This window comes from Abramis brama (genome assembly GCF_963993115.1).
Source record: "Abramis brama genome assembly, chromosome: 17".
In the NCBI taxonomy this organism is placed as follows: Eukaryota; Metazoa; Chordata; class Actinopteri; order Cypriniformes; family Leuciscidae; genus Abramis; species Abramis brama.
Genome location: NC_139979.1, coordinates 35,252,961 through 35,397,139, shown reverse-complemented (window position 1 = coordinate 35,397,139; position 144,179 = coordinate 35,252,961). Strand labels below are relative to the sequence as shown.

The following is a 144,179-nucleotide window of genomic DNA, read 5'->3' as shown; positions in this document are numbered from 1 at the left end:
CTGCTGACCCAACACACACACACACACACACAGACCAGAGATGGAGTGAATGAGCACAAGGATGGGTGTCGCACGATACACTCTTTACGGTTCATAACCTGATGACTATATGATGCGGAGAGTATATGATTGAGCGTGATATTCCACCAGGTCCATGACAGTATTATGATATACATGTACCACCAGTCAACTATTAACTATAGGAGACTTACAGTATTTTCACTTCAAGGGAAACAAATAAATTAGTTTGAGGAAATTTGAAGAAATAAACAAGTGTCCTCTTCACAGTCTGCTGTTGTTTTGCAGTGTTTGAAAGAGTAGATAGACGAGTCTCAGCAGAAGAGCTTGTTTAAACGACTCAATCAGTCACACACACACTACTGATGACATCATGGGATCAAAGAGATCAAAGAGAGGATCATGATGGCATCATGGGATCCAGGTAGCCAATCAAAGATGACAAATCAGCTCTTCTGTCATGAGCATGTGTAACATCTGTGTAACATCTGTGTAAGATCTGTGTAACATCTGTGTAAGATATGAGTAACATCTGTGCAAGATCTGTGTAAGATCTGTGTAAGATCTATGTAACATCTGTGTAAGATCTGTGTAACATCTGTGTAAGATCTGTAAGATCTGTGTAACATCTGTGTAAGATCTGTGTAAGATCTGTGTAAGATCTATGTAACATCTGTGTAAGATCTGTGTAAGATCTGTGTAACATCTGTGTAAGATCTGTAAGATCTGTGTAACATCTGTGTAAGATCTGTGTAAGATCTGTGTAACAACTGTGTAACATCTGTGTAAAATCTGTGTAACATCTCTGTAAGATCTGTGTAACATCTGTGCAAGATCTGTGTAACATCTGTCTAAGATATATGTAAGATATGAGTAACATCTGTGTAACATCTGTGTAAGATCTGTGTTACATCTGTGCAAGATCTGTGTAAGATCTGTGTAAGATCTGTGCAACATCTGTGTAAGATCTGTGTAAGATCTGTAAGATCTGTGTAACATCTGTGTAAGATCTGTAACATCTGTGTAAGATCTGTGTAAGATCTGTAACATCTGTGTAAGATCTGTGTAACACCTGTGTAAGATCTGTGTAAGATCTGTAACATCTGTGTAAGATCTGTGTAACATCTGTGTAAGATCTGTGTAAGATCTGTGTAACATCTGTGTAAGATCTTACGTTTATGTTTTATTTGTATATGTCCCCGAAGGGCAATTGGTTTTACAGCAAGACAGCATACAAAGGGACAATTTACAATACATTAAAAATTCTGTAAAAGTTAAATTACATTTAAAATTTAAAAATTAACACGAAAATAAGTACACACACAAAGTACACAGAACCCAAACAACTACTTCCTTCCACCTACTCCCCCCATACCCGAATTTAACAGAGAGATGGAAGTAGGAATAAATGAATGTTTATACCTGTTACTTCTAACAGAGGGAAATCTCAATCGAGATCCTGAGGGTAAAAACTGAAACTCAGAATAGAGAGGATGTGAAGTAACCATTAAAATGGATCGGGCTTTCCTAACTACCTGCCGGTTATACAAGTCGGTAGGGTGACTCTGCTGAACTCCTAATGTCTTACTGCTAGTATTTACTATTTTCACCAAAGCAGTCTTTGCCTTCACACCAAGAATTCCATACCAGCATAACATAGTAAATGTTAGAACCGACTCAATATAAGATTTGTAAAACAAAATCATTAACGACCTATCAACAAAATTCAGCTTGTAATCAATCACACACCCCAGATACTTATATGATTCCACAACATCAACCTCCTGCTCTTTGATAGTTGTTTTCTTAAGATCAATTTGATTACGCCTAAAGTCAATAATCATGTCTTTCGTTTTTAACACATTTATTTGCAGGAATGCATCGTTGCACCAATGAACAAAATCATCTACCACAGGGCCATGGTCGCATTCACCAACACCAAGAAGGCTGACAATCGCTGAATCATATGCAAATTTTACAATAAATCTATTGTCATGCCTGCTTCTACAATCATCAGTGTATAGAATATACAGGAGTGGAGAAAGGACACATCCCTGAGGGGACCCTGTGGATGAAGACAATACCTCTGACAACAACCATTAACCCTTACTCTCTGAATGCGATCAGTTAGAAAGTCAAGGATCCAACCAACAATACTAAAATCAAAGCCAAAACTTAAAAGCTTCTCTACTAAAATATGAGGTTGTATTGTGTTAAAAGCGATTGAGAAATCAACAAATAAAATCCTAGCATGAGTCTTAGTTCCCTCTAGATCACAGGTGTCAAACTCAGTTCCTGGAGGGCCACAGCCCTACAGAGTTTTGTTCCAACCCTGCTTTAACACACACACACCTGCAGTTTTCAAATAAGCCTGAAGGACTTGATTAGCTGATCAGGTGTGTTTAATTAGGGTTGAAGCTAAACTCTGCAGGGCTGTGGCCCTCCAGGAACTGAGTTTGACACCCCTGCTCTAGATGCTTAAGTACCAAATTCAACAAAGTGGCCGTAGCATCCTCAACCCCACGCCTGGCCCTATAAGCAAACTGAAGAGGGTCAAGGGAATCTTCCACCTTTGTAAGAAGCTCTTTTTTAAGCAATCTTTCAAAACTCTTCGCAACTAATGAGGTCAAAGCAACTGGCCTAAAATCATTTAGTACCACTGGATGATTATTTTTCACCACTGGAATGACTGTGGAAGTTTTCCATAATCTCGGCACCTTCTGTTGAGTAAGGGACAGTTGAAAAATATAATAAAAAATAGGTCCCAATTGCTCTGCACAGGAAATAAGCAGCCGGCCCTCAATATTATCAGGGCCTGCGCTTTTCCTGGCTTTTGAATGTTTAAACCCATTAATTACATCCGGTTCTGCAAAGGGGATAGATCCATTTACAGGTAAATTATTTTTCTGCTCACTACGAATATTCTCAAAGTCACGAGTATCAAACCTTACATAAAACTCATTAAATGCATTTGCAAGCTGAAAATCATCTCTATACCCTTCCAATACCACCTTAGAATCTTTCTTAGGCTTTGTCCCAACGATGGTTTTCATGCCATCCCATGCTGAGCCCAAATAACTGTTTTTTAACGGCCATTCTATCTTTTCTTTATAATGCACCTTTGCCATATTTATTTCCAATTTCACTTCCTTTTTTAACCGATTCAACTCAAAAAGATTTCCTTCCCGAAATGCACGCTGTCTTTCCTTAAACAGCACCCTAAGTGATTTAGTTATCCATGGTTTATTATTTGGATATACTTTTACAGACCTAACAGGAATAATGTTATCCACACAATATGACACATAACAGCTGACAACATCAGTAAGTTAATCTATGTCAACACATGACTCTTTAAACATTTCCCAATCAGTGCATTCATAACACCCTTGTAGGATCGAGATGGAATCTTCAGTCCAGTTCTTAGACTGTCTGATTAAAGTTTTTCCCCTTCTTAGGGCTGTACGATACAATGGGACAAGTTGTATACAATTATGGTCAGCCCCACCTAACGGGGGAAGAGGGAGAGATTTATATGCACCCTTTATAGAGCCATAACATAAATCTAGAGTCCTGTTATGTCTGGTCTGTTGTAAGATCTGTGTAAGATCTGTGTAACATCTGTGTAAGATCTATGTAACATCTGTGTAAGATCTGTGTAACATCTGTGTAACATCTGTGTAAGGTCTGTGTAAGATCTGTGGTTCTGTGTCTGTGTGGTTTGGGACTCTGGTCTAACTTCCTTATCCCTTTAAAACAGAGGTCTTCAATCCTGCTCCTGGAGGGCCACTGTCCTGCAGAGTTTAGTTTAGTAACCTGCTTCAGCAGACCTGCCTTTGAATATTCAAGCGATTCTGAAGAGCTTGACGAGCTGATTCAGGTGTTTTTGATTAGGGTTGGAACTAAACTTTGCAGGTCAGTGGCCAGGAGCAGGAGCAGGATTGAAGACCTCTGCTTTAAAATAAGTGAAAACTAAAGTTTTAAAGATGATTTTTTTTTTTACATCTAATTATAAATTATAAAAGGATAAGAGTGTTTCCCTGACTACTAGCAGGTTTGGATAATGGATGGTTGGACGGATGTTTCAAGGTTTTTAACTTACCGCATAGATTCGATTTCTAAAAATAGAACCTTGTGTTGTGTGTGTCTGAGGCGGTAACCATAGCAACAGTACGCCACTCAGGTGTGTTGAATGAAACATTAGCAAAGTGCTACAAATACTATTAAGTACCATAGTTGAGCATTGAGATTGGCATCCGTAACTCAACAAACTGCTTGAAGTACACTGGCAAAAGACCATTAAACTACATTTCCTACAGAAATGAAGTCGATTGGACCTGAAAGGCACTGTGTGTGCAGAAAACACCTGTATCTGGCCTTTTAGTCAACTATTTAGGGGTTATTTATTACTGAATGATATATCGAGATGTGACTGACTGCTGGACTCTTGAATCTTGAGGATGATGTGCATCGATCAAATAAGAGCTGAAATCACAGAACAATCGGAGATAACAGGAGAGATGATTCACAACTCAGTGAAGGGAATAAATGTTTTTGTTGCTGAAGTCTGACATATGTACAGTAAAACTGTGCATTCATAAAGTTCAATTGTGAGGTTCAAATCTGCAGCGAAGGAAATTACAAAGAAGGAGATGGGAATGAATCAAGAGAATGAATAAAGAGAATGAATCAAGAGAATGAATCAAGAGCTGGGAATGAATCAAGGAAATTAATCAAGAGCTGGGAATGAATCAAGGAAATTAATCAAGAGCTGGGAATGAATCAAGAGAATGATTTAAGAGTTGGGGATGAATCAAGAGAATGAATCAAGAGCTGGGAATGAATCAAGAGAATGAATCAAGAGTTGGGAATGAATCAAGATAATGAATCCAGAGTTGGGAATGAATCAAGAGAATGAATCAAGAGCTGGGAATGAATCAAGAAAATGAGTCAAGAGTTGGGAATGAATCAAGATAATGAATCAAGAGCTGGGAATGAATCAAGAGAATGAATCAAGAGCTGGGAATTAATCAAGAGAATGAATCCAGAGTTGGGAATGAATCAAGAGAATGAATCAAGAGCTGGGAATGAACCAAGAGAATGAATCAAGAGTTGGGAATGAATCAATAGAATGAATCAAGAGAATGAATCAAGAGCTGGGAATGAACCAAGAGAATGAATCAAGAGTTGGGAATGAATCAATAGAATGAATCAATAGAATAAATCAAGAGAATGAATCCAGAGTTGGGAATGAATCAAGATAATGAATCAAGAGAATGAATCCAGAGTTGGGAATGAATCAAGATAATGAATCAAGAGTTGGGAATGAATCAAGATCTGGGAATGAATCAAGGGAGTGAATCCAGAGTTGGGAATGAATCAAGAGCTGGGAATGAATCAAGAGAATGAATCAAGAGTTGGGAATGAATCAAGAGAATGAATCAAGAGCTGGGAATGAACCAAGAGAATGAATCAAGAGTTGGGAATGAATCAATAGAATGAATCAAGAGAATAAATCAAGAGTTGGGAATGAATCAAGAGAATGAATCAATATAATGAATCCAGAGTTGGGAATGAATCAAGATAATGAATCAAGAGTTGGGAATGAATCAAGAGCTGGGAATGAATCAAGAGAATGAATCCAGAGTTGGGAATGAATCAAGAGCTGGGAATGAATCAAGAGAATGAATCAAGAGGATGAGAATGAATCAATAGAATGAATCAAGAGAATAAATCAAGAGTTGGGAATGAATCAAGATAATGAATCAAGAGTTGGGAATGAATCAAGAGCTGGGAATGAATCAAGAGAATTAATCCAGAGTTGGGAATGAATCAAGAGCTGGGAATGAATCAAGAGAATGAATCCAGAGTTGGGAATGAATCAAGAGCTGGGAATGAATCAAGAGTTGGGAATGAATCAAGAGAATGAATCAAGAGCTGGGAATTAATCAAGAGAATGAATCAAGAGCTGGGAATGAATCAGACTGACTGCAGCGTACTGAACCTGAGGAATGTTTGATAATACATGATTACATTAAGTATGAGTAATTTCCTTCCTCATTCAGTCAGCCACTTACAGTAAGAACACACTATGTATATTCCTGATATATCTATTCCTCATGCATTTAGCATGCATCCTTTCTTTCCTACGTTTTTCCTGCCTGCACTGTTTTCCTCTGTATAAAATAACCAGAGCTTCAGAACGAGACTGAATCTGTCTATAAAGGTCCAAGACTGTAAGGCTTCACGATCAAGAACACTTTCATTTGACCTCTTCACCCTTTACACACACTCGGCACATCCGTTGTATTGCATGTGAATTGAATGAATACATATTATGAGTGTGTTGAATAGTTACTGTATATTGCATTTTATTTCCAATGTTGAAAACGTGTTAACAGTGATTTCTTTACACCCTCGTGTAACTCGACCAATAAACGCGAATGTATCGTGTGTGTGTGTTGTGCTGATGTGTGTGTCGCGGTACCTTCCAGCCCGCAGAGCTGTTGCTGTCTCCTTTATCGCTGAAGTAAGGCACACACCGGACCATCCAGTCGTAGATCTGGGACAGGGTGAGCCTCTTCTCGGGCGAGCTCTCGATGGCGCGGGTGATCAGCTCCGCGTACGACGCGTTTCCCCACGCGTTGCGTCGCGAGGACGACGCGTTGGTTTTGCGTTGAAATCCTCCGGCGTCCCGCATCATCATCATCATCATCATCCTCCTCTTCCTCCTCCTGTGCGGAACATCATCCGAATCCACGGAGAATATGGAGAGATCCGCGTTCAGCTCGTCCAAACCCGAGTCCATATCATCCACCTGATGCGCTTCATCCTCCTCTACCCTCATCATCTTCATCTGTGCGGAGTCCCCGTCAGGTGTGTGTGTGTGTGTGTGTGTGTTCACTGAGTCCACCTTACACAGGAGAGAGGAGGAGGACGCATGGTGAAGTCAGGATAATGAATGCATGATGTGTTCAGACAGCGGCTCGTCTTCTGTCTCCATGCCGGGTTTAACTCACTCTGACCAGATTCATCATCTTCATCCTCCTCCTCTTCATCCTCCTCTTCCTCCGGTGATTACAGAACTGGAGCAGCAACAGATGACAGGACTGAGAACTACACACCGCATCATGGATGTCGTGATGCTTGTTCGGAAAAGTCCCCAACATATTTTATTTTACTATGTTTTACAGGCTATTTTAATGTTAATTGGATTCTATTACAGGCAAATTTGTAACTGTTTAGATTTGCTTTTCAAAAGTGTTTAACTAAAGTTCAAAACCGAACATAATACAAAACTGAATAAATCTGCTACATTTCTACAGCAATATAATGAAATATATTCTGAATCTAAAAACTGAAATACTACAATCAAAGCAATTAAATGCACTGAACACACAGGGCTGGTTCACACAGAACGGGCAGTGCATATGGGGAAAAACGCAAAATATAGAAATACGTTTTTTAACAGTTGAACTGCGTTTTTAGAAAGACGCGAAACGGTCATGCGCGCGTTTACATAAAACACTGTATAATTCTCCTGTTATTAGTGTTTATGAGTGACAAATTGTGTTTGTTGTGCGAATCCTCTGCTAGTGTTCTGGAAGAATCTTCATGGTTTAATGTCTTTAATCATTGAATATACAGACGCTTCACAGTCGATCATTTCTCAGTCCTCTAATGCGCATGCGTGAATAAGACTGAGATTCAGACACTCATCCAGTCTGACTAATTACAACACAAACCCAATTGACAGACTACAGTTTCCACAGCCATTTCACAACAGTCTTTGATTTGTTATATTGGTGACTATTTCATCTGGGACTGGAGGGTTGTGTTGTTAGTGGTTTAGTGGTTATATTATATCCTCACCACTGTGTGCTTCACTGAGACTCGCATTATTTCAAAGCAATAGAGCCTGTAATAAATGCTCACTTTGAATAAATGAATCTGCTAAATGAATTTGAACCAAACAAGTTGTGTTTGGAAGGAATTCGGATTAAACTCATGAGCACATCTGGCAAAAATGATTTTCACAAGTTAAAATGAAATGAATAAGACTATTTTGGAGGCAAAAGGCACACATTAAGGACACAATAATTCCCTTTAACAGAAAGATGTGTAAATTGTGCAGAAACAGAGGAGATGTGAGCCAGTTTTTTTCTTTGTGTTGTTATCAGGGGCGTAGTTTGTGGGGGGGTTAGGGGGGAGATAACCCCCCCAATATTTAAATCTATGCATTACAACCCCCCCAATATTTATACCATGATCACATGAAAAGGAGGCATACCCAAACTTCAACCCCCCCCAATGTTCAAACCAAATCTACGCCCATGGTTGTTATAACAAGCATGTTCATTCTAAATACAGTGTTTTCTGAGGAAGAGAGAACAGCCGTGTTTAACAGATCACACGTGTAGAACGAGGGAATTACAGGATTGAAGAGGAGAAACGACTACATTCCCAGAGTGACACAATTCACCACAATGCAGATCCTCAAAACATCCACATACAAGTGTGTTCTTTATCCCAACACAACACACTCACATTACACAACACAAAACACTCACATTACAAGACACACTCACATTACACAACACAACACACTCATTACACAGCACAGAAAGTGTGCAGGAAAAACTGTGATCTCTCACTCATGATATTATCAGGCTCAACACAGGCGTAACCTGGGCGTTCTGCATACAGACCTCTAAAACACATCCTTTATGTCAGTGTGTGTGTGTGTGTGTGTGTGTGTGCGTGAATGTCTGTGTGTGTGTGTGTCAGTGTGTGTGTGTGTGTGTGTGTGTGTGTGTGCGTGAGTGTGTGTATGTCTGTGTGTGTGTGTGTGTGTGTGTGTGTGTGTCAGTTTGTGTGTGTGTCAGTGTGTGTGTGTGTGTCAGTGTGTGTGTGTGAGTGTGTGTGTGTGTGTGTGTGTATGAGTGAGTGTGTGTGTCAGTGTGTGTGTGTGTGTGTGTGTCAGTGTGGTCCTGGTAAACCCTACGTTATGATGACACAGTGTTTAATTCCAGAGGACACACAGAGTAAATCTCGGTTCATTACAGCAGAAATACTCCCGGACGCTTCTGTGTGCTTGATTTACATGTATTTCATGACAGATCTGTATTATTCTTTAGAAAACCCGAGCTCTGCTGGTAGATGGCTGTTATGAAAAGCTCATCTGGCCAGTAATTTTATAATGTTGGCCCTGACTTCATCACAGTGAGCAGACAAAGAGCATTAAAACACTAGGATTGGGATCTGATGGTTATTAAAGACTGTTGAGAAACAGTGACACTGATATAGAGAATGAGGGAACACTTTACAATAATGTTCATTACATTAGTTAAAGGTGAACTAAGTAACTTTTTTATCTTAACCGAACAGCTTCGGAGTCATTGGAATGGTTATATGACTGTTTTCGGCTTGAATGGTGGTCTTCTCGCACTCCTCGAGCGCCTGTGAGACGAAAAACCAACCTTGCAACTTTGGGCCGCCGGCCGCAGCATCAGGAAGTATCGCGTGATATCAGGTCTCGCGATGTAACAAACTGCTTTACGGCACTGCACACATACTATCTAAACATTTATATGCTAGTCTTCTGTGTATTATACATACCTCAGTGGACATGGCTCCGTGTGTTCGCCGCGTTCTTTGAAAACAAATGCACATGACGAGCGGGAGAAGATGGGAGGGGGGAGAGTCGCCAATGAGTTTTGACGACAGTGTTGTCAAATATTAGCCTGGCAAGCCAGACCTACATCAAGATGTTAGGTCTGGAAACTCACCATAGACACGGTTCACTCCGAGGGTCAAGATAAACGGCTGTCTTTCAAATTCCCTCTGCACGCAATAGGACAGCGCTTCAACCAAACAGAGTGTTTTCCTAACAGCGGAGCTAGTTGAGAAATTCAACTTTTGCCATATCTGGCCAGCAAAACGACGAACACATCTTCCTTTTTTTAAGTGCCGTTCTTTGCTCTTTTCTCAAAGAAAAACTTAACTCCAAGTCCTCCAGAGTCGCGGACAAAGCCGATTCGAAAGACTTTTCGCCAGCAGCAGCCGTCATTCTTTGTTTTCAAGTAGCAGCCAGGTAACCGTCGCAACTCTGTCGTCATATGTTAAGCCCGCCCTGCCTACTCTATGCGCGACGTGATTGGCCTGACCCAATTTAGGTTTTTGCAGCTCGAAAGTCTATGGAGAGTTGCTAGACTACCCTGGCTGCAAAATACATTTTGCTGCCGCTAGGGTACGTCTAGATTTCTAGGCTAGTCAAATATCTATTCCGAAGCTGTAGGGGGAGCTCTATAGAGAAACCTGCGAGCAAAAAATGAGAAAACAGCGAAGAAATCGGCAAAGCTGCATAATGCTTTAACATTAACTAATAATGAACCACTTATACAGCATTTTTTAATCTTTGTTAATTTCAACATTTACTAATACTTTATTAAAATCTTGTTAACATCACTTAAAGGGTTAGTTCACCCAAAAATGAAAACTCTGTCAGTAATTACTCTCCCTCATGTTGTTCAACCCCGTAAGCAGAGCCGCCTTAACCTAATGTCAGGCCCCGGGGCTGAGAGGTTTTGTAGCCCCCATTATTAATGTTGCAGGCCCAGGCTCAGTAGGCCCAGCTGACAGATTACTGTAACCTGTAAAACAGGATAAAATGAGAAGAACGGGAGAGTCGTGTCTGCTCTTTTACAGCTCCTCTGCAGATATGAGGGAGCATCCGCAGTTCACGGTTTCGTTCGCGACTCTTCAACTAAAGTATCAAAATAAGAGTCCTTAATTTCTCTCAATAAAAATGTAAATATACATTCGTTAATTAACATTTCAACACAACATAAGAAAATAATGCAATCATTTTACTCATAACAATATACATATTCAGAAAAAAAAAAAACACAATTGTGTACATACTTTGTGTGTATCACATTAACATATCCATGAGCCCACTTGAGCATAAACACAAGACACTTTATTTAACAACCACAAACAGCAACTCAATTTCAACTTTATGCAAATGAGAAGCGATTTTCGCGAGCGCCAACCAATAGGAAAGAAGCCTTTCAATGGAGCTCAGCTCCCGTCACCGTCTCGAGTGCAAGCGAGACAGAAGAGTTTGAGGGCAACTTCACTGTTTTATATGATTTGACTGTAACCACAAACATGGATATAATAAAATGATGCATGGAAAATAAACCGTCGACAGTCTCAGTGAGTTTAATTCACACATTTATAGTTCGAGTGTTGTAGTTTTATGATGCAAGTTTAGCACTGCTGCAGTTCATTTTACAGTTTCCCCTGCATTATGTTGACTATTAGGGACAATAAAATTGATTATTTGTCAAATTCGGATGACATTTTAGTAATTTATGACTTTATGAGTGAGTTTAATTTGTAGATTGATTGATCGTTAATCTAGTAAATTATTTAATCCCTGAACACTGCTGTGTGGTAATATAAAACCACTCTCCCAACAGCATCCCAGCTAACAGGGAACGTTCCCAGAACTTTCACTAACGTTCTTTAAAAGTTGTGTAAATGTTAGCACAAAACGTTATTAAAATAATGTTTTCGGAACGTTCATACAACGTTATTAACGTTCTTGTAACGTTGAGAAAAAACGTTCTTAGAACAACGTTCTTGGAACGTCTTTATGACGTTATTTGTGACTGATGAACGTTCTCATAACGTTGATAGAAAACGTTCTTAGAACAAGGTTCTTGGAACGTCTTTTTGACGTTATTTCTGATTGATGAACGTTCTCATAACGTTGATAGAAAACGTTCTTAGAACAACGTTCTTGGAACGTCTTTATGACATCATTTGTGATTGATGAAAGTTCTCATAACGTTGATAGAAAACGTTCTTAGAACAAGGTTCTTGGAACGTCTTTATGACGTTATTTCTGATTGATGAAAGTTCTCATAACGTTGATAGAAAACGTTCTTAGAACAAGGTTCTTGGAACGTCTTTATGACGTTATTTGTGATGAATGAACATTCTCATAACGTTGATAGAAAACGTTCTTAGAACAAGGTTCTTGGAACGTCTTTATGACGTTATTTCTGATTGATGAAAGTTCTCATAACGTTGATAGAAAACGTTTTTAGAACAACATTCTTGGAACGTCTTTTTGACGTTATTTTGTGATTGATGAAAGTTCTCATAACGTTGATAGAAAACGTTCTTAGAACAAGGTTCTTGGAACGTCTTTATGACGTTATTTCTGATTGATGAAAGTTCTCATAACGTTGATAGAAAACGTTCTTAGAACAAGGTTCTTGGAACGTCTTTATGACGTTATTTCTGATTGGTGAAAGTTCTCATAACGTTGATAGAAAACGTTTTTAGAACAACATTCAGGAACGTATTTATGACGTTATTTTGTGATTGATGAAAGTTCTCATAACGTTGATAGAAAACGTTCTTAGAACAACGTTCTTTGAACGTCTTTTTGACGTTATTTTGTGATTGATGAAAGTTATCATAACGTTGATAGAAAACGTTCTTAGAACAAGGTTCTTGGAACGTCTTTATGACATTATTTGTGATTGATGAAAGTTATCATAACGTTGATAGAAAACATTCTTAGAACAACGTTCTTTGAACGTCTTTTTGACGTTATTTTGTGATTGATGAAAGTTATCATAACGTTGATAGAAAACGTTCTTAGAACAAGGTTCTTGGAACGTCTTTATGACATTATTTGTGATTGATGAAAGTTATCATAACGTTGATAGAAAACATTCTTAGAACAACGTTCTTTGAACGTCTTTTTGACGTTATTTTGTGATTGATGAAAGTTATCATAACGTTGATAGAAAACGTTCTTAGAACAAGGTTCTTGGAATGTCTTTATGACATTATTTGTGATTGATGAAAGTTCTCATAACGTTGATAGAAAACGTTTTTAGAACAACATTCTTGGAACGTCTTTATGACGTTATTTGTGATTGATGAAAGTTCTCATAACGTTGATAGAAAACGTTTTTAGAACAACATTCTTGGAACGTCTTTTTGACGTTATTTTGTGATTGATGAAAGTTCTCATAACGTTGATAGAAAACGTTCTTAGAACGACGTTCTTGGAACGTCTATTTGACGTTATTTTGTGATTGATGAAAGTTCTCATAACGTTGATAGAAAACGTTCTTAGAACAACATTCTTGGAACGTCTTTATGACGTTATTTCTGATTGATGAAAGTTCTCATAACGTTGATAGAAAACGTTTTTAGAACAACATTCTTGGAACGTCTTTTTAACGTTATTTTGTGATTGATGAAAGTTCTCATAACGTTGATAGAAAACGTTCTTAGAACAAGGTTCTTGGAATGTCTTTATGACGTTATTTGTGATTGATGAAAGTTCTCATAACGTTGATAGAAAACGTTCTTAGAACAAGGTTCTTGGAACGTCTTTATGGCGTTATTTGTGATTGATGAAAGTTCTCATAACGTTGATAGAAAATGTTTTTAGAACAACATTCTTGGAACGTCTTTATGACGTTATTTTGTGATTGATGAAAGTTCTCATAACGTTGATAGAAAACGTTCTTAGAACAAGGTTCTTGGAACGTCTTTATGACATTATTTGTGATTGATGAAAGTTCTCATAACGTTGATAGAAAACGTTCTTAGAGCAACGTTCTTGGAACGTCTTTTTGACTTTATTTTGTGATTGATCAAAGTTCTCATAACGTTGATAGAAAACGTTCTTAGAACGACGTTCTTGGAACGTCTATTTGACGTTATTTTGTGATTGATGAAAGTTCTCATAACGTTGATAGAAAACGTTCTTAGAACGACGTTCTTGGAACGTCTATTTGACGTTATTTTGTGATTGATGAAAGTTCTCATAACGTTGATAGAAAACGTTTTTAGAACAACATTCTTGGAACGTCTTTTTGACGTTATTTTGTGATTGATGAAAGTTCTCATAACGTTGATAGAAAACGTTCTTAGAACAACATTCTTGGAACGTCTTTATGACGTTATTTCTGATTGATGAAAGTTCTCATAACGTTGATAGAAAACGTTCTTAGAACAACATTCTTGGAACGTCTTTTTAACGTTATTTTGTGATTGATGAAAGTTCTCATAACGTTGATAGAAAACGTTTTTAGAACAAGGTTCTTGGAATGTCTTTATGACGTTATTTGTGATTGATGAAAGTTCTCATAACGTTGATAGAAAACGTTCTTAGAACAAGGTTCTTGGAACGTCTTTATGACATTATTTGTGATTGATGAAAGTTCTCATAACGTTGATAGAAAACGTTCTTAGAACAACGTTCTTGGAACGTCTTTTTGACGTTATTTTGTGATTGATGAAAGTTCTCATAACGTTGATAGAAAACGTTCTTAGAACAAGGTTCTTGGAACGTCTTTATGGCGTTATTTTGTGATTGATGAAAGTTCTCATAACGTTGATAGAAAACGTTCTTAGAACAAGGTTCTTGGAACGTCTTTATGACATTATTTGTGATTGATGAAAGTTCTCATAACGTTGATAGAAAACGTTCTTAGAACAACGTTCTTGGAACGTCTTTTTGACGCTATTTTGTGATTGATGAAAGTTCTCATAACGTTGATAGAAAACGTTCTTAGAACAACGTTCTTGGAATGTCTGTATGACGTTATTTGTGATTGATGAAAGTTCTCATAATGTTGATAGAAAACGTTCTTAGAACAACATTCTCAGAATGTCCTTATAATGTTATTAGTATTTTCTGAATGTTATATTTAGGCTATCATAAAACGTTCTGGGAACATGTTGTTTGCTTCTTAACAGTTTACAATCACTAGATTTGTATAATATGACTATATATATCCATATAAACATTTTAAACATCACAGTAGTTTATAACACCACCCCAATAAACCAGCACTATAGCCTATTAATAAATTAATATTAACTAGTGCAAAATGCCTGTGCAAAATCAATTTTTTTTTTAGTGTTTTTAGTAATTGTTGTTTTGGTGTGTTTGAGTGCTCATTGTTACAATTACACAGCAAAAGTTCAGTGACATTTTTATTTGTGTATAGTAGAAAGCAAATACTGATCCTGAAATAATGGCATAAAATAAATGTGGAAAATTGAACTAGACAATACAGGGAGCAGGCTACACAGTGAACTCAGAGAAAATGCTACGCTTGAGTAAAAATAGTTTGTGAATAGGCTACTACAAATGATGCCCGTGAAAGAGATTGTGAATGCATTGAATAGGATATGTTTTGTTGGTTAATAGGATGCTACTATTACACAGTAGTGATAATGTTAAGCACCAGAATGAAATATAATATTCAGAAGCAAACAGCATAGCTGACTTACAGATTCGGTTAACATGCACAAATGAGTAAGCGTGACGATTCAGGGAGCAGGCTACACAGTGAACTCAGAGAAAACGCTACGCTTGAGCAAACAGTGTGAATAGGTTACTACAAATGATGGCAAACTGCCCGTGCAAAATCAGTTTTTGTGTGTGTTTTTAATCATTTTTGTTTTGGTGTGTTTGAGTGCTCATTGTTACAATTACACAGCAAAAGTTCAGTGACATTTTTATTTATGCATGGAAGAAAGCACCAAGGAAAATTTAACTACACGATTCAGGGATCAGGCTACACAGTGAAAAAAGCTGTGAATAAAATACAATATTCAGAAGTAAACAGTGTAGCTGACAGAGCGTTATGCCAGAATGTTTAAACAATTACCTTCTTTTACCGATATATTTAACAATATCTTTTAAACATACACTCATGCTTCATATACTCATTCCGTTTACAGTTTGGTGATGGCCACTTAATAATGTAAACCTCACATTTCAGGATATTTTATCTGATTATCAAATAATTCCCTCCATCAATTCTTCTTTTATGTAAATTCTGCGTGACTTCTAACGTTACGTCTTTTAATTGGCGCGCGCACTCGAGTTACATTTGAACCAGAGTGAAACGGGCGGGGAGCTCAACTGACGACAAGCAGCAACTGTGTGTGTTGGTCAGGGCAGAGGGCAGCAGTGATGATGAGTGTGTGTGTTGCTCAGGGCCGAGGGCAGCAGTGATGAGTGTGTGTGTGTATTGCTCAGGGCCGAGGGCAGCAGTGATGACGAGTGTGTGTGTTGGTCAGGGCCGAGGGCAGCAGTAATGATGAGTGTGTGTGTGTGTTGCTCAGGGCCGAGGGCAGCAGTGATGATGAGTGTGTGTATGTGTTGCTCAGGGCCGAGGGCAGCAGTAAGGTGCAGGCTCGTCTGGACCAGCAGTCGGTGAGAGCGACTCCGCTGACGGCTCAGTTTCGCACACCCCTCCGGCCAGCAGGGGGCGCTAGGAGCTCGCCAGGCAAAGACCACCCTTCACCAGAGCCACAGCTGGACGACATCAAGCGAGGTCAGACACACACTCACACACACAGGGGTCGCTTGTGTTTTCAGAATTTAGCATTTTTATAGTTTAATACGTAATGGAAAAGACTCTCGCGCTATTGGCTGGTCAGTGGGAACTGCACGAACCTATGGCAGAGCGGCGTAACTGCGAACCAATCGGTGCACAGCCCGCCAGAATGGGCGGGGCATCTGCCTATAACACTCTCGAATAGCCGTAGATTCAGGTTTATCGACTGAAGCGACGATCTACGACCTCGCAGAACAGCTCTACTCGAAGCCTTCACCTTCTGCACAGAGAGAGCCAGCAGACTGCACCCGGTCCAGCGCACCCGTCAGCCAGCGATTGGTTCGCAGTCACGCCACTCTGCCATAGGGTCGTGCAGTTCCCACTGACCAACCAATAAGTTTGAGTAGTCTCTGCACTGCAGTAGCACTGCGTTATTATACAAAAAGGCTTCAATATTCATAGAAAAAGGAGTTTTCTCCTTAGCCACACCTGCAAACTTGTCGCTTTTCGGCAACAATCGCCGTTTTCTTGGTCAATTGGGTCATTTACGTGAATCGCGTGGGGGGGGGAGTTACTGCCAGTAACTGCCATGCAGGCTAGAATTGCGAAACATTATTGGATAATTCTTATAATTGACATTTCTCTCGGCCAATCGGAATCTTAGCACTTTTTCTCTTGGCCAATCGGAATCTTAGCACTTGCGTCAGAATCTTGAAGCACACAGCGTCAACTGAGCTCGCCATTGGATGAGGGATGAGACGCATTTAACTTGTTTTAGCGCCCGCCAAAGTTAATTTTTGTCCCGCCAAAGTCTTATTTGATCGTGAGTAATGTAGATGAACTGCTGCGCTTGTGACAGGGCGCATGTTTAACTCAAAGAACGAGCAGAGAGAGAGAGAGAGAGAGCCGGTCGCGCGCACTCTCTGTGTAAACGACTTCACCGTCTCCAAACTAAGCGCTGTCTTGCTCTCTCTCCCTCGCACATATTAATCAAAATAAATCAACACGGTGGTAAAAGGTCGGAAGACCAAAGTTTCATGTGGAGCATTCAGAGATTTCTTTTTTCCTGAATTACCGCTGGTGTGAATTGTGCTAAATAAGTTGCCTTATCTTCTCTGAAAAGCGTTCCGGACATTCAGCTGACATAAAACAACACTTTAATTAAACGAAAAAAACTATCCAGTGATGAAATGTTTTCTGTGTTGACACAAATCTTGGATGTCCATGTCCTTCTGCTGTGATCATCACAACGCGCACGACACGTCCAATTCGCGAACTAATGACTCCTTTGAACCGATTCATTTTAATGAATGGTTAAAACAACTGATCTTTCCAGCAGTGAACTCAGGAGACGTCTGAATCGGTGTATAATCAGTAACACTTTACTTTATAGAGCTCGGGCGTAGACGTTATGGAATGATGCATTGTGGGTAACGGCGGCCATTTTAGAGGCAACGCAGAAGCGTTCGGAATAAAGTAATAGCGTAGCCGACCGGTCTCCACCGGCACCGAGAAAGAAAGAGAAAAAGTTATGGGCCGTGACAAAAAAAAGTTGGCTATACCGTATACTTACAAACTTAATAATGAAGCCAAACAACGCTACTTAAAAAACAAATTAGATTATAGGCGAATTGATCCCTATGAATAAAGTCTGGAGTAGGCTAATACCAAGCCTCAGTTTCCCTGATATTTTCCTACCTGGTCTGTAGAGTGAGCGCTTACACCTCCGATCCAGAGCCGGATTTACAATTTCCTGTGCCCTCGGCAACAACATTCACACACACATTTTAATTGTTTAATAAACAAATGGTTTTTTTTTGTCACAGTCGGCTGCAAAGATGAGGTTGACGATGCTGATTGGCGATCTTCGCTGTAAGTTAAGTGAACGCGCCAGAGAGAAATGCAAATTGCATACGGATTAACTTACATAAGCAGTCTGTTTTCTTTCGTTTTGAATTGTTTGTTTAAAAGTAGACACTTTTAGAAAAGTAGAACCTGTCACTGGAGGCTCACTTGCAGTTCACAAATGGATGAGTGCAAGATCTGCAGATCTACAAAGTAAACGCGGAGAAAACAATCGTTCGCATCGTGAACCAAGCATCAGTGGTGACACACACACACACACACACTTGTCAGATTCTGTGAGCTACGAAGCTTGTCTATGTGGGTTTGTTACACTTCAGGAGTTATTTATTATACGTGCAATAATCCACTGTTTTCGTCCGGTTGACGACCAGCGGCGACCCAAGCCATATAGGGAAAACTAATATGATTTATGAGGCGTTTGCCCTGTCGATCATGAGACCGATTACAGCAGTTCACAATACAGCAATACTGAACCATTTTCCAAAAAATAACCTAAATTAATGACCAAATGATCAACGTTACCTACTGCCTACTATACGCTACTATACAGTACATCTACTTCCGTACCGTGATTCCCACAATGCATTGCGGCGTGACGCAACGATCCCGAGCTCTATAGGGTTACAGAATACTATACCACACCGGTAGATCTACGCTCCAAGCACTGTTGTCTTCGCTAATTTCAGGTAAGTTTATTGAGTTTTGTCACCAACATTACACAAATAGTACATATAAATGTTTCTGACACATTCTTTCATGTAAATGACACGCTTCCGTTGAATATTTACTTTATAGAAATGGTTTAGTGTCTTCGGGAAAAGTCCGTTAGCATCTCAACTTTTAGGCTAACGTTAACTAACGATAGAGGTAAGGTTAGGTTGATTAGACTTTAGCTGTAAGTTTAGGCTTTAGACTTTTAATCGTATGTGTTGATTTGAGGTTTTGTAAAAGTTTTGCTGGCAATTTTTCAACAATGTGAATGGATGTAAACTAAAAAGTATTCACTGGATGGTTAATTCATAGTTTTCACGTGACGGAATGCCCACCTGGAGGGCAAATTGAGGTTTTACAATGCCATCATGCCTAGTATTAACATTAATGTCACGCAACCGCTTAATTCGCAGGTAAGTCAGTTGAATCACCGTTTTATATTAATCTATGTGCTCTTTTAATTTAAGCATACAGCCGCACACACACACACATACGTTACACACAGATTAATAACCTTACTTCAAAAAAATTATATATTCCTGGACAAGCTACTTTTTTTTTTTTTACAAGTGAATGAACGATTTATTTGTCCAAAGGACAAGTACAAGACCAGGGTTAATGCCAAGCCCTGGTTTATACATGTTTATAATTTCAGAAGACCTTTCTCAATGCTGCTATTGTCATACAATGAAAGTATTATATTCCTACTTCCATAGTATGGCAAATTAGTACAAATTAGAAAAGTTTAGTAGATACAGAATTTTGATGCACATTATCTTTTCCCCCCAATGATGGAAGTTTTCATTTTCAGGTGTAGCTAATCCTTTACAATGTGTTATTGAACTTTTCCGTTGTATAACATTTGTAACCTACATTTTAATCTTGTGTGGTTTAATATTTATAGTACTCAAAGCACAGCCAAAATAACTTAAGGGTTAACAACATTTATGGAGTAGTCACACTGTTGTTATTAAATGTTTATGAAATAATAAATCACCATTAGTAACATCAGTCAATCTGTTCACTTTACAGACGGGGCATGAAGAGACTGGACCCCAGACTGGACCACAGTGCTAGTTTGGCACCCCCACACTACTTATATTTAAGGGTTAGTTCACCCAAAAATGTATATTCTGTCAGTAATTATACACCCTCATGTTGTTCCAACCCCTTAAAGGATAATTCTGGTATTTAGCACTTTGAGTCTCTTTTCTGGTTTGTTTTGGATGAACTAGAGTGGTGGACACAGAAATGTTGACGATGGTCCTGTCTCGACTTTTTGACTCGTTTAGAATCGCCTTTGACCGCTTCAGAGTGGCTGTCTATGAGCATGCACTAACATGTCCTTAAAACAACCCTAATAACGTTCGTTTTCAAAACTGTGCAACTCACTGAGTGGTTAGTGGTGTTCGTTAATGATTAAAAACAAATATATCGGCACAATGTATGATTTCAATCCGTGTTATTTGCTATAGTGGAACTATTTTTTCAGATAACTCACAACTGCGTATAAGCTTCCGCTCGATATTTGAGTCTGAAGCATCTTTTCCGTTTTTGGTAGCGCAGTAATATCAACGAGCAATGAGTCCTCCAACAGAAATCAATGGGATTTTACAAAATGGCAAATAAAACACGACAGAAACTGTATTTCGCTACGCTACTTGTTTTTAATCATCAACGAACACCACAAACCACTCGGTGAGTTGCACAGTTTTGAAAACGAACGTTAAGGGTTGTTTTAAGGACATGTTCGGGCATGCCCATAGACAGCCACTCTGAAGCGGTCAAAGGCGATTCTAAACGAGTCAAAAAGTCGAGACAGGACCCATCGTCAACATTTCTGTGTCCACCACTCTAGTTCATCCAAAACAAACCAGAAAAGAGACTCAAAGTGCTAAATACCAGAATTATCCTTTAAGACTTCCGTTCATCTTCAGAACACAAATTAAGATATTTTTGATGAAATATGAGAGCTGCCCAGAAAGTTAGTAAAGACATTGTTAAAATAGTCCAAGTGACTGGCTCAACCTTAAGTTCATCAAGCGACAACAATCATTTTTGTGTGCAAAAATAACAACTTTATTCAACTATTCATTTTCTTATGTGTGGGCCTCTGAGTGAGTTCACAAAAGTGGCGCACTACATCGAGACCCATCTGCGTCATCTTCTCAGTTCTTGCTGCTCTCGTGAACTCTAAGGCTGGGACGATACAACTATCTCCCGATTCGATACTATCACGATACTTGGGTGCTGATACTGCTGGTATTACGATTTTTTTTTAAGAATTGCGATTCGATATTGCTATTTTTATTTTATTTTTAACAATAGACCATCAGAAAATGTTAAATCATACACTTTTACAGACTGTATAGGCTACATGATATATAAGATGAGTCATATTTACAAAAACAATTCATCACATCTTTCTGACTTATTTCAGAAGCATCATACAGTTAGTACTACATTCTCTTTAATAAATGATTCAATAACAAATACATTTTGTAACATTCACTTGTGTTTATGAGCCCCAGGTGCCTCGCGTTTAACCGCCGGCTGCGCCTCACATTTTTGGAGTTGAAAAAAAAATCAGTTTGAATCGAATGAATGGAGAGGCGGGTCTTCCGTTGTAGTGATGAAAGCTGTTTTTTTGAACGCCGGAGAGTGCGATGATGGAGGATAAACTTGTGGTGCTCTCGCGGGTTACCAGGAGCTTAACGACTTCACGAATCGTAACTACCACAATGTTAACAGAAAATAAACAAAGTTAATAAAAGTCTGATTTGACGTTTACTTGACTGACAGGACAGCAGTTTCTGTGTTTGCCTAGCAACAAAAAACGCAGTTCACTGCTCGTTCTGTGTGATTGGGGCAGTGCTGTGCGCCTCGCGTTTTCGAACCGGAAAAACGCGTTAGGTGTGATTGGGGCTTTACTCTATTTTGATCGCTATCATAAACATCAGTGTTAATGTTTGAAATTTAAACTTTTATCCTAGTACTTCTATGATAATTTGAACTATTGTATCACTGAAATTAGGGGTGGGCGATATGACCTAAAATTAATATCACGGTATTTTTCATCTTTTGAACGGTGACGGTATAATATCACGGTATAACTTTTTTTTTTCACCAATAAAGAAATTTTCATTGATTTACTCCTTGATATTTATTCCTTTATAAGCAGTTATATATTACTGTATTCTAAATATAATTAGCCTATGTTTTATCCACAACTTTAAATGCTTTAATTTAGGCTATTTTGTAACAGCGCCACAGTTTAGCGCACCACGTAGAACACTCGGGAACCGCACCTGTGGCTGGCTGCACTGCTGCTTCGTGCTCAGTAAGGAATATAGGTAGTAATCTCTATGTGTCTGTCTGTCCGTTTGCATTTTGATTATTTCGAGAACCGTTCATCCAATCGACTTCACAAGGGAGTGCAGTGTCGCATTTGGTGCAATATAGACAGACACGCGAGACGCGACACGTTCAGAATTAATAGTAAACTACAGAACAGCGCGAGCGGGAAGCGGCGCACCTCACGCGAGCAGGGCGGCTATATTCTCCGAGAACGGACACTGCACTAGTGATATAAAACGCACACAGTCTGTTAATTAAGCAATACTTTTAAGGTAGTCTAATATTTTTCTGACTAACAAATTACTGACACAGTAAAGGGTAGATTTAAATAAAGAAAAACGAAATTTAAATAAAGAAAAACGAAATTTAAATAAAGAAAAAAACGAAATTTAAATACAGAAAAAATGAAATTTAAATAAAGAAAAACGAAATTTAAATAAAGAAAAACGAAATTTAAATAGGCCTAAAGAAACACTAAATTTAAATAAAGAAAAAACGAAATTTAAATAAAGAAAAACGAAATTTAAATAAAGAAAAAAACGAAATTTAAATACAGAAAAAATGAAATTTAAATAAAGAAAAACGGAATTTAAATAAAGAAAAACGAAATTTAAATAAAGAAAAAACAAAATTTAAATAAAGAAAAACGAAATTTAAATAAAGAAAAAACGAAATTAAGTTTGCCTAAATTAAAAACGAGATTAATTTAGATTGATAATAACGGGTAAAAAGTCTAATACATTTTGTTTATTCTATTTTCCACAATGTCAAAGCAACAGCAGCAATACAAGCTCAGGCATGCACTTCGGTTCATACAAACTCCGCTGTTCTGCGCTCTAGCCAGAGAACACTCTTGTTGCAGGAACACTCAGGCGTCGGTTCTATTTCTAGCATGCACGCGTTTTCCGCGTGGCTCGAGCCGCGCCTGAGACGCGTGTCTCACGCAGGCAGTGTGCAAACTCCAACCTTTTAACATGGGAGCCGAAATAAAAACAGACACCCAACGCAGCTGAGACTCTCACGCCAGCAGCCAGTGTGTCGCCGGCCTTATTCAAATGAGAACCGTTTCGCGGGGGATCCCAGGTGTCAATAAAACAAAAACAAAAACGTTTTTTCGTTGTTGTTTTATAAATGCTCTGACAATTGTTTAATAAATGTTCAATCAAAATGCAAAACATCGCGTCTTTTTTTTATTTTTATTTTTTATTTTTATTTTTTTTAGTCGACTAATCGTTGTGCAGGACAGGACTTTGGTCGACTAAGCATTTCTTTGGTTGACTACAGCCCTAATGTAAATGCAGCCGTTCAAGGAACATAATTGATTTATTACGGTATTGACGGTATTAGAAAATCCATGTCGTGGCGCAATGTCACACCGGTGATGACTATGACACCGGTGTACCGCCCACCCCTAATATATATATATATATATATATATATATATAGAGATATATATATATATATATAAAAATATATATATATATATATATATATATATATATATATTAGACTGAATTGTGTCACTAACCTTGACTTGACAGTATTTATTATGTTGACTACTGGTATGAACAATATGGCCCTGGTTTCCATACAGGGCTTAGCTTAAGCCAGGTCTAGGCCTTAATAAAATTAGGGTATTTAAGCAGCTTTTATAATAATGTATCATAAAAATAAATAAAAACATTACTGGTGTGCATCTTGAGATAAAACAGTGACAGTCATATATTTTAAGATATGTCAGTGCAAGTTGTTTTCAGTTGAAGGATTAGTGAAAATTCTATCATTAATTACTCACCCTCATGTCGTTCCAAACCTGTAAGACCTTCGTTCATCTTCAGAACACAAATTAAGATATTTTTGATGAAATCTGAGAGGTTTCTGAACCACCCATAGACAGCAACGTCTTTGCAACTTTTAAGGCCCAGAAAGCTAGTAAAAACATTGTTTAAATAATCCATGTAACTAGTGCAACCTTAAAGGAGAACTCCGGTCAGTTTTAACATTGAGCTAATTTTTTTGTAAATTTGGAGTGCTGTCAATACAGAGAAAAATGACGCCTACACCGTGTTATCCTCTTTTTAAAATTTGCACCCTGTTGACTTCAATGGGGCAAGTTTTAAACCTGCTTTTAGCCTCTTAACATCCTTGATGTGTCATTACAAGTGCACAGCCAATGTGAGTGATTCCTTCAGAGTGAACACGGTGAATCTGACTGCAGTAGATGTGAAAGATATCTTGTTGAAACATCTACAAATGTCCATATATAGGTGAAAATGCCCCTTGAAATCAATTTAAGGTGGCAAATATTACCCCTTAATAAAAAATTTTAATTTCTGTCACTGCTGTAAACTGACCACTGCATAGAATATGAAAAATATGAATATCTTTGTCAGTCAGCTGTCAACAGGCCTAAACAAGCCATGGCACCAAGCACAGAAACACAATCAGTAAAATGTTATCTAATTATTATCAAGAAAACTTTGAAAATATCGATCAAGACATATTTTGTCAATATTGCACACCCCTAATGCATGGTATTAATTTTGATTTCTTCGGGTCTTAAAAAGCCTTAAATTTTACTTTAAAAAATGTGCAGAAACCCTGCTTCATAATATTTAGGTTGAACCACTGTAGCTATATATTTACCAATGTTTTTACCACTTTTCTGGGCTTTGACAGTTGCAATGATATTGATATCAATGGAAGGACAAAACTATCAGATTTCATCAAAAATATCTTCATTTGTGTCCCGAAGATGAACAAAAGTCTTGAGGGTGAGTAATAATGACAGAATTTAATTTTTTGGGTGCAAACATGCATTTTAGTCTGGTAAATCATGTTGTCATATATGCAATAAACATTGCAAGGCTTGCAATTAAGTTAAATTATTTCTGTCACAAAGGTTTGGGCTGGATTCTGGCAGTGTGTACTCTACATAAACTGAGAGTCTATGACTGCCTTTCCACTGATACTCTGATGGCACCGGATGAGGGGATGATATTGTTAATGAGCTGGGTGATGAGTAGACAAAAGTTGTAGAATAAAACTTTAAATCTGGCAACCCCACTTCCAAAAATTTAGTTAGTTGACAGTGTGCATGTAAACAGACACATTGAGTTGATGTATTTTACCAGGGCAGAAAAAATATCAGTTATTGATCACAACATCCAACATTGCATTTTTTTTTTTTCACAACATCCAACATTGCATTTTTTTTTTTTCATGTTGTTCAGTTTTAGACAGCTTTTGTGCTGTCTCTCTTTGTCAAAATATATACACTCAGTTAATAATATTTAATTGTTGTTTTTTTCTGCCTTTTAGACGCTTTCTTGACATCAATCCTGAACGTGGATCAAAAACAAAGAAAGGACAAGTAACTTCAAAGAAAACTGGCCAAGTTGTGCAAAACAAGAACACCACTGTAAGCCTACAGGTGTCCTCACTTCTGCGAAACCTTGCAGACTTTGAATGGGATTTCGTTTGCACTTTTATGGACTTCAAAAAAGAAACAGCATTTCACTGTCGTTATAAAGCTTGGAAGAGCCAGGACATTTTTTAATAGAACTCTGATTGTATTCGTCTGAAAGAAGAATGTCATATACACCTAGGATGACTTGAGGGTGAGTAAATCATGGGCTAATTTAAATTTTTGGGTGAACTATTCCTTTAATTAAGTGCTAACTGTTACCTGTTTGTTGTTAAGTGTTAAAATTGCATTTTATGTTTAAAAAGTAATTCAGCCAACATGTTCACAGATGGCATTTTAACTAAATAAATGTTTTAAAACCCAGAAAATGTTGTTTTCTTTTTCCTAGTGTGACTACTCTTATGAAACCTTAAAGTATAATATTTTAATTATGTAATAATAAAAGCAGTATTCCCTGTAAAAATACAATTTATTGCTGTCGACAAGTTTAATAATGTAAAATGTGTATACTGTATTTGGTAATTACAGTGGAGTACTGTAAATGCTGTTTACTGTAGTAGTGTTGTAAAAATACAGTATGTGGATGGCAACCCAGCTGCCAGTATTTAACTGTAAATTTACAGTGACATCTGACATGCATGTGATACTGATGCATTTTTAAAGCTGTGGCATATGGTTATGGTACTTTGTGGATGTATTTGTCAAAAATGACAAGGAAAACACTGCATTATTGTATTAAAATACTATATTTGGTATTCACACAATAGACAAAATCTCCAACTATAGGCATTTAATTTCAAGGCATTCAGATATAAGATTTGTATCCCTAATATATGTGAAAGTATGTACTATAGAAATAAGTACATATATGCATGTATACATATATGCGTCATATATGCATGTATACATATATGCGTCTTACATATATTTCACATTTATGTGCATATACGGGAAAATATATGGCACTTACATGAAAACGGCCATTTTTGATATATTTTGAAATATATGTTTCATATATGTCTATGTGTTTTACATATATGAATTTTGCATATTCTCATATATGTAGCAGACATACATGGGCACTAACATTATATATGTAATTTACATATATTGACATATATTACATTTCTGTATGGGATATAGCATCCAATAGTGTAAATCGCGGCAGCAGCTTAAGGTTGGTAGTCCAAGGCATTGTTGTTTATCTTTAATTCTGGGGTTCTTCCCACTGGAGGTGATATTTTTTTAATTTTAACCCATTTAAAAATGTAAAATGTATTTTCATTTAAAATCTGATGTGTTTACAATCCCCCTAAACTCCTCACTGTACACTCAACTCACTATTTACAACCTCCATTTCTAAGAAAAACATGAATGTTTTAAAAACTACAATTCCCTATAGCTACGCAATGCAGCTTTATACAAATCATCACTGCAGTTGTAGTTTTCCTGGTTTGCAAAGTAGGGTTGTAAAAAGATATATCTACTGAATATATCAAATACAGCCAAACTATTAATTACACTGTTTCTAGATGATCTACGTTAAGAAAATGTAAATATGTTGGTTTATTTAAGATATGTTAGCAGATACAGGAGAACCCGCACAACACAATGCACTTCCGTATTTCTCAGAATCGAACGAGAAATTGTTAAAAGTGTTAACCTTAACATGAACATATCGTTTAGTTATCAAGTTGTGATTTTCTGTCGACAAATGTTGAATTTATCATTTTAAAAAAAGTGTCTGTGAATAAAATACTTTCGGGCAGAAGTACGTCATGTCATGCGTCCATCAATAGCAACCACCATAGCAACTAAACGCAAGATAGCATGCATGTATTTAATGCAGATAAATGCAGCCAATTGGAGGAAGAAGAGAAAAAAGGTGTTCATCTACATAGGCCTGGATCTGGAGCATTTCAAGCCAATAACGGTTATGTAAGAAGAACCTACTGTATGTGGCTCACTGTCTGGCGGATTATGACTGTAAAATCACTGTATGACGTGTGCTGTGAATAAGTGCTGTGACAATGGCTGGAAACATGCCTATGGAAGTAAAATAATGTCAAATGTTTTAGAAATAAAAAGCCTGTTGAATTGCACTACTTGAAAAAAAAAAAATAGGCATTGCATTAACCATGCTTGCATTTTAATGCATTGTATTTTTAGGGCTTGCATTTTTATGGGCTGAAATTCAACATGGTTGAATATTTAAGCTGTGAATATTTCAATTAAAAACATTTCAAACACCTTTTCATTATTAAAAATTCAATAATCCATATTCACCTTTCATATTTCACTTCCAAAATATTCAAACTTTAAAAATACAACCAATAATATTCAACAGGCAATTTTCGGGCCAATTTTTTTCGCTTTGCAAAATTCGCTTCCACAAATTCAGTGGTTCAAATTCGACAGTAAATCAACATTGACGTCCAGGAACTGCAGGAAAAGCAATAGATTACCGAGCATACTCTCCATCTGCTGTTAGTCAACCTCACCATCAGATGGTGCAAAAGCGCTTGTTGTTGACGAAGACATTCATTCATAAAATGGAAATGATTATCTGTGTCAGTATGTGCGGAAAAGATGATAAACACACAAAAGCTGTGTGTTTATGTTTCATTCAATCACTTCATTGTTACTTCCCCTGTGTATTCTACATGTCATCAGCTTTCTCTACCAGGATTATAATCGGTTTCCCTCAATACCTCATACTCAAGGATTCCCCTTCAGTTGGGACAAAACGCTTAACGTAGCTTAATGTACTAATACAGTGATATGAAAGATCAATCTTCTTGCACCTTTTTGGGGAAGTAGGCTGTAGGCTACTATATAGGCTACAGGCAAGCATGGACTCAGAATATGAACTTGACGCGCAAAGTTTCATGCTGAGCGTTTCGTGATATACTGGCGATATACATATAAGCCTACTGGTGATATACATATACTGATATACTATATATAGTATGCCTACGTGTATTGCATTAGCTTAAACTGTCATAGCACTTGCATATTGTTGTCCTATTGTTAATTTAACTGTAAATCACTTTGGATAAAAGCGCGTCTGCTAAATGACTAAATGTAAAATTGGCTTGACATTGGACATTCGCACATTTAGGGACCGTCTCTAAAGTTGCATACAACATTGGCATACACGTTTCTAACTTCAATAGCAAACCTAAATTTATTTGAATAAATATCAAAAATCCAAAGCGTGCGCATTATGCCTGACACTACGTGAACACTTTACAGTTGGTTTTATGACTGTAAGTCGTTCTATTCAAATGCTATCGGAGTTAGAAACGTGTATACCAAAGTCATATACACTTTAGAGACGGTCCATAAATGTGCGAATGTCCAACATCAAGCCAACTTTATGCCAGTCTATCACTGGGAAACGCTCAGCTTTGCGCGTTATTCTGAGTCCATCTGCTTGCCTGCGAGTTTGGTCTTTTACATCACTGTAGTCCATTAATCTACTTTAAGCGTTGTATATGTCCAGAAGTATTGAGGGAAACCCTAATAGCCTGCATGCAGCACATCGCCACAATATAAAGTTAAGGCAACTAAACAACCAAGATAAATATATGTCAACCTCAAAAATGTAACACTGGATACATCCGCATCGGGGAATAACATTATAATCTCGTTCACGGTAGAGAAAGATGCATGTAGGCTACACAGGAAAAGTAACCGTGAAGGCACTGAATTTAACATAAAACAGCCGTCATAATAATCACAAATACACTTACATTGCTGTAAATGAGTTTTATGAATGAATGACTTGCTCTAATTTTGCTGGTCTTCGTCAACAACACGCGCTTTTGCACCACCTGCTGGTGAGGTCGACTAACAGCAGATGGAGAGTATGCTCGGTAATCTATTGCTTTTCCTGCAGTTCCTGGACGTCAATGTTGAATTTACTGTCGAATTTGAACCACTGAATTTGTGGAAGCGAATTTGCAAAGCGAAATAAAATGGACCGAAAATTGCCTGTTGAATATTATTGGTTGTATTTTTAAACAGTTTGAATATTTTGGAAGTGAAATATGAAAGGTGAATATGGATTATTGAATTTTTAATAATGAAAAGGTGTTTGAAATGTTTTTAATTGAAATATTCAAAGCTTAAATATTCATCCATGCTGAATTTCAGCCCATAAAAATGCAATGCATTAAAATGCAAGCATGGTTAATGCAATGCCTATTTTTTTCAAGTAGTGCAATTCAACAGGCTTTTTATTTCAAAAACATTTGACATTATTTTACTTCCATACATGCCTATAACTCATTATGGGAAAGCTGAATTGTAGAGTACACCTGTATGTTCCCTTTTAGTTTTGCAAACTTATAGTTGCTTCAGAGGATTCAAGATTCAATACTTTATTGTCGTTTCAACTCAGTCGAAGGGGATTTGGTTTGGTGAGCTCACAAAGAAGAAAAACACCTCTCACACATTGACCACATTTGTACATTATAATAAATAAGTAATATCACAATATGTTAAGCACACAATTTTGTACTCACACAGACTAGTGGCGATATGTGCTTAAACACAGTACATAAGCTTTGAAATAGGTCAGACCTAGTAAAACAACACGTCTGCACAAGTAAGGCAGTAAAGTAATTATATTAGACTTTATTTCTACTTTGAGAAGCTTTGTAAAAAGCGTCATCATCATCACCATCATCACTGTATACTAGTGTCTGTATGCTTGACATGGGGAGGGCCTGACACAAGTAGGGGTTGTCTACAGGAACAATGTCTGGCACATGTGGGTGAAACATCACAGTGGCTTGATGTGGTTTTCTCTCCAGCTGTTGGAGACGTTGGATGAGAGCAGCTTTTGCCCCAGGCTGATCTGTGTGTTTGATGGCAGAGCACAGAAAGGCTCGCTGCTGATGGAGGTGTTCAGGTACAGTTCTCATCTCCTGGTAAAGCATGTGCTCTTCCTCAGCTGCCCGAGTCTTCATATGCAATCAATCCCTCGCCTTTTTAGACTCCTCGAAACATTCCAGTCTGGAAGACAAAATAAATAAAGAGTGCAATGTCATGTTACAAGGTGGTTTCTAAAATGATGGGCAGGTAGTTGTGTTTGGTAAGCGGTTGTCAGATCTCTAGAGTGACTTCTGTTTGGTTACTAGGGTTAGGGAACTATACTCACAGTGTCATCACAGCAGAAGTAGACATGCCGAGAGGGATTGCACGCTTCCTGAAGATCAGTTGTTTCAGGAAAGATGCTCATTTGCGGTGGCCACTGAATGCTGTTGTATTCTTGTATTGCCTGTCTCAGTCTCTTGTTGGAGCTGGCTAATGCTTGGACAGTCTAATGGCAATGTCCTGCCCATCTGTAGCAAAGTTAGGAAACACGCATGCAGAGAAATGAATTTATTAGTTTGTATTATGGTCCTTTTCAAAGTTGCTCTTAATATCTTCATGTATCTACTTATCCACATCACTTTACCTGGATATCTTCTTCTCAGACGGAGGAGGACTGCTCTCTCCCTTGATTCAGTTCTAGCCTTGCAGATTAGTTGTCCTCTGAGCTCACGCTCAACATCTTTACGGGTAGACTGAATCAGATTCTTGCCATCTTCTCCCAATCCGGTGTTTTTCTCCATGTTCAGCAGAGAGTCCTCAATCCTACAATGGGCAGCAAATAAATTGTATTAATTGTTATTTACACACTTGTTCAGAGAACAGTGACAGATTACTGCTCACTTACTCTGTTTCACACTCCATGTACGACTCACGAGTCCCAGATCTATACATAAAAATAAAAAAACACAGCACAAAAATTAAGTAGCTACCAAGCAGAAAGCATTACTGTGGTACACATGACCAAACAGAGTGTACGTTATAAGGGAGGCCTTGGTGATAATTGATTACTAATCACACCATATTAAATTACTGCAGTATTATAGCAACTCTTCATTTATAACCATTGTAACAGTTTCCTTCAAAGCTATGCTGTTACTGTAATCACACCTGGGCCTCCATGTTGAAGCACATCAGCAGGGCACTGAAAGACGGCTGTGATTACCATATAGTCTTACATAAACACATCGAACTCTTACTTTACTTGTAGAAGTGAATCAGCTTGATGATGTAGTCCCTTTTCCATTTACAGACAGTGTCTGGAGAACAGATGAAGACAATACTACTGCTCTAATAAACTGGTTCATTTCATGTAACTTTTTCACATAGCTTACAGGATTGTATTTCATTACACAGAACACGGAAAAGTAAATTTAACGTATTTGCAATATTCTTTGCTAATAATATTCAAGACATTCACGCATTCACTTCAGTTGCTTACTTATTGGTTTCTGTTTCTGTTTCTGTTGGGCTAGCTCCATCTCCCTTTTCTTCATTTCTCCATGTCTCCCTCAGAAACCAACTCTAGACAACAAAAATAACAGAAATCAAGACAACATCAATACTACATACTCCATGCAAAATGCACTTGTAAACGGAATGTAAAATTCTCCCGTTTACAACTATTGTTTCCTGCTTCTTATGTTCATTGTTTACCTGGTGCGTCTCTGATGACAGATGAGACGTCTTCTTGTAGTCCAGTCATTTTAAGCCAAAATGGGGGTCAACCGTGAACAAATTGCAACAGAAGCAAACTCAACTGATTTTGTATCGTCAATATGTCCTGAGTAAGGTTAACTGTTTCTGGGGGACGAGTCTGAGGGAAGACAATGGAGACAATGGTAAGGAGAATGCAGAAGACAAAAGGTAGGCAAAATAAAAAGTGAATCCCCAGAAACAGTCCCACAGACCCAGCCCTAAAACCCCATCTCTGCAATAATAATTAATAAAGGCTGGTTTAAAGTACTTCTTCCTGCCTCTATGTATTAATGTTCATGGGTAGCCTAAATGGGTTCCATTCAGACCTTAACATTAAGTATTTTACTGTTATGTGTCAACAAGATTCAACAAGACATGTTCACCTGGCTATACCCAATGTTTAGATCTGTTGTGGCATTTATGCAAATTAGCACATACGTAATTAGATTATGCACCGTTTGTCCATGTTAACAAACAATTAAAAAAAACTTGTAATACATTTTTTGTTTGTCTTGATGTAAGTAATCAACTCAGTAATTTTCATGGTGATATCTAAAGGTTAAAATTTTTACCCTATTCACGTAAGAAAAATAATGAATAGGCGTATGAATAGACTATATTTGGGTCTTTTTCAAAACTTTCCCCTAATGGGATTCTTCGGGGCTTTTTTTTTCCTTACTCAGGACATATTGAGGATACAAAATCAGTTGAGTTTGCTTCTGTTGCAATTTGTTCAACCTTTTTTCATAAAATGACTGGACTATTGAGCGAGAATCGATATTTTCTCTGCTTTGTCTAGTCTTTGCAGGAGCTGCATCTCTGCAAACACAGTTTAATTTACTTATGTTGACCAATTTGTGAGTGATCAGCTTCACTCCAGAAAATATAAAATGTATAAACAGTGAACCACCAGCACAGAGTTTGGACAGGTTATGCAGCAGTGGACAAACCTAGGTCAGTCGATTTCCTCCGTCTATAATGCAAAAGGGCATCAGTCAACAGGTCAAGCGGTGAGATGGAGTCTTCTCCTTTGTGACTCCTGCAAATCTTCGGAGAAAAGACCACAGCCTTTCCATTCCTTCCCCGTCTGTGAGCCCAAACCCATGGAGCCGCCTAGTGCTGTACTTGATCTGTGAATAAAGCAAAGTGGTGGAATATCCCAGACACTGACACTGAGCATGATCTACTTCAGTGTAAACTGCTTATAGTGATCACGGTTACAGTGATCAGCCACTTATATGGATAAAAAAGCTTGGGACAGAATCATTCCTATAGAAATGCTGTGTAAATAATTTGTTTATAGTAATCGAGTAGTCCGCTTACCGTGTTCATATTGTGTGTTTGGTGTGTGTGTGTGTACATACACTTGCTGTGTGCAGTTACACGCCATGTGATGTTTTCCTCCACTCACACTGCTGTGCTCTATGGAGTTATTTTGCCCTCCTGTTCCAGCTCTGCTGCTTTTTTGGGACTTTTATGGTATTTCAAACTTTGCGTTCTCGAAACAAACACTGTTGATCAGCCGGAGCGCATTAAGAGTTTTCTGTTGGAATGGTGTCGTGTTAGCAGCCGCTAAGTTAATAACTAATGATCTTCACAACGGAAGTGAATCAATCAAAACTAACTCTAGCTGGACAATAACTTTATTCTAGATCTGCTGTAAAACAAAAAAAATCTGTTACTTTAATTTCCTATTATCACTGTAAAGCTGCTTTGAAACAATCTATATTGTTAAAAGCGCTGTATAAATGAAGGTGACTTGACTATTGTGTTTAAAGTGTTGGAGAAATCAAAGAGCATTTTTTTTCACTGTGTGATTCTATAAGGCTTCAGTAATCAGAGGAAACAGGAGTTTTCCCATTGCTTCTAGTGACGCAGTACGAGTGAACCGTATCGATATAGGGAACAGAAGAGATCACTTTACAACATCAGGATTTATTCATTATTTAATATTTCTAAATAATTTCTGTCCTTTCCTCTTAATGACTTTTGACCATTTCAGTTATTAAATTAAAAGTGCTCCAAAGTGCAATAAAGTTATTAGTGCAGGAACAATAAATTAAACCAACCATTAAACTGTTAAAAAGTTTACAATACAGTATTTTTTTCCAGTATGGTTTTAATTGATCTGATTCTTTCAGGTTTATGTCACATTGCATTGTTCCACATTTGTAGATCGCTTTGAAAAAATCATCTGCTAAATGACTAAATGTAATTATAAACATGATTGGATGATGACAAACGTATTTCAGACGTGATCAAACAAAGTCCTCTTTGTGATTTATTATCAGGAACTCTGCGTTCTGCAGAAAGATAAAGGAAAGACAAAACTGAACAAATGAAGGCAAGGATGAACAAATAAAAAGAATGAACGAGTAAAACAACAAAAGAATAAACAAAACAGAAATAATGAAGAAAAACGTACTCGGTTACTAACGTAACCTCGGTTCTCTCTAGAAGAGGGAACGAGTATTGCGTAAGTTGCTTACGCTACGGGTAAAGTCATCTTTTCTCGAGATATTGAAGCCAAAAATTATCCTTAATTTTGTATTTATTGTCAACACGTTGCAGCAGCTAGCAGACCAAGAGTGGGCTTACTAGCGCGCTCATTGGCTGCCCTGCAGCAACTGCAGCAGCCTATCACTGAGCCCTGCGTGATGTCGCGCCCAATGAGTCAAAGCACACGTCAAAGCCCGCCAAAATGGGTGTGACTTAGCGTATATAAGGAAGGGCTCGGGGGCTGCTTACCTGGTTTTCATCGACTGAAGAGATACCAGCTCGAGGCGGGTACGGCAGGTTACGCAATACTCGTTCCCTCTTCTAGAGAGAACCGAGGTTACATTAGTAACTGAGTACGTTCTCTTACGAGAGGTTCTCTCATATTGCGTAAGTTGCTTACGCTACGGGAACCCCTTGTCAACGCTGTGCGCGCCAGCATCAACCACATATAGTCCCAAGGGCGCACCCGGGGGACACAGATCAGTGGGAATAAGATGGCCAACCTGAGTGGGCCAGTACTTGTACATAAGCACACAGTAACATGTGGCAAAGAATACAGAGCGGCACAGCCGGTCCATACTGACACGTGGATAACTATCCTCACAGTGTAGTTCAGCCAGGGGAGCTAAAATTAGCTTGAGAGCAGCCTGCGCGTGATCAAACCTGAGCAGAACATACTCGCAACTTAGGCTGAATCCCAATTCTCTGTCTTACCCCATCCCCTACCCCTACCCCTTCGTCTTACCCCTAGCACTTGTCCCTCGAAACCGAGTGGTAAGCGCTAGGGGTGAAAACATACCCCTATGAAATGAGACGCCACTTGGTTACGTCATCATACATCGTGGCTCTGTGTCACCAGGGGCAACAAGTGTTGATCACAAAATTCCAAGATGCCGTCTGCAAGTGTGTTTATGTCGATTGCGTGGGTATTAGAGATTTTTTTGCGATTGTCTGCAACAAATCGGAGAAATCAAGGGAGAAGAAGAGGTCTAAGAAGCCTACGGATGCTGGTGGATCCGCTTATGGTATGTATGGATTGGTAACAAACAACGTTTACCGAACTAACCAACACAGTTATCTGAGCTGTTAGCTATAACGTTATTTTGCTAATTTTTATTAGCAAAAAAAAAAAATTGTCCCAGTTCAGCCCTGCTAACGTTATGTGTTTTGTTCTTGGGGAAGGGAAAAAAACTAACGTTGTAGGGTTGCAAAATGTCCCGTATTTAGGGGATAATTTATTTGTCATAATTAATAATGCATAGTTTATAATTCCCTTGTCCTATTTTTTTGACTGGAAAGCTGATCTAACCACTGACTGATACAACAGCAGTGCTGATCACGAAACTTTAGAAAGATCATGACACCTGTTATCATCCTTTCAATAATAATATATCATTATTTAGGGACAAATCATTGTTTGATTTAGCGCTCCGAGCGGGACTTCCAATGTCAATGTCAGCATTTTGATTTCGGCCAATCAGTTTCTGGTGAATGCAAACAACGTGATTATTGATTCCAACATCCACCCACGCAAGAAAACATGCAACCTACCTGAGGGAATAATAGTTTTGTGGCAACCTTTATGCGTGCAGTCGTGCGCTTGAGTGCGGAGCGGAATATTCAGAAATGCGCTCTCCGCTCACATGATCTGATCGGAACAAACCCGAACCTCTGTCTGCTGAACTTGCGCAGAAACATCAAAATAGACATAACCAGCTTTTTAAAATTGTTTTTAAAACTAAACTTTTAGACTATTGTCACCGCTAGGGCCGAGGACAACCACCACTCCGGAGGAGCTACACCAAAGTACACCAAGAGGCCAGACAACGACGTGATATAAAAGCTTGATTCTTTTTATTGAATGTAAAAACAACTTTGAGGGAATGTCACTGACGCAGAACTCCTCGTAGGGGTCGCTCGTTGAAACAGGTCGAAGGAGTCTTGGATGGAGGAAGACGCCAGCCGGCAGTTGGTCATCTCCTTTTACTGAACAGCAGTGTGTGGGGACAAAGTCCAACAGTTAATAACTTAGTCTTCTCTTCCAACAGGACAGCAATGGCAGATTGCAGCGGCGGATAACAGAATCTATATTCATAGCAGACAGTGGGCTTTTCTCTTTTCACAGGACAGCATCAGATAACTGAGTGTCACCTTTCTTTCACAGGTCAGCAGCAGTCGGAATGCAGCGGCGAATAACGGGATCTCTCTGTTCACAGAACAGCAATGGTGAGTACAGAATCGATCTCAATCGTGCCCCACGCTTCAGCCGCACTTTATCTTTCCTGTCTCTGCTTCTGTTGCTGGGGGACGAGGGACGGATTGGTCCAGAAGCCAGGACCTTCAGATGGCAGACAGCAGGCCAACATAAGTAGTGGGCAGGACACAGGAGGCTACAGGTAAGGATCGACAGACGGTGGGTTTTCTCTTCTCACAGGACAGCATCAGATAACTGAGTGTCACCTCTCTTTCACAGGACAACAGGGATTGGACGGAGGACCAGGACCTTTTGGTGGGGAGCAATGAGCAGTATATGGTAAGCAGAAGGCAATGACCGCCAGATGAAATGCAGCAGTCAGCAGTAGGTGGCAGGCAGGGTACAAGGGACTACAGGTGGGTGGCAGCAGACAGTGGGCTTTCTCTTTTCACAGGACAGCATCAGATAACTGGGTGTCACCTTCCTTTCACAGGCCAGCGGCAGTTGGGGTGCAGCGACGGATAATAGGATCCCTCGCAGGGCAGCGATGGCAGAATGCAGTGGCGGATAACAGGTTCTCTATGTTCACAGAACAACAGTGGTGAGTACAGAATCCAGCAGTTAACAACTGAGTCTTCTTACCACCCATATGAAAAAAAAACCTGCATGGTTCATATACAGCAACCATATATCTTCCTTACTTAAATCGGCCAGAATTACTTTCTGTGTTTCATATAAGGCCAATACATGTCATATACAAAATCAGACCGATTATGGCCGATTTCATACTAAATAGCACACATACAACTTGTAGGGGATTTTTGCGTTATATATGAATACTGTTAAAAGACTTATATGAGTTTTACATGACAAAAGTATGCAAATGTGTATGGTATTAGTAGAAATATATAAAACTCATATAAAATTCATATATAAATAATTTAAAGTTCTTATATTGAATCATATGCTAGTCAAATTAAAGTCATATAGAATTTATACACGTTTTGTGTCATTTGTTTATGTGTTTCATACAGATTTCATGTTTTGATGACCAACATCTGATTCACTTATATGCAGTTGGCAAATTTTTAAAGGGATACTCCACTTTAAAATGAAAATTCTGTCATCATATACTCACCCTCATGTTGTTTCAATCCTTTACGAATTTCTTTCTTCTGCTAAACAGAAAGGAAGATATTTAGAAGAATGTCAGTAACCACAGATTCTGGTCTCATTGACTTCCATAGTATATTTTTTTCCTACTATGGAAGTCAATGAGACCAGAAACTGTCTGGTTACTGATATTCTTCTAAATATCTTCCTTTCTGTTCAGCAGAAGAAAGAAATTCATAAAGGATTGAAACAACATGAGGGTGAGTATATGATGACAGAATTTTCATTTTAAAGTGGAGTATCCCTTTAAATTGTACAGTGCAGAAGCCGGTTCGAGGATTACTAGCTGTCAGAATATCACTGACCTTTATGAAGACTGTTAATTTTCCTACAGGATTTGAAAGAGCAGTTATAAAGCAATGGCATTGTAAGACTGTGTATTTACATTAATTGTGAATTGTCTGGGCCTGTTGTTTGTGAACAAATCATAACATATTATTGCAAATGAACAAAGTTGAGTCAAATATGTTTCTAGAACAGTGATTAAAATGTTGAAAATTGGCTGGAATATGTTTTTCTATATGAACTCTGGTGGTGATGCACTCTAAAAACTTTTAATATGATTTGTGTTTGGTGAAACATTTTTACACTTAGAATATTAATTAGATTTTTAAGCAGTGAAATAAATTACATACACTGTATTAACTGAGTAAATGTAAGTAAAACTAATTAAATAGATCTGAGTAACTGCATTTGGTACATTAACAAATAAAATTGAGTAGAAATAATTGGGGGGGAAACATTTAAAAACAAATATTTATGAGTAATATTAACTGTGTTTATATGCCAGTAATATTAACTTTTTTATTTCCTCTAAACCTTTGTAAAAATATTCCATACAACCACCAGTATAACTACATGACATTGGCCTTTATTGTCGATGAGTAGCCTACAGCAATACAGCATATTTTATACTATTTTTAACACATATACAATATTGCCTACATTTAAACTCATGTAAGAAACATTTTCGAAGTAAAACTTAAACATTTAGGCCAAAACATTCAAGTAATTCAAGTGTAATCAACCGGTCTGTTATCCAGTATCCACCGGATCAGCGCTGGTTCCCAAGCCGGAGATGGACTCGCCTCTGCGGGGGAACCTCTAACTTTACACCGCCGTCCTGCGTCACTCACAGCCGAAAGATGCTGCGACGCGACTGACTCTATAACCTGCCAATAAACAAACAGTGCACAGTTCTGAGGACATTTTATCATCCAAATTAGTTATATTCATTATCTTTAGGAATATAGTAGTGTGTTTTTTATGCAAGGCGTACAATCATGTGAAAAGACAGGCGCGAGTCGACACTCGTTTAACTCGTTTAAGGTGAGTAACATTGCGTCTCTGTATGTTCTTTCGCATTAAAATGATTTAAAGCACATTAATGATTATATAGATAAAATAAAACATGCACACACGACACACCTGAATTTCACAGAGGAAATGCACCAATTCTGCGCCGCTGAGAAGAGAAGAGGAGAACTGTTCTGGACTGAAGAGAATTCAAACCATAGACTGTAAAAAATATGGACAAAGCGTCTGTGACGTCACCCATAGACTTTCTGAAGAATGGGTTTGAAGCCGTTTATGGGGGGTATGGGCGGCGCCATCTTGGAAAATCTTGGGAAATCCTAACCCCGCCCACCTTCTGACGCAGCGTGCGTCACTCAGCTCGCTCTGCTACTCCGGTTATCTCTGTGTATATTTTAGGCAACGAAATATTATAAAACACCATACTAACTCTTTTCGTTTTCATTTAAAGAAATCTTAAACATTATAGCCACACAAATGTGGTTCAGGCAACGCGTATTGATTATATTCAACTGCACATAACGTTTGCCTATTTATAAAAAAAAATATATAAAACACAAACCTGCCTCTTTTCGTTTTAAATATAATATAAAAATATTAAACATTTAATATGGTCCAGGCAATATGTGCATTTGTACTAAACAACAGATGTTGCAGTAAACAACATTACAGATCATATTCGTTGTATTAAAATTTAAAATGACAACTCAACCCAGTCTCTTTTTGTTAAATTTCAGTTTTATCAATATTAGCTATTATAAAAGTATAAGTAAAAGGTAAAGTTACAAGAAGCTATACAAATAAAGCAAACAATTCAGTCAAACATACAAAGTCAGCGCTCGATCTAGTCTAACCATACAACGGTAAAGTTAAATAGCTTATAAAGTTATGAAATTTCCCCTCAGCCAAAACGATTGGCCAGGGAACAAATTATAGATTTACGAGACCAAAAATCGCCCGTTAGATATACACAAGACGAATTATATCTCATGTTTAACCACTACAGAGATGCCAGAGTCAGCGGCAAACCTCAGAACGACTAGCCGAGGAAAGGCTGTTCCAGGCGGGGTACATGAGCGCCGAGCGCCCAGTCATCGCTGGATCTCACAACTGGATATAATTTTTATAAATCTTTATAAATAAACCACAGATTTGAGCTTTAAACAACTACATTCTCGCCTGAAAAACTCTTAAAACTACATTTCATGATACAGAAACAGTAGTATTATATTTCAACTGTATATTTAAAAATGGCGCTTCTTATGTTGTCATTCTCCGTGGCGCTGCCTTGTCAGCTGTCAATCAAGCTGTCAATCAAAGTTAACCACGCCCTTATTGTCATACATTTTATATCTAAATACGATCTAAACTAACGAGTTAGAAAAAAATTCACAGCCCTCATGGTTGTCAGGCACTCGGAACCTATCGAAAAAATACAATAAAAGTCCATGGGACCAACCTGTAAAAACATGAATTTATGCTGTGAAAACGGACATTTTAACATGGGGGCTATGGACATTTGGTCCCTTTTGGGACCTCGCCCTAGCGGATTTTTGGATGTATTGCAGTTTTTCGCACTTCCGGGTAGGCTTCATTTTTCAGATCAGAATGTTGCCGCTTGGTTCAAACAGCGTGCGCTCACTCAACCCTCAACTGTTGAGCTGTTGTCACGTCAGAGTGGAGGGTGGAGGGTGGAGGGGGGAGGGGGGAGGTGCGCATTGTTTTAATTGAGTAAACTTAATTTCTTATGCGTGTTAAATATTAATAATATTGATTTTATTTAAGTAATATTTGTGGTTCTTGAAACAGATCAGTTTAATTATCCATTCTCAAATATGGTGATGGAAATTTCACAAATATATTAGCTCAGTGTATTTTAAATAAATAATTGGTTAGTCAAATACAAAATTATTTTAGTGAAACACTTCAAACTTAAATATAACTGTAAATTTCAGACAAAATTAATTGTTGGAGTTTTAGTCAATTATTTCGGTATGTTGAACTCAAACTATCAAGTAAATGATATTCAGAGATTTTATTAAGTGAATAAAGTTAATTGCTGTGATATTTACTAAGCCACTGAATTATTTTTTAGATTTTTTAGAATTTATTTTTTATTTTACCCATAAGAATCACTTCGACATTTAGGAAAGTTTTATGCTTGTAGGTTAAGATTAGAACTGTTGTATACCATAGTAGTACTATGATAAAGTTTAGAGAAATTGTCACAAATGAAAATGAAATCTGGTGATGCAGGATTTAAAATGAAAACTATTTATATGTGAAATATGCAACTGTATCTTGTAGAACACACTCTAATAAATAATTTTGTAATTAAAATGTGTGCTTGTGTGTGTAGTTTAAATGTTGTGTTTCATCTAAGGCTGATTATACAGTATACAGTAACCATGATTGACTACAGGCATAGGGCTCGACTTAGGACAAGATAAGAGCAAGCATGAGTGAAGTACAACCTTATACTGACTGGTAAACTGCACTGTGTTTTATACACATCCATGCTGGACATTCATATTAAATTAGCATTATTTTCCTATGTTTTTACATCATGAAAATCTATATGGCTTCAGTTGTATGTAGGACATATATGACATAATATGATTAAAAATACACTAATATTATACAATTTATATATGTGGTTTTTGCAGCATATGTGTCCCTTACAATATTCTGTTGGAACATATAAGAATCACAGGAGTTTTTAGCAAACCTTTTCCATATGGGCACAGAGCAGTGATGGCAGAATGCAGTGGCGGATAACAGGTTCTCTATGTTCACAGAACAACAGTGGTGAGTACAGAATCCAGCAGTTAACAACTGAGTTTTCTTACCACAGGGCAGCGATGGCAGAATGCAGTGGCGGATAGCAGTTTCTCTATGTTCACAGAACAACAGTGGTGAGTACAGAATCCAGCAGTTAACAACTGAGTTCCCTTTCAAGGGAACTCGCGTTGCGTCGAGTTTGACGCTATGGGAACGCTTTGCGTGATGACGTCTTGAAGCACATGTAAAATCAGTCCAATGGTGTGGCGGAACGTCAGAGGCGGGTGACGTCACGTACCAGGAAGCTATAAAAGCCGGCCCGAAACAGAAAACGAAAGCTTTCTGAGTCTTCAGTTGCGCTCTGTGTGAAATCTGTCTGTATATTTGGTGTTGTCTGTCTATATCATATATATATATATTCAGTATGGCGAGCGAGCAGCAGTTTAGAGTGTGTGTCCATCCCTGCCCGCGTTATTTAACGGGAGGTGACACACACACTCTTTGTGTTGTTTGTTTGGGAGAGGAGCATGCCCAGTCAGCACTCGAGGGTGGTGACTGTGTGCATTGCTGTGCGCTTCCATTGCGGACGCTCCGATCCCGCTTGGCTCGGTTCAATCCCGACCACGTTCCCCAGGGCTCGGGTCCCGCCGCGGCTGAGGCTCGGCGGCGATCTCAGACCTGGGGTTCGCAAATGGATCTGTCAGTGGATGTTGAGACGGGCTCTGCCTTATCTCAGCCTCTTACTGACAGATCCAGTGCCTCTCATCAGGGTGTGGAAGCACGCGCGGCGGTTTCTTCCCCCCCGATAGAGGCACCAGTACTGCAACTATCCAGCTCTGAGGAGTTGGATGTTGTGAGTATTGAAGCTGAGTCTGAGGATTCGCCACCTCAGTCTCATGCGTTTGAGGAACTGCTCGATGTCATTACTAGAGCTGTTGACAGACTGTCTATTGAGTGGCCAGAAGATAGGCAGGACGTTCGTTCGAAAAGTAAGCTCGACGAACGCTTCCTGCCATCTCGTGCGCAGCCCCAGCGCAGGAGCCTGCCGTTTTTCCCCGATCTCCACACCGAGGTGTCGAGATCGTGGGCGAAACCAGTGTCTCACAGAGTTTATACACCACAAACATCTCACTACTCCTCAATATCTAAATATAAAGAGTATGGTTATGGGGAGATGCCGAAGGTGGAAGAGACGCTTGCGGGCTATCTCTCTCCAGCAACGGCATCTTCTCTGAAAGCTCCTACACTTCCCTCTAAGCCAGTTAAAGTAACATCTTCCCTGGTTCATAAATCGTATGCAGCCGCTGGTCAAGCTGCAGCGTGTCTGCATACGATGTCCATTTTACAAGCCTATCAGGCTGAATTATTGGGGGATTTGGAGGAGGGCGGGGGAATTGGACCTGACACTGTGGCCGAACTTCGCAGAGCCACAGATTTGTCTCTCAGGGCCACCAAGGAGACCGCTAAATCTATCGGGCGGTCTATGGCAGCCCTGGTGGCCACTGAGAGGCATCTGTGGCTCAATCTAAGTGATATCAAGGATAAAGAAAAGCATGTTCTCTTAGATGCTCCGGTCTCCACTGTTGGTCTGTTTGGTGATGCAGTTAGTGTTGCGGTAGCAAAATCACAAGAAGCCGCTAAGCAAGCTGCTGCTCTCCAGAAACTTCTCCCCCGCCGTTCTTTCTATGAGGCTGCTGAGCGGGAGCAGCCTCACTCCTCTAGAAAGAGCGCTGAGCACCGCGCCACTCAGAAACAGAGCGTTTCCTCCCGTGCTCCCCCACAAAAATCTCGGGGACACGGAGGGCGCTCTCAAACCCAGCAGTCTTCGAGGGGTAAAACGGATCTGCGGACCGTTATTACCGCCAAGAAGGCTGCTGGGAAAAAGTCCTGATGTCTGAGGGCTCAGGACAAATGAGGGTAGTCCCCCCGAAGCAGAGCGGTTAACACCTCTTTTCACGGTGCCCGTCTCTCTTCGGTGCCCTCAGGGGACCGTTCTGCCAACCCTGCCGCCTCCGGCGTTACAGGGCGCAGCGGTCTCCGGCGAGCACATATCTCAAGGTCCACCCGGAAACGTAGTGGCCTCGGGATGCCCGCCCCCTCTGAGGAGGGTGCTAGAGCAGTCTGTTTGGTCGTTCCCTGCCGGTGCGCCGTTACAGGGCGACGAACCGACTGCTCAACAGCAGGAGAAAAATACGGTGCCGTCTCTCTTCGGTGCCCTCAGGGGACCGTTCTGCTAACCCTGCCGCCTCCGGTGTTACAGGGCGCAGCGGTCTCCGGCGAGCACATATCTCAAGGTCCACCCGGAAACGTAGTGGCCTCGGGATGCCCGCCCCCTCTGAGGAGGGTGCTAGAGCAGTCTGTTTGGTCGTTCCCTGCCGGTGCGCCGTTACAGGGCGACGAACCGACTACTCAACAGCAACAAAATCCAGAAACCAGTCTCGAGAGACTGGTACCTCTAGTAGAATCTTTGACAGCGTGGAAGCTACTGTCAAATGTTTCTCGTTGGGTCCTGCAGACCGTGGAAAAAGGGTATTAGATACAATTCTAGTAATGCCCACCGCGGTTTATGGGGGTCCTGCCCACAATGGTGGGCCCCGAGCAGGTTCTGGTTATGGAACAGGAAGTAAACACTCTGTTAGAGAAAGGGGCCATAGAATATGTACCTCCCTCCAACAGGGAAACCGGGTTTTACAGCCGGTACTTCATAGTTCCAAAGTAGGACGGGGGATTGCGTCCCATTTTAGGTCTTCGAGTTGTCATGCAGCTCAAGTTCAAAATGTTAACATTGAGACAATCGTGCCACAGATTAGTCCGAGGACTGGTTTGTCACGATAGACCTCAAGGACGCATATTTCCATCCGTCCGTGTCATTGGAAGTTCCTGAGGTTTGCTTTCGGGGGCAAAGCATACCAATATCGAGTTCTTCCATTCGGCCTGGCTTTATCACCCCGCACTTTCACCAAATGCGTGGATGCAGCTCTGGCGCCTCTGCGCCTCCGGGGTATTCGCATCACGAACTACATCGACGATTGGTTGATTTTAGCTCAGTCGCATTAGATGGCGGTTCAACATCGAGATGTTGTTCTCGCCCATATGAAAGAGTTGGGGCTCTATTTTGAGGACCACTTTTTTAGGCGTGGTTTGGGATTCAGTGTCGATGCAGGCGCGCCTGTCATCGCCACGCTTCGATCCTGGCAGCTGTGAGAAGTGTAAAGCTAGGCCAGCTACTCACTGTCAAACAGTTCCAGAGACTGTTGGGTCTCATGGCAGCAGCTTCCAACGGGATACCTTTTGGACTGCTGCACATGAGGCCCCTGCAGTGGTGGCTCAGGACCAGAGGGTTTTTCCCCGAGGGGCAACCCATTTCGCACAATCAAGGTCACGCGGTGATGCCTACGTGCCTTGGTTATGTGGAAGAAACCTTGGTTCCTGTCCCAGGGCCCAGTGCTGGGAGCTCCTTGTCGTCGCAAACTGCTAACGACGGATGCTTCCCTCACGGGTTGGGGAGCGATCCTGAGGGTCGCTCATCTCAAGGTCTGTGGGAAGACCATCATCGTTCCTGGCATTCTATAGCCTAGAGATGTTAGCTGTCTTCCGGGCTCTGAGGAGCTTTATCACAGGTCTCAGGGGACACCATGTGTAGTACATACGGACAACACGTCGGTAGTCGCCTATATCAAGGGGGTTTGCGCTGGCACGCCATATCCTCTTGTGGTCCCAGGGGAAGTTGCTGTCACTCAAGGCAGCCTACATCCCCGGGGTCCAGAATATAGGAGCAGACACTCTGTCGAGACAGGGGCCGAGGCCCGGGGAATGGTGGCTCCACCCCCGAGGTGGTGGAGCTGATATGGAAATTATAAGTGGGTCTGTTTGCGTCTCGAGAGACGTCTCACTGTCCACTTTGGTTCTCCCTCACGCATCCAGCTCCTTTGGACTGGATGCTATGGTGCAGACGTGGCCGAGGCTACGTCTGTACGCTTTTCCCCCAGTTGCTCTGCTCCCGGGAGTTCTGGAGAGAGTTCGCAGGGACCGGGTTTGCCTGCTTCTTATAGCCCCGCGCTGGCCGGGCAGAGTATGGTTTCCCGATCTTGTGTCGCTCCTCGACGGGCCTCCTCTGGAGCTACCCGTCAGGAGGGACCTTCTGTCCCAGGCGGAGGGCTCGATATTTCACCCCCGCCCAGAACTGTGGAACCTGTGGGCTTGGCCTCTGAGGGGGCCCAGCTCATAGAGTCAGGTCTCTCAACTGAGGTTGTTGAGACCATTCTACAGTCCAGAGCTCCCTCCACGAGGAAACTTTATGCCCTGAACTGGAGAGTATTCACCTCTTTGTGTAGTGACCGTCGGTTGGATCCAGTCAACTGCCCAATTGGTACAGTTCTGGAGTTCCTGCAGGACCGGTTCACTGCAGGTCTGACCCCGTCCACTTTAAAGGTTTATGTGGCGGCCGTAGGTGCTTACCACAGTCCTTTGGGTGGAATGTCTGTGGGGAAAGACCCCTTTGGTATCTCGTTTCCCTCGTGGCACTTGGAGGTCCTCCTCCCTTTCGAAATCGGACCAGGAGGCTAATAATTTGCTTTGCCCTGTTCGGGCGTTAGACGCGTATGTCCACAGAGCTGCCCTGTGGCGTAAAAGTGACATTTGCTCCCCTAACAAGGGAGGTCCAGTGTCTAAGCAAAGGTTGAGCAGTGGGTGGTTGAGACTATCTCACTTGCTTATGAGGCGGCTGGACAGCCTTCTCCTTTGGCTGTCCGGTCGCACTCTACGAGGAGTATGGCGGCCTCTAAGGCCCTTATATCAGGAGTTTCGTTACAGGACGTTTGTGATGCGGCAGGCTGGTCCTCACCGCACACTTTCGTCAGGTTCTACTCTCTGGATCTAGACTCTGCTCCAGGGTCTCATGTTTTGTCTTCCTAGTGCTGCTCACCAGATTTCACACAGGACAGACATTTGTAGCTATGGAGGCGTTGGTATAGACGTTCCCATAGCGTCAAACTCGACGCAACGCGAGTTCCCTTGAAAGGGAACGCCTCGGTTACGACTGTAACCTCGGTTCCCTGAAGAGGGAACGAGCGTTGCGTCACCTTGCCATATCTCCTTCATGCCTGTCAACACGACTTCAGACTTTACGAAGCTTTCGTTTTCTGTTTCGGGCCGGCTTTTATAGCTTCCTGGTACGTGACGTCACCCGCCTCTGACGTTCCGCCACACCATTGGACTGATTTTACATGTGCTTCAAGACGTCATCACGCAAAGCGTTCCCATAGCGTCAAACTCGACGCAACGCTCGTTCCCTCTTCAGGGAACCGAGGTTACTGTCGTAACCGAGGCGTTTTCTTACCACAGGGCAGCGATGGCAGAATGCAATGGCGGATAGCAGTTTCTCTATGTTCACAGAACAACAGTGGTGAGTACAGGATCCAGCAGTTAACAACTGAGTTTTCTTACCACAGGGCAGCGATGGCAGAATGCAGTGGCGGATAGCAGTTTCTCTATGTTCACAGAACAACAGTGGTGAGTACAGAATCCAACAGTTAACAACTGAGTTTTCTTACCACAGAGCAGCGATGGCAGAATGCAGCGGCAGATAACAGGTTCTCTGTGTTCACTATAATTCTTGGTTCCCCACCGGAGGACGTTCTTCCCCAGTGACTCGCCGTTCGCGGGCTTCGCGAAAGCCGCTATAGCCGCCACATACACCTTGAGCGTGGATGGGGTTCTCCCGCTGTCCAGCAGCTCTTGCAGGAAAGAAAGCACCACCGCTACCTCACCACTTAGCGGGTTAAAGTCATGAGCTGAACACCATTCGGCGAACACTGACCATTTGGACGCATAGAGCGCATAGAGCAGGGGTCAGCAATAGGCGGCCCACGGGCCAAAACTGGCCCGCCAGCAATATTTTCTGGCCCGCCGGATTATTTTGAGAGTCCTTTTTTTTTTTTTAAATCAGCCTATTTTTATTTTACAATAACGGTTTACAAATAGGCCCCGTGTATCATTTGTTCAATTGTTTTTTTTTTTTTGTTTTTTTTTTCAAATTAAAACCAAAAATAAAAAAATGAAAAACGACTTGTTTTTCCATTATTTATTTCCTGAACTAAAATGAAAAAAACGAATAACGACTCATTTTCCGATTTTCTGATTGTGCGCTCAGATCAAAAATAGAAAAAATGAATAACGGGTTTAGACGAATTTTAATGTTGAATTTTAATTTAACACCTTAGCAGACATACCAATGAAATCATTTTAAACAGATCAAGTACTATTGTGGTAACAGATTACAGCCATTTTAATAAGGGTGTGAATAGCAATCATGCTCTCCTGTAAGCCTCATTCGCTTACAGTCCGACTTTTGAACTTTTTTTTATTATTATTTATTCGGGTATAACACACTGATAAATAATATGTATTACCTGATAAAAAATATTTGCACTAAATGCTGCTCAAAACTCTTCCACTACTTGAGAAAAGCCGTGGCCGCTCGCCTACATCTGACAATTTTGGGTTCAACACGCCCTGGACACCACACATAGGCTACTTAACACTGGACTTGATTTTTGATGACTATTGTCGACAACTTTACAATCTCCACTAGCTATTCTTTTCTTCAACTCCTCAGCATCCATCTCGACAACTGCAGATTGCGCGCGTGGTTATGATGAATTTTTTAAACTGAAAGTAGCCTAGGTCAGAGGTTCCCAAACTTTTCCATGCCAAGGCCCCCCAAATACCACTAGGTTCTGGCCAAGGCCCCCCGTATTGAACCCATCGACAATACTACGGCACGGCACATGTAGAAATAAATAAATAAAACATCTAGGTGAACATCAGATTATGTGATGGTGTTTGATACCAGCCAATCAGAAAGATGAGATGCACCGATTACAATTTTCAAGGCAGATTCCGATTTTTCATTGAGTTTGACCTGCCGATACAGATTTAAGCCGATTCTGATTTAATTTTTTCTAACCACTTTACAGCACAAACAAATATTTATTTTCTATATATATAATAAAACACCACTTTTACCCAAACTGGTTAATAAAAACAAGTTTAAATGGATACATTCTCTATAAATATTTTTGTCTTCATTTTCTTTTCTGACGTAGCCTACTCCTTGTTAAAACACACTATACATGCAAATTATGTGCATTTTTTTGAGTAAAATCATATTTATTTTGTCCATCAAAAGTGTGCTTTCACTTTAATTGAGCGTGAGCAGCGCTACAAAAATAGACTCGGCGTCGAAACCCTCCGCTTCACTGCTGCTCATGCGACGCGTGACGCTCCTGCTTGACGCTCACGCGCTGCTCCAGCTCGCGGTGTGAATGCACTCACTGAACATGCACGCCGAAAAAAAATCGCGCTACTCACGCGCCTCTCGCGATCTGAAACGGCCGTAATTCACAAGGTTTCCTACATGTGCGTTCTGTGTGCATGTGTGATGTTGATGTTGCGCGATGTTATTCATGCGGCGCCCGAGTGCATTTGAATCGGCATATGTCAGACTGAAAATCATGTGAAAATCGGCCAATTCTTGTCACTAGCCGATCAATCAGATATCAGATAGGCTATGCAACAAATTATTATAATGTTTTTTTCATAACAATACTCATATTAGCAAATATTTATTTTTGAATGTTTTTTAACTTTTTTTTTTCAACTTGCTGCGGCCCCCCTGGCGCCCCCTGGCGGCCCCCCAGGGGGCCGCGGCCCCCACTTTGAAAACCCCTGGCCTAGGTAACGTTATAGATCCTGGGAGGGCGTGGTGTGTGGGCACAAATAAACTGATGTGGATTTTAAATTATTTTATCAACTTGAAATACAGGCATATTTTTGTAGATGTGTTCCTAAAAATATGCATATATTTTTACGTTTGCATGTGATTTTTTTAAACCCGTGTTTCCCCCGTGTCCGACCCAACCCGCACCCATGCAGGACTCTATTTTAAAGTATAAAGACGGTAGCGGTCGGAACTCTGGTGTACCTATACTTTGGACGGAGCGGGCGGTCTGACTGACAATAGCCCACTCCCGACATCTTTTGACAGCATATCCACACTTCATTCTGACCACCTGTACACCTAGCTCTGAGGAGCTGTTTGGTACTGAAACCATTGTCAGTCAACAACATTATTTTTTTTGCAAGGATGTTTTAAATAGTTTGGCAGAAAATAGCCTACTTCATTTGTCAGTAGGGCAATATGGTTTTCGTTTATGTTGCTTGAGTGATTTGAGTGATAGGCTTTGTCCTATTTAATTTATGTTATTTATATTTCATTATTTTTTTCTGTGACATTTTTTTCTCTGCTGACAGTACAATGTTAAAATAATATTTATATTGACACGAACACAATTTTTGTATAGCATTTATAATTGTTATAGGCTTCTTAATCTCTCTCTTTCCGTTAGAGACATTTGAATGTGAGATTCTGGAAATGAGATCTAAATTTTGCGGACCCGTCAGGTCGGGATATAAAGCGGGTGAACACAGAGTGTATTTTAAGCGGTTTAATTTGTATCCATAGGCCTACTCCGTGTAGCTGACCCGCCATCTACTGGCTAAACAAAATATTGGCCCGCAGCCAAAGTTACTTGCCGACCCCTGGCATAGAGCATCTAGTAGACGGAGCTCTAGCCTGTGTGATTGTGTTCAGTACTCCCTCTGGGAGGTGAAATGGTGATGGTTGATCGCCCACACATGTAGGGCCCACAGCTCAGGGTACGGGTGCCAAACTGCACCCTGGACCTGGGACAGCAGGTCCTTCCTCAGCGGAATCGGCCATGGAGCTGTGTTCCCCAGTTCCATCAGTTCTGGGATCCATACTTGATTCTCCCATAGCGGGGCTATCAGGAGTATCGAGCATTTGGTTTCCCTGACTCACTTGATTACCTGTGGTAACAAGGCGACTGGAGGAAACGCATAGAGAAGGCGCTTGGGCCAGTTTTGGGCCAGCGCGTCCCTTTCTTTTGAAAAGAACATTGGGCAGTGAGCGTTGGTCTGTGACGCGAACAGGTCTACCTCCAATTTGCCGAAAATGTCCCAGATATTTTGCACCGTCATGGGATGCAGAGCCCACTCCCCTGGAGAGAGCTTGGCCCTGGATAGCATATCTGGGCCCACGTTCAGGACGCCCGGCACATGCGCCGCTCTCAGCGAGCGCAGGTTGTGCTGGCCCCATATGAGGAGGCGTCTCGCTAATGCAAGAAGGTTCCGGGACTTGAGGCCACCCTGGCAATTTATATAAGACACCACTGAGGTGTTGTCTGTTCTGACCAGAATGTGGTGGTTCTTTAATACAGGGAAAAAGAACTGAAGGGCGTTTTCGACCGCTTTCATCTCTAGACAGTTTATGTGTAGACGCTTTTCTGCATCTGACCACGGGCCCATGGAAGGTCTCCCATCGTACAGGGCGCCCCAACCCATGTTGGAGGCGTCTGTCGAGATCACTTTGATTTGTGAGGTGGCGCCTAAGTTCACACCAGTCTGGTACCAGCCGGTTCTCATCCACAATTTCAGAGCTGCAACGCATGTCTGATTTGCCGTGAGACAGAGCGAACCTGTCTTCCACGCTTTTGCTGGTACGCGCCGTTTCAGCCACAGCTGAAAAGGGCGCATGTGTAATAGACCCAGCCACAGCACCGTCGAGGCTGAGGCCATGAGACCCATCATCCTCTGAAACATTCTGAGGGGAAGATTCTTCCCTACGGTGAATGTTGCTGCAAAGCGCTGGATTGCCGCTGCGCGTTCATCATAGACCTGGAGTCCAACTCTATCCCCAGGAAGGATATTTCCTGACTTGGGGATAGAACGCTCTTGGTCCAGTTGACTCTGAGGCCCAGCTGATCCAGATGGGCCAGCAGTAATGTCTTGTGTAACACCAGTTCCTCCTTTGACTGGGCTAAAATTAGCCAGTCATCCAGATAATTCAGGACTCTCACGGCCCATCGTCTGAGGAGCGCTTGCGGCTGTAAAACCCTGACTCGCTCTGGGCTAAGGGAACGTGTTCCACTGCCCCTTTTTTCAGCGAATTCGCTATCTCGGCGCGAAGTAGGTGTGCTACTTCTTGATTCGCCGATGTTTCGACCTGTGCTGTGAAACGCGGCGGTCTGCGAGCGAATTGCAGCGAGTAGCCCTGTTTCACTGTCTTTGGTACCCATTCTGAAACCCCTGGTATTAATTCCCATGCTTTCGCGTGAATTGACAGGGGTAGAATGAAGTCTGGGTTCCAGTCGCTCACATTCGGGGACCTGGAGACCAAACCATGAGGAACCACCAGTTCGTTCATCATGTTCATTTTGAATAGGGCAGACAGTGCTTTGTGTGGTGGCTCTGTAGAATGAATGGGGAGATGCTTTATTACAGAAACAGCTGTGTGAGCTCGCGGCGCGAGGCGCAGAGAGTTTTTCACAAAGTGTGTGCGCTGAGAGGCAGACACGTGATCTGCACTTGAAACACTGCCAGCTCGTGCTGGGTTCATACGCTGAGGCGATATGTGTGTGCGAAGCGCAGATACAGTCGTTTTCACGGGCAGGGGTGAGCGCTGTACAGCGGGCACATTTCCTACACATGAACGGCATGAGCCGGTTTGACTGATATGGACCCTGTGGTGGTGTGAGACACTGCATGGGTAGTGCTTGTGTGCAGGGGTGAACACTGAGCAGTGGGCACTTTTCCTACACTTAGTGGTCAAGCGGCCTGAGCCAGCTTTATTGTTTTCGACCCTGGATGAGTGTAACACACAGAGAGGGTAGTGTTTGTGTGCGTGGGTGGGCACTGGGCACCTTCCTTACATTCAAACACCTTCGGCCTGAGCCGGAATATGACCAGACATAATGCTCTTTTGAGATTTATATGATGTTTTATTAACAAAGTTCGGGAGGAGCACATTCAAATAATCAAGCAATCAATCAATCAATCAATCAATCAACTCATCAAACAATTACCATGTCTACCCTATCAGCATGAGAGGAAGCATATATATATATTCACTCTGTCAACTCACCTAACTTCCTTGACAGTTTTCAGCATCCCTCCACCACACCGACTCCTCACTCTTGGCTTGTTCTTTCACAGCCAGGAATACGGGGGGAGTACTCTGGGTTCGGGCCAAATACCGAGCCCGGAGCCCTCTCCTCGGACAGCACGCCAAATACGCATTTATTCTATCTGACTTATTTGTAAGTGTGAACTCGTGAAGTGGGTCGCCGTGAGAACGGGTTTTGTGTGCAGGCGAGTGAGTTGAGGAACTGTCTCGTTGGCTGCTAATACACTCTTCGAATCACCTCTGGGAGAGCGGGTCGTGCCGATTTTGATGGTGGTCCGGCTGCAGCGGGACTTAGCCATCGGCGCCTTCCTAGGGGGGCTAGGAAGACTTAGGAGGCTCAAGTAGTATAACTCATATCTGCCGCCAGAGCCGGGATCGAACACGGGTCTCTGGCGCGAAAGCCAAGATTTCGCCACAGGGGGAAATGACGTAAATAGTGTGAGCAGATAAGAGAGCGTCATGTGAATCATGTGGAGGGCCTCGGCGTGGGCTCACGTTTAAAAAACGCTCATAATACTCGAGCCCTGCCATATGAACGGGAGGGTGCGAGGGGCGGGCTCGCTTTCTGTACGTAAGAAAGCTGGCCGCGAGCTCAAAGGAGAGCAACATAATTTATTTGCCGCCAGAGCCGGGAATCGAACACGGGTCTCTGGCACGAAAGCCTTAGATGTCGCCACTGAACCACAGGGGAAAAAGACATAAGCTTTCAGTTAGCATGAGCATATCAGAGAGCGTCATGTGAGTCACGCGGGGGCACCGGCGTGGCCTCATATGTTTAAAACACTGAAAAATACTCGAGCCCCGCCGTATGAACGGGAGGGTGCGAGGGGCGGGTTCGCTTTCTGTATGTAAGAAAGCTGGCCGCGAGTTTAGAAGAGAGGAGCATAAATTTTTGTCTGTCGCCAGAGCCGGGATTTGAACACGGGTCTCTGGCACGAAAGCCTTAGATTTCGCCACTGAGCCACAGGGGGAAATGATACAAGCTATCAGTTAGCGTGAGCATATAAGAGCATCGTGCGAGTCACGCGGGGAGCACCGGCGTGGGTTCATATGTTTAAAACGCTCATAATGCTCGATCCCTGCCCTATGAATGGGAGGGCGCTAGGGGCAGGTTCGCTTTCTGTACGTAAGAAAGCTGGCTGCGAGCTCACGATGCACGCAGGGTGCACTTGGAACGAGGCATTTGAATCAACGCCACGTTTTTGAGGCGGACTCGGTGGAAAACAAAGCCTGCCGAGCCCGCAGGGTCGAGAGAGGCAATGCTTCGCACTCACGGTAGCTGCCGTTAGAGAGCGCGTGGTCCGTGTGGTACATAGGTGGCATTTAGAAATGCCTTTACTCTTTTAGAGAGGAAAACGTGTGTGTGTCGCAGCGGCGAACACACACGGAGCAGTAAAGGATATAAGCGCCGGATAGAGCAGCAGGTACGGCGAGTGAAGGCAGTGAAAATCCAGCCGGCGTCCTCAAAACTCGAGCTCGTCCCGCTGAAAGTGCCTTTCGATGACGCAGCTTCTTCTCTCAGAGATCCAGTGAAGTGTAGTCACTCGCTGAAGGAGACGAAAATCATTGTGCAACCCACGCGTGGGATATTTATAGGCTCAAGGCCACACCCATTCTGGGGGGTCATGACGTAACGCGGGAAGGCTTCCCATTGGCGCTGGAGTCATGCCAGCACGCACTGATAGGTTGCAGCAGTTGCTGCAGAGCAGCCAATAGGCGCGCGAGTCGCTGTGTCGCCTATGTCTGCCTGCTGCAGCAAATGCGTTTTACATTCTGGAATATTAAGGATAATTTTCTTGCTTCAGTATTCTCGAGAAAAGGAGTTTTCCCGTAGCGTAAGCTAAAATTACACAACATGAGAGTACTCTCGTAAGAGAACGTTGTAGTGCTCTCGTGAATGCGCGTCTCTGTTTACGTCTCTCTCTCTCTCTCTCTCTCTCTCTCTCTCTCTCTCTCTCTCTCTCTCTCTCTCTCGTCACACATAGAAAGTGAAAGTAAGTTCTCCTGTCGCCATTTTAAGCAGGAAAAATGCGAAATACGATACGGAAAAAACAGAGCAAGTGTTTATCAACGTTTAAGAAGGAATTTACGTGTAGTTTTATGATGTTAAAGCTGGAGGATTTGAGATCCTGTATCTTGTAAAAGTTTGATCAAGGTGAGTGTTCATGTGTGGTGACTTCCTCATATCTCTGGATGACATTTTAAGTGATTGTTTGATATGAAATCTTTAATAAAGGGTTTATTTTACTTCAATGTTTCTTTTGCGTTTGGTGCTGTTTGTGATTTTCCAGAAGTTTAACATTTTATGTGTAAACACGTATAGGCATATATTCACACCTCGCAGACAAACGTCAACAAACACGTCAACAAAATCAGTGTCGATGTGGGTCGGGGTTTGTTTTCTTTTTCACCCGAACATGTTCAATCAGCGTTTCTCGTGTCAGTTATTTTTCCGAAAATTCTAAAAAAAATAATAATAATTTATTGAACAGATATAACCGCAAATACATAGTTACAACTCAAAACAGAATTATATCAACAATAATATAATTATAAACAGTAGACAAAAAGCCAGTTAAAGCAAGTTAAATAAAAAGCAAGTAAAATAAACAGACAAAAAAAAAGAGGTTTGACAGACAAAAATTTACACTTCTGTACAAAAAAACTTGGCTAGAAAAATAAACAGATTTATAAGAAAGTACTTGTCTTTTAGATTCTTGTCAGAGTTATAAAATCCAAATAAGACATCCTTAAACACCAAAGAAAAATTAACTAATAAAGAAGCACGTACAAACAGACAAAATTTCTTCCAAAAAGTGGCTACATGAACACAATCCCAAAAAAGGTGAGGTAAAGACTTGTCTTCCACTCCACAGAAGGAGCAAAGGGGATCCAACTCAGGAAACATTTTTTGGATATAAAGATTGACTGGGTAAAATCGATGTAACAACTTGAATGATATCTCTTTAACCTTTTAAATATTTGTTGGATAGAGACCACACTTTCTTCCAAGGAATATCATCAAAACAATTACTCCAATATGATATTACAGAAGGGACAGTAATAATATCATTCTGAAAAAGTTGTCTAATCTTTCTATTCCTAAGAGAGGGACTAGATAAAAAACAGATCTTCCCTATTGCTGTCTCGCAAGGATGTATCCAAGAGGTAGAAGAGAGTAAAGAATCAGCAGAGTTTTTTTTAAAGTGCAATAGCTCCGCTAGGGATGGCATCCATCACTATGGCAAAGTCTTGTGGGGTGACAGGAATACAATGTTTAGTTAAGAATTCAGAATAAGAAAACAAATGACCATTTTAATCTATAAGTTGAGAAACCAAAAAAAAAATATTATTATTAAACCAATCTGAAAAGAAAAGTGTTTTATTTTTATAACGGATATCATGGTTATTCCAAATAAAATACCTGTGGGGACTAAAATTAGGTTTGTAAATCAAGTGCCAGGCCAAAAGCACCTGCTTATGGAAATTTGACAATTTGATGGGCAATTTAGAGATATTATAATTACATACTAACAGAAAGGGGAGACCACCAACTTTAGAAAAAATATAATTGGGAATAGCATTCCATATTGAATCAGAATCATACAAGAACTGCCTCAACCAATTGATTTTAAACGTATTGTTTAAAGAAGCAAAATCAAGAAAGTTAAAACCGCCATGTTCAACGCTATTTATGACAACAGATTTTTTGATGTAATGTCTCTTGTGTTTCCATAAAAATTCAAAAAGCATTCTATCAACCTTTACACAAATTGTCTTGTCCACATGCAGAGAAAGAGCAGGGTAGGTCAATCTAGAAATACCATTTGCTTTAGCGAGGAGAGCCCTTCCTCGTAAAGACAAGTCTCTTTGGAGCCAGGAATTACATTTTTTCTTAGCTTTAGTAATTACTGGATCAAAGTTTAAATTCCTTCTCGCATTGACATCTTTACAAACTGTAACACCCAAATAATTCACTTGAGACTTAACAGGAATATTGTGCAGGAATGGAGCAGAACAAGACTTTAAGGGAAGAAGTTCACATTTATCTAAATTCAGAGAAAGACCAGAAGCTTTTGAGAACACTTTGATAAGATCAAGAGCAATAGGGATCTGCAAGTCGTTTTTTAAAAAGAGTCTGGTATCATCAGCTAACTGAGTTATAATAATGTGTTTATCTGCTATATTAATCCCTTGTAACTGACTATTCAACAGGGAAGTAGTAAGGAGTTATAATCACATATATAATATCTTATAATCACAATTTAACAAGCAGATTGGACGCCAGTTATCAATCAAAAGAATGTCTTTCTTAGGTTTAGGTATTAAAGTAAGTAATCCCTGTGACAAAGTAGGTGGAAGTGTCTCAGACGCAATACTTTCCACATAAGTTTCAAGCAGGAAAGGTGCTAACTCAGAAGCAAAACTTTTGTACAATTCGGCTGTCAGCCCATCTGTGCCCGGAGACTTATTGTTCTTAAGAGCTTCAATAGACTCAATTATTTCATCAATAGATAAATCACGATCGCAGGTGCTATTATCTTCATTAGATAATGTCCTAACATCTTTCAAAGACTGGAAAAAGACAAAGCTGAGTCTTTGCAATATTTAGAGCTGTAAAGATATGAGTAGAAGTTTGCACAAAATGTTCCGATTTCCTTTGGGTCAGAAATAACCTTACCATTTAAATTTAAAGAATTAATAGTTAAATTTCTAACATTATACTTTTCCATGCTGAAGAAATATGCAGTACTTTGTTCCCCTTGTTCTAGCCACCTTCTTCTAGAGTGAATAAAAGCACCCTACGCCTTTTTCTTATACACTGAGTTTAACTGAGTTTGCAGATCAATAAATTCTGCCAATTCAGCTTCTGACAAACCATCCTGCATTTTCCCAGAGAGAGTCATTATTTTGGAAATTATAGTCTCTTCTTTAAGTCTTTTACGTTTAGCTAGAAGGCTGCCAAAATTCCTAGCACACTTGCTAATTTCATGTTTAAGAAGTTCCCAATTGAGGCCGTATTTATTTTCCTTTTGTGCTTTGATCCAGTAATACTCAATCAAAAATAAAATGTTTTTCCTTAATTGATCATGCTCAAGCAAAGAAGAGTTACACTTCCAGTAAGAGGCTCTAGGTTTTGAAGAAGAGATAACTGAAGATAGAGGGGATTGGATAAGAGTTGCTTTATGATCAGTCATGGGTGAAGGGAGAATGCTAACAGAAACATTGAAATCCTTAACAGATTGTGAAACAAGCCAGTAGTCTATTCGGGACTGTCTAGAACAATTTTTGTTACTCCAAGTATAGGATTTAGTGTTCGGAAATGTTTCCCTCTAAATATCAATAATATCAAATTTATCCATTAATATCTTTAATTTAGGATTAACAGAGGCTGTTTAGGTGGCAGTCTATCAAGATTATTATCAGGTACAATATTAGGTCCCCACCAATGAAAACTAAGGCATTTGGGTAAGCATTAAGCCACAACAGAATTTTCCCTTCTATCGCAAAAATCAATAGATCATTCTCATGAGAACTATTATACCCATAGATATTAATTAGTATTACAACAGTATTGTTTACACAAATGACCATAAGCAGAAAATGTCCATTCGGGTCGCTAAAGTAGTGCAAAACGTCCCCCAGCAAAAAGGTTTTTCAAAGTCAGAACTCCAGTTGAACGCTCCGAACCGTGAGCCATCCAAACATCATTGTTCCACTGATTTTTCCAAAAAGTAGTATCGCTGGCAACGGAATGGGACTCTTGAAAAAAACAAAAATCAGTCTTGAACGATTTGGCATACAGAAACAAAGCCTTCCGTTTAGTAATGTCTCTTAGCACCCTGGCATTGAGAGAAATAATAGAAATAGACATACAAAAAGAACTGTTTAACAACGAACAGCAGATAACCGAGCTTACTGAGGTTGACAACGCATAAGCAGCTGACGACAAGGCCAAGTCAAGTGCGCTTACAGCCATCAATAGTTCTGCTCCATAACGAAAAGGTAGAGCTCAAAAAAGCTCACTTGGAATGAGATGAACAGATTAAACAGGCTTACATAGGGTTAATTTCAGAGCCCTCGATGAATGCATGGTGTCCGACAAAATGCGCCCTTTTGCCCTCCTTGCGGGCCTTTTCAACAGCCGGCCACAGCAACTTCCTCCTTTCTCTGTCAAAAACAGTGAGATCCTCAGTAAAACGAAGACCGTTCGCACGCAGAAACTCTGACGATTTCGCCGCTCTCCACACACCATCTCTTATCACACGTGAGGAAAACTGAATAATGATCGCACGTGGCCTTGAGGTATTCGGAATCCTCTTCCCAATGCGGTGGACAGAGTCAATCTTATCTGGAAGAGTTTTGCTCTCCTCTGGAAAGATGGCCGCACAAATACGGATAGATTCGGTTCTGGCATTCTTTATTTTCCTTTTCAGGTACTCCATGCAAACGCAAGTTCCAGCGGCGAGACTCTCCAAGTCTGCAATTCTTATTTCGCAGAGCTCCATCTTCTTTTCTTCAGTATTTAGTCTAGCTTCGACGTGGCCAACTTTCCCTTTAATATCATTCAACTCGGCACATACAAAATCCACCGTCTTTTTTAGCCCTTCAATTTTAAGAGCGTTGAGAGAGTGGAAATCATGGCGTCGTCTTCTGCTTTGCCTTTCTTTGAAGGGGGCTTACCTGGGCTCTCCGGAAGTGGAGTAGATAAGAGGGTCTCACCGGGAGATGAATAGCTGTGGAAGCTCCCATCGGACACACGTGAAACACGCGACATCTCTTTTTCTTTCCTTTTGTCTGCAGCAGATTTCATCTTTAAGATATTGAGGGGCAGTATGAAGTATTTATGTAAACAAATACATGTAACAGGACTTTAAGTAGTGTAGTTTGGCTGTTAAAAGAAGATTTGTCAGCGGAGCCCGATAAAGGCAAACTTAGCAGTACGCCATCTTGGAACCCCCCCAAATTCTAAATCTAACGGGTTTGTGTGTGTGAAAAAGCCCAATGAGCTTGAGTTAACGCAGTCACATGATCCTTTTTCTCCCACACTCCAGATATGTTCAGCTAAATTATGTTTTTTTTTTTTTTTTTTTTAAAGGTTTAAATCTTTTTATTCCATTTTTTAAAATAATTTTATTTAAATTATGAAGGTTGTTTAATTTAATCATTTAATTTAGTGTCTGGATGTTTCTTCATTCAGAGTCAGTGGAGGAGATCAAACTCATCAGATTCTCCTGCAGCTTCTGTCATGCTGGATTAACGAGGAAGCAAAAGCAGGTGCAGTCAACTCTTTATTAGAGACAAGCTTTAACAGAGGCAACAAACAACACTGGTGGGTGGGCAGCGCAGGGACCTCGATGGCCAAACACAGAGAGATGAGCTGGTGCAGGGTGATGTGATGATGATGATGATGAGGAATCCGACGTGAACACGAACTGGAACAGGTAACAGGAAACTCGAACAACACCACACGATCACAGACGAGGAACACCAGACATCTAGACATCGACAACGATCTGACAGTGGAGAAAAGAAACCGGTGAGTATAAATAGGCTATGGAGATGAGTTGCAGCTGGCGCCGAGCTGATTAGAGATTGAATGAATGAACAGGATTGTTTGGGCCACGCCCAACCCACGCGACACAGACACACACACAAATAACAAAGGCACGAGACAAGAAGGAAACAATGCATCTGAAAACCGTGACAGTACCCTCCCTCCTAGGAACGCCTCCTGGCGTCCCCAGACTCCCTTACCTGTCGATTGTAATCATCAATAAGGGAGTGATCCAGAATGTCTCTTGTAGGAACCCAACTTCTCTCCTCCGCACCGTAACCTTCCCAGTCCACCAAGTACTGGACTCCGCGTCCCCTCCGCCTAGAGTCCAGAATACGATTTACCGAATAAGTAGGCTCCCCATCTACGAGACGCGGCGGGGGAGGAACCGGAACTGGCGGGTTAATCGCTGATCGAAACACAGGCTTAATCTTGGATACATGGAAGGCGGGGTGAATTCTCCTGTACGCGGGAGGAAGGTTGAGGCGGACTGCCACCGGACTAATGATCTTGGTGACAGAAAACGGGCCAATAAATTTGGGTGCGAGCTTATTCGATACGGAACGGAGAGGAATATTCTTAGTAGAAAGCCACACTTTTTGACCAACGACGTATACGGGAGGCTTCGACCGGTGGCGATCGGCTTTAGCCTTGGTGCGCGACCTCACCTGGAGTAGAGTCTCACGGGCTCTAGTCCAGGTGCGGTGACACCTCTGGACAAAGGCGTGTGCGGAGGGAACCGCGACTTCGGACTCCAGACTGGGAAAAATAGGTGGCTGGTAACCTACACTACACTCAAACGGAGAAAGACCCGTGGATGACACTGGTAATGTATTGTGGGCGTACTCCACCATAGACAGTTGTTGACTCCAGGAAGAAGGATTCTTGGATACCAAACACCGCAACATTCTCTCCAGATCCTGGTTGGCTCTCTCGGTTTGACCATTGCTCTGGGGATGAAACCCTGAGGACAGACTAACAGTCGCGCCCAGTAGTTTACAAAACTCTCTCCAAAATTTGGACACAAATTGGGGTCCCCTGTCGGAAACCACGTCAATCGGAAGGCCATGTAAACGAAAGACGTGATCCACGACAGCCACCGCTGTCTCCTTGGCTGAGGGTAATTTGGGCAAGGGAATAAAGTGAGTCGCCTTCGAGAACCGGTCCACCACGGTCAAAACTACCGTGTTGCCCTGGGAGGGTGGGAGGGCGGTAACAAAATCTAGCGCGATGTGGGACCAGGGTCTCGAAGGGACAGGCAGCGGTTGAAGTAACCCATCTGGGGGTCGATTGGAAGACTTACCAATGGCACAAACCGAGCAAGCCAAAACAAAACTGTGAATGTCCCGGGCCATGAGAGGCCACCAGAATCGTTGTTTAACCAGAAAACTAGTACGAGTCACTCCTGGATGACAGGCTACGTTGGAACAATGTCCCCACTGAATAACGTCTGACCGTAATCCCTCCGGCACAAATAAACGGTTCGGTGGGCAACCGACCGGGGGCGTTACCCCTTCTAAGGCCTTCTTGACCTTCGACTCGACCTCCCATGTGAGTGTGGAGACAAATAGGGTCTCGGGTAAAATGCACTCGGGAGTAACCAGGCGTTCGGAGCGATCAAAAATGCGAGATAAGGAATCGGGTTTGATGTTTTTAGAACCCGGGCGGTACGATAGAGTAAAGTCAAAACGACCGAAAAAAAGTGCCCACCGAGCCTGCCTGGAGTTTAATCTTTTAGCAGACCGAATGTATTCCAAATTCTTGTGATCGGTCCAGACGATAAAAGGTACCCCCGACCCTTCTAACCAGTGACGCCACTCCTCCAACGCCAACTTGACTGCCAACAACTCCCTATTACCAATGTCATAGTTACGTTCGGCAGAGGACAAACGATGAGATAAAAACGCGCAGGGATGCATCTTTTCGTCTGTGGAAGAACGTTGGGACAACACCGCACCTACCCCCACCTCTGACGCATCGACCTCCACCACGAACTGACGTGAAGAATCAGGGGCTATCAGAATGGGAGCCGAAACGAAGCGGCTCTTCAGTTTGGCAAACGCGGCTTCAGCCGCGTCTGACCACCTGAACGTAGTTCTGGGGGAGGTCAAGGCAGTCAGAGGTGCGGCTAGTTGGCTAAAATTACGAATGAAACGTCGGTAAAAGTTGGCGAATCCCAGAAACCTCTGCAGGGCCTTGCGAGAATCTGGGATTGGCCACTCCACCACAGCCTTAACCTTATCAGGGTCCATACGTACTCCCTCAGACGAAATGATGTACCCAAGAAATGGAACCGACTGTGCGTGGAACTCGCATTTCTCCGCCTTGACAAAAAGCCCATTCTCTAGCAACCTCTGAAGCACTCGTCGGACGTGCTGCACATGTTCCTGGAGAGAAGAAGAAAAAATCAATATGTCATCCAGGTAAACATATATGAACTGATCGACCATATCTCGCAGCACGTCATTGACGAGAGCCTGGAAGACTGCTGGGGAGTTGGACAACCCGAAGGGCATGACCAAGTATTCAAAGTGACCCCTGGGGGTGTTAAAAGCAGTCTTCCATTCATCCCCCTCCCTGATGCGGACCAAATGATAAGCATTACGTAAATCCAATTTCGTGAAAAGTGACGCTCCCTGCAACCTCTCGAAAGCTGAAGACATCAACGGCAAAGGATAAGTATTCTTTACCGTGATGTTGTTCAGCCCCCGGTAGTCAATACAAGGTCGCAGAGATCCATCCTTCTTCCCCACGAAAAAGAACCCCGCCCCCGCCGGAGAAGAGGAAGGGCGAATGAACTTCGTTGCTAGAGAATCAGAAATATATTTCTCCATGGCCTCCCTTTCTGGAGCAGAAAGTGAATATAACTTGCCCTTAGGCGGAGATTTACCTGGTAATAAATCTATGGCACAGTCGTAGGGACGATGCGGAGGTAGAGAAGCAGCTCGAGACTTACTGAACACTTCCCTCAGGTCGTGGTACTCCGCGGGCACGTTAGACAAATCCACTGCTTCCTCCTGTAACACAGACATAGGAACAGACGAACAGGCAGACAAAAGACAGGACTCATGACACTCAGTGCTCCACTCCGTGATGGATTTACGGAGCCAGTCCACCTTGGGATTATGTCTAGTTAACCAGGGATGTCCGAGTACTATGGGTGCAAGAGGTGAATCCATGATGTAAAATGACAGAGTCTCTGAGTGGTTACCAGACGTGATGAGGGTGATGGGACCAGTGGAGAGTGAAATCACAGGAAGTTCTTGGCCATTTAGAGCGTGAACAGAAATGTCTTGAGGAAGTGACTGAAGGGGGATCTGGAGGTTATGTGCAAGAGTGTAGTCCATAAAATTACCTTCCGCCCCGGAGTCCAATAGTGCATGACAGTCGTGTTGAAGTGTTGACCATCTTAGTCTTACCGGGAGGAGAGTAGATGTCGATGAGGTCTTCTCGGCGGAGATCCCACCCGATAGTAGCCTCACTGTTACTATCGGGCGTGGCCTTTTACCGGACACGTGATGGAAAAATGTCCCGCTCCGCCGCAGTAAAGGCAAAGGCCACGGGACCTCCGCCTTTCCTTCTCCTCCCGGGAAAGCCGAGCTCGCCCTACCTGCATGGGCTCGGGATCGTGGGTAGGGCTGACCGCGTCCATGCCGCTGGACCGCAGACTCTCTGTAGCTCCAAACGAACGACCGGAAAGGGCATGTCGCTCGACTCTCGACAGTCTAGCATCCACTCGTAGTGCTAAGTCAATAAGTCCGTTCAACGTAGTGGGCAGGTCCAGGGCGTAGATTTCCTTCTGGACGCGGTCAGCCAGCCCATGCAGGAACATGTCCCACTGCGCCTCGTCGTTCCATCGGCACTCTGCCGCGAGGGTCCGGAATTCGATCGAATAATCCGATACCGAACGATCACCCTGACGAAGCTCGGCGAGTACTCTTGCCGCCTCTCTTCCCGTGACCGCCCGGTCGAACACTTGCTTCATGGCGGCGGAGAGTGCCTGGAACGACGCGCAGCAAGGGTCTTGGTTCTCCCACACCGCCGTCCCCCAGAGTGCCGCTCTCCCAGTCAGTAGTGACAGCACAAAGGCGACTTTGGCTCGCTCATTGTTGAAGGTTCTAGGCTGTAAAGCAAATTGCAAAGAACATGCATTCAGGAACGCTCGACAGAAACTGGGTTCTCCGGCATACCTCTCGGGTGCAGGCAGACGAGGTTCCGACTGGGAGAGAGGATCAGATGGTATAGGAGGAGCGGCCGGTGTGGGCGGCGCAGTGGGAACACGCAGCTGTTGGATCTGCTGGGTGAGCTCGGACACCTGCGCCACCAGAGCTTGAACCGCACGACCAGTGTTGTTCAGCCCGTCCTCCTGGGCATCCATGCGTTGAATACTGCGATTGATGAATGCCTCCATGGCGATCTGAGCTCCGCCCGCTGCTTCCATGCTCTGGTCAGATCGTTCTGTCATGCTGGATTAACGAGGAAGCAAAAGCAGGTGCAGTCAACTCTTTATTAGAGACAAGCTTTAACAGAGGCAACAAACAACACTGGTGGGTGGGCAGCGCAGGGACCTCGATGGCCAAACACAGAGAGATGAGCTGGTGCAGGGTGATGTGATGATGATGATGATGAGGAATCCGACGTGAACACGAACTGGAACAGGTAACAGGAAACTCGAACAACACCACACGATCACAGACGAGGAACACCAGACATCTAGACATCGACAACGATCTGACAGTGGAGAAAAGAAACCGGTGAGTATAAATAGGCTATGGAGATGAGTTGCAGCTGGCGCCGAGCTGATTAGAGATTGAATGAATGAACAGGATTGTTTGGGCCACGCCCAACCCACGCGACACAGACACACACACAAATAACAAAGGCACGAGACAAGAAGGAAACAATGCATCTGAAAACCGTGACAGCTTCATCATGGCTGATTCACAAGGATCCAGAGATGGAGATTGTTCTCCAGGATGCAGGTACTTTCAACAAACATTGTTAAATATTGTGTTACATCACAGAACCTAGAGAAAGTTTACACAAAAATATATATATATATTTTTGCCTGTTTTTGTTTTGAAACTAACATAAATGTTAGATAAAAAGATTATAAAGTGCTTTTAGTTGAAAGATAAATGTTTATGTTAATATGGTTCCTCTCATAAAGAATGAACACAGCAATCTAAAGGATTAAACTGAATCTGTTCTCTGTTCCAGTTCAGTCCAGCAGAAGAGCTCAAACCCAGAGTCCAGCTGTGTGTCTATGAAGAGTAACTGGTCTATGGATCGCCCACTAAAGTTTAAGAGTGGAGACAAACGGCCTGATCTCAGGTATGTTATTTCTATAAAAGATGTGCTTATGACACTTTTGAATTAGAAGCATAAATTATCTTAGTCAGTCAGTCTAAAGGCCCGTTCACACCAAGGACGATGAAGAGAAAGATATAGTTCTAAAAATCATTCTTAATATTAAAGAATAGCAGAGTACCACAACTATAACGATAAAGATATGATGAACGATGTTTTTGGGATCACTTGAATGATTTTTTTTCCAGCTGTCAAATGATAAAACACTGACAGCTAATCAGAATCCATTCTAATTTAAAGAGCTTGCGCATTTCATATGACACGTGACATTGTGGAGAAGTTAATCGCAGAGGTACAGAAAAATCCACCTCTGTTTGACAAGTCAAGCTCCTTTTCGAGGATACATTAAAAAAATGGATGGATATATGGATACATGGAACGCAATCGGTCGTACCCTTGGAATAAATGGCGAGAAGTATTGACGATGAGATCATTATGCAGGCTAGCAGCAAATAGTGTAACAAAATTACATCTAGTTTCGACAACATTGTATTGCTTCCTTTGAAGTTTCAGTGAAAAAGGCGTTGTGTGTGTATATATATATATATATATATAAGGTGTTGACTAGGCGTTGTTTTTATTCCACTATTGACTTAATCAGCTAAATTCACTGTTAGATTAGTCTGCACTAGACTAACCCCTAATTTCCACCAACTGCGGAACGGCTGCGGATCCGCTCCGGAACGGCGGTGGAGTCAATAGGTTTCCATTAAAGTCAATGGGTCTCATTCATGAAACACGAGCAGAACGAATTTTTGTGTAAATCGTGTGTAAAGTGGTTCTGGCGTAAATTTTCGGATTCATTAAAATGTTCGTATTTCCCAAATGTTAGTTGGTACGAAAGAAATCTACACCTGCTCCCAGCCACGCGTAAATAGTACGTTTAACATCCGAACGTTTTGCTCATTAATAAACTGCATTTTAATTCAACGTAATCGGGTACATATTTACACAGCATTTTGAAAAAGTATTATATATAGTAATTACATACGGTTTTTCTTTTTACTTGTATTACGAGAGCCAGTAATAGCATCTGCAAACGGAACACAAGTCCACAAGTTTTTTTTATTTTTTTATATTCAAGCTGTTTTTTTTTTTGTTTTTTTTTTTACAAGTCCGCAAGTTACAAGTGTTGCAGTCAAGCTTCATGTCGAACCATTTTCTTTTCACTTCTGGGACTGTTCGATTAAAAGATGAAACTCCATTAACTGCATCTGTAATATGCTGCCAAGCATTTTTACCTAAAGCATGTAGCCTATTACCTAAAAAAATCCTTTTTTTTTAGGACCTGATACGCCACTATGTACGCTTGAAAATAAAATGTGGCGTTTTGAATGAACTTCTGATAATAAAACTTCAATTTCTGCATCTGAGAAATTTCTCTTCTTCATTCGCTTTTTTTTTTTTTTTTCTTCCAAAATTATACATGTAATAATACAATAGCATTCGCTTTTGAGAAGACATGTTGAAATCCTTCGTTTCGTGTCATAATATGATGCCCATATATAGCTGTCAGTCGGTTTTAATTGGCGGGATTTATGGTAATTGAGAATGAGCGTGCACGCGCGTCCCATTTACGAGTGATTGGAATTCATTAACCCACACACACATTTCACTATCAAATCTGACGTTTACGAAGTATTTGTGAATCAGGAGAAGAATTTTCGGGAATGTCTCTTTACGCGCAAATCACTCACATATTTACTCGTATATTTACGAATGTTTCATGAATGAGACCCAATGTGTGTATTTTCACTGACTGCAGAACGGCTGCGTTCCGACTCCAGTGATCCGCAGCCCTCCGGAGCAGATACGCAGAGCTTCTATTTTTGCCGGATGCCGGAGAGCTCCGCAGCAATTCAGCACTTATATCACGTGATCATACGTGAATTCGCAAGATCTCGTGACTTCAGCTGTTAGTCATGGCCGCAGCCGTTCCGCAACAAATCCGGACCTGGTGGGTATTGAAGGACAGCGGAGCACGGAGCCGACACGCAGCCGTTCTGCAGCTGGTGGAAATCTGGGGTAACTAGATTCACTGTTTAGAGGCGCTCGCAACGTAGCATGCTGAGGACATCTGCTGGTAAAAGACGTGTAAATTCAGCAAACTGATATTGATTCATTCCAAAGTATGAATAAAATTTGTCTTCAAAAGAGGACAACTTTCTAATCAGAGTAACGGATTCTCCCGACTCCTCTCGTCTCTTTTTCAGTTTGTGTGTGACGTAAAGCAGAAGCTGGTCATCCATTTTCGCTACTTTGAAACTGCAGCGCGAGTGCTTAGAATGAAAAGACCGTTATCGTTCGTTGGTGTGTACGCAAATATAGTTATCGTTATAGTTATCTTTATAGTTATCGTTCTTGGTGTGAACGGGCCTTAATACTGGCAATGACATCAAGTAAGTGTAAGCTGAGATTTTTTCCACCTTTATAGTATAAAGTAGGTGTAACATTTAGTGGATTTTTCTAATCGCTGGTTCAGATTTGTTGAAAGCTTCACAGTGTCTGGTCAGAACAGTGATGTTTCACAGCAAGAGTACCATTACTAGAGTACAGTAAGGTGCTTTATCTTTAAAGGTCAGCTAAACATTGGTCTCTTTAGTCGGTTGAGCCTTCATCCTCCATTGTGCCTTTGAGAAAAGTCATGTGATCATGGTTGATGTTCACCTGAGTTTAATCATTCTATAATTCTATAGTTGTTTTGAATTTGTTTGTTTTGAATTCATAATTCCTAATATTATCGGTTGCTTTAATACATTTTTAGAATCATGCTTAACATTTTTCAAACTAGTAAGTTAATTTCTCAAAAAAAATTTAATCAAAGTTTGAAACAGTGCAAAACACCACTGAGTTACAAACATTAAAGTCCCTATAAAGGCAAAAAAAAAAAAAATCTAAACACATTATAAATGTTAGAAATGTTAGAAATGTATTGCTAAAACACATTAAAAAGACTGTGAACTGTGAGGTACTGAATTGTGGAGTTAGACCATTAAACAGTTTTTCACCATTGCTGTGTTCAGGATGTTGTGGGCGGGGCTAAAACGGTGGCTCGATGACGCACTGGACCCGCTGAGGCTGCAGTCTACAGTTTGCTAGCTAGCTATGCCTTCGTCACGGAAATGCGTATTTCCTGGATGCGATCACTTACAAAACAGATCGGTGTCCTTATTTAAATTTCCGAAAAACGATCATATCAAGAAGAGGTTGATTAATTTTGTGAAGAGCCACCTTGATGGAGAGCTGAGGATCACCGCCAAAACCCGCCTCTGTAGTGGTCATTTTACAAAGGATAGTTTTATAAACTTTCGTCGGAGACAACTGGGATTCACTGATAATCCGCTGTTACTGGTGAATGGGGCCGAACCGACTATCTCCCGCCTCGGCGTTCATCCTCCCGTCGTGCCGACAACTGGAGCCATCATCGGCAGTGCGTGTCCGCGAGTCAACTTTCCCGCGAGTGGGCGTGGCTTCAGCGTACACGCCCCCAGCGTTTGAGAGCAGAGAATACTCCTGATTTTTTCAAGATTTTGATAGCTTATTTTATTTACTTGGTGGCTTTTTTATCATTCAAATTTGGCTGGGGGATAATAAAACATTTTTCTCTGGTGTGACAAACTCAGAGCACATACTTAATTTTGACTTTACAGGGACTTTAAAGCAAAAGTGTTACAACACTCCCTGGTCTTCCCTAAGATATAAGATTCCAGTAAAAGTGCACAACATTTATAAGTCTGTATGCTTTTTGTTTTACTTAGTTTGAAAACCAGTTCAGTCCAGCAGAAGAGATCAAAACCAGAGTCCAGAGTCCGTGTGTCTGTGAAGAGTAACTGCTCTATGGATCCGCCAATGAAGTTTAAGAGTGGAGAGAAACGGCCTGATCTCAGGTATATCACTTCTATAAAAGTTATTCTTATAGTATTTGATTTTTATGAAATTGTTATTAATATACAGCAGTTTAATGAGTTACAATCTTGCTGGTTTCAGTCTATTAGTGATTATCATTGTGCTCTTGTGTAAAGCTCTATGTATTGTATTGTTAATACATTCACACACTGTAAAAGCTGTTGGTCTGTTACTCAGTTAATGACACAATTACATCAATATCAATATGTCTGATTCTTTACCCTCTTCATTCTGATTTAAGGTCAAACCTTCTATCCAGACCAGTTAAAAACAAAACTGTGAAAAAAATCACTCAAACACATGATTAATGATCAACACATTTCAGAAACCTAATGATGTTCTGTGTCCCATAAATAGTTTTGTAATTTATGGCTATTTACTTCTCTGACTTGTGTAATAATGTGGTATTTTAATTTTACAGCAATGACTCTAAACCTGCTGAAGTCCTCAACACATTGAGATCAAATCTGAGACAGAAGTTTGAGTGTTTGTATGAGGGAATATCAAAGCAGGGAAACCCAACACTCCTGAATGAGATCTACACAGAGCTCTACATCACAGAGAGTGGAAGTGGAGAGATCAATAATGAGCATGAGGTGAGACAGATTGAGACACAGTCCAGGAGAGCAGAAACAGAGGACACACTGATCAAATGCAGTGACATCTTTAGACCTTTACCTGGACAGGACAAACCCATCAGAACTGTGCTGACAAAGGGAGTCGCTGGCATTGGAAAAACAGTCTCTGTGCAGAAGTTCATCCTGGACTGGGCTGAAGGGAAAGAGAATCAGGATGTCCAGCTCATATTTCCACTTGCTTTCAGAGAGCTCAACTTGATGAAGGGCAAAACACTCAGTCTTTCAGATCTTCTTCATCGCTTTTTCCCTGAAACAAAAGAAATGGAAATATCCAGTGATGAGTATAAAGTGTTGTTCATCTTCGATGGTCTGGATGAGTGTCGTCTGTCTCTGGATTTTCAGAGCGAAAAGTCTTCTGCTTTGTTCATCTGAGCATTCAGGAACATCTAGCAGCTCTATATGTGCATCTCTCCCTTATCAACAATAACATCAATGTGTTTGACCAGATTACCAAACCAACTAATAGAGACAAAGTTTCCCTATCTGATCTCCATCAGAGAGCTGTGGATGAGGCTTTACACAGTAAAAATGGGCATCTGGACCTTTTCCTTCGTTTCCTTCTGGGTCTGTCAGTGAAGTCTAATCAGAGTCTCTTACAAGAACTAAAGACACAGACAGCAAACAGCTCTCACAACAATAAGAGAACAGTTGACTATATTAAAGAAAAGATCAGTGAGAATCCCTCTCCAGATAAATACATCAATCTGTTTCACTGTCTGAATGAACTGGGTGATCTTTCTCTAGTGAACGAAGCTAAACCTCATATGAGCCGTGCAGGATTACGTGCTGTGAAACTCTCCTCGTCTCAGTGGTCAGCTTTAGTGTTTGTGTTGTTGTCCTCAGAGGAGACACTGCAGGGGTTTGACCTGTACAAATTAATTGGAGACAGAAATGATCAGTAAGTAACACTGAGTGCAATCATTACAGTCTAAAACATTATGAACAAAGAGAAACTAAGAGATCAGAGTTGTTTAAATCACGGGGCACAGATTGATTTCTGGGATATTGTACATAATTTGCGGGTGTTTCTCAAACTGTGGCTGTGTCCTAGTAAGACTGCATATCTCGACTGCCACGTCATCAAGCGCCTCTGAAGGTCGTCTCAGTTTGAAGGATGTTTTTAAGACAGACTTCATTTTGTGTCTTTAATTCAGCTCATTTTGAAGGATGCATCAAGAGTATCCTTCGTGTTCTTCAATCTCCCACAATCCTTTGCACACATTCTAAAGCCAGTTAATATAAAGATATTTAATAGGAAGTATTTTTCCTGAATGAAGTTTATCATTTTTCTTTATCACCAGTTGCTTGCAAAATGATGGACAATGATTCACATTTTGTGCACATCATTTCCTGTGACAATAAAACTAAGTAAATTATTAAATAAACAAGTAGGTAAATAAACAAGTAACAAGCAAACAAACTCGTGTGCTTAATTTCTTAATTTCTATTTCGAAGAAAAAACAAATCTGTGACGGCTGAATACGAGGCTTCTACAGTTATAGATATAAAACAACTTTTTCACATGTCCTTTATAAAGCAGTGTTTAATTAAAACAATAGTTGAGGCTATTTAGGAAGGTATAATGTATTATTTACTTATATGAATTATTATTATTATTATTGTTAGTATGAATAATTAACTTATTTATTTTTTATTTTCAATTAGTGTCACACAGAACACTGGAGATGAAGTTCTCCAGAAGCTGATGCCTGTGGTTGCAGCAACTAGATGCGCTCTGTAAGTAACACTGAGAACAAACATCACTGTTAAAACATTATAACAGTTCTTACTTAAACATTAATGGAATTAATAAATAAACTTATAAATTAATGGTTTAACAAAAAATATGAGTCACACTTCAGCTTTTAAACCCTCCACCTATCTGACCTGATTTGTAATCTACTTAACCATTTTTTTTATGATATTTGTGTGAGAAATTTATATTCAAATATATGCATTTGTAATGTATGCATGTAGCGCAGTGCTAAAAAGCATTTAAGTTATCTAAGTGCTAGATAATTTAATTGAAGTTCATAATTGTACATTAGAACTAAAGAAATTATCTTAAAGATATACAAAAATTAGAATTTATAAGTAAGCTCAAGAAACAAATTTATTGTAGTTTCATCTCCATTCTATTCATTTTGGGTAAAGGAAAGGGATTATGGGAGTTGTAGTTTGATATACAATTGTGTTTGTTTCAAGTATGGGTTGAAATTCATTTTAAGAGTTTTTGTTTAAAGGATTTCATTGGTAAAGTGAAATGTATAATGTAACGTAATATTTCGATGTTTGGTGGTAAAATATATTTTATTGTATGACTTTTGTATGCTAACCTCCAGGGGCATAAAGATGAACACCCTACAAAAGTGGTTTTAAAGAATTGTTGGGAACAAAATGTAAGATGTGGAACAAGCTTTGGGTGGTGTAGTAAAATTTATGCAGAAGAATTACAGGAAAATAATATCAAGATGAGTCCAACAGTTGAAATCCAGGATTATGAACCATGGGTTTATATAACACCTCATATAGATCTGCATCTGTTGGAGGTTAAAAGAACAGAAAGAGAAGTTGACTTTAGATATGCTTTCTCAGAATATATCAGAGCCCAATATCCTCGACATATACAAGTATATACAGATGGATCAAAAGATCCAGAACATCAAACAACTGGGGCTGCTTTTTTAGTCAAAGTTACTAGTAATCAGTGGATTAGTGGAGTAAAGCGAACATCAAATCATTTGGCAGTTTATACTGTTGAATTGATAGGAATCCTTTTGGCATTACAGTGGGTAGAGGAAATAAAACCTGACAATGTTTTAATTTGTACAGATTCAGTTTCAGTTTTAAAGAGCTTGAGATCTTTCTAATCTAATCACCAAGATATTCTTTTTAATATACTACATATGCATTCAAGAATTGTCCAAAATGGTATATCAATCAGTTTTATGTGGATTCCAGCACACATAGGAATAAGGGCAAATGAAGAAGTGGATATATTAGCAAAACAAGCTTTACAGAAAGATATAATAGAGTTACAAGTTCCATTAAGTAAATCAGAGATGAAGGTTTTAATCTGGAGTAAATTGATAGAAGAATGGCAAGTAGAGTGGAACAATGGGACAAAGGGTAGATTCCTTTTCAGCTTATTAAACAAGGTAAATCAAAATATAAAGTGTATAGGTAAGTCAAGGAAAGAAGAGATTATTTTCAGCAGAATATTATTAGGGCACTCAAATTTAAATAGCACACTTAAAATAATAGGGAAACACCCAAACGGGTTATGTGAAATCTGTAAGGTTGAAGAAACAGTAACTCATGTATTTCTTGATTGTAGAAGATATGAGCAAGAAAGAGGAACAATGATAGAAGAAATAAGAAAGAATGTAAAGCAGGAAATAAATTTTAAGGTTTTAATAAAATGGGCAAGTGAAATACATAGTAAAGTCTTCTTCGATTTTATTAGAGAAACGGGTTTGGTGAATAGATTGTAAAACTCTGTTCCACACTCCGGAGCAGAAGGTGGCGGTAATGCACCTATTTAAGTTGGTTGCCAGCCGCCGTTAAAAATCAAAAAGAAGAAGAAGAAGAAGACTTTTGTATGCTGGGAATGACGTGAGGTGAAAGGTCGCAAACCGCGGGAGGAGAGAGACTGAATAGCTGAGGAGAAGTTGCGTCGATGACTTGCTCCATGCTTTAGTGGTTAAACTGTAAAATAGAACGTGACAAACGTTGTATATTTGCCAGTTGGACTTTGTTTAGGGTTTGTGCACACAGTCGGACTGAATTGTGAACTTGGAAGCCGAAGACTTTGTAGTTGTTGACGTTTTTCCAAAGTTAACATCTCGCCGCCGAGAGGATGCCTGTCTGAGTGATTTCCAGTCCATGGACATCGCGTGTGAGAGACTGCCTGCCCGTGACGGTGCGGTAATTCGACGGAAGAACCCTCACTTGGGATTAAGGTATCTTTAATTGTTTCTCTTGCTCCAGAGGGAGTGAAGGGGTCATTTTGTTTGGCCACACCGAACACAAGCGTCGCTCCAGGCCTGCAACGGTTAGGTTTTAGCTCATTTGCCGGCTAGGACTGGGGTGGGGTGAATCACGTGTGAGTGTGTGTGTGTGCGTGTGGGCCCGCGTGTGTGTTTCATGTTGATGATGTGTTATGTACTGTATTTTAGCCTACTGTTGAATGTTAGCTAAAGTGAGGTTAATGTAGCCTACAAGTTTCTAAGCTCTTACCACATTTTGAGGCTATTGAGGTACATGTAACTTTTTGATTTCTTTTACATTTTGAGGATAATTCAAACTTGAGGTTTGAGGTGATTTAATTTTATTCAACTAGATGTACCGCATGGCGGTACAAAATATGACCGCCGCTCAGGCCTGCACTGGCTTTCCACAAAAATAAATGACGTGGAGCAATTTGGCTGTATTGCGTGTTTATATATATACCTAAAAAAAGTAGTAGTATGTGCATGTCTGTCTGTGTGTGTGTGTATATGTGTTTGTGTGTCTGTGCGTGTATGTATGCGTGCGTACAGTACATGTGTGTGCGCGTGTGTGTTTGTGTGTGTATGTCTGTGCATGTGGATTTGTATGTGTGTGTATGGGTGTGTGTCTGTGCGTGTGGATGTCAGTGTGTGTGCATGCTTGCATTTGTTTGTATTCCTGCATGTGTGTGTGTGACAGTATCATCCTAAACCAGCAACCCTTCGCTCAACACCACCATCTACAGGCCGATGAGTGTACAGTCACTAAATGTGCACATAAATGAATTTATTTTATACCCCCCCATGGATGAAATTCTACGAAACTTAGCAGAGGATACCCCCAGAGGATGTCAAGTTAATCATACACATGAAATATGGTGCAGTTCTGAACATCTCAACTGAAGATAGGGGCGATTAAAGCAGAATAATATTGCATTTTCATTTTTTATGGGAGGGGCGCAAATCACAAATGAGTGATTATGGGCTAGGTTGATGTAGGCCCTTAAGACCAACATACCATACAAATTTCTTCATCCTCTGTGCCACGGTTCAGGTAGTTATTTAGGTAAAACAGCATTTTTTGGGTTTGGGGGGGCCCAGCGTGGGGGGGGGGGGGTGGCCCCCGGGGACCAAACAAAATTTTTCCGTAAAAGTCTAGTGGGGCTACATGCCCACCAAATTTCATGTTCCCCGGTGTTTCGGTGTCCCTGGTATCGTTGACGAAAAATTCAGTAAGATGACGGGAAAAAAAAACAAAAAAACTTTGACAATCGATTATGGGCTAGGTTGATGTGGGCCCTTAAGACCAACATACCATAAAAATTTCTTCATCCTCAGTACCACGGTTCAGGTAGTTATTTAGGAAAAACTGCATTTTTTGGGTTTGGGGGGGGCCCAGCGTGGGGGGGGAGTGGCCCCCGGGGACCAAACGAAATTTTTCCGTAAAAGTCTAGTGGGGCTACATGCCCACCAAATTTCATGTTCCCCGGTGTTTCGGTGTCCCTGGTATCGTTGACGAAAAATTCACGGGGGGCCCAGCGCAGGGGGGGAGTGGCCCCCGGGGACCAAACGAAATTTTTCCGTAAAATCTATAGTGGGGCTACATGCCCACCAAATTTCATGTTCCCCGGTGTTTCGGTGTCCCTGGTATCGTTGACGAAAAATTCACGGGGTGCCCAGCGCGGGGGGGGAGTGGCCCCCGGGGACCAAACGAATTTTTTCTGTAAAAGTCTAGTAGACCAACATACCATAAAAATTTCTTCATCCTCGGTGCCACGGTTCAGGTAGTTATTTAGGAAAAACTGCATTTTTTGGGTTTGGGGGGGCCCAGCGCTGGGGGGGAGTGGCCCCCGGGGACCAAACGAAATTTTTCCGTAAAAGTCTAGTGGGGCTACATGCCCACCAAATTTCATGTTCCCCGGTGTTTCGGTGTCCCTGGTATCGTTGACGAAAAATTCAGTAAGATGACGAAAAAAAAAAAAAAAAAAACTTTGACAATCGATTATGGGCTAGGTTGATGTGGGCCCTTAAGACCAACATACCATAAAAATTTCTTCATCCTCGGTGCCACGGTTCAGGTAGTTATTTAGGAAAAACTGCATTTTTGGGGTTTGGGGGGGCCCAGCGCGGGGGGGGAGTGGCCCCCGGGGACCAAACGAAATTTTTCCGTAAAAGTCTAGTGGGGCTACATGCCCACCAAATTTCATGTTCCCCGGTGTTTCGGTGTCCCTGGTATCGTTGACGAAAAATTCACGGGGGGCCCAGCACGGGGGGGGAGTGGCCCCCGGGGACCAAACGAAATTTTTCCGTAAAAGTCTAGTGGGGCTACATGCCCACCAAATGTCATGTTCCCCGGTGTTTCGGTGTCCCTGGTATCGTTGACGAAAAATTCACGGGGGGCCCAGCGCGGGGGGGGGAGTGGCCCCCGGGGACCAAACGAAATTTTTCTGTAAAAGTCTAGTAGACCAACATACCATAAAAATTTCTTCATCCTCGGTGCCACGGTTCAGGTAGTTATTTAGGAAAAACTGCATTTTTTGGGTTTGGGGGGGCCCAGCGTGGGGGGGGAGTGGTCCCCGGGGACCAAACGAAATTTTTCCGTAAAAGTCTAGTGGGGCTACATGCCCACCAAATTTCATGTTCCCCGGTGTTTCGGTGTCCCTGGTATCGTTGACGAAAAATTCACGGGGGGCCCAGCGCAGGGGGGGAGTGGCCCCCGGGGACCAAACAAAATTTTTCCGTAAAATCTATAGTGGGGCTACATGCCCACCAAATTTCATGTTCCCCGGTGTTTCGGTGTCCCTGGTATCGTTGACGAAAAATTCACGGGGTGCCCAGCGCGGGGGGGGAGTGGCCCCCGGGGACCAAACGAATTTTTTCTGTAAAAGTCTAGTAGACCAACATACCATAAAAATTTCTTCATCCTCGGTGCCACGGTTCAGGTAGTTATTTAGGAAAAACTGCATTTTTTGGGTTTGGGGGGGCCCAGCGCGGGGGGGAGTGGCCCCCGGGGACCAAACGAAATTTTTCCGTAAAAGTCTAGTGGGGCTACATGCCCACCAAATTTCATGTTCCCCGGTGTTTCGGTGTCCCTGGTATCGTTGACGAAAAATTCACGGGGGCCCCAGCGCGGGGGGGGGGGAAGTGGCCCCCGGGGACCAAACGAAATTTTTCCGTAAAAGTCTAGTAGACCAACATACCATAAAAAATTCTTCATCCTCGGTGCCATGGTTCAGGTAGTTATTTAGGAAAAACTGCATTTTTTGGGTTTGGGGGGGCCCAGCGCGGGGGGGGAGTGGCCCCCGGGGACCAAACGAAATTTTTCCGTAAAAGTCTAGTGGGGCTACATGCCCACCAAATTTCATGTTCCCCGGTGTTTCGGTGTCCCTGGTATCGTTGACGAAAAATTCACGGGGGCCCCAGCGCAGGGGGGGAAGTGGCCCCCGGGGACCAAACGAAATTTTTCCGTAAAAGTCTACTAGACCAACATACCATAAAAAATTCTTCATCCTCGGTGCCACGGTTCAGGAAGTTATTTAGGAAAAACTGCATTTTTTGGGTTTGGGGGGGCCCAGCGCGGGGGGGGAGGGGCCCCCGGGGACCAAACGAAATTTTTCCGTAAAAGTCTAGTGGGGCTACATGCCCACCAAATTTCATGTTCCCCGGTGTTTCGGTGTCCCTGGTATCGTTGACGAAAAAATTCAGTAGATGACGGGAAAAAAAAAACAAAAAAACTTTGACAATCGATTATGGGCTAGGTTGATGTGGGCCCTTAAGACCAACATACCATAAAAATTTCTTCATCCTCAGTACCACGGTTCAGGTATTTATTTAGGAAAAACTGCATTTTTTGGGTTTGGGGGGGCCCAGCGCGGGGGGGGAGTGGCTCCCGGGGACCAAACAAAATTTTTCCGTAGAAGTCTAGTGGGGCTACATGCCCACCAAATTTCATGTTCCCCGGTGCTTCGGTGTCCCTGGTATCGTTGACGAAAAATTTACGGGGGCCCCAGCGCGGGGGGGGAAGTGGCCCCCGGGGACCAAACGAAATTTTTCCATAAAAGTCTAGTAGACCAACATACCATAAAAATTTCTTCATCCTCGGTGCCACGGTTCAGGTAGTTATTTAGGAAAAACTGCATTTTTTTGGGTTTGGGGGGGCCCAGCGCGGGGGGGGAGTGGCCCCCGGGGACCAAACAAAATTTTTCCTTAGAAGTGTAGTGGGGCTACATGCCCACCAAATTTCATGTTCCCCGGTGTTTCGGTGTCCCTGGTATCGTTGACGGAAAATTTACGGGGGCCCCAGCGCGGGGGGGAAGTGGCCCCCGGGGACCAAACGAAATTTTTCCGTAAAAGTCTAGTAGACCAACATACCATAAAAATTTCTTCATCCTCGGTGCCACGGTTCAGGTAGTTATTTAGGAAAAACTGCATTTTTTTGGGTTTGGGGGGGCCCAGTGCGGGGGGGGAGTGGCCCCCGGGGACCAAACGAAATTTTTCCTTAGAAGTGTAGTGGGGCTACATGCCCACCAAATTTCATGTTCCCCGGTGTTTCGGTGTCCCTGGTATCGTTGACGAAAAATTTACGGGGGCCCCAGCGCGGGGGGGGAAGTGGCCCCCGGGGACCAAACGAAATTTTTCCTTAGAAGTCTAGTGGGGCTACATGCCCACCAAATTTCATGTTCCCCGGTGTTTCGGTGTCCCTGGTATCGTTGACGAAAAATTTACGGGGGCCCCAGCGCGGGGGGGGGAAGTGGCCCCCGGGGACCAAACGAAATTTTTCCGTAAAAGTCTAGTAGACCAACATACCATAAAAATTTCTTCATCCTCGGTGCCACGGTTCAGGTAGTTATTTAGGAAAAACTGCATTTTTTTGGGTTTGGGGGGGCCCAGCGCGGGGGGGGAGTGGCCCCCGGGGACCAAACGAAATTTTTCCTTAGAAGTCTAGTGGGGCTACATGCCCACCAAATTTCATGTTCCCCGGTGTTTCGGTGTCCCTGGTATCATTGACGAAAAATTTACGGGGGCCCCAGCGCGGGGGGGGAAGTGGCCCCCGGGGACCAAACGAAATTTTTCCGTAAAAGTCTAGTAGACCAACATACCATAAAAATGTCTTCATCCTCGGTGCCACGGTTCAGGTAGTTATTTAGGAAAAACTGCATTTTTTTGGGTTTGGGGGGGCCCAGCGCGGGGGGGGAGTGGCCCCCGGGGACCAAACGAAATTTTTCCGTAGAAGTCTAGTGGGGCTACATGCCCACCAAATTTCATGTTCCCCGGTGTTTCGGTGTCCCTGGTATCGTTGACGAAAAATTTACGGGGGCCCCAGCGCGGGGGGGGAAGTGGCCCCCGGGGACCAAACGAAATTTTTCCGTAAAAGTCTAGTAGACCAACATACCATAAAAATTTCTTCATCCTCGGTGCCACGGTTCAGGTAGTTATTTAGGAAAAACTGCATTTTTTTTGGTTTGGGGGGGCCCAGCGCGGGGGGGGAGTGGCCCCCGGGGACCAAACGAAATTTTTCCTTAGAAGTCTAGTGGGGCTACATGCCCACCAAATTTCATGTTCCCCGGTGTTTCGGTGTCCCTGGTATCGTTGACGAAAAATTTACGGGGGCCCCAGCGCGGGGGGGGGGAGTGGCCCCCGGGGACCAAACGAAATTTTTCCGTAAAAGTCTAGTAGACCAACATACCATAAAAATTTCTTCATCCTCGGTGCCACGGTTCAGGTAGTTATTTAGGAAAAACTGCATTTTTGGGGGTTTGGGGGGGCCCAGCGCGGGGGGGGAGTGGCCCCCGGGGACCAAACGAAATTTTTCCTTAGAAGTCTAGTGGGGCTACATGCCCACCAAATTTCATGTTCCCCGGTGCTTCGGTGTCCCTGGTATCGTTGACGGAAAATTCAGTAAGATGACGGAAAAAAAAAAAAAAAAAAACTTTGACAATCACTATATGACCGCTTTCGCTAGCTACGCTAGCGGCGGTCATAATAAGCTAAGTAAGTATTTGTTGAATACTTTTCTTCATTTAATACACTTGTATATTATTTTTTTGTTTATATTGAGAATTCGTTCTTTTGGTGAATTTAATATTTTATTTATTCAGTAAACCCTATTTTTATTTAACATTTTAGTAACTGAGTCCTAAGTATTTATTTAGTGTAAGATATCATTGGGTAATAGATTTAATATGTAAATGATATTTCATGTGAATATGGTTTAAGTCAGTTACACACAAGTAAGTATACAGGGTTGTGGTTTAAAAGTTTATGAGTTATTCAAAGCACATGTAAAGTCACACAAACAGACATTTAAACAGGAGGTCAGCAAGAATTCTATATATTATATACAGTTTACTAGGATTAATTTAAGAACCCAGGAACGCCCTTTAGTACCAGGAGATAGGCCTAGGGGGCGCTACATGCATATAAACATTTTATTTAATGTATGTAATGTATTCAATGTATTCCATTTGATCAGTTTCATATAATCTTTCTCCCTCACATAGAGACATAATCTCTTAGAATAACAGTTCAATTTACTGATATATTGAATTCATTGTTTAAAAAAAAAAGATATTGCACAAATTGTAAACACAATCAAGAAAAGCAAAGATTTCTGTTTTGATCTGAGAGAGTGAAGAGTGTGTCATTGTTCTCTACAGGTTGAGGAAGTGTGGTGTGACAGATGAAGGTTGTGCTGCTCTGGCTTCAGCTCTGAGATCAAACCCCTCACACCTGAGATATCTGGATCTGTCATATAATAAACTAGGAGACTCAGGAGTGAAGCTGTTTTCTGCTGGACTGGAGAATCCTCACTGTAAACTGGAGTTACTGGGGTAAGATCATACGTTACTCTCACATGAAACTGTCACTAGGCGCGTTTCCATTACAGATTTGCGAAAAACTTTTCTACTAACATATAACTTTATTTTTTTCTTCTAAATGTCGACAAAAAGCTATAGTGAAATGACTAAAACTTTTTCCTCTCACGATAAGTAAAATCATTCCAAAAATCATGTCAACGGACGTTGGTAGGTTTATGTATATCCCAGCCACTGCACTAGCCATTATTATTATTATTAATCGAAGGAGATGTATGTGTGTTTTCCGAGCATTAACCCTCTGGGGTCTGAGGTGTTTTTGGGGTCCTTGAGATGTTTTGACATGCCCTGACATTTGTGTTTTTTTCAGTTGCTTAGAAACATATTAATGGCAAAGGTGTAATTACACTCTATTTAGCACAAACAGGGCTACCATAATATGTGAGCAACATGTACATGTTTGTATTTTTGAGAGAATAATGTTTATGCATGGTTATTGAAAAAAAACTAAAAATTTAAGTTTCTGATATCAGGCCACAAAACGCATGCTAAATGCGTCCACAAGACTTTTGAATAATGGGTGTTGTCGCCTAGAGTTTTTTCTTCAAACTGATCTGAAAATCATCCTGCCTAATCATTCACATAAAACAATATATTGATTTAAACTTTGTAAGACACGTTTTGTTTGGAAAGGCAATATGCGTGTGGGCGTGACTCACACCTGAGAAGACAAGGCCCCGCATAATGAGCCGCATAATGAGCCTTTCATTCAGGTGTATCACTGAGAGTACACAAGTAAAGAATGTGAGGACTTATTTTGTATGCATGCAAATTACATAATATCCATGGTAAACATTTCTAGTAACCATGCAGTTAATTCTCATACTGTATTTTCAGAAAGTTTTGGAATATATCCTCCCCAAATGTGACACTAATAAAAAAAACTATAATAAATAGTTTAATGACAAGGTTTTTATTGACCTATTAAGATGTTGCTTACATCTACCTTGTAAATATGTTCTATTTTATTAAACCGTTTTCACATAAATCAACAATTTTAACAATACTTCAAGTGTAACCTTTCTTTTTTAAAAGTATAAAAAATAATTTATCATATGTCAAAAAAAGATTCATACATCAAAAAAGATTTTATCATAAATCAACAATTTTAACAATATTTCAAGTGTAACCTTTCTTTTTTAAAAGTATAAAAAATAATTTATCATATGTCCAAAAAAGATTCATACATCAAAAAAGATTTGATCATACGCATTTCAAAGTTAAGGATTCATTATTTTGAATATTGGAACAAACACTATAATAACATCTTAGTTGATGTTATAACCCTGGCTCTAGGGATGCAACATAAAGGACACAAAAACAAAAACCTGCCAATCAAAATAAAGTTTATTTAATATTAATAATATAAACAAGAAGTAGAGGTAAACATGGCGAGACGCAGCACAGCACCACACTTTTGGAGCGAGGAGGAAAGCGCAAACAAAGGCGATCGCTATCTGCCCCGAACTATTCATTATCTGCGTGCTGCTGCTGTTGTTGTTGTTGTCTTTGGATACAGGAAGAAGAATAGGAAATTACGCATATTGCGTCTTAAGGTTGTCCGTACGTCCAGACGCTAACCGTGCGTCGCCGTTTACATCGGGATATTGCCAATTGATTACAAATTCCATGTATACAGGAGTAACTCTCTCTGCTCACGCATGTAAACGGGTTATTCCGAATGTTTCAGAAACCCAAATAGTGACCTTAACCCGACCATAACCCGAATTTTAACAGCTTGTAAACGTAGTCACTGTCATGCTCTAGCACATTGGTACAAGATGTAACATCAGAAAACAAGACCAAATATTGACCAATTAACTGAATAATATCAGAGCACTCAGAGAGATTTAGATGAGACAAATGAATGTCTAAATCAGCCAAGATTTTAGAATTTGGCAATCTACTCTGCGCAATCTCAGAGACAGCAACACCTTCTACGCTCTCAGTAGATGAAGCATTCAGTGCAGCCAAGGCCTTGACCTCTGTAGACCCTGTTTGATTACGGTCGAAGTAAGGTTTGAGTAAATTCACATGGCACATGCGGGTTTTCCTTTTATGATCTGGAGTCTTAACCAAGTAGTTACACTCACCAACTTTCCGATCAATGGTATATGGACCACTGTATTGAGCCTGCAATGCAGAACCCAGTATTGGTAAGAGCACCAGCGCTTGGTCTCCTGAACAAAACACACGATGTTTAGCCTTTCGGTCATACCAAGTCTTCAACTTCTCCTGAGCTGCTTTCAAATTCTCTTTGGCCAGTTCACAAGCTCTACTAAGCCTAAAACGAAAGTTAAACACATAGTCCAAGAGGTTAGTAGGAGTAGAATGCTCAACATCCAACCATTTCTCCTTTACCAATTTCAAGGGCCCCCTCACAGTGTGGCCAAACACAAGTTCAGCTGGACTAAAACCAAGGGATTCTTGAACCAACTCTAACTGCGAAGAGGACTAGTGGAATGCCATCATCCCAGTCTCTCTCAAACTCTTTGCAGTAGGTCTTCAGCATAGTCTTGAGAGTTTGATGGAATCACTCAAGTGCACCTTGAGACTCTGGATGATACGCAGATAAAATGTTACGCTGAATAGACAACTGCTTTAACAGCTGGGAGAAAAGGCGAGACATAAAATTAGACCCTTGATCAGACTGAACAACTCTTGGTAGTCCAAACACTGAAAAACTTACTAAGGGCTTTGGAAATGGCAGGGGCTGTGACCTTGCACAAAGGAACAGCTTCAGGAAATCTTGTGGCAGCACACATAATTGTGAGAAGATATTGATTACCTGATTTGGTACGGGGAAGAGGTCTAACACAATCAATCAAAACATGTTCAAATGGCTCTCCAATGGCAGGAATGGGATGCAATGGAGCTGCAGGCACAGACTGGTTAGGTTTGCCTACAACCTGACAAACATGACATGATCTACAATACTGAGCCACATCGGACCTCACTCCAGGCCAGAAAAAAAATGCCTTAACACATGATCCAAAGTTTTCCTGACCCCCAAGTGACCAGACAGACAATGATCATGGGCGAGATACAATATGCCAGATGTTATGTCAGATCGATAAACTTCTGGAACCACCACTTGAAACACACTACTCCAGTCATCCTCACATGGTATTTTTGGATCTGTCCACTTTCTCATCAAAACACCATCACTAACAAAATAGCCAGAAGCAACATTTGATAGCACTTCATCAGACACTAAATCTTCAAACATGGGCGACAAAGTGGGGTCTTGTTTTTGTTCAAGTATTAACTGTTCACGAGATGGAAACATCTTTCCACTCCCTGCCAAGTTCATGTCACCTTGGGCAATGAAAGTATCACAGTGGTATCACCGATTGACTGTTGGAAGATTTGTCTTCAACTTGCCTCTTAGCAGACATAGCACGAGTAGTTGCACAAACAGGACAAGTTTCTGGAAATGCCAATTCAAGTTCATCTGGACCATCTGACTTAAGGACAGTAGGGGTTACTTCAGGGACAGCTAGAACTTTCCCACCAGCTAAATCATTCCCTAGAATAAAGGACACACAATCTATGGGAATCTGGGAACAAAGTGCAACAACAACCTCCCCAGAGATTAAATCTGATTGGAGATTAATGCTATGTAAAGGCATAGACAAAAATCCTCCACCAAAACCTTTAACAATTACCTCTGAACCTTGAGCTGACTTTTCATTGAAGGACAAGACATCACGTAAAATCACAGATTGAAAAGCTCCTGTATCTCTCCAGATCTTGATAGCTTGCCTGTGTTCAGGGTCAGTAAACAGATACACAAAACCATCCATCAAAAGTGATGAGCCAGCTAACTCACCTTTCTTGCATGAAACATTAGCAACTGAAGATGCCAAAGGAAGGCTTGACAAATGCTACAGTCTTTGTGGATTTCTGTTTCTTACTTAGAACAGGACAATCTGCGATAAGATGGCCTGGTCTCTTACAATAAAAACAAGCCCTTTCTGAAATCAACCCATCATTAGTCATTTTATTGGCAGGTGATGAGGCAAAGGGCACAGACTTTACAAACCGAGACCTATTGTGCTTAATCTGGACCTGAACCTCAGCTTGTTTGTCACCAAACTTTACCTTATGGGTTAAGACAAACTCATCTGCCAAGATTGCAGCTTGTTCTAAAGCAGGGTTTCTCAAACTCGGTCCTGGAGGGCCACTGTCCTGCACAGTTTAGCTCCAACCCTGATCAAACACACCTAGCTGTGAGTTTCTAGTGATCCTGAAGACATTGATTAGCTTGCTCAGGTGTGTTTGATCAGGGTTGGAGCTAAACTGTGCAGGACAGTGGCCCTCCAGGAGCGAGTTTGAGAAACCCTGTTCTAAAGTCACTGCCTTCTGCTCATCAGGGACGGACTGACAATCTGTGCGTTCTGGAAAAGTCCAGAACGGCCGTCCAACCGAGGGCCGTCGGCACAAAAAAAAAAAAAAGAGTCTAATAAAGCAATATGAACAGCCAACAGCAGGGGCACTAATACGATCACTTATGATACGTGTAAAAAACAACAACTGAGGAAGAAGAGTCGGCCTACAGCCACTGACAGAAAGTTAGTTTTATAAGGCTGCACTTTTAAATTTGCTACATTATATTTGAATAGTTAAGTTATAGTATAGCAGTGGTCTCCAACGTGGTGCATATGAGTTGCCCGCTAAACACATTCTAAAAATAGCCCCAACTTGCCGTCGTGGTTCCAGTGGTATCATTTTGCGACCTTTTCAACTAAACGTTTCGTTGAACTTTTGCCTCTACAAAATTACCCAACTATCTTTGATTATACGCTGTCATTTGTGTTGCGTATGAGAAACATCAAATGGCAAACGCTCAAAAAGCGGAACAAAACTTGTTTGATCTGAGCAGCGCAGAGCATTATCAGCTCGGCCCAAAAAACAGCGATCGCGGACAAAGCTGATCTCGATCACGCGAACATTATTACACAGAGCTGCGCGATCCACTGAGAAGCATTTCAATTCAGCGCAGAATTCTCTATCTCTATTATAAACCACAAATGACTATGTGATTTAAGCTTGTAAAAAGACAGACGAAACAGCGCTGATATTCTCAATATTGACGCAAAAAACAGGCGAAACATTGTTCCGAGAACAAACCAGTTAGAAGACATTTCACACCACAACTTATTAATTAACTTTAGTAAAACAATGCTGTTATATTAATATAGTCATGTATAAATGTATTAAATGTAATGCAGTAATATTTTGTTTAGAAGTTATGGCAGTTTATTTATTTATTCATTTATATTTATACTAAATGTTTGGGCTACTGTTTTTGATAACACATACAATAGGTTTATAGAAAATCAACAACAAAAAAATCAATAAATATGTTCAGGATTTTTCAGGATTTTTTTAAACGCTTGTAAGTCTGAACCAGAATATCAAGATATTTTATTATTTCCCATATGATGGTGAAAAGTAAAAAAGCTTCACCATGTTATATGTAGGCTATAATAAATATTGGAGTATAACAAATAAAAATCCCTTCTAGATTACTTTATCCCTTGAGGTAGCCCTCGCACACAAAAAGGTTGGAGACCCCTAGTATCTATATGTTTTATAATTACAAGTTTCTGTAATTTGGGGTTTCTGTACCCAGTGACATTTCATTATTTGTATTTTAAGGCATTGTACATTTTTTGTTTTTATTTGAAGGCTGAGGCTTCATTAATAAACACAATCCCGTCCCCAATTATCATCATTGGTTTTGAGATGTTACTTGCTGTGAATACCTTGTCTGATAGGCTACAGTATTGTGGCATATAGTATTAGGACATCCTGGCTAGTGTCTGTCGCACACGGCTAGAGGCAAATGGCCGGATGATGGGCCTATTTGGGAGAAAGTCCAGGGCTGTTTTTTAGCCCCAGTCCGTCCCTGCTGCTCATTCAAATAAACAGAAACAACCTCGGGCAGACGGTTTTTAAATTCCTCAAGCAAAATGAGTTGTCTAAGATGTTCCTTACTTTCCACCTTCTGAGATGTACACCACCGATCAAACAGATTCTCCTTCTGTTTTGCAAACTCAACATAAGTGTCGTGAGCAAGTTTTGTACAACTTCAAAAGCGCTGGCGGTAAGCTTCAGGAACCAGCTCATATGCCTTCAATATAGCTGCTTTAACCTCATCATAATTAGCACTCTTCTCAAGGCTTCCTGAGCTCTACCTACCATGATACTTTGTAAAAGCAAAGTCCACATAGTTCTAGGCCACTTTGATGTGGTTGCCACCCGTTCAAAATGAGAAAAATCTCAACATCTTTCTCAGAAAAAGGAGGTACTAACTTAATATGTCTACCAACATCAAATGGAGAAACATCACCTCTTGGAGTTAAAGCAGCAGCTTTTAATTCCAACTCTTTAAGAGACCATTCATGTGCAAGAAGCATTTCTTTCCCTCTTAATTTTATATTAACCTCTAGCTGTTTCTCCTGGAAAGCTAGCTCTCTGAGCCTAAGCTCAATTGCATCTTCAGACAAAGGAGCAGTCATGGATTGTGGGGAAACCTGCTTAACTTTCAAAATACCATTGTCAATCAAAACACTTCTAATGATTTCCTTCACACTATCCTTCAGTCGCTTCTCACTACTTGTGATGGGAATATCATAATGAGAGGACAACTGCAAAAGTTGATCCTTTGTAAAAAAAAAACTCAAGTAACTCTTCTGAAGGTTCCTTTAGGAAGTCTTCTAAAGAAGCCATTACTAAACTCAACACTAACTACACTTAAGTAGTAACACTATTTCTTACACAGAAGTTCAGCCAACACAACAGGTCCAATAGCACACAGCTACAAAAAAAAAAAAAAAAAACACAAAATGCTCTCAAACAAAGCTTTTAAAGCTTTAAACAGAAGTAGAACTAACCCAAACACAGAAGATTACTCACCCCAAGCAATCATGAATATTTAAAGGCAATACTGGGCATTAGTCTACACTAAAGTCCACAAAGGAACTTCACACAAACACTGCTAACACACTAAAGTTAGGATCATGGACCAAATAAACACTACAGTACCTCAAAAAATGTTTAACTCACCTAACTTAAGTATTCCTCTTTCACTTCCATCAAAAAAGTTAGCATGGTTGCTGAGCCCAAACATAATACAAAACACATGAGATACACCCGGATACCTGCCTAACACTTCTAACTCCTATCTATCTTCTGAGGTGTACCGGGCACGAGGCGACTTTAAAAGCAAAAACTCAGCAACTGTGAACCATTTAATCAATGGTCACAGTTCTGAAATGCTTACCCCTGACAGAGAACAAGTCTCCACCCAGAATAACCTTGAAAACAAAAATAACAAAAGAGTGAACCAATGGAAGGATCGAATAATCAACCCAGCTGGAACTCTCACCCTTCCTAACCGGGAAAACTCATGCATATATTCAAAAATACTCAAACAACCATACTCACCAAATGATCTCAATCAAAGGGAATAAACAAATACAGTCCCCAAAATATCAAAAGAAACAAATGCTTTTTACCAACCAAATTGGACGAGCCCCCATTATGTTACAACCCTGGCTCTAGGGATGCAACATAAAGGACACAAAAACAAAAATCTACCAATCAAAACAAAGTTTATTTAATATTAAAAGAAAAAGGGGACTGTAGAAGCAGAAACACTGCTACTGCAGTGCTGGCTGCAAGACGAGAGAGAGAGAGCGAGAACGAGAGCATGTGTCCTAGATTTAAAGTGGCTCCCTTCAGGTGACACCAATTAACCTGTTGATTGCAGGTGAGCTAACAGGGAAACTGCAATGAAACACAGATTAGAACACTTCCACATAACAGTTGATAATTCAATATACCTACTTTATTTTTAACAAAACATCACATACTATATATTTAACATATTTGAGCAGAAATATTTGCATATAAATGTTAATTTGCAGTTTAATACGTTGCTTATACAAAGACATTTTATTTCAACATATTTCAGTCGATTTTTACTCATTTCAGTATAGCAATATACACTCACCTAAAGGATTATTAGGAACACCATACTAATACTGTGTTTGACCCCCTTTCACCTTCAGAACTGCCTTAATTCTATGTGGCATTGATTCAACAAGGTGCTGAAAGCATTCTTTAGAAATGTTGGCCCATATTGATAGGATAGCATCTTGCAGTTGATGGAGATTTGTGGGATGCACATCCAGGGCACGAAGCTCCCGTTCCACCACATCCCAAAGATGCTCTATTGGGTTGAGATCTGGTGACTGTGGGGGCCATTTTAGTACAGTGAACTCATTGTCATGTTCAAGAAACCAATTTGAAATGATTCGAGCTTTGTGACATGGTGCATTATCCTGCTGGAAGTAGCCATCAGAGGATGGGTACATGGTGGTCATAAAGGGATGGACATGGTCAGAAACAATGCTCAGGTAGGCCGTGGCATTTAAACGATGCCCAGTTGGCACTAAGGGGCCTAAAGTGTGCCAAGAAAACATCCCCCACACCATTACACCACCACCACCAGCCTGCACAGTGGTAACAAGGCATGATGGATCCATGTTCTCATTCTGTTTACGCCAAATTCTGACTCTACCATCTGAATGTCTCAAATCGAGACTCATCAGACCAGGCAACATTTTTCCAGTCTTCAACTGTCCAATTTTGGTGAGCTCGTGCAAATTGTAGCCTCTTTTTCCTATTTGTAGTGGAGATGAGTGGTACCCGGTGGGGTCTTCTGCTGTTGTAGCCCATCCGCCTCAAGGTTGTGCGTGTTGTGGCTTCACAAATGCTTTGCTGCATACCTCGGTTGTAACGAGTGGTTATTTCAGTCAAAGTTGCTCTTCTATTAGCTTGAATCAGTCGGCCCATTCTCCTCTGACCTCTAGCATCAACAAGGCATTTTCGCCCACAGGACTGCAGCATACTGGATGTTTTTCCCTTTTCACACCATTCTTTGTAAACCCTAGAAATGGTTGTGCGTGAAAATCCCAGTAACTGAGCAGATTGTGAAATACTCAGACTGTCCCGTCTGGCACCAACAACCATGCCATGCTCAAAATTGCTTAAATCACCTTTTTTTCCCATTCTGACATTCAGTTTGGAGTTCAGGAGATTGTCTTGACCAGGACCACACCCCTAAATGCATTGAAGCAACTGCCATGTGATTGGTTGATTAGATAATTGCATTAATGAGAAATTGAACAGGTGTTCCTAATAATTCTTTAGGTGAGTGTAGTTTGGTAAAAGCAAAACTAGTAGATGTGTTCATGTAAAAATAACATGTTTACTAATATAAGTGCAAGTGTGCGCTGTTGTTTACAGCTGTAGTAAACATCTGCGCCATTCATTCACACACAGACACGCGATTCATATTTAAACAGTCTTTTTGTAGTTTACCGACACTATTGCATATCGCGATTAGAACAAAGCACTTAAGAATAAAAAACTTACTATTCACAGTCCTCTGAATAGCTGGATCTGTTGCTCCTCGATGTGAAACTAAATTATTCCTAAGGATTATTCCACACAGTGAAAGTGATGACAAAGTGCATGAGTCTGATTACTCGCGGTGTCTGTTATCCAGCTGATATGGGTGTAGCGACAATGAGTAGAAACCGACCACAGACTAATTTTCTTCCAGAAAATTAATTCAAACTCTCTACTTCCTGCCGAACAAAAGAGAAGATTTGTTCAGAACGTCTCATGATCGTCATCATTCTGGCTATTTAAAAGAGCCTCCCCCAACACCAACTAAATAATGAATGGACAATGCGAGATTTGTTGCCGAAACGCCGACTGGTTGAGAGAATCCCACAATTAAGAGGTCCCATGATGCAAACAGATTTCAACAGGAAATACTCATGACCTCAGGGCTGTCTCAAGCCCATACACTTTACACACCAAGAGACATACACCTATCAAAGTCCATAAAACTCACCATCCCGGCGCCAGAGAGTCTGCAAAAGACCCTTCTAATGACCAAACTAACGAAAAGCTTGTCAATATGAGGGGGTTTTTGAAAGACAGATTGGTTCAGAAATGAGCCCACAACATTCCAGACCCCCTCCTCCTTAAGGACCTCTGAACAACAAACCAATTCTCTTCTTTCTAAACCAGAAAACTGAGATTCTTCCTACAGTATACGTAAAACTCATTCAAGAACAATTTTCAATGGACTTAAAAACATCATACATCATTCTATGTGTTTCTACAATACATGTGTCCATTTAATATGCTTTAATCCCATATAATTCATGTAATTGTTATAATTATTAGAGGTGTGAATGAAAGTGTGTACTGTTTCATATCAATGCTATCTTACGAACACAACTAGCAAGATGGCCGGAATTAAATCTGTGTAAAATGTTTCATATTCTGATAATTAGAAATCATGCCTAAACTGTGCATCTGGTCTTTAAACCCCCAGGGAAGACATGATTTATGACTTTGCAAACAAAGCCAGTGTCTAATTGGTCCGCTCTCTTCAGGAGGGGGGGGACAAACTTTTGAGTTTAAAATCTTTGATTCTCTGTTCGCCAGTTCTCTCTAAGTTCCGTCGGACCAGTAACCATGTAACAAACGCGCAGACCGAGGAACCCAAATTAAGATCAGAAGAACGGGTTCAACAGCTTTATTCAAGCCATCTTACTACTCTAGTCTAAATCTTCTTTCCTTTTCTAAGTTTTCCTTTATTTTCCGTTGTGAGTCTCGGTTCTAAGTTAAGTTTTGCGACAAGATTCCGACCACGTTTCTTCTGCAACGCACGCTTTCAACTCCAAAGACTTTTCATTCATCCCCCAGCCACCACGTGACTGGTTTTCCCGAAGCTCTCCAAGCACGAGGAGATCAACCAACGGACCCCGAAAAAACCCTTTTTACCCAACAAAAGGGAACCCTCAAACGGAAACGCAAGTAGATACCTCCAGACATTTAAAAGCTTAACTGGTGTATAAAAATATTAACCTGTTTAAGAAACGATAGAAGGGTTAAATTAATGATTGATGGTTCATTCCAGGTCAGGTCTTACAAGTGCATAGAACTTCGGAATTTCCTTCCTCTTACCCTTAAACGCCTTTCTAAACTCATCCTTCCCTTTTTATTTTTCTTTATATATTTCTTTTTGTAATTCATTCTGTAACTTGTATGAATGTGTGCGTGTGCGTGGGTTTGTGTTAGATATTTTAGCTAATCAGCTTTGTGTGTTAGTATATAATCAATAAAGTATTTTTCGTATTTAAAAAGATATTGCTTGTGTGTGTGCTTATCAAATTTATTGTCTTAAACTTCGATCTAAGTTACCGATGCTGGTACCCGTGATTATTTCTTAATTTATTGTTAGCTGGAGATTAATTCCTTCTTGGCCAGGAAGATATTATATTTCCTAGAGTTAATACTTGTTTATGCTTTCTGTTCATTGGATGAACTGATAAAATGATCATACTATTGATTCTGCTACAAGTAAATTCTGAAAATAATTAAAAATAATTAAAATATTAATTATTGATCATAATCCGTTATGAATAATAATTAAATATTCATAATCAATTATAACCAGTTATTATTGATTATTAATATTTCATATAGAGCTAATTTGCTTACATGGGCATTCACAGGTTTGTATGGATTGCCTCAGATCATTTGCATTTGAATAGCGCGCTCTCCGTGGGCAGGGTCACATTAAAACATAATGAGCTGAGATGAGAACGGCTGACATCTCTCTCTTTCCATACAGATTACATAAACTGAGAATATTTGTATTTTATATAAATTACTTAATTTAAAAGAAGAGAATTCAAGCTTCATGCCTGTGTGTCTGTATGCCTGTTTGACTGAGTATTCGCTGAGTTACAGTTCATTTTCGGACGCGTTTCAGATTGGACTTCACTGACAGAGAGAAGGCAGAACTCGCATCATGTTTATTTTTCTTTATTTGGCAAAAAGCACAACACTTTGGTTTTATTGTGAGTATACACAAAAATAATAGACACTTAACAGGATGATGTATAACACTTGTATGTAAGATCAAAATCGACAGAGTATTTTGAGTCTCTTTTGCACTGATAAAAAAAAAAAAGCTAGCAGATCACGCCGGCGTGATTGCAGACCCCAGGGCATTAATGGTAAGGAACGACCCTTATTATACTTGTGAGCGGCACATATGAGGTGTTTCTGGGTGTTTCTCCATCATATCTGCTTCGAGGTCTTGATTGTGGCATTTATTTGAGGTTTAGAATCCATTATTCCTGTAATTCTTTTGCCTTATATGAATTTAATAAAGAACTCTGTCTCATATTCTGTGCAAACACACCGCGTCATCTACGTCAGGTGACCTGTAAATGCGCAAACACTGTTTCCATTGCAGTTTTGAGAAATATTTCTTTTTCGAATTGCCTGAAAACCCCCCTCATGTGAGTGTAAACTTTTTTGCGATAAATGGGAGTTTTTGTGAAATGACGTGTTTCCATTGGGCGTATTTTCAATTCGCAATTTCAATTTGCGCAATTTGAAGGGTAATGGAAATGCAGCTACTGTGAATTCATAAAGTATAATCAAAATGGAATAAAATGCAGGTGTAGTAGGTTGAAAAATGTAGGTATATGTAGGTATATAAAATAAAAAGAGGAAAAAAGAATACCCCTTTTAAAATTTTGTTTTGTTCATAAACATTCACCTATTGATGTGTAAATTCATCAGTACATTCTTTGTTGTGGGTAAATAAAATCTTGATGTTATTATTGTCTCCTGTAGAGGGCGTTTAGCGCTGTTGAATTAAGGTACTGCATCGGGGGCTTTAGAGTTAATTAAACTTTGCCAGAGCTTGCAGCCAGTACTCCTGTCTCACAGCGTTTCTTTTATCATTCTACAGGTGAGCAAAAACGATTCTAAAACTGGTCGAAACTAATGTTAAGAACTGTGTTTCAAACATGTGTATGTTGATTTTTGATCATTTACTGAGAAAGACTGTTAGTTTTGTTAATACGCATGCAGTAGTGATGAGTCAAATATCCGATTACACACGAGTGACAAATATGTGAATTTGAAGTGAAATGAGAGAAAATACTCATGTGAAAAGAGTTTAGGAATGTTTCTGAAGTGTTTTACATGTTGATTGTAATTGGATGATAAAGTTTAAGTGAGTTAAATGTATATTTGCTACTGGAGTTATCTTGAGCCAAAATGGCAGTGCATGTATTTGTGAACTAGAGCCAAAATGGCGTCTTGCATGTAAAACATGAGGTTACTGTGAAGCTAAATGCAAGATTAATTTATGTGACAGTGTGAAAATGGAATTAGTGTTCATGAGGATGTGAAAACAGTAGCAGGTCAATGTGTTGTGATTGATTATAATGTGTTGCAGAACAAGTCAATACAGACAAAAGTAATTTAGGAAAAAGTCTTTATTGAAAAGTTATTTTCTTTAATGGAATGTGTTACAAAGAAACACGTAATTGTTCTGAAAAGTTAAATATGTGAATGTTGTGAATACATTGAGAACTAAGAAAAATGAGAGAGTTAATTAAACTTTGCCAGAGCTTGCAGCCATCTTTTATCATTCTACAGAAGTGGTTAATTCACATCACCCATTCAGGCTTCCCAGCCCTGAAGCGGGTAACACAGGGAAATAACTACTATTTCATTAATTACAAGCAAAGCTATTAAAACAACATGATCAAATTCATCAAATTATTTTTACGTCTGTTCATATGATGTAAGAGAATTAATATTTTTAAAGTGTTTGCTCTATTTCTCCTGCCGCTGTGAGTTCATGTGTTTGATCTGTAAATGACTGAACACATGAGCTGCTCCTCATTAAGGTGATTCTGCAGTACTGATAGTCACACTGAAAAACACACTTTGCAGAGATGGCAAAAGTACTCACTTCCCGTACTCAAGAAGAAGTACAGATACTTGTGTTAAAAAATACTCTGGTAAAAGTAGAAGTACTGGTTTAACTTCTTTACTCAAGTAAAAGTAATAAAGTACAGGCAAATTTTGGAAATTTACTTATAGTATAAAAGTAAAAGTAGCCTTGTGAATGACAACCATTTAGGGACCGTTCGGTATTTATGGAATGGACCACCGGAGAGAAAATAGGGGAGGGTCATGTCTTTTTATTCTTTGGTCATCCAACTCTGTTTAGTCTAGGGGGAGGGTCACCCAACTTTTGTATTCATGAAAACAGCAACATTTCAAAGTGGCTTGTTTGGTGCATATTTTTCCATGTATCTCCATGTAGCTCTCTCAGTCTCGGTTGTCTCAGATCAGATTGCTATCTGATTTATCAAAACGATTCCATTTACACCTGGTCACATAAATGTGTTTTTAAATCCAATCTTCAATTCCCGTGCTATATGCAGATTTAATGGAGTGCACATCACCGAAAGCAACAGCAGATTAGAGCAGATTCTGGTCTGAGGACATCAGATTTGAGCAGATTCTGGTCTCAGAACTGCTGGTAAGATCATTTAGTTTCTTTACTTTTAATGATGATGATTGTGTGTTAAGCATCTGTGACTTACTTACTCTTTGATTTGCGATGGTTTGAGGGTGAGATGCTCAGCCGCTCATCTGCGGCGATGCAGATCCAGTTTCTCTTTTTTAATCTTCCCCTTAACATTTAAAGGAATCTACATGTATGTGTGTGTGCTTGAATATGGCTTCTGGAAAGCAAATAAAGGATAAAATATGAATTACTAAACAGACATTAATTAAGAAGTTCCCCATACTTTTAGAGTTACAACTAACAACCACTAGATGGCAGCAGCGTATAAGAAATGAACTGACAGCTAGTAAATCTTTGAACATGGAGTGCTAATGATAATAAATGTAATATGTCAGGCTCACAATTTTTACAACTGAAGTGCTATAAAAGTTGGAGAAATTACAAATTCAATGTGCATTGTATTAAAAAAATCTTTATTGATATGCAAATAGACAATTGACATCCAGCAAAAGAAAAATGGCAAGTGATGTATGCCCTCAAATCTGTAGATGTGCATGGATTTGTCCTGAATCCCTTCAAGAACTCGGGAGCAACTAGGGTATACACACCTTCTGTATAGTGTAACGTGTCATAACGTAATTGTGTGTAGGACTGCGTGTGTGTGTGTGTGTGTGTGTGTGTGTGTGTGTGTGTCTGGGATGGACAGGGAGAGAGAGACCGCAAGTGATCAAATTTATTCCTCAAAGGATGATTGGGAATGTCTTGCTGCTTTTCTGCCAAATCTCTGGGATCTCCGTTTTCTTAATTTTCAATGATGTCACCGTCCATACTACTATGTGCTAACGTTATCACCATCAAGCCGCAATGATTTGCTGCGAATGAATGCCGCCGAATATGTCGGGTCGTCTTGTGGAAAGTACCTATATTCGTGTTAAAAATGTAAGGAGTAAAAGTAAAAAGTCGGCACAAAAATAAATAGTAAAGTAAAAATATCTGAAAAATCTACTTGAGTACAGTAACGAAGTATTTGTACTTTCCATCTCTGACACTTTGACGGAGATCGGACAAAGACTGAAGGAAAGGGTGCATCTTATATAGCAAACAGAAACGAGATAATTAATCATACACCGCTGGGACAAATGAACTCAATGACAGTAACCATAGAAACAAAGGAGTGGCGGAAAAAGAAAAGGAAAACAGGAACCAATCAAAACACAAACTGAAAGTCCAAACATGAACGGACACGTTATCTACAACTACACGTGACAGTACCCCCCCTTTCTTTCTTTTTTATTTCTTTACTATCTTTCTTTCTCTCTTTCTTTCAAACTAATCTTTCTTTCTTTTTCTTTATTTCTACCTAATATTTTTCTTTCTATCTTTCTAACTAATCTTTCTTTCTTTCTTTCTTTCTTTCTTTCTTTCTTTCTTTCTTCCTAATCTTTCTTTCTACCTACTCTTTCCTTCTTTTTTCTTACTCTATTATCTTTCTTTCTTTCTTTCTTTCTTTCTTTCTTTCTACCTAATCTTTCTTTCTTTCTTTCTACCTGAGCTTTCTTTCTTTTTTATTTCTTTACTATCTTTCTTTCTATCTATCTTTCTTTCAAACTAATCTTTCTTTCTTTTTCTTTATTTCTACCTAATCTTTTTCTTTCTATCTTTCTAACTAATCTTTCTTTCTTTCTTTCTTTCTTTCTTTCTTTCTTTCTTTCTTTCTTTCTAATCTTTCTTTCTACCTACTCTTTCCTTCTTTTTTCTTACTCTATTATCTTTCTTTCTTTCTTTCTACCTAATCTTTCTTTCTTTCTTTCTTTCTACCTGAGCTTTCTTTCTTTTTTATTTCTTTACTATCTTTCTTTCTGTCTATCTTTCTTTCAAACTAATCTTTCTTTCTTTTTCTTTATTTCTACCTAATCTTTTTCTTTCTATCTTTCTAACTAATCTTTCTTTTTTTTCTTTCTTTCTTTCTTTCTTTCTTTCTTTTTTCTACCTACTCTTTCCTTTTTTCTTACTCTCTATTTTTTTCTTTCTATTTCTTTCTTTCTTTCTTTCTTTCTTTCTTTCTTTCTTTCTTTCTTTCTGTCTTTCTTTCTTTCTACCTAATCTTTCTTTCTTTTTTATTTCTTTATGATCTTTCTTTCTTTCTGTCTATCTTTCTTTCAAACTAATCTTTCTTTCTTTTTCTTTATTTCTGTCTTTCTTTATTTCTTTCTTTCTCTCTAACTAATCGTTCTTTCTCTCTAACTAATATTTTTTTCTCTAATCATTCTTTTTTCTTTTCTTTCTTTCTAATCTTTTTCTTTTTTCTTTCTTACTATCTTTCTATCTTTCTTTCAAACTAATCTCTTTTTCTTTATTTCTGTCTTTCTTTTTCTTTATTTCTTTCTTTCTAACTAATCATTCTTTCTCTCTAACTAATCGTTCTTTCTCTCTAACTAATTTTTTCTCTCTAACTAATCATTCTTTCTTTCTAACTAATCTTTATTTCTAATCTATCTTTCTAACTTATCTTTCCATCTTTCTTTCTTTCTAATCTTTCTTTCTTTTTTCAAACTAATCTTTCTTTCTAACTATCTTTCTAACTATCTAACTACTATATTTCTAACTATTTTCTTTCTTTCTAACTATCTTTCTTTCCTTTTAACCAATCTATTTTTCTTTCTTTCTTTCTTTTCTAACTAAACTTTCTTTCTTTCTTTCTTTCTTTCTTTTTTTCTTTCTTTCTAACTAATCTTTATTTTTTCTAACTAAACTTTCTTTCTTTCTAACTAAACTTTCTTTCTTTCTTTCTTTCTAACTAAAATTCCTTTCTTTCTTACTAATATTTCTTTACTAGAAATATGGTAAATCATGTTAAACCATGCTAGAACAGTTTAAAACTTTTTAAACTTTCTGGCTAGGATTTTTCAAGCCAACTTAAAGTTTGTCTACGAACTTTACGAACTATAACTTTTAACTTTTATAAATTAGGCTACAAAAAAAGTAAAACAAAATAACGTTATTAATCTGTATTTGTTCTAATCAAACCGGTTTCTGAACATTAATAATGCAGAAGAAACGCAGGAACAGAAACGTTAAAATAGGACTGATTCTGCTCAGAGTGAACCGGGAGATTTTATTATTATTATTTATTTATTTTTTAATCCCTGGAAAAAATAGAATACAGATTGTACTTTTAAGTGGCCAATGAACAAACAATATTATTAAAATATCAGAATTATTTGGCAGAGGTTTCTGCTACTTAACCCTCTGAGGTCGGGCGCGTTTTGCTGGATTTTCTCCACATTGTAGCACTATAAACTTAAATTACTCCGTCATTTATGGTCATACAGAAAAAAGAAATATAAAAAAAGAATCTGTGATATTTCTAGTTTTGTATGTGTCCACTTACAATCAAATCAAAACATTGTGCTTTTGTAAAATAAAGAAAATAAACAGGGTGTGCGTTCTGCCTCTCCGTCGCGGTGAACTTTTTTTTCTTGAGCACGTCTATAAACTGAAACAAAACTCAGCGAATACTTGTCACACATTTATGAGCCATATACCTTTATAAACATTTAAGTGTGTACTTTTAAATGATCGGATTCAAACTGAAAACAAATATTCTCTGTTTAAGTAATTTGTATAAAACCAGCAAGATGTCCAGCTTCTCAAACGCTTCCTAATTATTTTTAATTTGACCACGCCCACTCGCGCAAAAGAGATTCACATGCAAATCTCCACATGGAACGCGATCGCGCTCATTACCTCAAAAACAAAACACCAAAACACTTCACAAGTCTCTGCTTTTAGACGCGCCGTGAGCTTACATTGGATTTACCTCAGAAGAAGAAGAACGCTATTTGAAGACAAGAAAGATGTAAGGTAAGAAATTCTTACATATTAGTTTGTTATTGTTGCATACATTTTACATTGCAGTTGAACTGTTGCTAGATGGTGAATATTATAATATTTAGACCCTTGTTTACTGTTACTGTGTTTGTGGATATCTGCTCAAACGTAGATATATGGTAACCATAATGTTTTATATTTGAGCGCGAGCGCGTTTGAATGCATCATATTTTGGTTCGTGATCGCGTTTGAATGTATCATATTTTGCAGCGCGATCGCGTTTGAATGTATCATATTTTGGATCGCGATCGCGTTTGAAAAGCAAAACGCACCAAACGGCTTCATGTTTTTACTATTATCTCATTTCATATCATCATAACGAATGGAAACATTTGAAGTAACATGATAATCAATATATTTTTCTCTAGCTTAGTTGTTACTGAAATCTTTTGGAAGATTTATACTGCTATAGATTATTGTTATTATTATTTTATCCAGCACTGCGCATAGCCTATGCCTACAAGGCACAACAAACCTGGTGTTCATTATATTATATATTGTTGGAAACATTTGTGTGTGTGTGTGTGTGTGTGTGTGTGTATTCTGTGAATTTTAAAAAGCAATTTTAACCAGAAAAATCTAAAATGTATTCCCAAAATCGTGCAGGCCTTTCTCTTGATATCAGTATGTTCACTTTTTTTTTTTTTTTTCAGGGCCCAAATGCCACTGAGTCCTGCTGACTTCAACATTCACATGAGTCTCTGTACATGAACATGGTAAAGTGAAAATCAAACACCTTGGAAATGAAAGGTATGTACAATGTTTTTAGGAATGGCACAAAGGTCTCTGTCTTTGGATCATTGTTTTCAATAAGTGGTTTTTCGTCATTTGTTGTATATCTTTGGATTATGTTGTGTTGTAAATAAATCCAAACAATTTAAAAGCCATTCTTTTTTAAATCTCCTCATTTTTTGTGCATGGTTGCTCAGAATGACAGGGCCTGATAGCTCCTAATAGGGCCGTTAGGGGAGGGTCTTTGTCTTTCTCAGGTGTGAAAAGCTTACATATTAATGACCTCCTGCATAAAGCTTTCTCACACAAAACACGTCGTAAAAATTTTAAATCAATATATTGTCTTATCTGAATGAGCAGTCAGGGTGATTTTCACATAGTTTTAGAGCAAATATTCTAGGCTACGTCATACAATTTTCAAAAGTCTTGTGAAGGAATAATCAGTATGGGTTTCATGGCCTTATTTCAGTGACAATTTGTTTTTGTATTTTCACAAACCATGCATAAATGTCATTATCTCAAAACTACAAACTTTTACATACATGCTGCTGATATATTATTGTAGCAGAGTTTGTGCTGAATACAGTGTAATTAGACTTTAGCCATGAAAATGTCACAAGTAACAGAAATAACCACAAATGTCAGAGCATGTCAGAACACCTCCAGGGCCCAGAAAACAGCTGTGATTTAGAATAAAAAGCATAACGTGTCTGAACAGGTCATGTCTGTGGCAAAGACACACATTAAAATGCAATATCATTTTATGTTAGACTTACATAAGTCACATTTTTTGTCATTGTGTCCTTGCAAAAGATATACATTTAAAAAACATTTTGATTTAAAACATGTATTAATAAATGTTGAAATGAACATCAGCTAAGATTAATAAATGTTGTAGAAGAATCTTTCATGGTTCGTTCATGTTAACACGCATTCATGAGTTCATGTTTGTCTTAAACGTCAGCACGTTCTGAAGCGTGATATAAGTGAATTGTGAAACTCACAGGAATGCCGCTCATCTGTGCTTCCGCATCACTTCTCGTGTGAGCTTCAGAATGCACTTGTGTCGCTTCATGACGATATCATTGTTTCTATCAAAGGCTGATTTTACATTTACATTTAGTCATTTAGCAGACGCTTTTGTCCAAAGCGACTTACAAATTAGGACTAAATTAAGCGAGTCATCGTGAAGAGGCAAGAAGTGCTCAAAATACGAAGTTCAGGCATTGTTCAGAGTAACATGAGCCCGATAACCGAGGGTTTAAAGGAAAAGGAATTTTTTTTTTTTTTTTCGTTCGTCACTCGTTGACCAATCGTAGGCTTCTGGTAGGGATGTAGTACGGTGGCCGAGAGAGCTCAACGCGCTGCAACTGAAGAAAACACATGCAAATATAAAACCACCTGCAAATTAAGAAAACATCTTCATCAGTTTCACAACACATGTGTGCTCCAAATACTCACAACACAACCAAATACAGAAACGCGCTGCAAAAGTTCACAACACAACCAAATACAGAAACGCGCTGCAAAAGTTCACAACACAAACAAATACAGAAACGCACTGCAAATAGAACAGAACACAACGGAAATGTTTCCGGGGAACCCAATAAGTGACGGAACCGGCTGGGACGTGCTTACAGCTGTCTACTTTTATTATTATTTAATTTTTTTTGCAAAACATACAGAGATGACACGTTTATGACATACAACTTTGTATACAATATACAAAATGTATTTACAATATGTTCAATGTCATAAGAATACTAAAAAGAACAATGAGCTGAAGACTAAAATAAATAAATAAATAAATAAATAAAGAGAGAGAAAAAGAACATGAGGGAAAGACATTAATCTATACATCAGTTACATTGTACACATTTTGTCATGTTATGTTAAAATAAGTTTCATAAGAAATGTTAGAATGCAGCTAGGGTCCAAATATGAGACGGCAAGTTTTAAAGTTGAGACACTCACACACAGATATAACGCATATTTTAAAAACTTAATTTGTTATATAAAATGTATATTTATTTGCAACAGTTATGTTAACAGCAATAATACTATATTTCTGGTAATAACAGCTATTCAGCTGATGGACACGCGCTGCGTTGTCATGGTAAACATCCCAGGTGAAAATAATGAGGAAATTACGTTGTCTTACGTTGCTCCCTTCATCAACACAATGGCACACAAGTGCCCCGCTCCCTCCAAAGTGCCCAATTCAAGGGCTCTGCTGTCTGCCCTTTTAAGAGAGTAGGGCATAGGTAAAGCTCACGAGCAATAAGCACGTCCCAGCCGTCCGTCCGTCACTTATTGGGTTCCCCGGAAACATTTCCGTTGTGTTCTGTCCTATTTGCAGCGCGTTTCTGTATTTGTTTGTGTTGTGAACTTTTGCACCGGAACCGCGCGAAATTCCTAAGTTTCGGTTCGGAAAACTGTTCTGGTGCGATGTGTGAGCGAAGTGCTGGGAGCTTATCCTTTAATAGTGACGTTACACCTCATGAATATTAAAATAGTAGGTAATGAATGCCCTGGCCCTCGCGCTACTCATATACGTTTTGCGGCAGATATCAACGCAGAGAGAGAGAGAGAGTATAAAGACAGTAGAGCTGCAAGATTAATCTTTAAATGATCTCGATTCAAACACCCTCACGATCTTATTCCTAAATAACAAAAACTTCACACCGGAACATTCAAATCTGTTTTCGCTGTCGTTTCAGAGAGCAGTTGTCGATATGAAACAGCTTTACTTTCACAGTCTTTTCAACCACACAGTCTTTTCAACCACACAGTATCGTGTTTATAAATATTTGTATATTTCTGTGTTACAAATATTCAAATGATCACAGAAGTCCTGAGATAAAAGTTTATAGTTTGAGTATAAACACTGATGTCTACGGTAGCAACCAAAACAGAGTAAATCACCTTTTCAAAGTCGCTTCTAATTACGAGTGTATCGATTACATCTGATGCTTCAAAACATTCCGACTGTTAAAGCTGCAGTCTGTAACCTTTTTATGTTCAGAATTTACAAAATGAATATAATGAGCTAGTACATCATGAATGCCTTTTTTTCAAACCGTGTTTTTGTCCTATCCTGAATCACTACGATAAGCCTGTAATAAGCGTTTAGACTCGGACTACTCTACACCGTTCGGGTCGCACCGCGTCGGAGTAACGTTAGCCCAGTGCCTGCGTGACTCACCCTAGACATAAACAGAGAGAAGTTTATTAACTGATAGAGCGCTGATTATTCCAGTAGTGAAACAAGTGAAGTCTTTATGAATCAATCATTCAAACCGATTTTAAAAATATTATGTTTCAACTGTCTGGATCTTACATGTGTGTTCAAGCTTATTCTACCCTTTCTGAGAGGGTATTCTCCACTGCTGGAGATACTGTAAGCTATAGGAGAGGTCCCAAATTCTCCAAGAGAATGCAGAAATGTTTATTTTCCTTCAGAAAAATTATTTTTGCAAAAGTTGCTAATTTGTTGACATTACCAGTCTGTTAAACTCATTTGACAAGTATAAGAAATAAACACACAAAGGATTGTGCATTTTCCCCTTACTGCTATGTTTTATTAATTGTTTTAATAATTTTATTGAATGGGAACCGGAACTGGAACCGGAAAATTTCTTACGATTCCCAACCCGCTGTTCCCAATAAGCTGTTTCATGACAACTCTCTCTGGGTCAGAGGCAGCGCCAACACAGATTTATAATGTTGCGATATGATTTTGTCAAAGCTTTAATAGACAGATGAATCTGAAGAAGATTGTGTGTGTATTTGAATGGAGATCACAGTATTTTAAAGATGAATCATGCAGCTCTACTGTCTTATCTCTCTCTCAGCATATGAGCAGCGCGAGAGCTTTCAGTGCTTTCAGTCTCACATCTCTTCCACACATCCACTTGAAATGGATATTACGACACTCATAGATAACGACACATTTCATCCTCTGTTGGACCAAAAGTGGCTAACTTCTGTCAACCTCGTCTATAAGCAAGGACAAAACTAAAGCCATTTAATTTGAATCAGTATTGATTCTGGAATTTAAAAAAAATCTATTTTAAATCGTGACCAAAAAAATTGCGATAGTTTGGTGAGTTGATTTTTTTCAAATGCATTAATTACACACACACACACACACACACACACACACACACAAACACACACATTGGGTTTCCATGTTTTATGGGGATTTTCCATAGAAATAATGATTTTTATACTTTACAAACTGTATATTGAATCCCCTAATCCTAACTGATGTAATTTAACAACTTGTTTCTAATGAATATTTGTATATATTTCATATCGACAGCATTATGTTATTTATTTTTTAAGTGTCATGTTTATCTCTGGATATAGGCTTAATGTGTGTCATTGTTCTCTACAGTTTGGATAAGTGTGGTGTGACAGATGAAGGTTGTGCTGCTCTGGCTTCAGCTCTGAGATCAAACCCCTCACACCTGAGAGAACTGAGTCTGTCTGAGAATAAACTAGGAGACTCAGGAGTGAAGCTGTTCTCTGCTGGACTGGAGAATCCTCACTGTAAACTGGAGGAACTGAGGTAAGATCATCTCTACCATAAAGACTGGGAGTGAATAAGGATTAATATGTACTGTAGATAGTGTATAGAGTATATCTTTGGTGTAAGCCCCATCCGGTGGTTCAGCGACAGATTCCAGCTTGAGCCGTCAGATCCTGCCGGCGGTAGAAGGCAGCGGTGTCTCCCTGAAGAGGAACATTTACATTTTACTATATTATTATCTCCCAAAAGAAAGTAAAACTAACAGTTAAATAAACCGGACAAACTACAAACCAGACAACAGATGCAGGATACAGTGAAGAGGTTTTTTTAAATTACAAATGTTTGCTGTAAATCAACTTGCCTTGTAATGCTTGTGCAAACAGACCCTTGTAAAAGCGTGAGCATTGCCTCAAAATGTGTGTGTGCAGCTGAAAAGAGGGAAGTGGTGTGTGTTTCACCTGAACCAGGGCTGTCACCATATCAGATTTATCACTACATGATTATCATGGCCAAAATAGCACACAATAACAATATATCACCATTCACTGCAATGAACTGACTCAAATGATTTATTCCTGAATCGGACATCATTACAAATGTATATCTATGACTAGAGCGACATCGTAAATGTTGATCGATTCCTCACAGAAATTGGCTCCAAGGCTTCGGCTTCAGAAAGCCTAAATATACACATCACTGGACTAGTTTTATTGTCGCTTGGTGATATTCCGTTTCCGCACTGCGTCGTTTCTGAATAACCCGCCAAGTCTCAAGGACACACACACACACACACTAAAATGAATACCCGTTCTTTATAGCGTGCTTCCTAAAAGATTATTTTTATCAAGTAAATACCAAAATCATCCAGGAAATTATTGAGTTCTGCTGGACCCTTAGAATCATCCCAATCCTCCCCTGCTAACACACACACACACACACATACACACACGTTCCTTAAAATACTTTCAAATACATTAAGCACACTCACACCGACATTCCTTAAAATGTTTACAAATACATTAATCACACTTGCACACTCTCTCTCACACACACACACACACACACATTTTTTAAAATCTTTACAAATACATTAAGCATTAAAGCACATTCACACTCACACACATACACACACGTTCCTTAAAATACTTTCAAATACATTAAGCACACTCACACACACATTCCTTAAAATGTTTACAAATACATTAATCACACTTGCACACTCTCTCTCACACACACACACGTTTTTTTAAATCTTTACAAATACATTAAGCATTAAAGCACATTCACACACACACACACGTTCCTTAAAATGTTTACAAATACATTAAGCACACACACACACACACAAACACACAAACACACACACACACACCTTAAAATGTTTACAAATACATTAAGCACACACACACACACACACACACACATACATACCTTAAAATGTTTACAGATACATTAAGCACACACACACACACACATGCACGCACTCACACACACGTTCCTTAACCCTCTGGGGTCTAAGGTGTTTTTGGGGCCCTTGGGATGTTTTGACATGCCCTGACATTTGTGCTTTTTTCAGTTATTTATAAACATGATAATGGCAAAGGTGTAAATTCACTCTATATAGCACAAACAGGGCTACCATAATATGCAAACAACATGTATGTAGATGTTTGTATTTTTAAGAGAATAATGTTTATGCATGGTTATTGGAAAAAATAAAAATGAAAGTTGCTGAAATAAGACCACAAAACTCATACTAAATATGTGTCAATAAGACTTTTGACTAATGGATATTGTCGCTTCGAGTTCTGGCTTCAAAATTATGTGAAAATAGTCTTGCTTTATCGTTCACATAAAACAATACATTGATTTAAATTGTGTAAAACAGGTTTTGCTTGGAAAGCCAATATGCGAGGGGGGGCGTGAAGGAGGAGTGGTTTACACCTGAGAATACAATGTCCCACCCATTATGCGTAATGAGCCATTCATTCAGGTGTGACACTGACTGAGCCACAATGCAAGGACAAAAGATATATTTAGAAGAAGACTTATATTGACCATTTAAGATTTTGCTTACATTTATCTTGTAAATATGTTTTGCTATTTTATTAAAAAGGTTACAGTTACAACAATAATGACAATTTCAACAATATTTCAAGTGTACTCTTTCTTTGTAAAAAAAATGATTATAGGCCTACATTTTATCATATGTATTCATTAGTTTGAATATAGCCAACACTGGAACAGCTAACATCTTAGTTTATGACTTTATTTTTGACAAAAATAGTATTATATATATATATATATATATATATATATATATATATATATATATATATATATATATATATATATATAGAACATATGAGCAGAAATTGCTAAACAAAAGCTTATTTGATGTGGCAGTATATTCTACAGTAAAAACTGTACCCAAATCTAGTCAACAAAATGTTGTCTTTCATATTTCGCCTGACTGTAACGTTGTTTTTATGAAATATTAGGGCATATAAATATTAATTTTATAGTTTAATACATTGCTTATACAAAGACATTTTATTTCAACATATTTCAGTCGATTTTTACTTATCTCAGTATAGCAAAGCATTTTAGTTGATTAAAGCAGTTTATTCTTTCACACACAGACACGCAATTCATATTTAGGCTAAACAGTCTTTACAAATATGTACCCTTCATTCATCTCACAGAAACGCGATTCATATTATAGAAATGCAATTCATCTTTTTGCGGTTTACATAGGCCTACACTAACGTTATTCCACATTAACACTGGAGAAAAGATAACTTAGCCTACCTCACTCCTCTGCGGGATCTATTGCTCCTCATATCAGCACTGTTCTGAGGAAACTTTTCTCCAGGATTATTAGGTAGGCTATATTATGTCTCACTCGCGGCACGCTGTGTTTACAGCTGATGTGGGCGTTTCACAGGTCTGAAATGGTTCTCAAAATTTGCGTTTGAATAGCGCGCGCTATCCGGGGCGGGGTCACATTAAATTTGAATGAGGTCTAATGAGCTCGACTGGAATCGCTCTCTTTTAATACAGATTTCACAAGATGAGAATATCTGTTTTTTATACAAATTACTTCATTTAAAAGAAGAGAATTCAAGCTTCATGCCTGTGTGTCTGTATGTCTGTTTGACTGAGTATTCGCTGAGTTATTGTTCATTTTCGGACGCGTTTCAGAATGGACTACACTGACAGAGAGAAGGCAGAACTCACATCACGTTTATTTTTCTTTATTTGGCAAAAAGCACAACACTTTGTTTTTATTGTGAGTATACACAAAAATAATACACATTTAACCCTCTGGGCTTCTTCGTAAAATAGTCACACTTAGCTTCCTCCCGCCCAAAAACGGGCGAAGCCTTAAAATTTTACTTTACTTTTTCCCAGGATAACCAATCAAATATATTTTTGTTCTATAATGTTTTCTGATTATTATTTAGAATTTTTTGAATTTTTTATGATACTTTGCATTAATTATATAATTTTTATGAGCTATTTTTTCCATTAGAATTAATATATATATTTTTTATTTTATTTTTTTTATTTTATTTTTCAATAAATGCAACATTTCACATCAAATTAGAGTGCAGGCCTAAAAAAAAAAAATTTTCAAGTGAGAAGAGCGCCATCTAGTGGCTTCAAAATTTATTAATATAGCTATATTTATTAATATAGCCTATAGCTTTTTTATTTATTTATTTGATTTATTCCCATTCGGAAAGAAAACAATTTATTACTAATCAACCACTGAATGGAACAGCACAAATTATATATCATTTTAAAGCTTAGGATCTCAGGATCTTATCTTATTACATTTATTAATTCCTAACGAGTGCTGAGTAATCCCTCTAAAACCAAGTGTACCGCCAGCAGGCGCCACCTAGCTGCGAAAATATTCATTACCATATTTTTCAAAAATCTTGCCTTGATTAACACAAAGTTGATGTCATTTGAAAGCTTAGAGTCTGAACTTTACAGTGAATGTATCCACTTTGAAAAACTCTTAAGTATTGCTGAGTTATTTGCTGATAAATAGAATTTCTTTTTTTTCATAATCTATAAAATAATGTACTGCAATGTGTCAAAAACATCATACAGCTCATGAAACATTCTCAGATAATTGAAAATGGCACTTCATTTTTTACAGCATATTATAAATACAAATACAATTAAAATGAGCCCAAAATTAAGATAATCTATTGCTTTTATGACAAGATATTCTTCATGGAGAAAAAATTGCCCATGAGGGGGTGTCAAAGACTGTACAAAAAGGCTATCTCTTTTCAAAATGCTGTAATTTTTGATTCCTTTATCCAAAAATTATTATTTTTTTATCCAGATGCAGCTAACATGTAGGGGGACTTCACTAAAAAAGAATTTTCCTCCTACCTTATTTCCTTCCTGAGTTATTCCATGACAAATAAGAAAGATATGCAAAATCATAATAAAAATTATATATATATATTGTCTTTTATCCGCCGTTTCTTGGCAGGACAATGTCCAAATGTAATGTAATTTATATTTTCAAAAAATTTAAAGAGTTCTTTCAAACGATACCTACCTTTTGACTCTCCTTGCTATAGTTTTGGAGTTATTATGATTATATAATTTTTATATAGTTTGGGGCAAAATTTGCTGTTTCAGTCTTACCAGTTCATTTCTCTCTGTGTGTGTGTGTGTTTGTGTGTGTGGGGGTGTGTGTGTGGGGGGGAGGGTGTCTTTTTTGCACTCTTGATGTTTTAGAGTGTCACCCCTTCATTGCTGTACACTTTTTTTCAGCACAGTGGCTGATCTGTAGCTTGTACCACCAAAAGTTTCTCTGAGTTTTCCTATTTTTTCGTATTTCCCATTCATTTCCTATGTCGCCCGTTTTCGGGCGGGAGGAAGCTAAGTGTGACTTTTTTTTTTACGACCCTTTAACATATCAGAATCATCTCCTTGATTTTTTTGTGTGTTCATATAGGTAATAAAAGAAAAGTCACCAAGTTTCACCCCCATCCGATGAAGCAAAAAAAATTTAACAATTCGAAACGTTCAAGTTTTCGCCCGTTTTCGGGCGAAGAAGCCCAGCAGAATCGATTGATGTATGAAACTGGTTTGTAATATCAAAGTCAACAGAGCAAAATTAATTTCTTTTGAACTGATAAGAAAAAAAAGCGAGCTGGTTTCGCCGGCGATACCGCCGACCCCAGGGGGTTAAAATGTTTACAAATACATTAAGCACACTCACACACACACACGCTCCTTAAAATGCTTACAAATACATTAAGCACACACATACACACAAACACATACAAACATTCCTAAAAATGTTTACAAATACATTAAGCACACACACACACACACACACATGCTCCATAAAATGCTTACAAAATACATTAAAGGGTAAGTTCGGTATTTTACAATTAAAGCCCTGTTTACAGATCGTTTCTGATGATATAGAACGGTTAAGATTAAAATTTGGACACATGCTGCTGTCCCGAGAATTTTAGGTTTATTTCACTTTCCCCAAAACCTCTACAATGGGTGTATAGGTGCACTCGAACAATCCTTCATAAAACGCATTAAACTTTCATTTACAAAGACGTGAAACTCACCGAGTGGTCAGGGGTGTTCACTGATATGCTCACACAAAAATCGCTGCAAAAGATGCTTTCCAACAGGTGTTTTACCATTCGTTGTAAAACTGTGGATCTATTTTTCCAAACGCCTCACACCCGTAGATTCTTCCGTTGAGAGCTTGAATAATAGACACTCCAGCCCAGTTGGTGGCGATAATGCACCTTTGCCAATTGCAAGCAAACCGCTGGCATTTCATTGAATACACAGAAGAAGAAGCGGCGGAGTAATACCGTACCTCACACAGCTCTTTCAATACAAGTCAATGGAGTTGGACAAAAACTACGATAAAACCTGTTGGAAAGCATCTTTTGCAGCGATTTTTGTGTGAGCATATCAGTGAACACCCCTGACCACTCGGTGAGTTTCACGTCTTTGTAAACGAAAGTTTAATGCGTTTTATGAAGGATTGTTCCAGTGCACCTATACACCCATTCTAGAGGTTTTGGGGAAAGCGAAATAAACCTAAAATTCTCGGGACAGCAGCATGTGTCCAAATTTTAATCTTAACCGTTCTATTTCATCAGAAACGATCTGTAAACAGGGCTTTAAGTGTAAAATACAGAACTTGTCCTTTAAGCACACACACACACGCTCCTTAAAATGCTTACAAATACATTAAGCACACACATACACACACACACACACACGAACACATACAAACATTCCTTAAAATGTTTACAAATACATTAAGCACACACACACACACACACACGCACGCACTCACACACACGTTCCTTAAAATGTTTACTAATACATTAAGCACACTCACACACACACACACGCTCCTTAAAATGCTTACAAATACATTAAGCACACACAAACACATACAAACATTCCTTAAAATGTTTACAAATACATTAAGCACACACACGTTCCTTAAACTGTATTTGCTAATTTGGAGTATTTTTATATATTTCATATTGACAGCATTATGTTGTTATTTTATTTGTTTTAAGTGTCATGTTCATCTCTGGATATAGGCTTAATGTGTGTCATTGTTCTCTACAGGTTGAGGTATTGTGGTGTGACAGATGAAGGTTGTGCTGCTCTGGCTTCAGCTCTGAGATCAAACCCCTCACACCTGAGAGAACTGGATATGTCTGGGAATAAACTAGGAGACTCAGGAGTGAAGCTGTTGAAGGATCTGAAGGATGATCCACATTATAAACTGAAGACACTAGAGTAAGAATAGTTCTTAACGATTTTCATCATCATATTTTCATTTAAAAATCAAATGGCTGATTTACCCGCTAGAAATATAATTGTACCAGGTTCAGTAACACCACGTGTGTGTGTGGCTGTGTGTGTGCGCGTGTGCGTGCGTGTGTGTGTGTGTGTGTGAATATTTTGTCTGAGATCATCAGATAATGAGTCATAAATTCAGCTTCAGTTTCTGTAGGACTCTGAACTTTAAACTGTGTTTAATATGAGTTTAATTCTGCTCATACTGTTGTGACTGATTGTGAAAATAATATTAATATTATTTTCAGCTTTTCCCCTTTAACTGTCTTTATAGGCAGCTGTCCGTTGTGTGAAAGTGACCTTTCATGTGCTTTTGATTTTTTATAAAGTGACTTTGAGGACCCTTTCACACCTACCTTTTTTGGTCCGAATCAAAATAACAGGTGTAAAACCTCCCCCGGACCACAGTCCGGACCAAACAGACCAAATTTGGTCCGGCGAAAAGAGGTAGTCTAGGTCTGGATTAAACTGAACAAAGGTTTGGTTCGTTTCTAGTGTGAAAGCATTTTCTGTATGGTTCGGACTTGAGTATAGTCGCTGCAGGGAGTAATGCCGTAATAATAACAGTATAGTGGCAACGATATGCGTCTATTCATTCATTCATTCTTCTTGTCAAAGTTACCCACCGAATTGACAACACCCTGACGTCAGACGCACGTCCGTTTACAAACCAATCAATGTCAAGATGCAGCCCATATAGATGATGATGACAGGACTCAAGTACGTCATGAAAAGTTCTTTAGTGCGCTTGCATAATTGCAATGTGAAACCAAACCAAAACTAACCTAATGTATACAATGTATCAAAACATGAACTTTGGTTCGGACCTTGGTGCGGATTTTCAGGTGTGAAAGGGCCCTGAGCATCAGATAGAAGCGATATGATCATGTTTGAGAATGAATTAATATAGATTATTTAGTTAGTTTTCTTATGAAAAGATGTGACAGATGTAATATCTCATACTGCATATGTGACTGTTTGTGTGTTTTATTTTAGGTTTGGCTATCAGATGACAGTGTGATCTTGTGATGATCATCTGATGGTGAATAAGGATCCACTACAGAGACTCACAGTCAACAGAATCAACAGAGACTGAAGATACAGTGACTTCACTGTTATAAATTAAGACTTCATTTAGATTTCAGCGATCCTCTGACAGACCTGATGAGGCGGCAGTGAAACACCTTTTATTTCACAGCAAATTACAGTTTCTCATTCATAGATTAATCATTTTATATGTATAAACGCACAGTAATTCAGAAAGCTCTGAGGTTTGTCACAGAGTAAATAAAGAGTCTGAATATCTCTGTGTTTGTGTTGTACCAGCAGAGGGAGACAAAGACTAATGAAATATTCATTTTTCATAATTATGAGAATAAGAAAAAACAGTTCAAGCTCACTTTTAGAAAACAATGGAAGCTTGAGTTTATACATCACGTTTTTAATAATAGTTGCATTACATTTGTATTAATGTATTAAAGGGGTCATATGATGCGTTTTCATGTTTTCTATTTCTTTAGTGTGTTATGTAGATGTTTTTGCATGTATAAGATCTGCAGACTTACAAAGCTCAAAGTCTCCTACAAAAAGATTTTGGTGCTCGAGCCCCTTTTTCGAAATTAATCAAAAGTGCCCCTCTCAAACAAATATCAATGATAATATTGTGGTCAATAAAACAAAATGCATTCGATTATAATTAACATGACAATGTGATCAAAACTAAAGGCGGGCGTACACGGTGTGATTGTTGCTGTTTTACGAGCTCACAGAGGATTGCGTGGTCGCGGCTCGCAGTGTGTGAGGAATTACGAGCCGAGCGTTACGAGCACCTCCCGACCTCCCGATCATTTTTAAACATGTTTAAAACATTCGGGGAGTCGGCCCAATTTTCACCAGCGTATAGGCTGTCCCCTATTGCCAAATCACACACAACCACGGCACAGGCTAGATCGATGAGGCTATAGCTCAGTGGCAGCAACCATACAGCGTGCGCATCAGGCCCGGTGTCAAGGGGGGGCTTGGGGGGGCTTAGCCCCCCCTAAGATGATCTCAAGCCCCCCAACACTTTATGAATAAGATAACAAATAAACAAGAACTGTCTTAACTGTTCTCGACTTTAGGCTATTAAACGTCTCACACACAGGAAAACCCGAAGACCGTGACACCCCAAGTACACAATGCATGACCTTAATTGACTATCTACGGCAAGCCCCGAGGGGAAAATGCATTGCACACACACATAGAACGAGCTCCAGCACATCCAGAATTAATCAGTGTTGGGGAAGTTACTTTTAAAAAGTAGTGTTTGCTCGTTACTCGTTACTTTTTAAAAAAAGTAATCTGTTACTTTACTTAGTTACCCCGTTTGGAAAGTAACTTTTTACGTTACTCGTTACTTTTACGTTACTTTTATGTTGCTTGACTTTGGGCAGAACCCAATATCTGTTCCTAAATATGTAGACATAAAGTTATACAATGGAGGACATAACAGGTAATTATTTTGTGCTCTTTATTATAAAAAATATTATCAATTTCGAAAGAAAAAAAGTCCTTCTCATTGGCGCTGCTGTGTGCGGCAACTTTTATTCTCAACCGGCTCTGCATCATGGGGTAGAGTGCGACACTCCGCGATGAGCAGCGCGCCCGCGCCACTTCTCTCCGCTCCGTTCCCCCTATCCACCGAACTTTAAATTTCGGCAACAGCCAATAAAGCGCTCCTGCTCTCTAACACCGGTGTGAATCGCGTCTTGATAGCATAGGACAAAATGATATAGAAGACATAAGCTTAGTTTTCAGACATACGACTCACTCTATCAAGGGAGTAGGAGAAAAAAAAGAGATTTTGAGAGAAAAAAATATATTTTGTTTAAAAGTACACATATTCAAGCTTTCTATATATTTCTCAGGTCTGTGAGACAAGTATAGCATATCTGAGTTTCGGTTCATTTACAGTATGGAGACGAGCTCCAGTTCACGCGCTGGTGCCGTCATGATTATTTTGCATGCCATATTTACTTATTTATTAAATTCAGGCAATTAATTGGTTGGTAAAACATTGATTAAAATTAAGATTATACAAAATGAAATTCGTTTTAAAGAAAGTCTTTCTACAAAAACAAACTTAATAAAGTGGTCAAAATCATGTCTGCCCACTCCATTTATCTCCCGATATATTGCACAAAATTATGATCTTACTCATGCTTTTCACTTTTCATATAATCAACATAGATTAAATTATTTATTTATTTATTTTATTTAAACATAAATATGAAACTAAATAGTTTTCTTTCATTTACTTATTAAATTCAGGCAATTGGTTGATAAAACATTGATTAAAATTAAGATACAATTAATACAAAATGAAATTCACTTTAAATACAGGTTTTCTACAAAAACAAACTTAATAAAGTGGTCAAAATCATGTCTCCACACAAAATTTTTATTTTATTTAATTTAAACATAAATATGAAACTAAATTGTTTTCTTCAGTTCTCAACAGTTCTCTTCTCTCAAGCGCGCAGCTGAGGCAGTGTCGCTGTCAAATATATCCATGGGAAAAGTAACGTTGCGCCGAATTGAAAAAGGAACTACGTTTCGTTACCAAATTTTTAGTAGTAACGCGTTACACTACTTTTTACCCGAAAAAGTAGTTACGTTACTGTAACGTGTTACTTTGTAACGCGTTACACACAACACTGGAATTAATGCATAACACAATCAAACATAAGGTCTGTTACAATTATTATTATGAGGCTACTTTTATTATCAAATCAATATTACAATTAATTAGCCCCTCAATAATTTCATAGCACATCACTGCATAACCGACGCGCAGCAATGATCGATGTTATATTAGTCCTCATTTAAAAAACAACGTGTTTAACACGAAATAATTCACATTTTTTTCACCATGGGCCACAAGAGAAATTTATTACGAAAATAAATTAAGGTTAGGCCTATATACCGTTATCAGAACATGTTGAGTAGATTCAGCTCTCATCGTTCAGTTTTTACTTTCACTTTCTATAGTAAATAATTGAATGGGATTTGATAGTACTTCTTCACCGACATAACTCTCGCGCAAAGTGCTCGCCTTCATGGTTTAAAACGCAAATATTTCCAATATTGCGACGTGACGTTTTTATTTTTCAAAAATTGCACAGAATGATGGACAACAATCACATTTCACGCACGTCTTATCCCATTATGGTCCGTAAAATATTGAATAAAATATTTCATAAAATATTGAAGCTTCCCCGGGCGCCTCCATTGATTAGCAGACCCCCACCTGCTGTTAGCATTCCATTGACTCCCATTCATTTTGGCATCACTTTGACAGCGAATAACTTTACATCTGAGACGTTTAAAGACTCCATTTGTCCATTATTTATTTCTAAAGAAACACGAATATTTATAAAAGGCTCCATTACCTTGTATCTTACGTTATGGCCCCGTAGAAGCAGTTTTTGTAAAAATAGGCTAACGATTGCGTCATAACCACGCGACTCTCTGTTGCACAGTAGAGAGATTACCGTATGGACAGGAGGAGAAGCTCACGGGCAATCGGGGGGACGTAGAGGCAAAATGACAAAATAATTAATCCGAATACTTAACAAAAGTTTCTCCTGCTCCTAGCTCATGGACACCTCCTACTCACACTCTCCGTCTCTGCAAGTTTTGGAAGGGAATGATTCAGATTTCTCTCGGCACAGCTACTAGAAGACAGACGGGTTGCTCACGTCACATCTACGTCGCCAAGCTCAGTTTGAGTCTGCGCAGTACGCTCAGCCATCAGGAAGAGAGAGCTTTTGAGTGATTTTAGTTGGATCTGTTTGTCTGTCTTTAATTTTGCAGTGTTACTGTGATATGTATGAATTATCATGTTAGACTAGTAATGTAATAGCCAATGTTAGCAGTGCAGCATCTACTGGACAGCCTGAATTTGCTTTTATATAAGTTACGTTACGCTTGTTTACGTTACTTTACGACCTGCCACATTTTATGACTGCACACCAGTGATGGATTTCCAAGTCCTAGACTCGAGTCCCTATTCTCTGGACTCGTGACTTGACTTGGACTTGCGGACTGATGACTCCTACTTGGACTCGGACTAGAGGATATAAAAAAATCAGACTTAAGCATCCATCAAATGAATGACGTTGGATGAAGTTTCTGACTAAATAGGTTTTAAAATTTGATATAAGATGTTACACTTTAATGAATGGTTAAAACAACTGTCCATCTGTCCAACAACGAACTCACGAGACGTCTGAATCGGTGTATAACAAATCGGTAACACGTTTCACATTGGTAATGTTTGATTTATTAAACTCTAGTTAACTACATTAGTTAACATTTACTATTAATAAACTGCACTTCTACAGCATTGTTAATGTTTTTAACATTTAGGCTTCTAATAGCCTACATTATTGAAATCAAAAGTTGTATTTGTTAACACAGTGGTGTCATTTTTGTTTAATGTAGACCCTCTTTTATAATTATATCAGCTCTTTAAAGGTGCCAGAGTAGAGAAATGTAGGCAGTCCTGAAATATAACACAGACTCAACCTTGATGACTCGACTCGGACTCGAACACTAGGGACTCGAGACTCGACTCGGACTCAGGTAATGGTGACTTGACTCGGACTCTTCTTTGGTGACTCGAATCGGACTCGAACACTGGGGACTCGAGACTCGACTCGGACTCAGGTAATGGTGACTCAACTCGGACTCTTCTTTGGTGACTCAGACTCGAACACTGGGGACTCGAGACTCGACTCGGACTCTTCTTTGGTGACTCGAATTGGACTCGAACACTGGGGACTCGAGACTCGACTCGGACTCAGGTAATGGTGACTCGACTCGGACTCTTCTTTGGTGACTCAGACTCGAACACTGGGGACTCGAGATTAGACTCGGACTCAGGTAATGGTGACTCGACTCGGACTCGAACACTAGGGACTCAAGACTCGACTCGGACTCAGGTAATGGTGACTCGACTCGGACTCTTCTTTGGTGACTCAGACTCGAACACTGGGGACTCGAGACTCGACTCGGACTCTTCTTTGGTGACTCGAATCGGACTCGAACACTGGGGACTCGAGACTCGACTTGGACTCAGGTAATGGTGACTCGACTCGGACTTGAACACTAGGGACTCGAGACTCGACTCAGGTAATGGTGACTCGACTCGGACTCTTCTTTGGTGACTCAGACTCGAACACTGGGGACTCGAGACTAGACTCGGACTCATGTAATGATGACTCGACTCGGACTCTTCTTTGGTGACTCAGACTTGGGCTTGGACTCAAACACTGAGGACTCGAGACTCGACTCGGACTCGACAGTTGGTGACTCGACTACAACACTGCTGCACACATACACAGAATACTTTACTGTAAATCAAAGATTTAACCATGGATTATGTGGGAAGCCTTAATACCTCCGACCGTGCCGATTATATTAAAAAACGTACTCAGCAATGGTGAGATCTTGCCAGATCCCTACGCTATACATGAAGATCTGTGGATTGTGGATGACAAGAAATGGCCAGCAATTGAATGGCCTGATATATACAACTATCTAATTCAGACACCAAATGTGTATACTAGACAAAGGATTAAAGCGTACAAATCCCTTGATGCATACAACTACGTGCTATGTGGTCATGTGCAGCTTGTCAAATACTTTGATGCTGCACCGGATTTCTGCGTGTTGAGGTCAGGTGTGCTCCCTCGTCAAAGGCAAGGCATTAAAGCCTTATGATGCCTGGGTGTCTGTCCACAAGGCCCTTGGGTACATCCTCACGGCTAACTGCAAATGCATGGCAGGGTATGTCTACCTATCAAAATGTATCTGCAATCACACAAAAATAATTTATGCTAATTCTGCTTTTACTCACATTACCCTGTCCATCACTCCAGCCTCGCCTCTTGTTGTAGTCATGCTGCTGCCATCATGTGTCAAGCTGAACTGTCAGGACAGAAAAATTCTACTGAGGAGGAGGTTGCCTGCACGTCCAAGCCCAGTCAGTGGAAGGATATGTCCCCTTCAAAAGTTGAGCTGCTCACAGGTTCAGCTGCAAATGTATGTTTGCCAATTGAATATGTGTGATTTCATGGTGTGGACAAAGAACAATAGCATCACCCGCCGGATACAGAAAGATGGTCACTTCCTTGAAGAAAGTATGCAAGTATGACATCGCCATGGTCAAGTTTAAGAAGTTTGAATCTAATGTCTGAGGCCCGACCACCCCACCCATCGCACAGAGAGGAGATGGAGCCTGCAGGTGTTATGCCAATTAAATATTTGATTGTGTTCTGGTGTTTGTAATTGGACTGAGTTTCAGCTCTGGCTTTCAAATTGTATGTCCGCTGTATGAAAATTTCAGTACAGTCAATTATGCATTATGCAGGGGAAAGCTCATCTAAAGGAGAGAGAGACACGCACACACACACATTTTACTAAGGAAAGGCAAACACATTGTGTAACAAACTAACAGTGTCAGTTTATGAATTAATCAAAACTAGGAGTTTCAAAAGTTAGAATAGTTAGTAGTTAGTTAAGTAGTTAGCATTTGTTGAAAGGAAATTACATTATAACACATGAATATTTACCTTTTGTTCACTGTCATTAGAAAAAAATACTTTGTAATAATGTCTTCAAGATGTCAGGAGCAGCATTACATGTTTTTACAGAGAAATGGGTTTCTCAACCCAAGTAAACCAGTGTGTTCACTGAAAAAAGTGAAACATCAGTGCAATTCATTCAAAATATATATTTACTTTGGTCCAATGGAAAATTGTGATTTTCAGTTTATACCTTCTGTTTTCACTTTGCCTCAAAGTAAGTGTTACGCCCTCTAAAATGATACTTTGGATTAACTTAAAAAAAATGATGTAATTTGTTACAGCTAATTTTTTTTTGGCTTTTCTCAAATTGTATTTATGATTTAGTTAAAGCCATAAATTTTGATTTAGTGTCAAACCAAAATTTTAATTTTTTCCAACTCAATGTTTTACCTTAACCAAAGTACACAGCAAAAACTCCAGTGTTAAATGGACACTCAAGAGTGTTAAAGTTAATGAGATAATTAAGTGATTAATTGAGTGATTTATTCATTATTGAAGACACCTGATGTTAACAAGCAGAATCACTTAAGGAGAAAATCTCAAATTGTAAGTTACCATTATGGTGATAGGTGTTTGCTTGAGTTGGGCTCTTGACCCTTATATGTTTACTTTAGATTTTGTTTGGCTGTTGTATCTGAGTTATAACCGACAGATGAACAAAGAAAAAAAGTGATCTGATGGTGTTGGTTATATTATGACAATCATCATTTGAACTTGGTCACTGAACTCATTAAGATCCTTATTTCTGACATAGTTTATGTTGTTGATTACAGCATAACTGTGATTCTGCATAAATATCCAGAATTTTTGATATAATACAAAGGATTTCTTAAAAGTTGTTTAAAAAAAACAAAACAAAAAAAAACAACAACTTTCTTTTAGGCACACACAGACGTCAAGATTCAGTCTATGCATCTCAACAATGGTGGCAAGCAGAATATTCAATTAGGAAAAGTAAATTACATAGACAATTCAGATCATAATTTATTCATACCGCAATGCATGATGGGAGCCATTAATGAGATTAATGTGATTGGTGGCAGCCACTGCAACATGCTTTATTATTGTCACCAATGTTGAGATTCACATTATTGATTTATGTGTTTCTAAATAAATTCATTTGAAACTCTTTCGATCAGAACAATGTTTATTAAATATTTTGGATTATATGAAAGATACTGAAAATCATATGCTGTAGAATGACAGAGCTGCTGTAATTAACAAGTTAAACCAAACTATCTCAATAAGTTCCATTTTTCAGATCACAACATGATTATGTCAAAACATAACCAAAACCATCAGGGGCCTGTTTCAGAAAGGAGGTTATACACTCTTCATTATATCAGTGCAGGCATTAATACCTCACATGTGTAGTCAAACCTATAGACTAACATAATGGATGAATGTTAAAATGTAAAATGATTATGTGATTATGAACTTTTTTTTAATTAAAATGGATGAACTTGTTGTCTATTCAGCACATCACAATTCAGCGAAGAGGACAAGAGCCTCAACCACAGCGCTACCTTGCAGATACTAATTTATTCACATGCCCCTTCTGCACATCTCAAATATGTAAGCCCAGACAGGATCATCAAATAGTGGCCCATATAGCTGGGCATAAAATAAGAGCAACTGAATATGGAGGTGAGTGTATATGCATATCTTATAAATGTGTATTAAACATTTTTTTACGTCTACTAACATGGCTATTTTCAATTTTGCTTTAGATTATGTTATATACAGCTGTGGCCTTGGCTGTGGCCAAAAGGCCAAGCATTTTCACTGCTGTCAGTGTCCACAGACCTACATAAATAAAGCTGCTATAAAAAGGCATCTTTGCAGTTTCCACCCGCTGCCCCCAGCAGCACCTGATCCACCACGAGAAACTGTCTTGCAGCTGTGGAGTCTTCATTCTAATGGTAGGATCAATGGCTACTATTGGTTTTGCAGGTGCCATGTCAGAATTAAACCCATGTGCAGTTATTAATACATAATTCATGTTGCAGTATGCTCTCTATGTCATCTTGGGGGGAACATTTGACTTTTCAGAGGTGGGTTTTCCAAGCTCATTAAAAACATTCTGTAAGTTTAAGAATTGTTTTGATAAACTTTTGCTTTTTCCAACTATAGTCAGACATACTAAATATAAGAAGATGGTGGTCTGTCCTTTTGCTGGAGAAATTCCCACCAAGGTGTTCAACTCTTTCTTTCTTTCTTTCTTTCTTTCTTTCATTCTTTCATTTTTATTGTTATAAGTCCTTTTCTAAAAAATAATGACAAGGATGGCAAAATGCCTTTACAGTTAGTGTGACTTTTAGTTGTCATATCTTCATGCAATGAAACTTGATATACTGTATTATTAATGTGTTTTTATGTCATAAATTTATCAGAATCGGTCATGGAAATCCTGCAAAGAAAGAGAAGGCGGACTGACAAGCCACACAAAACTGGTATGATTTATTTTGTTTGAGGTGCTCTATTATTTATAGTAAATGTTGACTGTCATTTACTGATGTTCTTCATGTGTCCCTTCATAGTGGCAACCGTTGACCAACCCCTGAACATACAGGAGGCATGTATTTGTTATTACTCAATTGATAAAATGCAAGGGAATCATTATAACCACAAGAAGTTCAGATTGTTATGTTTTGTTCATGTATAGCTTCCTCCGCTGGTCCTTCGTGAAACCTTACTGGAGGTTTTGCTTCAAGATGGTGATGTTGCAGGTGCTTCAACAGCATTGTGAGCATGGAAAGTTTCCGCCGAGAGGCTCATTTTCAGTGGTTGGACAGTAAGTTTTATTAGTGTCACTGTTTGGTTAATGACAGCTCTCTCTCTCTGTTTTTTTCTCAGTTATGTATGGTTGAATATTAAGACAATGATGATGTCAGCTGACAACTTTTTTTTTTTTTTTCAGGTGTCGTGAACTGGAAGGCATTCTGTGAAAGTTTCAGAAACCTGTACAGGGTTCCATACAGTCTATCCAGATGTCTCCATTGTGAGACTACATACAAAGACTGTGGTGAAGGCTACAGAGGAAGAGGGCAAAGAGGTGTGATGCAGGGGTTCTTTGGCTCTGATGACTTCCAAGGATACTGCAGAGACGACTGTTTCTATGAGGCTGGAGTCTGGACGAAGCATCTAATGTTTCATGCAATGTGTTCCTCATGTTTGAACACATTTATTGCTTATTTTATTTTATTGGATTCTCTCTTTTTTACTATTACATTAAGTAGAGAATGCTGCATTTATCAATATAGTTTTTCATCATATTGGTTACAGTATCTATACAGTCAATAAAGTGATGCTAATGTTTAAAGTTTTCAGAGTCATTATTCTAAGTTAACACATTTTACCTTAATTTAAAGGTCAGTATGTTTTACTTTATATATCATTTAATGTAAGCTACAAATATCACTTAAATATCAGTCATAAATATCATATTTTGAAAAATACAGGTGAGAAAGACCAATACAATCATTTTCACCATGGCTTTACAGTAGGATTTGGTAACTTTATTGGAAATTGCTATTAATTTTCCTTGTTAATCACCGTTACAACTTGATTTATGTTGTGTTGTTAACACACACAAAACGAAAATAAAACTAATGTAATTATAAATAGTTGAGTAATAAAGTAATTTTTAATACTTTTAGCTTTTAATGTTTACATTTAGAGAAAAATTGCATGCAGGTAGGAGAGAATAATTATTATAAAATATAATACACACTTCACAGGCTATTATATACAAGATCTGTATCTTATAACATAAGAACGGGAAATTTGGTTTATGAAAGAATTCCATATTAAAGATCTCTCAGTAGATTAATGTAACACTTTTGTTTTTAAAAGAAAATAGGTACTGTAGCCTGTATTTTATACACATATTTTATTTTGACATAAATGTTGTTGCGATATCGACATAATAGTAAAAATCAAGAAAAAACGAGAAATAATAATAACGCATTTCCGCTTCTGAAAGGGCTTCCATATGGTTTTGATTGGATGGTTGGAAAATGCCTAGACCGGTTTGAAAACGCCCAATAATTGGGAAACACCTTCTTGTTGTTCCGCAGAGACCTATACTTGGATTCAAACGTCTAAACCCCGTTTTGCTTCAGTGTCATTGGTTTAAGCTGTAAACCAATCATTTTCCTTTCTGCCCTCAGAACATGTTTGAGTAAGTAAAACGTCTCAGGTTACGACTGTAACCATAGTTCTCTGAGAAGGGAACGAGACGATGCATCAACGACGCTTTGGGAACGCCTCCGCGTGATTACGTCTGAAGCACGTATGTCAACTAGTCCAATAGGAAGAATGAGCGTCACGGGCGGGTGACGTCATGACCAGGAAAGGATAAAAGCACATCCGGTGCAACCGGCGCTAGCTTCTAGAGCCGAAGCAAAGTCGATTACAGGGATGCAGGAAGTATGGCCGGGCGACGCATCGTCTCATTCCCTTCTCAGGGAACTATGGTTACAGTCGTAACCTGAGACGTTCCCTTTCGAGGGAACTCGCGATGCGTCAACGACGCTTTGGGAACGAGAATACCCAACACGCCAGACTTACAATTGCCTGTATTAAAACTGTCGGCAATTTCAGTACCAAGCACCTGAGAACCTGGGGCAGCAGCCAGGTCCAGGCTATAAAACCTCACAAATGTGAGCGGAGAAGACCAACCTGCCGCATCACAAACCTCCTGAAGAGAAACCCCAGATTATAAGGCTTTAGAAGCCGCCATACCCCTAGTAGAATGAGCTCTGACCACCAAAGGGCATGGCTGGCCAGAGGACTCATAGGCAAGAGAAATAGCCTCAACTATCCACTTACTAATTGTTTGCTTAGAGGCTGGAAGACCTTTCTTAGGTGATCCAAAGCAGACAAATAACTAATCAGATTTCCTCCATGGGGCAGCCCTGTGGACATAAGTGTCGAGTGCTCGCACTGGACACAAAAGATTCAGTTTTTCCTGGTCCGAAGATGTAAAAGGAGGAGGACAGAAAGCCTGCAGCACAATAGGCTTAGGAATATTGGTTGGCACCTTAGAGACATATCCCTGTTTAGGGTATAAGAATGCCTTGACCATCCCGGGTGCAAATTCAAGGCAGGTGGGAGAAACCGAAAGGGCCTGAAGGTCTCCGACTCTTTTTAGGGATGAGATCGCTAGAAGAAATATGGTCTTAAATGTCAGAAATTTCTCTGAAACTAACTCTAGGGGCTCAAAGGGCGCCCCTGAAAGACCTTCCAGAACAATCGCCAGGTCCCAGGCCGGAACCCTAGTGCGAGTTGCAGGCCTCAGCCTAAAGGTGCCACGAAGGAAACGAATGACCAGGGGGTCTCGACCCAATGACGTACCACCCACCGGGGCGTGGAAAGCCGCAATGGCCGCCACGTAGACTTTTAAGGTAGATGGACATAGACCTGATGCAAAGCGATCTTGGAGAAATTCAAGTACTGTGTTTACTGAACAGTTAACTGGATCCCACTGATGCTGGTGACACCAAGAAGTGAAAACTCTCCACTTAAGTGCGTATAATTTCCTCGTAGCTGGAGCTCTGGAGCTAAGAATGGTCTCAACAACCTCGGTTGAGAGACCACTCTCTATAAGTTGGGCCCCCTCAGAGGCCAAACCCATAGTTTCCAAATCTCTGGCCGGGGGTGAAATATTGTGCCCCCTGCCTGAGACAGAAGGTCTCTCCTGATCGGGATCTCCAAGGGAGGGCCGTCGAGGAGATGAATTAGATCAGCAAACCAAAAACGGCTCGGCCAACGTGGTGCTACTAGCAGTAGACTTATTCCGTCCTGGCGGACTCTCTCCAGAACTCCTGGGAGCAAAGCAACAGGGGGAAACGCGTACAGACGTAGCCTCGGCCATGTCTGTACCATAGCGTCCAGCCCCAGGGGGGCTGGCTGAGTGAGGGAAAACCAAAGTGGACAATGCGTCGTATGCTGAGACGCAAAAAGATCCACTTCTGCTTGGCCGTAGAAGTCCCATATGAGCTCCACCGCCTCGGGGTGGAGTCTCCAGTCTCCATTCCCTGGCCTCAGCCCCTGCCTCGACAGGGAGTCTGCTCCTATATTCTGAGCCCCTGGTATATACACTGCCCTCAGAGAGCGTAATTTGCCCAGAGACCACAGGAGGATCTGGTGCGCCAGTTTGCAGAGTGGACACGAGCGCAGACCCCCCTGACGATTTATATAAGAGACAACCGATGTGTTGTCTGTGCGGACAAGCACATGATGGCCCCTCAGGTCTGGAAGGAAATGTTTCAACGCATTGAAGACAGCCATCCTCTCCAGGCAATTTATGTGCCACGAGAGATGATGACTCCTCCACAGACCCTGAGCTGAGCGGCCTTCCATTACCGCTCCCCAGCCGGTGAGGGAAGCATCTGTCGAGATCGCAACTCGATGGCAAAGAGCTCCCAACACCGGACCCTGGGATAGGAACTAGTGTTTCCTCCATATAACCAAGGCACGGAGACACCGCCGTGTGATCTTGATCATACGAAGTGGGTTTCCCCTCGGGGAGAACCCTCTGGTTCTGAGCCACCACTGCAAAGGTCTCATGTACAGTAGGCCAAAGGGGATCACATTGGACGCTGCTGCCAAGAGACCCAACAGTCTCTCGAACTGTCTCACAGTGTGTGACTGGCCTAGCTTCAACTCTTTTGTGGCTACGAGGATAGCAGCTAAACGAACGGGCAATAATGTGGCCCGCATCGTGACTGAATCCCATACCACACCAAGGAAAGTGGTTCTTTGTAATGGAGATAGCACACTCTTCTTGGTATTGAGTCTCAACCCCAATTTCTTCATGTGAGCGAGGTCGACATCTCGATGCCGAACCGCTAACTGCTCTGATTCCGCCAGAATAAGCCAGTCGTCGATGTAGTTCAGAATGCGTATGCCCTGCAGCCTGAGCGGGGCCAGAGCTGCATCTACGCATTTCGTGAACGTGCGGGGTGATAGAGCCAGGCCAAATGGAAGCACCCGATATTGGTATTCTTTGCCCCCGAAAGAAAACCTCAGGAACTTCCTGTGTTGAGGGAGGATGGAGACATGGAAGTAAGCGTCCTTCAAATCTATTGTGACAAACCAGTCCTCGGATCTGATTTGAGTCACGGTCTGTTTGAGTGTGAGCATCTTGAACTTGAGTTTCATGACTGCACGATTCAACAGACGAAGATCTAAAATGGGACGCAACCCCCCATCCTTTTTCGGAACAATGAAGTATCGGCTGTAAAACCCCGATTCTCTGTCGGGCGAGTACACCTGCTCTATAGCTTCTTTCGCTAAAAGAGATTCTACTTCTTGCTCCATTACCAGAGCCTGCTCGGGGTGTACTAACGTGAGTACCTAAATCTACTAAGGGTACCAGTCTCTCGAGACTGGCCTCTGGTATTAAAGGAACAGCTACTTCGGTGACCTGAAGCATACTGGCAGGAAACAACCGAAGTGACGCAACGTCGAGTTGACGCTGGGTCAGGAGCTCGCTGGAAACCGCTGCGCCCTGAAGCAGAACGGCTCCCTGAGGACCCCGAGATGGAACGGGCACCGTAAAAAGAGGTGAACACTGTTTCACCCCGGCTGGGGCTGTCCTCAATGGTCTGACACTGAGGGCGTCAGGACCTCTTTTGAGCCGAAGTCTTCTTAGCCGTAAGAACGGTCCTCAGATCCGGCTTAGACTTCGGCTGAGAATGACGGCTCGGTCCCCAAGGTTTTATAGGGGGAGCCCGAGACGCGACACTCTCTTTTTGCTGTGCACGAGTATATTTTGAAGTGCTAGTTTGAGGAAGCTCACGCCCAGCATCCTCAGGGGCTTTGACTTTACGAGGGATGAATTTTTTAAATGCCTCAGATTGCTTTTTTGTTTCTTGAAAACGTTCAACAACCGTATTGACTGCATCGCCAAAAAGAACAGATGGTGAGATAGGTGCATCTAATAAGAAAGCACGATCTTTGTCTTTAATCTCAGCTAGATTAAGCCATAAATATCTCTCAGTAGCTACAAGGGCTGCCATAGACCGCCCAATAGCACGAGCGGTCTCCTTCGTAGCTCTGAGAGAAAGATCTGTTGCCCGACGAAGCTCTCGAATATCGTCGGGACTGACCCCCTCACTCTTGTCAATATCCCCTAATAAATCTGCCTGATAAGCCTGAAGCACTGCCATAGTGTGCAGGCAGGCTCCAGCTTGACCAGCTGCTGTATAAGCTTTGCCCACTAATGCAGATGTATTTTTTAGCGGTTTAGTGGGCAACACAGGTGATTTCAGGGACGATGCTGACGCGGGAGACAGATAGCTCGCGAGCGTCTGTTCTGCCGGGGGCATCGACCCGTAACCATATTCCTTCAGTCCCCTTATATCAGAATATGTGTGCACTTGAGGACTGAAGAGACGTGACGAATATGGCTTATTCCACGATCTACTTAGCTCACTATGCAGATCGGGAAAAAATGGAAGTGCCCGTGAGGGAGATGATATACTAGATAATAAAAAACGCTCGTCAAGTTTGCTTTTGGGGCGAGTGTCTTTTTTCTCAGATGGCCATTCAATATTTAATTTCTCAACAGCGCGTGTTATCACCTCCACTAGCTCATCATGTGTGGGAGAAGAAGATGGCGTATTTTCTTCTCGTGTGTTAGTGTCACTAGCCATGCTCAGCACATCTACCTCCTCGGAGCTAGATCACTGAAGTATGGGGCTCTCTTCCTGGGCAGAAGAAACCGCAGGGCGGGCTTCCGACACCGGCAAGAGAGCGCTGGATCCCCCGGGTAAGGGAGGAGATAAGGCAGAGCCCGTCTCCAACCCCGCCGAGAGATCCATTTGCGAACCCCAGGTCTGCCTTCTCCGGGCTGCCTCGGCAGCGGCGGGTCCAGCACCCTGAGGTTCGCGAGCCTGTCCACTCTCGTCAAACATGGACAGGCGGGAGCGGAGCATGCGGAGCGGGAGAAGCTCACAATGCTGACAGTCAGCCCCCTCAAAGGCTGACATAGCATGCTCTGCTCCCAAACAAACTACACAAAGCTCGTGTGTATCCCCACCCGTAAGAAAACGAGGGCAGGGAGGAACACACGCCTTGAATAGTTGTTTGTGAATAATTATGAATAGTTGAATAATTCTGATGTCAAACTATTGGCTAAGGTGCTGGCTTGCCGTCTGGATCCCTGTCTTCCTAAAATAATCTCTGAAGATCAGACCGGTTTCATTAGGGGGCGACAATTATTCGACGACTCTTAAATATTATTTTTTCTCCATCCACCTCTTTATCTGGTGAGATAATCATCTCATTAGATGCTGAAAAGGCCTTTGACCGGGTTGAGTGGAATTATTTATTCAATATTTTAGATAGATTTGGCTTTGGCCCCTTTTTCACGTCATGGATACGCCTTTTGTACACTGCCCCTGTTGCTAGTGTGAGAACAAATTTTGTATGTTTAATATTTCCAAATATTTCCCACTCTCAAGAGGTACTCATCAAGGCTGTCCTCTTTGCCCTCTATTGTAATAGAACCTCTTTCCATAGCTCTGAAAAATTATTATTTTTAACAATTTTGGTTCTTTTTCTGGTTATAAGCTTAAAGAGCATCTTGCAGGTTAGAAGACCCAACAAGTCAATGTATAGAAAAATAATGTAGGAACTAGATTTTCTTTAAAAAAAAATTATAAATGCGCTACAGTGGCTTCTGGAGTCGTTTTTGTGAGAAAATTTTACTTCCGCATCTGAAAATGGGCGTGACGGGCGTGACGGGCGTGACGTAGCACGAGGGAGAGCGGTCGATTCAAACAACAGGGAAAAGTGGATCGCAATGACATTTCGGACGCTGAGGAAATTGTTGACGGACCACAGCCATACAATTATGAGCCTGCTAGGCTGCCAAGAGAGCAGGGACAGGCCAGGATTAATGTTAGACAGAACATATTGGAACTTACAATAACAGAAACTAAGCTTTGATCAGGCGTTTGTCATGCTCATTAATATCCGCCCAGACTAACGTTAGGTGATATAACTTAGCGGTTTCTCATCGAGAGACAGAGATATTTATTCCGGATACATTTTTTGTTCCATAGGTGCTTGCGTGGGAAATGCGAGGCAATGTTTACAGCTGAGGAAAGTCAGTGTTGCAGGGAAGTGGATGCATACTGGGCCTTAGTGGAAAATGCCAAACTTCCATGGTTGCAGTTAGTGTTACTACAGTAAAGACATGGTGAATGTTGCTGATCTGTGGACACTGGATAGTTCGTTCATTCATTGCATGTTCATGTTTATTCCTGGTTTCCACGTCAGCGCTGTTTGATCCGTTAAAAATGGAGAAATGTGAATATTTCTCACTAGATCTCGCAGCGATGTTATTACTAATGTGGCGAATTCAAATGCTTTATTTACTGGATCTCGCAGTTACAATGTTGCTTGATCAGGCTCGCGCTGCACTGGTCCAAACTGATAAACGGTCCACACAAACACAATAACGAGTAGCTCAGTTTCGTTCCGCTTACATTGCGTTTGCCAGTTGATGTTGTGCTCGCGCCTACATCTGGCGGGAGAACCCGAAGATGCGTGCACTGAAGGAACCGCACCAGCTCTGAGTCTCACCCGGTTCTTACTTCGGTATCCCATGTTGAACTCCATCATATCGCCGGGACGATAATCCTCCGATCTGAAGTGAACGCTACACACGACCGCGTTTTCCGAAGCCGACGCGGAAGAGAAATCCCGTCTCTTCACCTGCACAAACCCAGGCACGAAAGATAGCACCGTCCTTTTTCTTGTTAGGAAACCGGTGTACTCGATGTCCTGACAGGCTGGAGTTTTTGGAAGCTCCACAAACACATAAATTTACCATGACGATGATAAATTGAAATACAAAAACTAGTGAAAACACACTGACTCACGATCGCTCTTACTGAATACCAACCTATTCTGCACTGAGCTGCGGCAGAGCACAGCACACATCTCCCTCGTGTGACGTAAAATGACGCGATGTTGAAAAAAAGCGGTTTGTACGAGCAGTCAACTTTATCTACCAAATTGGTGTCCTTATGTCGTTTTAAAACATTTTAAATCCTGCATTATCTTTTCATATGGTATTTTCATACACGGTTATATATTCATTTAGATTTTTTTTTTACCTGCAAGATGTTCTTTAAGGCGAGACACGGCAGGCAAAAACATTGTTTTTTTACTGGTCAATTTTTTGATTTTTGGATATTTGTCTTCAATAACATGTCTTCTTTCAGACTTGTGGTGAAATAAAGTCAGAAATACACATTTAGGTCTTTATTTTACTACACTTTGTCTGTTTGCGTCTGTAGATTTCTCATAAATTCAACAAAAGTTGGCGTTCTTAACACGCCGCTCCGCGATCGCGTCTGCTCCCTGTCATCACACACACCGCTGGAAAGCTCTCTCTCTCCTGTACAATGCTGTCGGATCCAAATATGGTCATTTCCTTTTTATCAGCAACCAATCGTGAAAGTAAAAGGGCTGAATGCGCAATCTCATTGGCTGATGATAAATCTTTAAAGCCCGTTTTCTCAAAATGACTTTTCTCTCATTCTCCAAGTCCGGAATCTCCACTTCAGTAGCACCGATATACACCACACTTTCCAGTCTTGTACCTAGTTATATTATGAAGACATTTACAGAGAGATCTGTAAATATATTATTCCTAGCCTGATTTACATAACATTTTATTCCAAAAAACATGGCGAAAATCCTTTTTTAAAGGCTATTGACAGTATATTCTGATTTACAGGATAACAAAAGTAGATATCCATGAATCCCTCTGTAATTTTTTTCCCATCTAATATGTGAACACAATGAAAACATTTTTTTAACCTGGCTTTATCCAATACTCAGATTTCGTTTTTTAAAATATATGCAAATTAGCGCATATTTAATTAGATATTGCATAATTTGCATATTTAAACATTAAATTACAGAAAACTTGTAATACATTTTTTTCTCGTCTTAATTTAGGTAATCAACTGGGAAAGTTTCATAGTGATATCTGCTAGTTAAAATTTTTACCCTATTCACCTGTAGTGTATTGCCTTAATATAAACAAAAGTGAATGTTTTCCAGTAAATAGCATCTCTAAACAAATCCCAGTGGAGGCCCTGCCTTTTCATATATCCTCCTCAAAGTTTCGTTACTTGGGGGTATATATTTCGCACTCATTTGATCTGCTGTATCAATATAATTTCTCCAAATTGCTTACTCAAGTTAAATTAGATTTGCAACATTGGGATAAGCTACCTCTTACTCTATTTGGTAGAATTCAGTCAATCAGAATGATAGGGCTGGACCCGAATATTCGAATATTGGAATAATCGTTTGGTGGGTTGGTATTCGATTTGAAAATTTGACATTCGAATATTCCTTTATTTTTTTTTATTTATTTTTTTTGCAAACAGTCCTCATTCGCGCTTGAATAAGGCCGGCGACTCACTGGCTGCGTGGCGTGTCTGTTTTTCCCGGCTCCCATGTTAACAGGTTGGAGTTTGCACACTGCCTGCATGAGACGCGTGCATGAAAAATGTGCATGCTAGAAATAGAACCGACGCTTAAGTGTTCTAGCAACAGGAGTGTTCTGCGCAGAACAGCGGAGTTTGTATGGACCGAAGTGCATGCCTGAGCTTGTGTTTTGGGTTAAGCTGCATTGCTTTGACATTGTGGAAAATAGAATAATAGAAACAAAATGTATTAGCCTTTTTACCGTTATTATCAATCTAAATTAATCTCGTTTTTAATTTAACTTAATTTAGTTTTTCTTTATTTAAATTTCGTTTTTCTTTATTTAAATTTCATTTTTTCTTTGTTTAAATTTAGTTTTTCTTTATTTAAATTTCGTTTTTCTTTATTTAAATTTCGTTTTTTCTTTGTTTAAATTTCGTTTTTCTTTATTTAAATTTCGGTTTTTTTATTTATTTAAATCTACCCTTCACTGTGTCAGTAATTACAAGTCAGAAAAATATTAGACTAGTCAGAAAAATATTAGACTACCTTAAAAGTATTGCTTAATTTAACAGACCTGTGTGTGTGCGTTTTATATCACTAGTGCAGTGTCCGTTTTCGGAGAATATAAGCCCTGTCCGCGTGAGGTGCGCCGCTTCCCGCTCGCGCTGTTCTGTATACTAAAAGTTTAAATTCTGAATGTGTCGCGTCTCGTGTGTCCATCTATATTGCACCAAATGCAACACTGCACTCCCGTGTGAAGTCGATTGGATGAACGGTTCTCGAAATAATAATAAAGCAAATGGACAGACAGACACATAGAGATTCTTGCCTTTATTAGAGAGAAGAATATGTTTAGCCCCCTCTCTCCGAAGCTTCGAATATTCGATGTCCATTACTACCGAAGCTCAAAAAATGGTATTCGGACCAGCCCTACAGAATGAATATTTTACCTAGGTTTTTGTTCCTTTTTCAGTCCCTTCCAGTGTTTTTACCAAAGTCCTTCTTTAAGCTGTTGGATGGGGCCATTTCTACTTATATGGCAGGGCAGACCTCCAAGGCTAAGCAAGGCATATCTTCAGAGACATAAAAAAGATGGGGGTCTTGCTCTGCCTAATTTTTTTATGTATTACTGGGCAGCAAATATCAGCAAAATTCACAGTTGGTATAATTCTCCCCATATAGATTGGTGTGTATTAGAAGCGCAGTCTTGCTCTTCGTCCTCACTCTCTGCTTTGGTGTGTGCTCCTTTGTTCAATCGCCCCTCAAAATACTCTACAAGTCCAGTTGTCTGTTCTTAGGATTTGGCGTCAATTCAGACAACATTTTAAACTTGCTGCTGCCTCTCTTTATGGCCCTATTTGCAATAATCATTTATTTGTGCCCTCAACCTTAGATTCTGCTTATGTTTTATGGAAAAATAGAGGCCTCTCATATTTTTCTGATTTATTTATTGATGGAGTTTTCACAACTTTTTCTGATCTTGCAAAGAAATTCAATATACCACAGTCTAACTTATTTAGTTTTTTTCAAGTACGCAAAAGTACGCATTCTCACTGTCCTTCCTTTCCAGACTTGTCTGAACCTTCTTTATATGAGAAGTGCTTAATAGAAACATGGCTCTATATCCATTTTATACAATTTAATTCTTCCTTATGTTTTGCCTTCTTCTTCTCGTTTTACACATCAATGGGAGACAGAACTTGGACTTAGTTTGGATCAGGAATGGTAGGAAGTGGCTGCTGGCAGGGTTAATTCTTTGTCATCCTGTGCCAAACTGAGTCTGATTCAATTTAAGGTTTTCCATAGAACTCATTTTACAAACGTTAAACTAAGCAAGCTATTTCCAGGCGTGGATGTCGCATGCAATAGGTGTTCTCAGGCTCCTGCTGATCATACCCACATGTTTTTTACTTGTCCAAAGCTGGAAGATTTTTGGCACTCCTTTTTTGATACTTTTTCTAACATCCTTAATATTTCCATCAAACCATGCCCTCTGATTGCCATCTTTGGTGTCCCAGCTGTTTTGGATGAGAATACAAAAAAATATGCTAATATTCCTGCCTTTGCCTCTTTGATAGCTCGCAGACTAATTTTATTGCACTGGAAGTCTTCTAAACCTCCTCCTACTTTCTCATGGTTAGAGGATTTGATGTCTTTTCTATATACTGAAAAAATTAAGTTTGCTCTAAGAGGTTCCTCTGACAAATTTTATAAAAACTGGGATCCTCTACTTAACTTTGTCAAGAATACACCTTCTATCTTTGCTGATTTGTAATATGTATTTTTAATTAACCTTTGGTTATATCTCTTCATATTGGTTTATATATATGCCTATTTTTTTTTTGTGTGTGTGTATAATTGTCTAGATGCAGGATGGATTGTGGGTGTTTACGTTTTATTCTTCCCCTTATTTATTTTTTTATTATTATTGTATTATTATTATTATTGCGTGTATATATATATATATATATATATATATATATATATATATATATATATATATATATATATATATAATTTTATTTATTTATTTATATTTATTTATTTATTATTATTATTATTTTATTATTATCATTTTTTTTTTTTTTTTTTTTTTTTTCATGTGTAATTTGGAAATACTTCTGTTTTATTTTCTTCCTCGGTGTCGGTGTCGGTTGGTGGGTGGGACAAGGTTAACTGAGGGTTATGGATTGTTCATGTTTGTGTCCACCCTTAGTAGTTGTAAAAAAGGAAAAAAAGGAATGTATACATTTATTAATATTGCTATACCCTTTTGTATATTCCATAAAAAAAAAAAATATATATATACATATATATATATATATATATATATATATATATATATATTTTACAGCTAAGCACAGCTAGAAGTATATATATTCATAATTATTTATCATGTTAATTTTGGTCTAGGAATCACACCAGTTTCTTAAACCAGTTGAAAGGGGGTAAAAAAAAAAAAAAAAAGCGAAATACCACGGCAAGGCAACGCAGTACTCGTTCCCTTATCTCTAAGGGAACCGAGGTTACGCAAGTACGTTCCCTTACGAGAACATTCTCTCGTACTGCGTTGCAAACGCTGTGGGAACCCAATTTAAAACGCTGTGCTATTCGCCTGTGACTGCTCTGAGGAGTCCAGGGAGCCCGGGACTATAATAGGTAATAGGTTATATTGTTTAAGTTTCCAATTGACTTAAGATATAAGTTATTGTTACATTATGTTGTTAATAAACGTTTTAAATTTGACAATGTAGTGTGTGGTACATTGCAAACAAAGGTCAGATATTATTATATTGTATAAAAGTCTAAAAATGGCATAGCTTGTGCTTTCAAATGTTTTTTTTTTTTTTTTAAATCGAGAATCGAATCAAACTGCTACTTTAAAACTGAAAATGTAATCGAATCGAGGATTTGGAGAATCATGACACCCTTAATATATATTTAAGGTGTTGAGTAGGCGTTGTTTTTATTCCACTATTGACTTCATCAGCTAAATGTCAGCTAAATTCACTGTTAGATTAGTCTGCACTAGACTAGCTAGATTCTCTAGATGCGCTCGGAGCGTAGCATGCTGAGGATCTGCTGGTAAAAGACGTGTAAATGCAACAAACTGATATTGATTCATTCGAAAGTATGAATAAAATTTGTCTTTAAAAGACGATGGACTCCTCTCGTCTTTTAAGGATATAGTGTACCCAAAAGCACCTGTTTTTCTTTTTCAGTTTGTGTGTAACATAAAGCAGAAGCTGGTCATCCATTTTCACTACTTTGAAACTGCAGCGCGGGCGCGAGTGCTTAGAGTGAAAATACCGTTATCGTTCTTGGTGTGAACGGGCCTTAATACTAGCAATTACATCAAGTAAGTGTAAGCTGAGATTTTTTCCACCTTTATATAGTGGAGTAGGTGTAACATTTAGTGGATTTTTCTAACCGCTGGTTCAGATTTGTTTCAGCTTCAGTGTCTGTTCAGAACAGTGATGTTTCACAGCAAGAGCACCGTTACTAGAGTAGCCTACAGTAAGGTGGTTTATCTTTAAAGGTCAGCTAAACATTGGTCTCTTTAGTTGGTTGAGCCTTCGTCCTCCATTGTGCCTTTGAGAAGAGTCATGTGACCGTGGCTGATGTTCACCTGAGTTTCAATTTGTTCAAAATTTAATCAAAATTTGAAACACAGTGCAAAACACCACTGAGTTACTGACGTTAAAGCAAAAGTGTTACAACACTCCCTTATCTTTCGTAAGACAGAAGATTCCAGTAAAAGTGCACAACATTTATAAGTCTGTCTGCTTTTTATTTTACTTAGTTTTAAAACCAGTTCAGTCCAGCAAAAGAGATCAAAACCAGAGTCCAGCTGTGTGTCTAAGAAGAGTAACTGCTCTATGGATCTGCCAACAAACTTTAAGAGTGGAGACAAATGGTGTGATCTCAGGTATATAATTTCTATAAAAGTTATTCTTATAGTATTTGATTTTTTATGAAATTGTTATTAATATACAGCAGTTTAATGAGTTACAATCTTGCTAGTTTCAGTCTATTAGTGATTATCATTGTGCTCTTGTGTAAAGCTCTATGTATTGTATTGTTAATACATTCACACACTGTAAAAGCTTTTGGTCTGTTACTCAGTTAATGACACAATTACATCAATATCAGTGTGTCTGATTCTTTACCCTCTTCATTCTGATTTAAGGTCAAACCCTCTATCCAGACCAGTTAAAAACAAAACTGTGTACAAGCCTGTGATTCAACCACAAGACTTTAATGAAAGCATGTATCCTGGTTTCAGGTAAAATGCAGGACTTTGTTGTTGTTGTTGTTTTATTTTAGATGCTGCAATTCACATCACAAATCACTCAAACACACGATTAATGATTAACACATTTCAGAAACCTAATGATGTTCTGTGTCCCATAAATAGTTTTGTAATTTATGGCTATTTACTTCTCTGACTTGTGTAATAATGTGGTATTTTAATCTTACAGCAATGACTCTAAACCTGCTGAAGTCCTCAACACATTGAGATCAAATCTGAGACAGAAGTTTGAGTGTTTGTATGAGGGAATATCAAAGCAGGGAAACCCAACACTCCTGAATGAGATCTACACAGAGCTCTACATCACAGAGAGTGGAAGTGGAGAGATCAATAATGAGCATGAGGTGAGACAGATTGAGACACAGTCCAGGAGAGCAGAAACAGAGGACACATCTATCAAATGCAGGGACATCTTTAGACCTTTACCTGGACAAGACAAACCCATCAGAACTGTGCTGACAAAGGGAGTCGCTGGCATTGGGACAACAGTCTCTGTGCAGAAGCTCATCCTGGACTGGGCTGAAGGGAAAGAGAATCAGGACGTCCAGCTCATATTTCCTCTTGCTTTCAGAGAGCTCAACTTGATGAAGGACAAAACACTCAGTCTTTCAGATCTTCTTCATCGCTTTTTCCCTAAAACAAAAGAAATGGAAATATCCAGTGATGAGTATAAAGTGTTGTTCATCTTTGATGGTCTGGATGAGTGTCGTCTGTCTCTGGATTTTCAGAGCTATGTGAGGTTGTGTGATGTAACTGAATCAGCCTCAGTGGACGAGCTGCTGACGAACCTCATTGTGGGGAATCTGCTTCCCTCTGCTCTCATCTGGATCACCTCCAGACCAGCAGCAGCGGATCTCGTCCCCTCTCAGTGTGTCCATCGAGTGACCGAGGTACGAGGCTTCAGTGACACACAGAAGCAGGAATACTTCAGGAAGAGAATCAGTGATCAGAGTCTGGCCGACAGGATCATCTCACACCTGAAGTCCTCAAGGAGCCTCTTTATTATGTGCCACATCCCAGTGTTCTGCTGGATCTCGGCCACTGTTCTAGAGAAGATGTTGAGTGAAGCAGAGAGAGGAGAGATTCCCAAGACTCTCACTCAGATGTACACACACTTCCTGCTCATTCAGACCAACATCAAACATGAGAAGGACTATGAGAAGAAAGTGAAAGATGAAGACATGATTGTCAAACTGGGGAAACTGGCTTACCGGCAGCTTGTGAAAGGCAACCTGATCTTCTATGAGGAAGACCTGAGCGAGTGTGGCATTGATGAGACAGAAGCATCAGTTTACTCAGGATTGTGCACTCAGATCTTCAGAGAGGAGTTGGGCTTGTGTCAGGGGAAAGTCTTCTGCTTTGTTCATCTGAGCATTCAGGAACATCTAGCAGCTCTATATGTGCATCTCTCCTTTATCAACAATAACATCAATGTGTTTGACCAGTTTACCAAACCAACTAATGGAGACAAAGTTTCCCTATCTGATATCCATCAGAGAGCTGTGGATGAGGCTTTAGACAGTAAAAATGGGCATCTGGACCTTTTCCTTCGTTTCCTTCTGGGTCTGTCAGTGGAGTCTAATCAGAGTCTCTTACAAGAACTAAAGACACAGACAGCAAACAGCTCTCACAACAATAAGAGAACAGTTCACTATATTAAAGGAAAGATCAGTGAGAATCCCTCTCCAGAGAAATACATCAATCTGTTTCACTGTCTGAATGAACTGGGTGATCTTTCTCTAGTGAACAAAGCTAAACCTCATACGAGTCGTGGAGGATTACATGCTGCTCCTCGTCTCAGTGGTCAGCTTTAGTTTTTGTGTTGTTGTCCTCAGAGGAGACACTGGAGAGGTTTGACCTGAGCAGCTTAATTGGAGGCAGAAATGATTAGTAAGTAACACTGAGTGCAATCATTACAGTCTAAAACATTATGAACAAAGAGAAACTCAGAGATCAGAGGTGTTTAAATCACGAGGCAAAGGTTGATTTCTGGGATATTGTACATAATTTGCGGGTGTTTCTCAAACCGTGGCTGTGTCCTAGTAAGACTGCATATCTCGACTGCCACGTCATCAAGCACCTCTGAAGGCCGTCTCAGTTTGAAGGATGTTTTGAAGACAGACTTCATTTTGTGTCTTTAATTCAGCTAATTTTGAAGGATGCATCAAGTAGATCCTTCGTGTTCTTCAGTCTCCCACAATCCTTTGCACACATTCTAATTCATGTAAAAGAACTGATGGAAAACTAGTCGGCACTGAGTTTATCTGAGTTCATTATGAAATGTAAGACACAGATAATGTATTCGGAGATGAAGGCATACATGTTATCTTTTGTTTCTGTGTAAATTAATCACTGAACACTAAACTGACAATAATGTAAGACACTGGGAGACACAGACAGCTGTCATTCACTGTATTGCATTAATAAAAAAGCCAGTTAATATAAAGATATTTAATAGGAAGTATTTTTCCTAAATGAAGTTTTAATAGTATTTTTGTGGCGTGACCATGGGGCGGGAACATGTGTGACGTAGCCATGCACACTTACTAGAGCGTCTCATTCTAGTGTTTAATGCCGAGGACTCGAGTCTACAAGCCTCAGAAGGACCCGTGTAACTTCATTTACAGTTGAGTGCGCAAGCCTTTCAAAGTAAACTCATTTGAGTGTTGTGTGCGCACCGTCTGCGCCGTCACTAAAATTGGGCTGCAAGCGGATCCTCCTGATGATGAGAATCACGTCACGCGGTCGCCAGAGTAAACTTGATGAAACAGTTAATCGCCTTGATGCCGTGGCGTTTAGCTCTTCACAGTGGCGTAGCGGACGGGCACACAGGGCATATCACATTACTGTTGTTATTATTAGGCTACTTTTATCATTAATATGTTATAGTTAATTTGCCCTGCAATAATTTCATAGCGCATCACCGCATAACTGACGCGCTGTGAGGATTAAAGATTAGATTAGTTTACTTCTCATTTCAAAGACAACTTGTTGAGCACAAAACACTTCTTGATTCATGAAAATATGCATTTTTTCACTAGGGCCACAAGAGAAGTATTAAGAAAATGAATTAGATGTCTCATCATCATTTTTCTTTATCACCAGTTGCTGGCAAAATGATGGACAATGATTCACATTTTGTGCGCATCTTTTCCTGTGACAATAAAACGAAGTAAATTATTAAATAAACAAGTAACAAGCAAACAAACTTGTGTGCTTAATTACTATGAATAATTTGCTGATGCAGGTACACAAAGCATGTACCCCCCGTTCCCGCGGCGGTAAATTGCTGGTGTGTATTTGCAACCTCTTACCGCTAAGAGGTGCTACAATCACAGACCTTGCAAAGTGTCAGTTTATTCTCTCTATTGCGTAATCTGCCTCCACGCCGTGGCTCATTGAGAGCGATTGAAAGCTGGTAGCAGATCAATTCAAGTGAAACATTTAACGAATTCATAATCACAATACTGAAATTACTGAAATTGAATTGAATAAATTTAATAATGAAAAATTTTCAACATAAAACATCGCGATAGAAAAATATTAGGCTACATCAATGAGGCTTTGCACGACCATAAGATGTTATCTTAACAGCATTCAGACGATAGCTCTGTGGTCAACGCAACAACATTCAAGCGATCCAAGATCGAAACTCAGTGTAGCCGACAGCGTGTAGCCTATGTTTTACCATTCTTGATGCTTAAATATGTAACTGTTTATTAAAGTCAAACGTTTTGTTTAATTATGGATTTTTAGGCTACTCTACAACATACATTTTCTACATTCCAGTAGAGCCTCTGCACAGACGACAAAACTTATGAAGGAAGATTGTCAGCCGATCGCACCAGAAAATGAAGATTATGAAGCTTGTCTTTAATCTGCTAAATTATTGTTTTGTGAATCATTCACGAAATTGAGATGACTGACAGTGATACCCGGCCATAGCAACGGAAGACATTTTTCAAAACAGATTAAAAAAAAGAGAAGACTTTCAATACAGTATTGCTTTCAATAAAAAAATGAAAATGTAAGAGAACACTAAATTAATTAAGTTTGAAACCCCATCGAATATTTCAAAGTATAAATAAAGTGTCGGGACAGTTCATTTATTTAAAACAGGGTTGCATCAAGTTTAGAGTTTATTCCCTTTGCTATGCAAAACACGGAATCTTATTCTTGCAACATTTTAAATTTGTATTGCCAAAGAAATTGCAGCCAAGTTAACCAATTAAAACGGTACAAAAAGAAAATAGTTCAAAGCAACATAAATTAGGCGCAACAATCACAGACTTTGCAAAGTGTCAGTTTATTCTCTCTAACGAATTCATTATAATCACAATACTGACATTACTGAAATTGAATTGAATAAATTTAATAATGAAAACATTTTCAACATAAAACATTACAATAGAAAAATATTAGGCTACTTCTGAGGCTTTGTATGACCATAAGACGTTACTTTAACGGTATTCAGATGATAGCTCTGTGGCCAACGCAATAACATGAGCCTCGCGGAGCTTAAACCGATCCAAGATCGAATCTCAGAGTTGCCGACAGCGTTTATGTTTTACCGTTCTTGATGCTTAAATATGTAACTGTTTATTAAAGTCAAGCATTTTGTTTAATTATCAATTGTACATTACAACATAAATTTGCTACATTACATTTGAGCCGCTGCAAAGACGACAAAACTTATGAAGGAAAATTGTCAGCCGATCGCACCAGAAACTGAAGATGATGAAGCTCGTCTTTAATCTGCTAAATTATTGTTTTGTGAACCAATCACGAAATTGAGATGACTAACAGTGATACCCGGCCATAGCAACGGAAGACATTTTTCAAAACAGATCGAACAAATCAGAAAAAGACTTTCAATAGGCTATTGCTTTCACACACACACACACACACACACACACACACACACACACACACACACACACACACACACACACACACACACACACAAGTAAAAGAACACTCCCAAAAGAGCACATTTCAAGGTTTAAATAAAGTGTTGGGACAGTTTATTTAAAACAGGGTTGCATCGAGTTTAGAGTTTATTCCCTTTGCGATGCAAAATAAGAAACACAGAATCTTATTCTTGCGACAATTTACGTGTATTGCCAATGAAATTGCAGCTAAGTTAAAAAATTAAAACGGTACAAAACGAAAATAGTTCAAAGCAACATAAATTAAGAACAGGCGTTTTTCTTTGCCTCTCTCTCGCGCTGGATCTCTTTTTAGTAAGTTTATTTTGTCTCCCTCACTGCGCGCGCCGGGTCTCTCTCGAAATGAAACATTTCAGGGTAAAAACACACCATACAGCTGATAATACTGTATATGTCACTGCGTGTCATCCACACAAATCACGAAAGAAAAAACTGTAAGAAAAATACCTTTGTTGCTTCAAAGACACAGCATGCCTTGCTGAATTCACCTTACAATTAAACGAGGTTGATCGCGAATTAAAGAGCTCTGTATCTGCTAAATTGAAATTGTGATTTTTGTGACCTTTAAATACAATAAATAAAACTACGATATTTATAATTTAATAAGATATAGGGCCTACATATGGACTTTTGGAGATTTTGATATTTATCCTTAAAAGAATTTTGTCTTTGCCTTTTCCTGCTCATCAGGCTGGCTATCCGACACTCTCCATATGAAAGACGGAACTTTAACACCTCTTGTCCTGCACCCCCACGATAAAGCAACTGCCTTCTCCAAACCCCCCACAGGCTATCTGAACTGGCAAAACAAAACAAAGAGTTTGCAATTCACACTTAAATCACTATTCTAGACATTAGCAATAGGCTATTCAAGTGTTGATAATGAAGGAATTAAATAATTTAGGCTATGTAGTAATATTTCTGTCATAAATGTTTATTACTAAATATTTAATTAGGCCTATTTCAATAATTGAAGAATTAAAACGATACTTCAGTTTGGGCCAGCTTTTTCCAAGCAAAACTAAACACAATCTTCAAACGCACGTTAATTTGTTGTCATGAACAAAATGTTCAACTCAATATTAAATTCCACAGGGATCTTTGAATCCTTATACAACCAGGGTGCGATTTGTGAATAAAGTTTTTTTTATTTTTTTATTCAAATAAATCTAGAACCACAGTGCTTCGTGCTGCTGTTAAACTAAATAACATTTATAGAATAATTATGAACTTAAATAAAACAATATCGCAATATTGACAAACACATTTATTTGATCTGTTTTTACAATTTAATTCAGGGCGATTCAGCCTAGATTTAATTAGAGCGAGATTTTCACCCTTTCCTTGTCCTTTCCTCATTGGGAAGCGCTCACATGATAACTAAACATGTTTGAGTAGATCCTCTGTACCTCTCGGTTTCATATGGATTTCATAATCAGGCTTTAGACATAGCCGATTTCGTATCGTGACTGAGCTGAGGCAAGTGGCGTTCGGTTCATTTTTGTGACGCGCAGTTCCCGGAGACAGAGACGACAGACAAACTTTTGTCGTTAACCTAATATGAATAAAGTTTACAGTTTTAAACGATGTAGGCTATACTCTACTCTTATCTGTATGACCGAAAAATTGCAGAGTAGCCTATAAATCCAAATGAACGCGCCGCCGCGTTTGTCGAACAGAACACTAATTCACCATGCCAGAATAAAACCTGGCTTTAGAACAATGCATAGCGCTACTCGGCGTGGTGTGCCAAAACACTTAATTATAAACTTCAACATTTCATTCAAAACAATCTCAAACCGCTTTGTGACATTTTGAAAAGCCGTGCATGCATTACGGCCACTGGAACCATGAACGTAACAGAATACTGGTTCTGATTTGTTTGTCGTTTAAACGCGCCTGTTGCATATCTTTATATATTTTATATGGTTTATTGGGTGAAGTAGCAATATATATATATATATATATATATATATATATATATATATATATATATAACAGAACTGCTTTTGAAATTACGATTGGAATTATTATAGGCTACAGATGTAAAGTCAATGCATAAAATTTGTTCCTTAGTGTAAAATGGAAATGCATGGTAATTTTATTTTATAAATATAAGCAAAAAATTATGGTGTAT

General features: G+C 39.9%; 3 protein-coding genes, 1 long non-coding RNA gene and 1 pseudogene across 6 annotated transcripts in view; 4 read left to right on the top strand and 1 right to left on the bottom strand.

Moving 5' to 3' along the window:
• The window catches only part of foxo6a (forkhead box O6 a), a 25,025-nt gene extending 18,018 nt beyond the window's left edge, over positions 1-7,007 (bottom strand). The window contains exon 1 of the mRNA XM_084089237.1: positions 6,506-7,007. Coding sequence (XP_083945363.1) covers positions 6,506-6,874 — 369 coding nt within the window. The 5' untranslated portion in view covers positions 6,875-7,007. The remainder of the gene's footprint in view (positions 1-6,505) is intronic.
• An 18,011-nt stretch (positions 7,008-25,018) lies between these two features.
• On the top strand, positions 25,019-26,141 carry LOC311067915. Its single transcript, XR_014603303.1, has 2 exons — positions 25,019-25,120; positions 25,668-26,141. It is a non-coding gene; the product is annotated as an uncharacterized lncRNA (long non-coding RNA).
• Positions 26,142-55,328: 29,187 nt separating this feature from the next.
• On the top strand, positions 55,329-71,201 carry LOC311066813 (NACHT, LRR and PYD domains-containing protein 3-like; the record flags this gene model as incomplete). Of its 2 annotated transcripts, XM_084088192.1 has the most annotated exons (6): positions 55,329-55,512; positions 60,559-60,597; positions 65,841-65,897; positions 66,136-66,249; positions 70,044-70,172; positions 70,613-71,201. In XM_084088192.1, the coding sequence occupies exons 3-6, from the start codon at positions 65,848-65,850 to the stop codon at positions 71,199-71,201; spliced, it is 882 nt and encodes a 293-aa protein (XP_083944318.1). In that variant the 5' UTR covers positions 55,329-55,512; positions 60,559-60,597; positions 65,841-65,847. The 2 variants fall into 2 exon arrangements, with proteins under 2 accessions (XP_083944318.1, XP_083944319.1); XM_084088193.1 differs by lacking the exons at positions 60,559-60,597; positions 65,841-65,897.
• Positions 70,828-113,682, top strand: LOC311066814 (uncharacterized protein). Its single transcript, XM_084088194.1, has 6 exons — positions 70,828-71,727; positions 72,495-72,566; positions 81,475-81,648; positions 105,159-105,332; positions 111,951-112,124; positions 113,181-113,682. Exons 1-6 carry the CDS (start codon positions 71,594-71,596, stop codon positions 113,203-113,205), a joined length of 753 nt encoding a protein of 250 aa, XP_083944320.1. The 5' UTR covers positions 70,828-71,593; the 3' UTR covers positions 113,206-113,682.
• A 23,280-nt stretch (positions 113,683-136,962) lies between these two features.
• The window catches only part of LOC311066812 (protein NLRC3-like), a 94,927-nt pseudogene continuing 87,710 nt past the window's right edge, over positions 136,963-144,179 (top strand). Inside the window, exons 1-2 of the transcript XR_014609521.1 lie at positions 136,963-137,066; positions 137,263-138,983. The product of XR_014609521.1 is annotated as a protein NLRC3-like (transcript). The remainder of the gene's footprint in view (positions 137,067-137,262; positions 138,984-144,179) is intronic.

What these genes read in the sequence shown, in the direction of transcription:
- LOC311066814 (XM_084088194.1), top strand. Translation starts at nt 71,594, where the DNA reads ATGAGCCGTGCAGGATTACGTGCTGTGAAACTCTCCTCGTCTCAGTGG. An exon ending in ATTGGAGACAGAAATGATCA is followed by an intron (nt 71,728 to 72,494) that starts GTAAGTAACACT and finishes ATTTTCAATTAG; the next exon opens with TGTCACACAGAACACTGGAG. An exon ending in TGTAAACTGGAGGAACTGAG is followed by an intron (nt 105,333 to 111,950) that starts GTAAGATCATCT and finishes TGTTCTCTACAG; the next exon opens with GTTGAGGTATTGTGGTGTGA.